Here is a 144,179-nt window from a genome sequence, read left to right on the forward strand (position 1 = left end):
ATGATTTAATTGAATATTTCTATATAACATAAAACATGCATCGTTTAATATTTTTATCCGTACATTATTTAACAAACTTCCAATAATATATTTACATAAAACAACAAGGAATATCGATATACCGTAAAGTAATAATGAATCATTGTTTCGTTTTCAATCTACTTCTTGAAGACGTTTTCTAGGTATTCCTTTAGAGATTGTCTTTTCTCCTTCGAATCCACTCCATCCTTGAAATTAAATCCTACCATCTGTACATTGAATTTTGACAAGGATATGATTTTTGAGACGCACTTTGTTTCTCCACTTTATGAATATGTTTGATGAAAATGCGATAGAAGCTTTGTGGAAATGTCTTCCACTTCTCAGTCAACATCCAATGTATAGATGACTTGGTTTATTAAACGATATATGCAGAAAAGGATTAAACGATGCATGTTGTATGTTTATAAGTGTAATTTATAAAGAAATATTCAGTTTAATCATTTTTTTATTGTTCTACCTCCTTCTAAGACGTTGTAAATGTCATCTGAATACTGGCTGTACGATGCAAAGAGTCCATCCGTAAACATGATTCATGACATGCTAGCTATGGGCCATGAAGTAAAAACAATCTAGATTTTTGTAACAGGAATTTAGACTTTATATTTCAGAGTTGTTTTTAATTTTGCCGTTCCATAGCTCTCACGAAATCTTCAATATCATATGATGCAGCTTGTCCTATTTTGTCACTTTGATGATTTTGACATTGAGATGTGTTTTAATCCTTTATGAAGCTCCTTTATCACGAATGTCACTTGTTGCATGAATGGTTACAAAAAAATCTTAAAATGGTTGTATTTAAAACTCATTTTGTAAAGACAAGAAAAAATTCATCGTGGGCGAATGTTTTAGTACGTTTGACTTTATCCCAATGTTCTAATGTCGTTCTGAAATGCACTCGAGAATATGATATTTGGCTTAAGTGTTAAAAATAGAAATGTATAGAGTTGCCCTAATGCATATATAAAAACAGGGTTGAACATTTGTCAATCAATACTTCACGAATAAAACCAGGAACACAGGGAGTCTAACAATTATAGAAACACTATTCACGAAACTGGGCGTAGTCCAAAGCAGAGGCATTATCTCTAAATAACCAGAATTGTTGGAATATAAGCCAATGTATTACTGGTACGGGGGAGGGGCAATTATTACAAGTAAAACTTCACATTTAAAACCAAAGAATGAAAATGTCCCACGATGGGTCATGTTAAAGTCTTAAGTGTTTAACACTGAGTATGCCTACTGTAATTAGTCCTGATTTAAAACCACACACAGTTGTGACACGCCAGCCTATTAATGAGATTCAATTAACAAATACATTAACACCGAATCAGGAACGCCCTTTAAGTGTAAATAAGAATTATTTTCAGAACGACCTGGTGTTTCTTTATGGCAAATACGATGACAAATATAAAATTTTAAGAACATTATTTTCACAATAGCCTTTATTAATATTCGAATATGAATTTCAAATTAGTTTCCTTATATGCTAACAATATTGTCTTACTTTATAGAAAAACGTAAATTCCATGGGACCATCATGTCATCTTAATTTCATCTAATTTAATTCATAATGATACATGCATAATGAATATTAGGGCATTCTGTTCTATGAATTGGTATGGCCAATGGAAGCAGCATTGGTTATCAATCTCTGCGGAGAGTTTATTGCTTTATCATTCTACCGGGTCTGTGAAGGACCTTATACATGTGTACGATGTAAAGAACGAATTGGTCGAATGCTTAAAGTTCTGACAATCTACTGCTGGTCCTCTCAATTTGGGTCTAGATTTCCAGGCTCACAAGGGTAATGGGCACTCTGGTAGGTCCATAGTTATATAAACTGAAACTAATTCTCAGATCCCTGTGGTCGAATGTAGAAGATTTCTCATAGAACTCCAATTTTAACTCCAATTTTCCACCTACGCTGTACTTATATAACCAGAGAAACAATATAAATCACAAAATAATCAGATTATATATAATTACGGTAGGTGAAAACTATTGTTCATTTTGCTATGTTATTATTTTGAAATACCATTAAATTCTGAAATAAGAAAGATGTTGTTTTTATTTGTCCAGCTACTATATTTCGTATAAGTTTGTTGTATGAACCACTGAAGTCAGTATACCACCTACGGGAAATCAGGGTGCATGCCTATTATCGTGACGATCATGTTATCCTTAATTCAAGTTTATTTATTTATATTTTATTATTTATTTATTTTCATTAGAAAATATATAATCAAAATGATTTAATACAAACCTTATAAGTTGGAAAATCACGATAATATGCTGATCACGGTAATAGGCATGTACCCGGCTGTAATAGTCATAAGATAAGGACCGTTAAAAACCACGTTCTGATCAAACCTAATGACAATATGTTTGAGTCGAATTCCGGATGAGTCGAATTATTTTCGTTGGTCCGTTGAATTTCGAGATAACGAGTTTCGACTGTATATATGTTTACAACTTATTTATACTGTTGTACTAGTCACATATAGGAAGTTCACCTTTAAAACTTTCACTGTTGGATTGTCAGCAAGGCTAAAGAACAAATGTTATAAAATAATGATCTCAACAAAGACGATGGTGCATACTTAACAAAGCACTGTAACTCATCTCAGTTTTGCGATTTTATGACCAACTATTATTCCAAAGCGGCTATACTTTATCTAAGCTTAATACATTATTTGCGGCTATTAATATTAGCTGTTTCCGGAACTTCTAATAGCGCGTGAAATCCGTGAACCTTAAAAGTCCAAATTACTTATTCAACTTAGTACTTATTTGGTTGCCTGCTAAAATTGATGGGCAAGGGATATTTCAACCATACATGTAGCATACTACAAGTTAAGAATAAGTTTATATGAAAATATATAAAAGTACATCTTTTTTTCTAAATGTGTTTATTTTCTGCCATGAATAAACAATTGATCTTTGTTACATGTCTGAGTAGGACAGGTCTCTTAACATAAGGATCGAACAGAAAAGCATTGTTTATTCACTGTCAGGAGCAGGTGTTAAAATCTCATCTATTTCTGATCAATCGATTTAAAGCTCTATCAACTTACACTAATTTTTCAAATATTTGAATGAGCTCATAATTCCGAGATGTCTAGTGTTCTTTGATTGTCTCAAAGTTAAATCTTTTTCTTGTGTTTTTCATTAATTTGAACCTATCAGTTTTGGTTAAGAATTTACGTTATTTTTTGTTTGTTTTTATTACATTAAAAAGTTCAGTTCAGCTAACAATTCGTTTTTTAAATTATCGTAAAATTTGTCAATACAGATATAGGCCATAAAATATGTTATTTGGTAATAATGAACAGCTGGAATTAAATTTCAAAGTGCCACTTGACTCAACCAAATAGTTTACATTCTGTAATGAGTAAATAGCAGGTTGGCGAGTCAAATTAACTTTAAAGTTTGTATAGGGCGGGCTAGAGTACACTGCTTATATCTCATAATACACAAAGGAAAGAAATGTTCATTCATGATACAGATGGTCTCTCGTAATTGTACAATATACTATGACAAAACTTGTATGTTCTAGTGTTTCGTACCATCACAAACGACTTCTTTGTTAAAAGAATAGCGATGTACTGTTGGAAATATATGTAATTTGATTTTTTTAAAGTATCTTTGTATGTACACATGCCAGTAATAAGGCAGACAGTAATCAATATTTATCCTCCTTATATTCTGCATGGATGAATTCTCATCATTGATATTTATACGGTATTCGAGTTTATATTTTACAGAATGTGAATTTTAGTGAATATTCCTAGGAACAAACTGTACTTTATATTAAAGTACATGCGCTGACGTTTAAGCCACTTATTCAATTCAATTAACTTCTTTAAGATGAAAATTGTTCCTTCTGCCATATAGTATAACCTCCCATCTTAGTTACCAACAAGGCTAAGGAAAGACAACTCTTCACGTAAACGAATAAAGATAAATCATGAATCGTGTAATTCTAATTATAATTTAGGTTAAATAAATAATATTTTCTTCTTTCATGCATAATACACTGTAAATGAAAAATTAATTGACTGTATGTTATTGTCTAATTGGATATAATTAACATGACTATGTGATATTGGTATTGAGTTTAACCACATGGTGCAGTAATGTGGATAGATTAGTGTGGATTGGGGTAACTGTATCGTATCTATTGTTGTCTAGGATGTAAATTAGGGGTAATTTGAATTATAACTGCGGGGGATGAGCACCAAATTAACCTACTAAAACAGATAAGTCGTCTAGTTACCGCTCTGAAAGTATCATTTCGCTCTGTATCATCAATTAGAGTTTATCGTCAAAATCTAACTCCAGCTATAGCGTAAAACTGGAAACAAACTTATAAGTCGGTTAGAAGAACCTCTCTTTCTATAAAGGTATAACTGTAAACATGACTGTTCTGTTAGGCTGGGTACGACCCCACTCACCGATTTAGGGGCAAGTACATTCAAAACACGTGCGCTGTATCAGTGGAGGAATAATCAGGTCTTGTCACATGTAAATAGGAAAATCTCATGTAACTTAACTGAAAACTTAACCTTGCATAATAACAATAAAAATTGTGAATGAATATGTTTAATTGACAATAAATGTATGCGTTCGACTGTGCCTTTGATGTGAAGGCTAAGCGTTGATCTGTGATTTTTCACAGCGACGCACATTGCCGCTCCTGCCGAACGCGCCGGTAGGTTGGATTACTGTGTACAAGATGCAGGTGAGGTATAAATTATCAATTAGAGATTTACGACTTCTATAATCCGAATTCAGCCTTGCGAAAAATACGGTAACTTTGTACTGTTCTACAGTTTAGCTATCGTAATAAGAAAGACTTGTTGACGCCAGCGGAAACTAGGTGAAAAACTAGTTTGAAGGTCAAACATCATAGGCGTACAAGTTATTGTGCAAGGCTTGTGGAATAAAGCCAACTTGATCATGTTTATTACCCATAATGCAGAGCAAATTTCATTGTTAAATGTATCCCTTATATAGCACACCCCAATAATGGTAACGAAGTCAAAATACATTCTCATGCCCATTGAGCCAATTCACATAAAATGTATAGATATGAAGAACTAACTGTAGCAAGAAGAGAAAGCCTTTGCTTGGCTTTTGATTCATTTGCATAACAGTACTTAAATAGAATAATTCATTTTGTTAATCATTTTACCGATTCCCTTCATTTCCAGTTTCTATCTAATGGCTTATTTAGAGGGTAAATGCATGCAGATGTCAAGTCCATTAATTCAAATGAAAGGATAACTTACAAAAAGGACTTTAAGTGTACATTTTTTCATGTATAATTCTACAAAAAGAGCAAAATTTGAAATAAATGACGAGGTGGTATAGGTTTCTTTAGGACTATTCACATTAACCGTCGTACCCAAACCATTTCATCGTGAAAGGCTAGAAAACTAGTTAAGATAAACTAGAAATATTCAACATGCCGAATAGCTGGTTATTTTCTCGAGTATGATATCTTCGCGATTTCGCGTGACATTGCTATAATCGCAAAAATTTGGTCCAAGAAACCTTGAGATACGATTAAATCATAAAAACCATCAGAGATACAACGCGAACATATAGAACCGCTAAAACTATGCGGTCCAATTGTGAAAAATTGACCCGCGAAAATAACCAACTATACGGTAAATGGATCGATGTGACGGTATGTTATACAATAAGCATGTTGCATGATGAAAACGAAGATCGCATTAATGAATTTTCATAAACATTTATTCAAAACAAAATATGTATTTCTAAATAAAACCACGACTATGAAACTCAATTTGCACCTCTAATTGATATTGAAAGTTAGGCAAGCACCGTCAATCATATGATACCAAGTTATATTCTTCTCAGCAATTGATATATTTTTATCTGATTAGTGGCAGATGAGCTTCTTGTGAATGAAGGTTCCGAAACGGCTCATCTGGTAGCCTATCAACTTAACGAAGCCTAACTTCCTGTTGTTGTCGGTCACTTCCGGTGTTGTGATGACACTGCTGCTCGTTTGTCCATCCGGGCTCTGACGGTGGATTTTGGTGCGTTTGGACTTCCTCTTTTTCTTCTTCCGCTTGTTTTCTGTATTAAATACCCTGATTTCTGGATGCTCAGACAGCTCAGGGTTTCTAATAGCCATCAAATGGCGAATACCGGTAGTTGTTCTCCGGGTTTTGGCGGGCTTGCTGACATCCACTCTCGGAGTCTTAAAAGTCAAAAAGTTTATCTTATATACCATCATCACCACACAATTGTATAGGCAATTGTTCTTTGATTTGCATTAATAGATGACTTTGTTGCAGCATTGAGATTTTTATATAAAGAATTTACCTAAATTTCAAGTCTGATATGTATGAAATAAAGATGAAAATATTACATCTTTTTTTATGCTTCGTATATATTATGTCACAAGCAGTTTTACCTCATCTACGAGCTGACTAAATTTCTCAACTGCAGTGCAAATGCGAGGAGAATGACCTTCATCTTCGCTGTCAAGGTCAAGCATCATGACATCACCATACATGGTGATGTTGTTGTCAATGACGAATGCGCCACCAGCATTGGTTTGTCCGAAGCGGTTCGTCACTGTTGGCTTCATCTGGAAATGTAAATACGTTTACACATTGATGAAGTTGATTGCAATCAAAGTACATAATTATCTTTTCTTACCATGATTCTTTATTCAAATGTTTTTATTGTAAATATTGTATTAAGATTTGCATGTTTAAAAGCCATCAGCGTACCAATAGATCAGTTTAGACGTTTTAGAGGGTCTAGATTAAAAATCGGTAAAACTTTCGTAATAAACATATCTCTATTTACTCCATTTTTTCGATTTTTGATCGATACCCCTAAACCCATCGCGACATCTCGGAGTAATTTCTGGCAATCTTTGGAAATATTCCGAAGATTGCCGGGAATTGTTCCGAGATGATCCGATTGCCCTTAACCGTCTAAAATGTTCTATGGGCAACTGTAACTTATTCTCAGACCCCTGTGTTCTGTAACACAGTATAAACTAAGTTAAGGTGGTTACCTCTGGATTTGGGATGACGTCACGGAATCGGGCGTCTCTAGGGGTAGGTGTCGTCTGCCTCTGTAACTTTGTTTCCAGTCCGCTACCGGTGGATAGTCTGTAGGTCAGGTTCGACAATGTTGGAGACTTTGGAATAATTCCGGTCTTTGATCCAAGATCTACTGGTGGCGTCGGAATTATCTGATTACGAAACGAAAAAACACAGCCCCATCATATAATGCTATAGCAAGATGTAATTAAAAACATGATGGGATACTTTATAAAACTTTAATTATTTTACTTCATTCATGTCTGTTTGACATATTTAACATAACTTTTAAAGCGAACTCGCGGTATCTTAACTGTAGGAATTAGCAGTACGAATTTATCATGAAACAAAGGTTAATATTGTTGGACAATACCATTATGATGTTTAATAATAAATGGAGGATTCGAACCAAGGTTGTCTAGATAAACGACAGGTGAATTGGAGAGAAAACACGTACGGCCTGACCAGGTCCGAACCCAAGATTTAAAAATATAGCAACCAGACGCTCTACAATTTGAGCTCCAAAATCGTTAGACAAGTTTTCATGGTTTATTTGAAATACAATAGCCGACCAATTTTGACTACACCGGATACTAACCCTTGGTGTGAGCTGACCGGATGTGGTATCAATATCGTCCAGGTCCCACAGCATCACATCACCGTGTGTGGTGGGGATGTTTTCTGTGAGGTACGAGGCTTGTAGTTTCTGTCGATTTTCTTCCATCTGTCGAAATAAACATTTTCTGATAAGAAACCTTTCAGACTATCAACATCATATCATCAAATGCCACAAAGTAGACCACAATCGCGTGTGACATATTACTTATAATTAGCACTACACAAATGCAGGGCCAGTCAGGAATTCGAACCATGAACCTCAGAACAGAAGTCGAATTATTCTTATTTCAATATTATCTTTATATCGCAGACAAAGCGCATCGGGGCAAGATGTCCTGCCAATGCATTCTGTTTACCAGGCCACCGAATATCGACCTTGTCAATATATGCTAAACAATTCCCTCCCTTTTTCGTTCTTTACCCCGAAAAAAAACAATGGCAACTTACGTCATACTATCCCTTATCAACTAGTCACCTCACTCGAAACAGGCGTTGGTCACATGAATGAGATGTAAAAGAAGCGGGTTAGGGTTATTACTGAATTAGTGACTTTTATCTTTTTTTATCACAAAAGAAAATAATATAAATGTGAATTGTTTACCTCATCCCATACGGAGTGAGTTTCCTCTCTAGAATTCATTTCCTTTCAGTGTCAGATATTTCCGCTTGTTGTTGATATTTGTGGTTTCCCGCTGCTAAAACTTGCGTGTAGTCGCGAGCCGCAACTAGAACAATAGGTATCACGTGACGTCGCGGTACATGGCAACGTTGCTAGAGACGTCTCGATCACGTGCTTATTTGCGAGAAAAACGTCTGCAGCTGACCGAGAAGATGTCGCTTTATTCACATGGTGTTTTTTTTGTGTTTTTTTTTTTTTTTTTTTTGGAATGCTGACGAAATTATGTAGTATCAATAGAATTGATTCTAAAAATAGATTTTATTATAAAACAATGCCGAAAGGTAGATACAGTAATATAGCAGAAAAATGCAGAGGTTTTGACTAATGTGACGCTACCCAAATAAGTACACTTTTAGAAGATAATTGTTTTCTAACGTGTGCTTCAATCCAGATTTTTTGCAACATTCCACGAATTAAATAAAATGGCTTCAATTTGAATTTTATGATTTGTTTACTTGTCAGCAGTGCATATATTTATAGACAGAGAGCTTTGAAGCATGCCCGGTCCAGCCCTGTGGTTCAGCAGGTTTCAGTACCCAAAACGGAACACCTCCTAAATTTGATTGTTTCAAGATTTGAATAATTTGTCAGGATATTATTAGTCCCTATAGGGACCACGTTGTATTATTTTTGTACGACAAGGACCACTTGTATCGCCCGTGTTTTTAGGTCACCTGACCATAGGTCATTGTAACCTATTGCGATAGTATTTTGTCCGTCGTCGTGGGTCGTGCATCGTCCGTCATGCGTTTACGTTTCCTTGTGAACACGATAACTTGAGTAAATATAAAGCGAGCTTAATGAAACTTTTTATGTAGACTAAATGAAAAGACCTCGGACGAGTTTGAAAATCACCTTGATTCGACTGTAACTTAATTAAGGACATATTGCCCTTTATAACAAAATTTATTGTATCTTGTGAACACGACAACGTGATAAATATTCATCAAGCTTAATGAAACTTTGTATGTAGACCTATTAGATCTAATTGTTCCTATTCCGTGAACAAAATACATCAGTTGGCTAGTAAATGGCATTACTAATTTGTATCAAATATGACCATTAATGCCCATTACTTTACTTTGAGCCCCATTTTTTTTTTTTTTTTTTTTTTTTTTTTTTCATTTTCTCTACATACATTTTTCAACATTGAACTACTGTCCTTATCCAGTGATTTGGCACGACCATCTTTTGCTGGTATACAGAGGGATAGTCAAGTATGTTTATAAAACACTAACGTTGGTAGTACTAGCATATCATCATACCGATTTTGCCGCTTGAATTTAAAAATGGTTTGGTTTTTTTTAAATTTGATGAAAATTTTAGAATTTTGGTTTGTTACGTCATAATGTGCTAAGCTCGTTTGCTATTTCCTAGTCAACGGTGTATCATTTTAAACTACAATGTATGTGCAATACCCAGTCGTGAGAAAACCTCTCAATGACAAACAAAAATATCACTTCTGAGTCAGTGAAAAACACAGGTATAGGTATGCTTGTGAATGAAAAAATGAAGAAGATGGCGCTTTGTGCGCGCTACATGTAATGAGTCATATGGAAAATAACATTATTTTTCATAGCTTTATTGGAAAATGTAGTCAATTTCAAGGAATCGCTGTGGGCGGTTCTGCATCAGCACCATTATCTGCTATGGCATGTTTTTTAAATAATTAAAAAAAGGATTAAGAATAAGAAAAGAATGTGTTTGAAAAAATCGATTTTTAGTCAACTTAATTAGTAAATATACCATTATGGTATAAAGGGGTATAGATATATAATTATATAAAAATATGCATCTTTTATAAGCATAAATCATTCAGGCCCTTTATGCATATAACACTGCAAATTTCATGGAAATCGAAGTAAGTACGGATTTTACAACCTTAACTTTGATGATCATTTAACAAATTGTCTATTACGTCCCCGTTAGTAAACTTTTCACATTTTAAACTCCATTTTCAAGTTCCACTAGCGGGATTGAGACAAAACTTACCTGAAATAATTCTGACATAGATTCGGCCAAATATTGTTATTTTCCGGGTCGATCCAAAATGCAAGATGGCCGCCACAGACGGCCATCTTGGGTAGCAGAAAACAGTAGATTTGGACAATCTATGAAATTAAGGCGCATGCCTTAGAAATATAGATATAGTCATTTAACTGTAAAAAATACCTGTACAAAAGTATATATATAATTAATCAGCACAACTTTTGCAATTACAATTTGATATTTTGATACAGATTTGGCCATATTCTGCGCTTATTCATGCATGTGAATGCCATGGTAACAACAAAAAAATACCTGAAAAATTGCAAAATATCATGATTTTTAGCCCAAAATTGCAGAAAATTGTACTCAATTTTTTTCTTAAGACCTACCTTAAATTGAGCACTTCTCTCACAATGGCAAAATAAGCTAATTTATTTCATAGGTCGATTAGGTGGATTTTTCAATATTTTTGCCTAAACCCGCGCCATGGATTTTCATTCAAGTAAAGCTAGCTTTTCCGGTCAAGACGCACTTCCGGAGGAGCCCAGAATTGTAATCTCTAACTCATTTTTGTTATGTTTATTTTTGAAAAAAATGAAACTTATATCAAACCCTCCATATTGGATGTACCAATTTCAGAATATATTTGATTTTTAATTGTTTATGCATGGCTCAAAACAGGGGCTCCCCAACAGGCTGTTCTTCTCTGGTTTGCTACCTTGACAATATATTTTTTATTTCTTCTTAAGCTCTACCAGTGCAATTTAGCTAAAACTTTCTTGAAATGATCCTGACATGGTTCCGACAAAGTGTTCTTGTTTTGGCCAATCAGAAATTGAGGATTCAGGATGACCTCTGTGGCGACCATCTGGAAAAACCCATTTTTCCAAGATCCAAGATGGGCGCTTAAATCACTATCTTGAAAAGTCTTTATTTGCTTCTTTAGCTTTTTGACTTTTGACATGTTTATCAATCGACCTGTAAGGCCATTGGGATTCTTGTCAAATATTTTCAACGTGTTTGCCATCCTTTTTTATTTTTATTATTAGTATTACAGGTGGTTTTCTTTATGGAATTAGATATAACTTACCGGCAACTTGGGTTGAGTTTTCTTCCAAGGACCTGTTACATCTATATTCGAATTTTGTCCACGAACCACTTTCATAAAACCCACGAAGTACTATGACAAAGAACATGTAGGATACATTAAAACCTTCAAAAGGACCCTTCAAAAGGACCCAGGGCTTTGTACTATGAGTGATTTAATATTGACGTCTCGAGGTGTACACCAGGATTCCCTTTTCCCTCCAAAAGCCTCATGTGCAAATTTGACAATGATCTGGATATTGGACATTCCCGGCTAGACAAACACCGGATAGAGGTAACGGATGGTATACCTTTCAGGCAACCACACCGAAGGATACCGCTATCTAGGATTGATCATGTTAGTAGTCATCTTCAGCAAGTGTTATCAGCAGGAAAGACACACTTATCATTGATGTCCAATGTAGTCTTCTGCCGCAAGAAATATTGGAAACTCAGGACGTGTGTCGACTACAGACACCTGAACCAGACAATTATCCATGACGCCTACTCACTTACAAGAAGATAACAACGACTCATTAGATGGAACCAATATTTCACTGTGCTTAACATGACACCAGATGGAAATAGAGGAAAAGCACGAGGTGAGAACAGCAGGTACGGAGCGCTTGCATTTTATGAATTGAACAGAATACCTTTGGACTGACCAACGCACCAGCGACATTCCTTATGGAGGAATATCTGGCTAACCTTCATCTCACTTATTGTTTTATTTACTTGGACGACTTGATTATCGTTTCCAATATTTACAAGGAACATCTACTGATGGTGGAGAAAGTACTTTAGCGGATAAAAGAGTTCAAAGTGAAGCCGTCTCCGAAGAAATGTGGTTTCGTGATGCCAAGTATGTCGGCCATATTGTCTCAGCAGATAAAGTAGAGTTGGGGCCTGACAATCCGGAAATGGTCAAGTCATGGCCACACCCTAGTACTCCAGAGGAAGTCACATAGTGTCTCGTCTTTATATGGTATTACCGGAAATTAAAAATAACAAGATAGACCGACCTCTACCTTATAACTACACCTAGGAAGACGAGCAGTAAAGGCAAAAGCATCCAGGGAATAGAAATAGGAAATGGAGCTAGAGAAGGCCGCGTTCAAGAATGCATTGGTTTCCCCGCTCATTAACGGATATCCGGACTTCGGGAGCCCTTTTCGAGTGAACACACTGCTGCTGTCCTTAAAGGCCCAGGAGCTATCCTTTTATCAAGAACATGAAGGTAGAAAAAGAGTTATCGCATATGCTAGCGGGGACTTGAATACATCCAAGAGAAATTACTCGGCACACACGCAAGAGTTTCTTTAATGGGCATTTTGTGAAAAGTTTCATGATAACCTATTTGAACAGAACTTCATTGTTATGACAGGCAACAATTTATGAAGTATATCTTAACAACTCCAACACTCGATGCTTCAGGGCAAAGATGGGTGGCAGCCCTCTCTTCCTACAACTTTAAAATAGTATACCGACCAGGGGTCAGCAATATAGATGCAGACGGACTTTCGCGACCATCACAGACCATATCGACGGACACTGTGGAGTCATGCAGTCTGATCACTGAGGAACGACTGTGTCTATCACACACATCACCAAAACCGGTAAACCATCCATGAGCTTGGTGAAGATGTCAGCGATAGAAATGGGGACCATACAGTTAGAGGATCCAGTCCTGAGTTCATGGATTTCATATATTGAAGTTGGAGTAAAACCCAGATGGAAGCATGTCCCCAGAGCGGAAACAACTCTATGCAAGACATTTTGGGAACTGAAGTTGAAAGTAGAGAGGTGGTTGGCGAAGGTAATCCCTAGCTTTAGAGATAATTTCTATAGGCCCAACATGTACTAGGACATATCCAGAATAGGCCAGTAACTGTCATTGCTGCCTCAAAAGGAAAGCACTTACCAAAAATAGTGATTCTGTAGTAAACATCTAGACCACTCAACCCCTAGAACTAGTATGTATAGGCTTCGCTACTCTAGAGACATCCAAGGGAGGTAACCAGCACATTTTGATCATAACAGACCATTTTACCAAGTGCGCTCAGCCAATACCTACTAAGACAATAACGGCAAAGACAACAGCGAATATAATTTTCAATGAGTTCATCATACAATATGGAATGCCAAAACGAATCCACAGTGAAAGTCCATAACCACCCTGTATGAAGCGGTTTAACCGGACTCTATTTGATATGATTGGAACCCTCAATAACAAGGAGTAAGCCATTAGAGGAAGTTGGTCAGACCCATAGAAGACCTATCGACCAGGCCTTCAGGATTGACATTAACAAGCATCCCAATCAGTTTATGACTACGGAAAGAATCTCAGGGAAAGGCTACGAGAAGCTTACAGGATAGCCTCTGAGCATACCCAGAAATCCCAGGAGAAACTGAAGAAATATTATGACTAGAAATAGGTGCTATAATACATGAATGTGACCGGGTACTGGTGAAACGGGTAAAGTGGGATGGAAAAAAACAAGATTGTAAACCGTTGGGAGGACGATATTTATATTGTCCTTACGCAACCTATGAGGTACAACAGGCGAATGGAGACCTGATCAGTACTCTTCACAAGAATCAGATTTAGGAACTGAGGATGACATGGCAGTTGCTGTTAACACGGAACTGGAAGTGAAGAGGGAGTGGTCCTCACCAGAGCCTTCTGTTGATGACACGACGGAAAAGAAGCACGAAGCCCGGAAAGAGGATCACGATTCTAGTATCAGCATTACGAATGTGAGAGTGATTCAGAGACAGTGGGAGTCCCGGCTCCAACCAGGAGATCCCGTCGCAACAGATAACCTCCCACTTGGCAATAAAAGACATCGATTGCCTAAATATTGAGGTTACAACATCAAACAAACAAATGCAAGATTATCTGCGTAATCAATGTTAAAAGTAAAGATTCATTTCGCTGTTTGCCGTCTGGCGCAGTGACAGTCAACTAACGCAAGAAACATAAGACGACTCTAATCAAAATTAACATTTAATCGAATCTAATTAAATTATACTGAAGGTGATGATAAGTGTACTATTGACAGTACGTTAATAACTTTTGTGGCTCAACAAATTTATCAATCTCGATTTACTTTCCTATTTTAAAAATCAAAAGCCGTTTCGGAAAGTTAGTGGTCATTTAACAAACTCCGAGTCGTAGAAAGTCTTTACTTACAGTTGATAGGGTAAAATGTCCATGTTATTGTTTTTCGGTCAATTTTCATGTTACAACCACGAACACAATCTGAACAGCCAACGTATTAGATACAAAGAGTGTACTTCGACAGGGATGACCATTTGTGCTTTATCTGTTTGCAAAACATGAACAAAAATTATATCGTAATTCATGTCTACCTAACAAATGATAAAATACATCTATGATACAATAAGATGAAAACATGTTGCGTAATAAAAACTGAAACCAGGTAATTCATTCAAATACATATCTATTCAAAATAAAATAAAGGAAATAACAAAGGTTCTCATTGAAGCTAAGACAGTGATTTTTCTATCAATATTGCAAGTCAATGCCTGGTTGATCATAAATACAATAATACCGAGAGGTAACTGAACAAAAAGTCTTTTTTCAATAAAAACCAATGACATCATTTCCTCTGATCAGTGGCAGATGAGTCTCTTGTGAATGAAGGTTCCGAGACGGCTCATCTGGTAGCCTATCATCTTGACGAAGCCCAACTTCTTGTTGTCGTCAGTCGCTTCCGGTGTTGTGATAGTACTGCTGCTCGTTTGTCCATCCGGGCTCTGACGGTGGATTTTGGTGCGTTTGGACTTCCTCTTTTTCTTCTTCCGCTTGTTTTCTGAGTTAAATTCTCTGATTTCTGGATGCTCACACAGTTCAGGGTTTCTAATAGCCATTAAATGGCGGATACCGGTAGTTGTTCTCCGGGTTTTAGCGGGCTTGCTGACATCCACTCTCGGAGTCTTAAAAGTAAAAAAAAGTTTATCTTATATACCATCATCATCATCATCATCATCACACAATTGTACAGGCAATTGTTCTTTAATTTGCATTAATGGATGACTATGCTGATATATTGAGATTCTTATATTAAGAAATTACCTAAATTTTAACTCTGATAGGCAAGAAATAAAGATGAAAATATTACATCATTTTTATGCTTCGTATATATATGTCACAAGCAGTTTTACCTCATCTACGAGCTGACTAAATTTCTCAACTGCAGTACAAATGCGAGGAGAATGACCTTCATCTTCGCTGTCAAGGTCAAGCATCATGACATCACCATACATGGTGATGTTGTTGTCAATGACGAATGCGCCACCAGCATTGGTTTGTCCGAAGCGGTTCGTCACTGTTGGCTTCATCTGGAAATGTAAATGCGTTTACACATTTTTTAATTGATTGCAATCAAAGTACATAATTACCTTTTCTTACCATGATCCTTTATTCAAATGTTTGTATAATATATATCGTATTAAAATTGCATGTTTCAAAAATCAGCATTTGCGCTTTGAAATACTGCTACTAGTAGGAGATTCCATTGTGTGATTGCAGCGTTGTCACTCGCTTTTGTCTTAGCAAATTGATATACGTGTAGTTTCTTTGTGTTACATTGTTTTTATTTTAAGAAGACAACGTAAGTAAATAATTGTTTTACATATAGCAGCTAACCACTTGTACAATTATGTACATATTACCATTTTGGATTTGCTCCCAGATTGTTCCGATTCATTATTACATCCCAGTCGTTATAATAATATCAATTTATAAAATAGTGCTTAATCGCTGTAGACATGTTGGTAAATGTATCAAATAATTTTGGCAGACACATAACTTATATTGAATATAACATATTTAAACTAAATCGCAACATATTTATTGTCCTGTAACACTGTTTTATTAGTTAGTTACTGGTTTATCGCCTTCACGACTACTCCTATTACTAGGATCTGTCTCGCCAACTAAAATCAGAGTTTTATCGCCTTCACGACTACTCCTATTACTAGGATCTGTCTCGCCAACTAAAATCAGAGTTTTGTCGCAATACAGTTTAATAGACTGGTTACCTCTGGGTTTGGGATGACGTCACGGAATCGGGCGTCTCTAGGGGCAGGTGTCGTCTGCCTCTGCAGCTTTGTTTCCAGTACGCTACCGGTGGATAGTCTGTAGGTCAGGTTCGACAATGTTGGAGATTTTGGAATAATTCCGGTCTTTGATCGAAGATCCACTGGAGGTGTCGAAATCATCTGCTATCGAAAAAAACATATATGGCATCATTATTTATCGCAAGATTTAGTTACAAACTGAAGGTGTCAAAATTATCTGGTAATAAAATGAACATCAGATTTAACGAACAAATCATCTGCTAACGAAATGAGCATGATATACAACAAAAACTAGATTAATTTATGAAATTGGGTATATTCAATTACTTGAGATGCATACCACGTATACCATTTATGTAAGACAATAATTACAATTACAAGTCTTAGAATAAAAGCGCTTAGTAACATTACTGTAAGGACAATTTTACTAAGTGAAAAAAATCATACTTTTGTACAATGCCATTATGCCTTGTACTGACCAACAGAGGATTCGAACCATAGTCGTGTATTTGAAAGGTAAATGTAGTCGATTACCCTCGTCGCCGACGATCGACCGATCCAAAAGCGTAAGGCAAGAAAAAAATCCCTATGGTTCATTTGAAACACCATTTAAGCACTCGGTGTTGACTACCTCTGATACTAATCCTTGGTGTTAGCTGACCGGATGTGGTATCTATATCGTCCAAGTCCCACATCATCACATCATCGTTTGCGTTTGTGGTGGGGGTGTTTTCTGTGAGGTACGATGCTTGTAGTTTCTGTCGATTTTCTTCCATCTGCCAAAGTACATGTAAATTTGGAATTAAAGTTACCGCTATTTTTTTTTTTAATTCCACAAATTTCTTTGTGCTATTTTTCTTGTAATAAGTAGAAACAAAAATATGCATTGCCAAACCAGAGTTCAAACCAAAAACCTAGATGTATTATTCTCTTTTTCTTGTCTTAAAGGCCCACTACCTTTCCAAAACGGCTTTTATTTTTTTAAAATGGGAATGTAAATCGAGATCGATATTTTTTTAGAGTTACAAAAGTAATTAACTTACCATTAATACTACATTTATCATCACCTTCTTAACAATTTAATTAAAATAAATAAATGCTAATTTTCATGACGCGAGTCGCCTTACGTTTCCCGCCGTCGTCCTACATACCGCGCGGTAGTTGACAATCACTGCGCCAGACGGCAAAACAGCGAAATGACTGATGACTCTCCAATATTTTTATCACGCAGGAAATCTTGCATGTGTTTGGTGTTGTAACCTCATCTTAGGCCATCGAGGCCATTGATATATATTTTTTATGTTATTAATGTATTTAAGAAACCTTTATGTTAAGGTAGTGGGCCTTTTATGGCCACAACAGAGCGGTACTACGAACAGGCGCTCTAGCAAATGAGCTACGCTATGAGATCGCTACGAGAAAAAAATATCACGTCATGGGCCAGTTTCTAGTGCCCGGCAAGCTTATGTCACGGGCACCAAATAGGAGCGGGAAAATGCACGAGTGTTCACCCATCATCGAAAACCCACGAATCAGATCGGTGAGTCATGGGTTTCCGACGATGATACAAACTTTGATTAGCTTGATGCTCTAACTCACTACAACATTATCTACGTTTTTTAATATTAATTTGACAAAAACATAATAGAAACATTAATACAACAATATGAATTAAATCGGTACTTTACCTTTCTTGTGATGTCTCTATTAGAACGATCAGTTAAAATCGGTGTTCCTCTCGGATCTTGAAACTAAAACAAAATTAAAAACAAATTAAACGTAATGACTTCTACAGAATGATATTTTTATTAATAACATTTGGTAAAGAGTCAACATGTAACTTCGAATTCAAGGATAACTTTTTATTGAACTATAGAAAAGACTACAAAATAAAATGAAAGCCATTATAGTTGATACCACTTTAAATTGTTTTACCTCATCCAATACGGAGTGTTCTTCTTTAGAATCCATTTTCCTTTTAGTATCAGATATATCTGCTTGTTGTTGATATTTGTGGTTTCCCGCTGCTAAAACTTGCGTGTAGTCGTGGGCCGCCACTAGAACAATAGGTATCACGTGACGTCGAGGAACATGGCAATGTTGTTAGCGACGTCTCGATCACGTGCCCATTCGCGAGAGAAACGGAATAAAATGTCTGAAAAGACAGAGAATGTGATACCGTCATCATCTCATACTTGTTAATTAAGCTCTCATAAGGAATGATAACTAATTTAGTTTTTTTTGGTAACAATGAAATATGAAATGATACTTTAAATAACAATGTGGAAGGGTAAAATAAAATTTAGGAAAAAATGAGGTATCGATGTTCAAACAGTAAAATCGAGCAATTTAAACACCATCATGATTTCAGCCATGGTCTAGTTTCACGAACATTTCCTAACTTAGGGAATCACACAGTTTACTTCAAATTCTCCATATATATATATATATATAGGTACGCATTACAGATTTAAGGAAGACTCCTCAACATAAGTTTTTTCATATCTTCTGTTATGCTTTCTTACGGAAAATTTTAAGGAATTCCTAAATATCTTAATTAACTCCCAGTCACGTGTTGTTGAAATCGCCGTAATTCCCTTATATCCATTCTTCAATTATATACTTCATTGTGTACATATATATAACAGTACATGTACATCCTTTTTATTGACTCAAGAGTTATAAATGTAAATGTAACTTGAATTTTTTTTTGTAAACGTCTCGAGCTATGGTTTCTAAAGTAACGTCATCAAACATTATTTTTCTAACGAAATCTGAAAAAAGTTGACATCGAAAATTTCCACATTATATATGTATAGGTTGTTTACCAAAATTGTTGATGCAAACGGGTGAAATCACTTTGAAACAAAATGTCGGATTTTCCGTGAGCTCCACTAAAAACTATTCGATTGTATGTAACATACAGAGCTTGGCACTGTAAATTGCATAGATTAGACGTCACATAAACATTAATAAAAGCAAACTCCACCGAGCCAATTTGTAGAAGTTGACTCATTGTTAAGTCTATGTATCATATTGTCATTTGTCACACTGACATGCTACTCCAGAAACATGCCGGTCTATCCCGTGTTACTCGTTCAGTCACCACCGACAAACAAGGTTAATGGCCGCATAAGACAATCACTTTTCTAAAAACATTCTATAGGCATTTATGTTTAAGGAATTCATACTTCTTATGATTATTTTCTTTTCATTCCACACATCATTTTTTCAAAGTAAATTATTCTGTCAAAGTAAAATTGCTGAGTGAATTTGCGACCCGAATTTTAGTCCTATTCTTGCAGCAAATTTTACTGAATATATTTTTTATAATGCATAATGAGAAGATATTCAATGCAATTTACAGTAAGAATAGGATCAAAATGTGGGTCACAAATTCACTCAAAAAAATTATTTTGATAGGATAATTTAATTTTAAAAAAATGATGTGTTTATTTTGCAGACGGCACTGAAATTCATGGAAGGGTTGAACATTGATTGTTTAAGATTTTTTGTTTGATTAATTAACGTCCTATTAACGTCATATGCAGGGTCACATAAGTCGGCCTCCCATGTATGCAGTGTACAGCGTGTGTGATGTACGAAGTGCGTGTTTTAGGAGGCTGTGGTATGTTCGTGTTGTGTCTTCTTGCATAGTGGAACTATTGCCCTTTTTATAGTGCTATATCACTGAAACATGCCGCCGAAGACATCAAGTAACACACCCCACCCGTTCACATTATACTGACAACGGGCGAACCAGCCGTCCCACTCCCTGTATATGCTGAGCGCCAAGAAGGAGCAGAAACCTTCCTCACAGGGGCGGGCGCTCAACCGAAGGCCAAAAATTAGGTGGTGTCATTGTAGATGTTAAGAAGAATAAAGTCAGTTGGGAAGAAAGAAAAAGCTGCCGTCTCTTGGTTCATTATTGCATCAATCGCTATTATCAAAACACGGGGACTAACTCATTGCGGACTGGACAATATTGTGTATTGCTAAATAAGCGACCCTTTTTGTAGTGATGTATTCGTATACGAGATACTTCAACACACACCTCGCACAACATACACGCAACACACTGCATACATGGGAGGCCGTCCTTACATGACCAGAGCCATTAATAGGACGTTAATTAATCAAACAAACAAACAAACATTACTTTTGATAGTTTGGATTTCATCTCCCCAAGCACAGGTTTACGACGCGCAAAAAAAAATACTATAATACAGTATTTTTAGTAATCCTGTGCCCCAAGTGTCTTCTGCGCGAAGTGTTTCTTGACCGCCATCTTGGTGCTGATAAGTTAGACGTAATGGGCAATAATGATATTGCCTAAACCAAATACTATATAAACATTTAGGTTAATTCTGATATTTTTATGTTAAATCATTTTGCGGGAACATGTCATGTTAACTAACCAAACTAACTATGTCAAGTTTTTATTTCAAGGAATTCCTTCAGTCAACAGGTGACCATTCATAAAATGCTTCACTCGGGATAAGACTGGTGCGAACTTAAAAGAACAGCTATATATGTCGTAGAATTGTCGTTAAACTTTATCATATTTTAGTGTTTAGATTGGCTCCAAGAAAAAAAAAAGAGAAAATGTTTGACATTTTTTGCAAAGTCACGCGTATTATTTTACCCCCACACTCTCGTGTCGCGATAATTCTTTTAAATACCCAAAATATTAAACAGTACTTTGACTCGTAGAATTCGACATTTATCATTATAAACATCAAAACGGTCTCTGTTGTAACAATAATTTATGTTTTACAAGGTATCAAATACAACATTCCTTTTTAAGTACTTCGGGTTTATTTGAAAATGAAATCGGATGAACATGATATCAACCTTCGGTCCGGATCAGATAATGATTTTTGTCCCATCACCACGTGACAATAGCTGTTCTCCACAAATATAAATCAGTTTTCTTTCGGATTAGATTTCTCTGAGCTCGTGGCGAGATTTCTACAACCCGTCCGCTTTTTGTTTCATATATCTCAAAGAACAATTACACACTTAGACATAAATCACTGGATATATAGAGCAGATGACTAGTACTTTCAGTACAAGAAGATTTCACATTATCCTATTAAACAAACCATTTGCATTGCACATGCATTTATTTGTAAATAAAAATCATTTTTAAAAATATGCTTTTGATGTATCGACAGGGGAACGGTTTCCTAATATATATACTAAATATACTGATATCGTAGCTTACAGTATGACACATTATCTTTTACGGCATAAGCAAAGTTTCTTTCTAAAACTTGACATTATAATATTCTATATACTTACAAACTTATTATAGTAATCGCCAATATGACGAAATTATAAGCGACAGACGTGTGGGTGTTTTCATGTTTATTTTGACCATTACTGCGTGGTAACATAAAATGGACATTAATTAACTTGGCCTTAATTAGTCCGGATCAATGTTCGGGGAAATACATCTATAACACACCTAAGAATGGTGTAGTTGTCTATTTTGAGTTACGGGGTGACCAGAGGTGGTCAATCCGCGGTCATTCACCCTCCAGTGGTGTTACTGTACACACGAGTCGGGAAGGTTCACTTACGTATATAACAGGTGAAGAGCAATTAAATCGCCTACGTGGTATTTTATTATTATTATTTATTTATTTATTTTACAATTGCAATGCAACATATTGGAAATACATACATGATGCTTAAAGATGCTCCACCGCTGACAAATGATATTTTTCCACGGCCTAAAACAGGACCAGACGATTTAGTATTTTTCTTCAGTTACAAAAGTTACTTACTTTACACCATTACCACCATTGAAAAGTTTGAGCTTCTAATTTTAAATCAAATTAAAAGTATGAAAAATAATTAATTGCATCCCGAAAAAAAAATCCGTGGAACTATATCCTATATGGAATGAAGTACTGATTGCGCATGCATCAAAGGCAAAATAATTTTTTTATATTATTTTTGTGTTAATTAGACATATATATATACATAATTAAACACCAAGAATTGTTCAAATGATAAAGCATTGGTATGAAATAGTTAGATCGGTAGGAAAAGCAAACTAATAATCAGATATCGATCTTTTAGAGAACCTCGTGAGTTCATCAGGGTGCTTTCCTATAGCCATCGTTTTATTCACATCAGTTTTTTCTTAGAAACTTTAGTAGTATATATAAAGCAATTAAAGGTATTTAAATCGGTTACTATGTTGTTATACCGCCCTGGTAGTTTATCTAAATCATCATTTTGTAAATTTGTGTCATTTTATGTAACCAAGAATGGAGATGTATTTAGGCTTTGAGTTTGGGGCATTCTCATTTTCTCGTACACACATTTTGTATTTGTGGAGTCGCCCATACAGCGGGGATTGTAATGCAATAGTGTGACATATGATATATTTAGCATTTGATATTTCCATGTAATACTTGGCCACCGATCAGGGCGCTAATTTATATTGTGTCAGCTATATAGGGGACATGCCGTTCTCGTGGTGGACCCGTGTGATTGGCCCTGATGGATGTAAGCATTGACTTCTGTGTCCCTTCCCCACTGTTACGCGTACTATAACACACCACGTGATATGGCCTGTAATGTAATTGATTCACAGAAATATGTCACATAAAAAATGTTAATCGCATTAACCATATTTACCTGTTGGTTTCTATTTGTCTACACGATTTATCGATCGAATGATGTTGGACTACATGACATTGTTTCTCAGAAGTATAAGAAACGTACCGGTCTGTGAAGGCGTGTTTTTTTCTTAAGTTAAATGTCAATAATATAACCGGTACTTAGATTATAAGATCAATCCTTACTAATGATAAAAGTGATTGTGAATAATTAAGGTTCTGAATCTTAAATACGTATCTGATTTACAATATAAAACAGTTCTTGATCTGCCCAGTGTTTGTCTAGTTTGTTCTTAAATGAATTCACCGTTGTTACCAATATCACACCGTCGGGAGATTGCTCAATACACTGACCACTAATCGATGATTAAATTTCAGTACTGATTTTTCACTCCAATTTGACAGCTTATTTAAAACAGCTTGAACTATGTCCATGTCTGTTCCTCATTGTTTGCGTCTAACTACATGCACTTTGGTAGATTCGGTAAAAACATAAATAGGTTTCTAGATTGTGTTCATCCAGTTGAATCGGTCATTACAAACAGGATTGGCCCTAAAACAGATCCCTGTGGAACTCCTGATGAAACTTCGGTGTGACCTTTTGTTTTGATCATATTTATGAAGAAACTATTACTAGCCGTCATTTGATCAGATCCTTACTTATTCCATATTATTGAGACGCTACTTTATAAATATCGAACCAAATTGCTATGAATGCTAAAGGATGGCAGCCGTAAGACCTCCCAGCGAAGTTGAAGGCCTGGACATACACAAAATATTATACATATACACTAAAGTCCATCCAGTTACCTTATCGTATACATGTACGTGTATGAGGTCATGATTTTGGTTTATAGAGGAGTTCTAGGATTATTAGGTTGAGGAAAGCCAAAGTACTCGGAGAAAAAAAAAAACAGCCTTTAGTCAATATCTAGCAACTAAGTTTCATATTTGTAGCATATTTTAGATATTGTCCATCCTTTACACAGTTTAAATTACTCATTTTATTATAAAAATAAAAACGTTGCGTTTATTTTAAGTCCATACCGTCCATGATGCATCGCGTTAAATTAATTGATTTTAACATGCGTCATGCATTCTATTAAAAAAAATAATGCGGTTGCGTTTCACATATCATAATGTTTAACCCACATTGTGTAGGCAAGTAATAATCATCGTGGTTTTTCCAATTCTCTCAATAATATGCTGAAAGGTACGGCTTCCGGAAATGGGCGAAATCTTGTATTTTGTAGGCTTGAATTTCCGGTTTTTGTTTCTAAAAACACGTGCGTAAATTTAACCAAGCAAAACATTAGATTAATAATGCAAGTTACAGAATACATCTGGTGCTATAATGTTCAATCGATATAATGTACACTTAAACAAAATTTTGTCAAAGTTTATGACTGATTTTTTTCAGTGGGTTGTTCTCAAATTTACGTTATTTCAGACATCAATTTCTTTTCATTGCAATATTTTTAATAGGATTGGACAACAGGTAATGCCCATATAAATTATCTCCTACTAATTTCTTTTCAAACTAAGGTTTACTCATTAAGGTAAGTTTAGACTTTTGCCATATCACTATTATAACACACAACTACGGAAATATTCTAATTAAAGATAAAGAAGCTTATGTTCGGAAGTTGTTTTGAATATGGTCGCAACAGACGATCAATCATGATCACTTGCTATTTTATTCATTATCAGTAGAATTATCCTAGTAATCAGATTTTTATTCGTTAAAAAAAAGAATATTCGTCTCCAGAACTTTTTACAGCGTGATCTTTTTTCAAAACCACTGGGACTAAACAGTCTATAATCCTGGAAAAAAAACCCACTTTTTTTCCAATCACCAGGATGTCATGAGGTTTTATAGTACGCCTTTCGAATGCAGATGCATCGGCGATGGCCGAGTGGTTAAGTTGTTCCTCTGAATTGTGAGTTCGAACCCTCTGAATTGTGAGTTCGAACCCTATGTGGCCCAGTTGGCAGGTACTGACTGCTGGTTGGTGTTATTTTTCTCCAGGAATTCCGGTTTTCTTCCACCATCAAACCTGCCACGTCCTTAAATGACCATGGACCTGGCTGTTACTAGGACGTAAAGCCAAACAAACCAAACAAAAGATGAAGGGTTGCTAGGTTTGTATACATATGGATTAAATTGACTGACTGACCTTGACCATCAGTCAATCATAAAGGTCAAATTGGCTATTTTTTATATTATTTTCAATCCTCTGAGTTAAGGTAGTGATATTGCACACTTAATACCTCTGTGTGTTTACTAACAGATATATATGTAATCATGTTACAATAGATACAAATCTGGTTCGAACTCATGTCAGTTAGAAACCTTTTTGAAATTTGGATTTATGTCAGATACAATTACCGTCAGACTTTATTTCAAACGCTTCCAAAAGTCATTCCGTCCATTTTGGAGGTTTAAATCGTAAATACTGTGAAGTAACCCTGACAACTATATATAAATGTACGTACATATACATGCGCTTTAAGATTTTTCCACACAAACCTAAATATCTGGGCGCTAATTATGCAGATGTACGACAAGAAATTAAACCTGAAGATAAGGATTATCCCGGATCATCTGGAAATGAATCAAATAAAATAAGTTTGAAATAATAATATATAGTTAAAATGAATTGCTTTTAAAATTTAAACAAATATCATTTTCGTAGATAACGACAATCGGAAGTTTGGATTAAGTTAAACTTTATTTTATTTTCTTTGAAGACAGAAAAATGTTTAAATGCCTCTTAAACGAAAATCCATTTACACCAAACAGCCTGTGGATTTAAAATTTATAATGGAAAACAGGTATAAATATGGCAATTGAATTATTCTTCTGTACCATACTGAGTTTGAAGTTCGGATTTTCGGATTGAAAAGTTAATCAATTAAATCGGTCATTACGGTTTCCACAGTGTTTCGAAATTTCTAAAAAAAATCATATTCTTACTTCATGAATAAGGAATGAATTAGAAATGGGACGAGACGGAAAAAAACAGACGGTCGTTCGGGTACGATACAAATTTTAGTTTTGTAACCAGTAAAGGCAAATTTATTTGAATTACGTGTATGTAAATAATGTAATTTAAAGTTCTGTGCACGCATATCCCAATTAGTAAATTAACATTCGCCAAAAGAATAATTAGTTCTATCTTATTTTAGATATCCATTGTGTATGCACACGTGATTTCCCGTTGTTTATATATATATATATATATATATAGAATTGCAGAGACATTTAAAGACGCATTAGATATATATTTTTTACAGTAAAAGTGACAATTAATTTAGATATGCATGCTTAACAGTTGGACACTACATGTATCTTTAGGAAACACACAGACATCCGGTAATTAGATATATAAATTATGTGTACAGATTTGTGAATAATTTAAGATATTAGAATTATTTCAATTAAAGTTAGTCAATATATTTCAAATTCAATAACAAGAATTTTTTTTTTTTTCAACAATTACTGACCTTGTAGTTGTTACCAAATCATAGTCTTATCGGTAAATCTATTTTGCTGATCAAATGACAAATAATCTTATGCATTTAACGGTTATACCAATTGTTATTTATCAAATGATGGCAAATAAATCCATGGTGCATGGGACATAACTGCGGAGAGTCACAAGCTAGAGTTGCTTCCCTTGACATCGCTCTTCAGTTTTCAGAAAATTCAGCATGGCCGACAAAGACAAAACGAAGAAGGAGGAGAAAGAAAAGAAGCCGGACCTCGGTTTACTGGAAGAAGATGACGAATTTGAAGAATTCCCAGCTGAAGGTTATATTCTAATCTTTTATCTAGTTAACCTTGTATTCACACTATTCGATAAATCCACTGGAATTCGATAACGTATAACATTTTCTGCACTGTCATCGCCTGAATATTACACCGGTACCGAGTGGCAGTAACGTTACACACATTGGAGTGCCGAATATGAATTTAATGATTCATTCTTTTAGGGTGTTTATATGTACAATTATATGTCCTCATTATTTGACACATATAGACATTCATTCTGAAAACTGAGTTGAAGTGACATTTGATCATGTTGATAAGTACTAAGTAGCAGTGGTTTCTAATTTTGAACTTTGCAGTACTGGATGTGTTTTATAAATTTCCTTAAGAGGTTCTTTATGAGGTGGAATTCTGCGAGGCGGGCCTGGATCTTTAGTAGTATTGATTGCAATTCATTCGACTGGGCGTTTAATATCCTGAACATGGTTTTCCCAATTTTCTATTAGTATTTGTTTATGTTAAAGACATTATCTTCTTTCCTTTTTTAGACAGTTACAAAAGTATAAGTAACAAAATTATTTTGTAACCATCTAGCAGCCTATATTACGACAATTCTCTCTGAAAAAAACTGTAAAACAAAAAATATATACCTGGTGTTAACATTGAAACGTGCCTTTTGTATTTACTTCAGTACTGACTGGTATATGCTTACGGTAAACCAATTGGTGAAATGTGAGGGTCTGGTACTGCTATAATAACATGCTATGACTGAAAGGGTCACGCTGACATGTGAATTCATATTTATTGATAATTCATTGTAACAAGCATTTTCATTGGCTTAAGAATTTTACTTTATCAGTCCATAAAGGAAAAAATGGCGTCACTGTTTGTAACTTCGCTTCTGATTGGATGAGATAATGCTGTAATTATTTCTTAGAAAAAAGAAAAAGAGTCCCAAAATGAATTTTGAAAAGATTATTGTTAATAGATTGAATTATAAGGATTAAATTGAATATATTTTTTCCATGTTTATGGAGAGATATATGGTAACACAAATATGTGAGTGTCCTCTCATCATAAACTTCCTCCCAGTTTATTTAGAGTACACTCAGATTTTTGTGCTATATCTCCATAAATTAAGAATATGTTCAAGTTAATCCTTAAGAAACAGTCTTCATTTGAAAGGTATAATGTTTAAATGGATACTTATATTAATATTGTTATCCTTTTTTTATATCTACAACATCCACATGCTTCCATCTCGGAATGAAATATGGGATTGTTTTGTGTCAAAAACTTGCATGCATTATATTTTTTTATTGGTAAAGTCTTGCTACCATAGTCTTCGGAGTGCAACAAGTCTGATTCTCACAGAAAATTATCATATCTGGCTCTAGGGTTTGATTAACTTTTATTCATTAAAATTACTCACACAAGTCTGATACTGCCTGAACAACTGTACCAGTACAAACGATTCTATCTTAATCTTATTCATAATTTAAGTTTACATACATTTTGTAGGTATCAACATTTTGAATATAATTTACAACTGGAGTTTTTTTAATTGAATACGACATCAATTATAAACACATGATCATGATTTGGTAATGTTTTCTCCCCAGACTGGAACAGTGCAGATGAAGATGAAAAGGACATTAATGTTTGGGAAGATAACTGGGATGATGATAATGTAGAAGATGATTTATCAGTACAGCTAAGGTAAGCTATCCATCAGTGCTAATAGAAATATTTATATTATGATAGAACTTGTATTTTTTGTTGATTAATGGCTAGTTATTATAGCCAAATAATAAGGCCATGCAAAAATGTATCTTTATGTTAGAATAAGTGCTTTCCCCAAAACCTTAAATTTTTCAGTTAACCATCAAGCAAAACATAAAAAAAAAAATCATTACTAAACAACCACAATAGTTAGTTCACATTTTGTGGTGTAATAACCCTAAGTGAAAAATAGCGGTTTGTATCTGAACACTCCTTGTGTAACTATCCTTCTCCTAATCATTAAAAACTGGTGAGAAGCTTTTGTTATAATGGTTTTGTTCTTGGGAAAGGCAAGTTTATCTGATTAGTATATAAGATAGCAGTCGCTTCATCGATATAATTTTGCTCACACAACATCCAAATGATACTGCTCCTATTGTAGCAGAAAAAAAAAAACATTTCTGGCTTCAAGTGGTAAAAATGTCATTAACACCTTTCCAATATATTGGTAATTCCAGTAAGTTGTAACCTATTAAGTATATAACAAGTATATTATTTTTTAATTTTTAATTGTGCCCAACAATCATTGTAAAAAGATTAGTTAAGGGGAAATAACTCTCACAGTTTTGTCTTATCTGATTTTGTAAAAAAGTGAAAAGGTGGAGAACTCTCCCAGTTTTGTGTTTTAGTTAATTTGCTAGTCGTATATTTACCATTCGTCGTCATAGTAATTTTGGATTTGAATACCATTTTCAATCAAAGACTGTTTTTTTTTTTTTTTCAAATTGCATTCTTGTCTGCATGATAAAAATAGTTTTAGGGTTACTAAAGTTCTTTATATTTATTTGTACATAATACACTATACAAATTAACAATGTAATATCTAATCTTCAGACTTAATAATATCATCTTTACTTCATTCAATCTTAAATCTTTTAATTTTCTACAGGAATGAACTTGAAAAGTTTAGTAAAAATGCGGACGGCCATGAACCAATGAAGAAGTAGTCTGGATCATCAAGTATCATGCTTACAATCATCTTTATCATCATCATTTGATTTCATAGACTATGCTGATTCGGAAGGAATCAAAAGAGCTGTAAAGTGCTGTGCTTATGCCTTTAAGTCTACTGTAGATAGCAGGCATTAAAAACATAAGAAGAAAAAAGATAAATCACCAGTTTCTAGGAAACAGAATATGTCTTCTAAGTTTAACATGAGCCATCTAAACCTAATAAGGATCAGTTTCACCTAAAAAATATTAAGACGAATCTGTAATGAACATTCATAGTTCATTTTTGAAACGATTATTTAAGTTGTTTTGATATTAAATATTGTTTATTGAATACATACAAAAAAATTTTTTGATAAGTACTTATATTAATATTGTTATCCTTTTTTTATATCTACAACATCCACATGCTTCCATCTCGGAATGAAATATGGGATTGTTTTGTGTCAAAAACTTGCATGCATTATATTTTTTTATTGGTAAAGTCTTGCTACCATAGTCTTCGGAGTGCAACAAGTCTGATTCTCACAGAAAATTATCATGTCTGGTTCTGGGGTTTGATTCAACTTTTATTCATTAAAATTACTCACACAAGTCTGATACTGCTTGAACAACTGTACCGGCCCAGTACAAACAATTCTATCTCAATCTTATTCATAATTTAAGTTTACATACATTTTGTAGGTATCAACATTTTGAATATAATTTACAACTGGAGTTTTTTTAATTGAATACGACATCAATTATAAACACATGATCATGATTTGGTAATGTTTTCTCCCCAGACTGGAACAGTGCAGATGAAGATGAAAAGGACATTAATGTTTGGGAAGATAACTGGGATGATGATAATGTAGAAGATGATTTATCAGTACAGCTAAGGTAAGCTATCCATCAGTGCTAATAGAAATATTTATATTATGATAGAACTTGTATTTTTTGTTGATTAATGGCTAGTTATTATAGCCAAATAATAAGGCCATGCAAAAATGTATCTTTATGTTAGAATAAGTGCTTTCCCCAAAACCTTAAATTTTTCAGTTAACCATCAAGCAAAACATAAAAAAAAAAATCATTACTAAACAACCACAATAGTTAGTTCACATTTTGTGGTGTAATAACCCTAAGTGAAAAATAGCGGGTTGTATCTGAACACTCCATGTGTAACTATGCTTCTCCTAATCATTAAAAACTGGTGAGAAGCTTTTGGTATAATGGTTTTGTTCTTGGGAAAGGCAAGTTTATCTGATAAGTATATAAGATAGCAGCCGCTTCATCGATATAATTTTGCTCACATCCAAATGATACTGCTCCTATTGTAGCAGAAAAAAAAACATTTCTGGCTTCAAGTGGTAAAAATGTCATTAACACCTTTCCAATATATTGGTAATTCCAGTAAGTTGTAACCTATTAAGTATATAATATATTTTTTTTTTTTGTGCCCAACATTCATTGTGAAAAAGATTACAGTTAAGGGGAAATAACTCTCAGTTTTGTCTTACCTGATTTTGTTAAAAATTGAAAAAGGGGGAGAACTCTCCCAGTCTTGTGTGTTTTAGTTAATTTGCTAGTCTTATATTTACCATTCGGAGTCATAGTAATTTTGGATTTGAATACCATTTTCAATCAAAGACTGTTTTTTTTTTTTTTTCAAATTGCATTCTTGTCTGCATGATAAAAATAGTTTTAGGGTTACTAAAGTTCTTTATATTTATTTGTACATAATACACTATACAAATTAACAATGTAATATCTAATCTTCAGACTTAATAATATCATCTTTACTTCATTCAATCTTAAATCTTTTAATTTTCTACAGGAATGAACTTGAAAAGTTTAGTAAAAATGCGGACGGCCATGAACCAATGAAGAAGTAGTCTGGATCATCAAGTATCATGCTTACATCATCTTTATCATCATCATTTTGATTTCATAGACTATGCTGATTCAGAAGGAATCAAAAGAGCTGTAAAGTGCTGTGCTTATGCCTTTAAGTCTACTGTAGATAGCAGGCATTAAAAACATTAGAAGAAAAAAGATAAATCACCAGTTTCTAGGAGACGGAATATGTCTTCTAAGTTTAACATGAGCCATCTAAACCTAATAAGGATCAGTTTCACCTAAAAAATATTAAGACGAATCTATAATGAACATTCATAGTTCATTTTTGAAACGATTATTTAAGTTGTTTTGATATTAAATATTGTTTATTGAATACATACAAAAAATGTTTTGTTATGGTTTGATTGATAACATGTATCTCGGACTGAAATTGACACCAAGGCTGATTTCATTTATACGATTTAACTGGTTGGACCGGTTATAAAAGAAATTATTTCAGGTATAAATCCTAACAGACCTGCAGATTTTAATACAGGCCTATGAGGGCTTTGTCAAGGTTGGTCTGAAAAAAAAAAAAAAAAAAAAAAACCACCAGGGTCTGTCATCAATTCAAAAACGAACGACTCAGTCCAAGCAGTCATACCATATAAACCAAAAAAACTCAGGATTTCTAATAAAGCCAGTTAATCGAACTACATAAAGATCCCAAGACCAGCTCCCATTCAGGCTGTTCATTGGATACTAAACCCCTGTGGTGTCATATCCATGTGACTTTTGTTCAGACTTGTGCAAGTTCTTGCAATAGAAAACATGATTAAAACAGTGGTTACTGTCATGGTCAGTAAGGTGTCAGACACATTATCATAAGCTACCACCTGTATTGAAAGTTCAAGTTCTACCTTGGGAAGTCGATAGTACTGGCTGCTGGTCTGTGGTTTTTCTCAGAATACTCCGACTTAATGACCTTAAATCACCAGAGCTGTTATCATAATCAATCATTTATCACATAACTGGCCTGTCTAGCCATGTCATAAACATTGTAAGACACATGTGTAATAACACTATGGTGACGTCACAGGTAGTTTTGACATCACAATCTTTATATGATGTCGCATGCTTGTCTCAATAGACAGCAAGTCACATCTGAGCCGGATTTCTACTGTTTTATAAAGACAAAATTAGAATGTTTCACTTATATTTGTAGTAATAAAAGTTATGTGATGAATATAATCTTTCATTCGTGAATATGTAATATGAAATATCAAACTCATTAATAATTTGATATGCCACTTGCTTAAACGCTCCTGGCATATCAAATTATTGAACTTGTTTGATAAATTCCATATCACATAGCCACTCATGTAAGATCCTCTATATATCCTATCATATACAAATGAATTGAAATATAAACTGAATGAAGTATCATAATTATGGGAGTCAAGAATCAAAACCAAACAATAAGAAAGATATTGTAAAATTTATTATTTTATATATTTTTAATATAAATATTTCTAAAATTGGATTTCATTATGTTATAATTCATCTTTATTATTAACAGTTGGTGCATTGAGAATATATTTGATGAAATCATCTTCAGTTCTTCCACCGTTGTACTCGACGAGAAACTCTCCCTTTACATACAACTTAAATGTAGGAAAGCCTTCTACTTTGGCCTTCTCACAGGTGTCTGAAATTATAAAGAAAAGTAACAATTGGTAAATTAATGTTACTTCTGTATTTACAAACATCTAGTTGTCTTATTGGTTGATAATTAGAGATTTTACCACTGACATATGATGAAAACGGTCACTGACAACATATCAAATGAGAGTGGTTGTGAATTCAGTGAATCTTATCGACTTTTATACCCAGAGGACTATAGATATTAAATTGATTTTAAATTAGGTAGATATAAGGATAAGAAACCTGTAAATGTCTGATCAGACATAAAATGTTCTAACAAATTACTTTATGGTAATAAATCTGCTTTTGGAGGTGCTGTGGCACCACAAACAAAAATACAAGGAAATCAGTTTAATCTATTATTGCAATAACTGTTCTATAGGTCACCGCAAATATTCTTTAACATAAATATCTTGAAATCTCTAAACCATGAATTTAAATCTACACAAAGATTTTATTTGATACAGTATATACATAAAGATATAATACAGGAGTTTCGAGATACAAAAACGACGTGGGTAAATTACAATTTCTCGTCCACTAGTCCCTCCTTCAGTGATTGTTATGTCACAATCATCAGGAGGTAGAACTAATCGACTGCAAGTCTTACTTATCCTACGTTGTTTTGGTATCTCTAAATTGACATATTGAATCACATTCTCCTCGTCTGATCTTACCATGGGCTACAGTACAATCCACGGCCACTAAGGCCCTAGACTTGTCCATAGGTGCTAGTTTATCGGCTGCTGCCTGGTAGGCTGGCTTGGCCTTTTTACAATGTCCACACCACGGGGCGTAAAACATGACGAGAGCAGTGTCTGTTTTGTCCATTACTGATGCAAAATTGTCATCATTCAGATGTTTGATGGCACTTGGAACATCGCTCCAGGATTCTTCTTTGGCTGGCGGGGGTGATGGTTTTGCACTTGGACTGAAGAAGAAAATACAGGTACATATGTAATCATATATTAGTGTACACTTATAACTTGATTGAATAAATGATACTGTTATACTCATTCACCCCTGAAATTTCATAATGAACTGTTCTAGTCCTTGATTTAGAAGAGTCCAAATGTGTCTTTAGAGGAAAATCAGTTTGAATTGTGACTAGTAATTCTTTTCACCTTTTTCAAGTTTGACATACCAGCCCTTATTACAGGGGAAATGAGAAAAATTAAAAATTTTATGGTTAAAAACTAGTGAAAAGAATACCTTATATGGTTTATTATCTTTATTATTTGCCCAATTAAATTCTTGCCATTAAAAACGATGTCAGGTAAAGTATCTGCTTTATACACATGTCCCAGTATATGGTAAAAAGAATTGGCTGGGCTTGATTCTAGTGTTGAATCCTTACAATGTTTCAAAACCTTATGTAACAGTGGTAAAACTTACTTTTTCATAAAACTGACAAGATCATCTGTTGTTCTTCCCTTATTGTATTCAAATGCTTCCTTTCCATCTCTGAAAGAATACAATAAAATTAAAACTGTACATCATAAAAAATATAAATGCACATACAGGGAAAATGCCCCTAAATCTGTTGTCATTAGTTTAAATTTTCTTTAATATGCATATCAAATGTGGGAACTATTTTGAGGAAAAAGAGTTTTAACTACTTTTTGAACATGCAAAAGGCAAATTTATGATTTTACATATCCTGCTTTACTGCTAATCGGATATATTGTAGGTAACTATTATAGTTTATGAAAACAATATAGCACAATCTTTAACAAACTTGATATTTACTGAGAATGTGTAGGCACTTCAGATACATCTTTTGGAGAAATATTAAGATTGTTCAAGGATGCGCTCAAGGTTGTCACAATGCATCAAAATTAATGACATCATTGACAATAGTTGCTTATTGATGACCTAATGTCATTGTCTAGCATGTATGAGCTGTCTTTTCACTACCCAAGTAAAGGAAAAACCCATGAATTTGATAAACCCATAAATCTATATATAAACCTATGAACCTGAACAAAGATAGAAAAAACAATGAACCTGGATAAACCTATTAACCTAAATAACCCCACGAATTTGAACATATTGAACTCATGAACCTGAATAACTGCATCAATCTGCTCTTGAACTAGATAAACTAGCTTGGATATTTCAAAGAAAACTAATAACCCCATGTACGTAGAAGATAAACCCAGCAACCTAGATCTTAGATAAAAGCATAAACCTGGATTAGATCATCTGCAGAAAGATGACCCAATGTAAGGGAGCTAATAAAAGGGGAGATAAACCTCTCATAATAACATGCAGTTAGGATACAGTAGGTATTTTTGACTGTGATATATAATTATATTACAGAATATATGAAGAGGAGGAAATGTGCTTAGTGATATAATATAGTGCAGGAAAAGACAGGAAATTCAAGCAAATAGAAAACAAGCACACCACTTACTTGAAATATTTCACTGAAGCAAACAAAACAACAATCAAACAGGTTAACGACAGGACACAATTACTTTGATGTAACATTAAAAACTAGTTTTATATTTTTTTTAAAGGAAAAAGTAACAAAAGGTTATTTAAACTTTCCTTTTAGAATAAAAGTTGAAATAAAATAAAATTACATGTAGTTCTTTCAAAATTTCACATGAAAGTTTAATATACATGTATACACCTTCTTTTATCATATTAAAAAAACAGATAGCACGATTATGGCTTAATCTTCTGTTTAAAATTTTTAAAAAAAATTAAAATTGATATCAAAGTTTTAGCTCTTATAGGTCAAAACTACTGTTGGAGATGTGTTAAAGATTTGAACTTACATGTCGGGTATCCTTTAACTTCAAACCTGGCAGCCAGATTTGGTTCTAAGGTAGCATCTACTGCTGTTAAAATTCCATTGATCTGCCATCAAATAATGCCTTGTTTGATATACCATAGACAGATATGGGTAAAACAGCACAGGCATAAAAATGTTTCCTAAATACGCTGTCATTTGTCAAAAATTTATACAGTTGAACACGGTTATAACAAACCTCTGGGGACCAATAAAATCACTCTGTTATACATACCAGGTAAACATACCTTGTTATACATCTAATGCAGATATGTTATAGGACCTTGACGGGGAATGAAAATTACTATGTTATAACCATGAACTTACTGTAAGCGTGTTCATTATAAGCTTGTGTTACTTCCAGTTGCAATTACATGTACAATGCAATCAAAATTTTTTTTTTTTTTTTTTTTTAATTTCATAATTGCATTAATAAGTTGTCATAGATTGTGATAAATGATTTCTTTTTTTCATTTCCTGCAGCTTAAAGTGTATTTTTAATTTTGGGTAGTGTGTAATTCAATGTGAGAAGTATAATAATTACTGGTATGTACCTCTGGTGAAAAATTCTACTTCTTAATAATATAAATAGTTTATGGTATTGTACCAAAGTCCTTTAGTTATAAATGACAGATGAAGTAAACTTTTTCTTAATTTTCTTAAAGAAAAGGTTGGTCTTATTTCGTTACCTCTTGGTCATTAATAATTCTTGCTGCTTCTCCATAGGCTGGTTTCATAGCCTTGCAGTGTCCACACCCTGAAAACAGAAAAAAAATCTTTCAAATAGATTTATCATTTCAATAGATAAAGTTTTCACACTTTAAGATAGTTTCACAAATTAAAATTTGACAATCAAACTTTATGAATACATGTGGTATACTTTTTTTTTTATTATATTATGGATCCATTTTTCACCACCGAAATAACATCCCATAACCACCTATACTGTAATTGATTTGTGGAACATCTCACTTATTCCAAGGTAACTTTTAAAACTTAAAACTTCTATATATAAACATTTTTGTCTGCTCCTTGCTATTCAACTTACATGGAGCATAAAACATGACCAGGACAGAGTTGTGTTCCTTGATAAAACCGTCGAAGCTGTCTGTGGTAAGGAATCGTAGGTTCTCCATACCAACGACTTCTGCCCATTGTTGGGCAGGGGTCTCTACAGCTGGGGCAGGGGGAGTAGCCCCTGGGTTTTGGGGGTCACTCATAAAATTGATAAAGTCAGCTTCCTATAAAAGCATTGTACCAAATCATTATAAGAATGATAACATGTATTGAACTATAATATCTAAACAGAACATACCATAAACTTTGTAAAGTCAGTCTCAAGTAAAACATCAGACTGATGACTGAAGCTTCCAACTATCTTTAAACATTGAAAACTTTATTTTCTCTTATACTTAATAGTTACATACAGCACAAGTGACGAGATTTTCTACTAAACTCTTGACCTTATTTGTACGTTTTAGCGGAACTGCTGTTCTACTTACCTCTCTACCTCCCTTGTATTTTAAAAAAAAAGCTGTTCTACTAACCTCCCTAACTCCCTTAAAGTTTAAGAAGAAATGGTACTAACCTCTCTGCCTCCCATGTAGTTTTGTGGAGACTTTCCATATTTGAAGTATTTAAATGTAGGATAACCTGTCACTTCATGGGCTGTGCAGGATGTGGAATGTACAGTACAGTCAATGGCAGCAAATAGTACCTAGATACAAATAATATACAGTAAATAGCATCAAATAGTACCTAGATACAAATAATTTACAGTCAATGGCAGCAAACAGTACCTAGATACAAATAATATACAGTAAATAGCATCAAATAGTACCTAGATACAAATAATATACAGTCAATGGCAGCAAACAGTACCTAGATACAAATAATATACAGTCAATAGCATCAAACAGTGCCTATATATATATATTTACAAATAAAATAGTCATAAGCAGCAAACAGAACTTAAATTTTCCACATTGAATACATATATATTTAGACCAAAAGAATATCTATTAATTAATACTGAAATATTTGTATTGTTGCATTCAGCTGAATAATCTAAAGTATTTGTAAAACATAACTGCCTCATATCATGACAAAGACATGAAAAGTAAAACATTTGATTCGTTAACCAAGATAATGGAAATCTTACCTTGGAATCATCTTTAAGTTTAGCAGCTGCCTGCATAAATTCTGGCTTAGCTTTTTTACAATGTCCACACCCTAAGAACAGTTATAAACATGACAACATAAAATAATTCCAACAAAAAATTGCATCTTTCACTTGCAAGTATGGAACAAAGAATTGATAAAGAATTACATAGGAACAGGAAATCTGGCAGCTATTTAAATAAACCAAAAGAATGAGAGGTGTAAATTTTCCTTTGCAATATTTCTTTTCACCTTGCAGGAAATATTCCACCAGAGAAATTATTGTATAATTTTAGGCTTTATGTACTTATAGATTGTTAGTGTTATTTCATTATATAAATATTCCGTTATCAAATAACTTAAAGGGAAATATTTTCACAATTTTATTGAGATATTGAGATCACATATCAAGATTGCAAAATCTTATTTTGATTCAAAATCATGAACATGTAATAATGAATAAATCAATAACATACATGGTGCATAAAACATAACAAGACCATGCTTCTTTTTCTTCAATGTAGGTTTAAAGTTTTCGTCAGTAAGGTGAGCAACTTCACTTTCCATCTCCTCCCATTTAGGCTCTGGGGGTGGAGGTGGTGGGGGCTCTTTAGGACTGTAAACAAACAAAAACTGTTGGTGGGTTTTGATTTTCCAAATATAAATATAAAATTAATTTGTTAATCTGTTAAGTGTTCCAAAAGTTTTAAGTTGACTTTTTATTATACATTTATTATTACTTCCAAAAATCTGAATTCCTATACAGCAAGCCATCTCTTCAAATAATATATTTCCAAACTGGATTTTTTATTCAGGGGATGTAACTCCTTATATCTTAGAACTAAATTATCTCCCTTGGACCATTACATCCTTATAACCAATATACACTGTATATTTTTAATCAAATTTTCTTAGACTTGTTAAATATTTTTTCTATCCATATCTTTATCTTAACAAACAAATGAAAAAGATGTTTTTTATTTTAATAACAATACTTACTCTTTCATAAATTCTACTATTTTTTCTTCGGTTCTTTCATTGACATCAAATGCAAATTCACCATCCCTGAAAAGAATTTCTAGAATCTTTAATATACATAGAAGTGATAGTAAAATCAAATGAACTTTGCAACTAGTATTTGAATTGATAATGTAATATTTATCATTCTATCATATTGTATTTCAATTGTGTTATTTTGTTAGAATTGTAATTATCACATTAAATGTAGAAGAGTGCTTCAAGGAATAAAATACTAAACCATCATTATCCATGAAATCTGAAATATCAATAAATGTATAGAAGTGTAGTGTATTGTTCTATTTTTTAATTATGATCTTTAAAACATTCTAAGCATTTATAAAGTGTTTTTGATTTTACACCTATCAAAATGATATACAATATTATTAATGGTACTTACTTGAAATATTTAACTTCATATCAGAGAAAGGCAAGTCATATGAAAGGAAAAAGATAAACAAATTTAAATAATTATAAATCTCAAATTAAATATTACATGGGCAAAGTCGTTGGATAATAGGTAAATTATGTGAAAAAAAAGTATCTTTGAACAATAAAACAATTCCTATCTAATGAAAATAATCAAATTAATTATATGATTAGTGTATATAATAATATTCCAAAATTGAATAATTAATGAATTGAGGATAGTTTTGATATAAACATATACAGATCATATGTAAAATGGAAAGATATACAATACCTGTTGGGAATCCTTTGATGTTAAATTGATCTCCGACTGTTTTCTCCTTTGTAGCATCTACAGCAGCTATGATACCATCAATCTGGAAAAATACAACAAATACAGACAACTTTAGTACTGACATTCATCTGTACTCTTAATAGTAGTTAAGGCCCTCAGACATATTATCACAAGCCCTTAATCTCAGAAATGCAAGTTCGAAAACCATCTGGGGAAGTTGTCTAGTACTGACCATGGGTAATGATTTTTCTCCAGGTATTCTTCCACCTCCTTAACTGGGCACATCCTTAAATGACCCTGGCTGTCAACAGGATATTAAAACAAATATATCTAAATCCTCTAAATGAACCACTGTTTATTATTAAACAAATCATAAGGAATTGATTTAAAGTAATAGAATTGATACTTAGTTTATTTGATTAATTTAAGACCTATTAACACCCAGGGTCATGTAAGGACGACCTCCCAAGTATGCAATGTTGCTTGTATGTAGTGTGAGGTGCGTGTTTTGGGAGACTGCAGTATATTCATGTTGTGTCTTCTTGTATAGTGGAACTGTTGCCCTTTTGATAGTGCTATATCACTGAAACATGCCAATGCATACTTTTTAATAATCCAAAATTTGTTCACTAACCAAGTTGTAAGACTTTCTTGATCAAAATGCAAGAAACTAAATCATTTCTTCGCTGCTTTTACAAATCCATAAAAAAAAACATGTTTATCGTATAATCTTTTTAAGAAACTTGTCTAGGCATCCTTTGCAGCACACACTGATTAACAACCATCCTCAATCTTCCAGGGTTTCCGATCACTTACGATCTCTACACCCCTGGACTATCTCATATTAAAACTGAAGATAGCTCAGGGAAACAAATCTGAACCAATCACAGGCCTGCGAAAATTATCTTTGAAGACTACAAAGAGAGTGACGCCCTACGTCAAAGCCACTGTAAACCGCATAGTACAGTTATACAGCTCTTTTGATGTATATGAAAGGACTAAAATACCTGTTCTGTTGCCTCCAGTTTTACTATGAAATAGTCCAGGGGTGTAGAGATCGTAAGTGATAGGAACCCCTAAAGTATCGAGGATGACTAACAGCCAAATTACTTACATTTTCCTCCTTCAGTTTTTCAGCAGCCTTTGCATAATCTGGCTTCATTTGTTTACAATGACCACACCCTGAAATTATTGACGAGTATTAAATATCCAAGCTAGAATATATTGATTCAAAAAATTAAGATATAAGTAATGTTTTACTACTATAAGAATTTTTCAACAAACTAGTATAAACGCTGGACAGGACAGAACGTGACGGGGACATAACAGATAAGTGTAACATTGCATGCTCCCAAAATCATGACAGGGGCAAAGTGTAACATTGCATGCTCCCAAACTGGGGCATAAAAAACTTTCAACATTTGTCTTTAAGATGACCATACAACAGTTAATTGCTCATCTGGTTTAGATAATGCAAGTACAAATGTATACTGGAAATTTCATGAATGGTTTTAGAAATTATGGCTTAAGCACAGGTTAATGACAAATAGACTATAATAACAGATGTTTACAAGAACAATCCTGAATTTAATATTGACATAAAATGGAACAGAAATTTTATTCTAAGACTTCATTTTTCTAAAAAATAAATATATATATATATATAAACATACATGGAGCATAAAACATGACCAATATGGATGAATGTGTCTTGATATATTCCTGGAAGTTACTATCGGTCAAATGGACAACTTCTGATGGCTCATCGGCCCACTCTGCCTCTTTTGGTTTCTCTGATGGAGGACCAGGACTGGAACATAACAAAAATTGTTATATCAACAAATCTAACACAAATTGGATTTAAATGCATATCAATCATTTGTAGAGGGTTTGGAACAACGTTGTGAAGACTTTCATAACCCCTGTACTTCAGTTCAAATGCATTTTTCCAACTAGCTACGTCAGCTGAAAATGAAATTTCGTCCTAGCTCTTTAAGCAGAAAACCACAAAATTAAGTTGCTGCAAAAATCTGTTGATTTGCAATACTCTTATAAATACAGTAAATTTTACCCATATGAAGGAATACATGGATATGTCATTGTACATATATTATATTGGATAAAATGCTAAAGTCTTTTCTATTTCTGGAAATGAATTGATAAGATAAATTAACTTTACTATGGGACTCCTCCTACCAAATCAAAATTTCCATTATCATTGTCAATATCACAAGGGACCCATATATGGGCAAAAAAGTATTTTGGAGTCAAGATTTTTCATTGAAATATTCCAGACTCTAAAACTCTTGTCATTAATAACTTGTTTAAGAAAATATACTTACTTTTTTAACCAAGAAATAATTCCTTCTTTATTGTTTTCTCCTCCATACAGATAAAGTTTTTTGCCTTTTCTGAAAATACAAAATAATGTTATTTATAATAGCACAACTAGAAAAATTATCTCGTGTATAAAATCTACAAATAAACAAACTAGCACATCAAGCCTGGCATACCGTAAATTGGGATATTTTGGCATCGGGAAAATTTGGCGTTTTTGTATCAAAATAGGTCGATTAAACTTTAGTGCTTTTACAATTTGGCGTTTCCATATGCTATGCAAATTTTTGGTGCATAACTTGATTAGATCAAAAGAAAAAAACTGAAAATTTAATTTGTCTACACACATATATCCTGCAACAATGATAAACTGACATGATAAGTTTTGAAGCCTTATAGATACAAAGACAACCCTTTGAAATATTGGTCTTCAATAGAAGTGATAAATAGTCAAACATCTAATTATATACATGTTTACACAAAAAAAAGACACTTGCACCGTCCGGTAACGTTTTTTTTTTTGGTTGACAGCACATTACCTTCAATGTGTGTTTATGTAATGCGAATGTGTGTTTATGTAATGCGGATATACCTAATCAATATGTATTGATCGTTATATACAAACAAATAAATATGTAACCAAATTAAGGTGTGTTAAATTCCGTCGATTTCACACCAAACGCCAAATCAGCCAATATATGACCACATCCAAAATATCCCAATTTACGGTATAGAGGACAAAAGAAATTCAGTTAATAGGACTTTCGGCCCCACCTTCTAAACATCCAAATGTATCGTTAAAATATCTTAATGAAGAAAACTACATCATTCTCTAGCTATTTCTTCATACATTTCAGTTTATTCCTTTTCAATGATTTAAAAAAATGCAAAAGTAACCATATTAATTCCAATAAAAAAACTACTTCAACCATATTCTGAATGTCATAGATTTATATACAGTTATAAAATAATGTTCATCCTGCATTATATTGTTTATATATGTTAAAACTACACCTGTTTATAAAGAAATGCCATACTCAAAATAATAGATAGTTGGAAATCCTGTAATGTTGTAGTCTACCCTGAGCTGCATCTGTTGTGGTTTGTCCACGTCCACACCCACTAATACCTGTACGGCAGAGTTAGAAATGTAAAACCATGTACACATGTACAATGTTTCAAAATATTCCGTCTTTGCACATTACAGAGTTAGCTCCTTTGCAATCTAATTAAAATTAGACTTGTAATTCTGCTCCACTACGATACTCTACATTACGCTGCAAAACATGATCTAACGATGCCCCGTTCGAGGTCACCTCAGCATGACCTCTGGCCTAGAATCGGAACATCTCGGGACGTATTATTATAGGTTTACACTTACGAATGAATCAACCACACCAAAGATTCCATAGGCGACACGCTGATTGGCTAACCATAGGGGTTATGCTGAGGTAACCCCGAACGGGCATTGTTAGATCTTGTATTGGAGCGTAATGTAGAGTATCGTAGTGGAGTTGAATTACATGTCTAATTTTAATTTTGATTGGCTCCTTTGCGGGTAGGTATTGATTGTTACGTCATTATTTTGTGAGCGCAATTCACATCATTTTCTCCGAAAGGTATGACGTTACACTCCAAAACACATGACGTCACAATCAATACCTACCCGCAAGGGCAGATAACTCTGTAATATGCGAATTCGAAAGACATATCCAAATTGTTGTGTATATTGTACATGCATAAAATTTTATGTAATTAGGTCAGAGATGCCTATGGCATATTTAAAGACCTCAGCGATAGGTAACAGGTAACAGATACTCTGGTGTATACTATCTGTAATATATGCCTCTCAGCTAAAGAAATTATCTCTAAACTTGTTTGGATATGTGTCGAACTAGCTCGTAATTATTGTCAAACCTCAGTTTTACAATTTTGCAAAATTTTGTTTACAATTATCTATGTTGTATATGAGCTTTCTCATAAATATTTAGGGTCCTAATACAGAAATTATTGTAAACTCTCAGTTTCACAATTTTGCAAAAAAAAAACACCAAAAAATTCAATTATCTATGTTGTCCATATTTTAAAGCTTTCTTATAAATATTAAGGGTCATTTTCCTATTATACAGAAATACATTGAAAAATATACACTGCCCTTCAAAAGTTCTGTTACATATGTTATATTTTCCTGGAAATTTATCTCTGAGAAAACTCTCGAAAAAACAATTAATGAGTTAGAGCAGATAAATAAGCTGATAAATAATATATACTGATGTCTGTATTTAAGGATTAAAGTGTCTTTCTGGTGGTTCTATCGAAGGATAAAGTTGAGTAGGGTATCGATATTTGGAATGGACCGCAAAGCGGTCCATGAAACAAATATCGATACCCTACTCAACTTTATCCTTCGATAGAACCACCAGAAAGAGACTTTAATCCTTATATTTACAGTCTTAACTATTATTTTCATAGCTCAAAATTTACCCTTAATAGTGTTTATGGCATTTATAAGACTAAAATTGAATTATATCGTTTGGTTCCGACAGGCATTTCGAACAGCCACTTGAAGTGGCGGAAATTCCCGTCAATTTATCAATGAACATACCAATAAAATGAGTTCTGTCTGATGAAGCATATATCTGAGGTTTTCCCGGTATGGAACTATAAATCATTTTATTTATCTGTTTTTAAAAACACCATGGTGCAAAGCAGTTTGGTTTTAATATTTTGCTTCGTATGATTTCACACGTTTACACAATTTATAACGTGGCAGGATATTTAACGTAGTTGTGACGCGGCGTCCGATTTAAACCGCTTGTGCCAAGGAGGTGTGACAAACAGAGAGTTTCTTCAATTTCGTGATCACTTGAGTTCTACTTAATCAGTTCACGTTTGAAATTTCTTGAATACACGGATGTTTACATAGTTCCATGTCATTCTTTCCGGATTTTAGAGATTTTCAAATGTATCGGACGTCGTTTCGAGGAACATGTACAAACACAGGTAGGCCCACTACTGTAAACGTTTACTGTACCGCTCTCAAAATGTTAGCTATATTTATATTGTTGTTTTAAACACTTCAATAAATATTAGAGGTATCTATTACAAGTATTGTAAAGCTACAATTGAAGGATTCCGTTTCATTGATATTTCGAAACACCCAAACGTACATTGTGTATGCAAGTCCTACTCTCGCCGATTGACAGTAGATTCTAGATAACGTACAGGACTTGTCTGTCCGCCGAGGTGAACAAAAATGCATTGTCGTGCTAGGTCGTTTTGGTACACTTATCCAACTCAAATACTGACGTGTTCTGACATATCTTATCCATTCGCGTACAACCAAAGATGTTAAAAATACCCATATAATGTAGATCTAGGCTACATGTTGTAGAGAACAAACACAGACTCACAGACACACAACATGTAAACATTGCGACGTCATCGGAATGTGCAAAACTGTACATTGTACAACATTGTTTATTTATCATACGCACGGAAGCATTGCTCAAAGAGGTACGGTAGTAACATAAACAATGTAACTTTTCTACATTTGTATTTACACACGTACATGTATATGTGTTCAAACCTATTTTGATACATGTACATGTTCATCGAACGTACGTTCGGTTACTGAAAACACCAAAAGTTTCTGATTTGGACCATCATAAATTCATCCGCGCGGCTCTAAATTGCGCGTGACATACTCAATTTATCGAGAAATAAAGTTGAGTAGCCTTTGATTGAAATCAACGGGGTTTATACTATCAATTCACCACTGACTGTAAATATTAAAAAATGTTTACATATTTCTGTACTTTATGAATACTTGTAAATCTGCCTGCGTAACAAAACTTATAGCAGGCAGTGTAGGTATTTATGGCTATTTCCTGAAACTTCAGGCTCTTTCTGCAAACCCTATAAATGTTTTAACAACATCAACAAATTAGAATAGCTGTTTCAGATAAATAGTTCCATTGTAAAATAACAGTATATGTGAACTCACAGCTTTTCCCTTCATCTCTGTGGCAGCAGCGGAAAAGTCTGGTTTTAGCCTCTTACAGAATCCACACCCTGGCGAAGAAAAACAACAAAAATGAAAATATGAATAAAAGAAAGAAGCAGATTTGAGAACTATCACGGCCTCACAAAGAACTCATTCACCTCCTGAAGATTAATCATGAACTATTCCAGCTTTTGAATTGGAAAAGTTCCGAGTATGTCTTCAGGAGTGATGAGATAAATCAATATCAAATTCATGTATTAACTATATATTAAACATTAAATTGAATTTGTAGATTTATATTACACAATTCAACATAAACATCATTATATAAAAAACTGTAGTAATGAGTACTAAATTAAGAACTGTCTACAATGGAGTTAAAAACTTACATGGGGCATAAAACATCACCAGCATGGGACCTTTTTCTTTTTTCAGTAATTTGTTAAACATCTGAAAAGAAATCATTGGGTATCAATTCATGTCCATCTAAATGTAGCTGTCCATCTATTTGTGGATATTTCATCCAGTCACAGGTATTCTGTAAACACTTATATGGTTACGGTGATTTGGTGTTGGTGGTCAAGGTCATCCGAGATGGTTAGGGTCAACTTGTGGGGTTGGAGGTTAAGGTCATTTGAGTTTCATGGTCATTCAAAGTTGGTGGTCAAGGTAATCTGGGATGGTCAGGGTCACGTCACTTACAGTTGGTAATCAAGGCCATCTGGGAGTTAGTGTTTTAGATAAATTATATTTCTTGCAAACATATCGGTATACCTAATCCGTTCTTGCATCTTCGTCTGATAGATTAAGTACCCTATACATGATACACAACAACATGATTCCCTGGGGTAAACATTAAGGCAATGGAGCTAGCTGGTATTTTTTTTTTTTGCATATAATATCTAGTACCTGAAGTATTGTATTTTAATTTTAGATTATAACAAGTACATTTACCTGCGGTGTATCAGCATGTACAACGTCTCCTGCATCAGGCTCCTCCTCCCACGGAATGTCTCCAGTCGGGTCCAACAGGAAGTTCACCATTGACTGAAATTTCATATGTTTTGTAAATAATGACAATATTATATCATAACTTATAAAAGCATTTTACTCCATACATATCCTTTATAAACAGACCTATTTACTGCTGTTCTATCATAAGATTGCACGATTGTGTTACAGTACTAGTGTATCGACTCACTGTAGTAGATTACATCGCTACATGGTACAGGTGAAGTGTCTATGTAACACGCATTGTGATTGGCTGAAGTGTGTATATAAATAAACGTTACACAATGCAACCTATTTGTGCAATCGGGACGTTGTAAGTACGTCGAAACAATTACAAATGTTCATAGATAAACATCTGAAAAATTAATATTTGTAAAATAGAAGTATTACGCTGTAAAAATAAATAACGCTGATAAATAGAATTCGCGCTGTAATATACATGACTGTTGGGTGTTTTTTTCCGTAGTACACCTAGCACATGTGACGAACTTGACTGACAGAGTTTCCTGAAATAGCTGTTGTAAATATATAAATAAGATGATTGAAAAAAAAAAATCAAACATGGAAAGAGATAACACACACAATCAGGTTATACTAGCTGTAGAAGAATACATAATACTGATTTAAACATGATAATACTGGTACCGTTAATGAATAAATATGAAGGTCAAGAAGAAAGTATCTGCTAAAACAACTGTTCAGTTTCATAATTATGGTAAGGTATATTTAAAATGTCAATTTAACTCTGAATTTGAACTTTATACTGAATAAAAAAGTGTGGAAGTACTAAAAATCGTCGATCGCCAAGCTGCCAATGCGTGCATATTATACATGTAAGTTACCGGTAAGATACATGTGTGTTTGCACATGTGTAACGTTACGTTACTATTTTAATCTCTCGCTAAAATTGCGCCAAAATTAGAAGACGGTTCAACCGATCACAGCCAAAATTAGAAGCAGTCCTCAACCGATCATATGTCGACATGTCAAAGCCACGAACCGATCTAAAAGTACGCGAAAGTGTAGTGAAAATGTACAATGATGGCATGGGGTGTCCTATGGAAATATATCTAAAGCGGCCGGCGTTTGTAAATCCACCTGTCGGAAACATCGCAAAGCTGTGCGAGGAACAACATGGTTCTCTGCTTCCACGTGTTCGGTCTATCATGACACCAACAAAGGTCAGTGAAGAAGTTGTTAAATTCGTCGAATATCGGAAGAAAATGAGACCAAGCATGGCAGGCTAAAAAAACCAGCTTTACTGTGCACACACGTTTTTCTCTTCTATTTTTAGATCAACTCAGCCAATCACAATGCGTGTTACATAGGCACTTCACCTGTAACATGTAGCGATGTAATCTACTACAGTGAGTCGATACACTAGTACTGTAACACAATCGTGCAATCTTATGATAGAACGGCAGTAAAATTGGAGGCAAAAAGAGGACTATCAACAATTCATTTAAAAACTCCTTGCCCAAGATTAAAATTTGTTGGACAAAATAAATGAATTGCATTAACATGAATCCAATTTTTTTCTTATAGAAACAGAAGCTAATTATATTATTAAGGTAATTACATACTTATATAAAAAAAAATCCACATTTTGAAGCTTTATATGTAACTTGTACTTACCCTCTTCACCATTTTTCGGTCATATTCTTTGTTGAAATTTCCATCTCTGAAATAGTTTAAGGATTATTATTTCATACTTTGCCAAGCATGGCAGAACACCAACCTTACAAATGGATAGATAATAAACTGAAACTTGTATTACATGAATTATTTATATTCTAAATACTAATATATATGTACAGACAAAAGATTACTGATGTATCATGAAAATCTACAGCTAAGAAAGTGTAAAAATATCATCACTTTGAGCAAATTATAAATACAAAATTGTACTGGCTAGTTCATAGATATTGACAAACTAATCCAATGATTTGTTGATTTATGTAACATGCTACTGAATTACATAATAGTTTAATATACAAGGTATATTCAAATCAACCACAGGTTGAACCCCAGTTATATTGAAACCTGTGTACATGTACTATTACATCTATAGCGGGACCCACTTAATTTGAAATCGGTTATACTGAAGTACTGCTGAAATGAAATATAAACTTTATAAATCTGGATAATTTGAAGAGATTTCCAATTCCCCGAAAACTTCAATATAAACGGGTTCCACTGTATATATGTATAATTTGAAATATTTTTCCGTTCCCACAGGATATTGATATACATGTATAAACCAGATTCAACTGTTTTTATAAGTTTAACACAGAAAAGGAATCAATCCTTTTTTATTCTTGCCACTGCTTCATTGTGTTTAAGTGTTATTCAGGTTTTTATGCAGTACATGAAGCCAGACTTACTTAAAGTGCCTCAGTGCGAGAGGACTGGGAGAGACCTTCTGATTTTTACATAGCTTCTTGCTTTCACTGAAAAAATTATTTCATGAAAATATCAATTAATTTTACCTGCAAATAAAAATTAAAACTTTTAATAATAAATAAGTATTCAGTCCAGCTAAAGAAATGATTTTGTTCTATATACCTGGTACACAATGGTAGAGCTGTCATCGTTACAAACGATATCAATATATTGACGATTCTCATCTTCACATACGATATCGATTCCTATTTTTAGAAGTCAATGTACTTGATGATCTTCCTATGACCTAGTTACGTTGGAATTTCAAATACTGACGAATTGTGTATTATTTTTTACAGTAAACCAACTGTATTAGTATATATATTGTAAGGTTCCTGATCATTTTAACTCAATGAATTTTTAACAATTATCACAAATCATATGTACTCAGCAATAGTTCTCGAGTGTCATGTGTTGTTTTCTTTTATAGATCCGATTATGTAGTACACAAAACAACCATTCCAGATTTCATCTTTTTCTCAACTACACCATTGTTTCGATATATATCAATACATCGTGATATTTTCCTCTCGATATATTGATATTTAGCATTTATATCAAAGACAGCTCTACACCATGGTGAAATCTGATTCATGACTATTATACATTGGGTTATAATTCTTCAACTGTTTGAAAAAGGATACAACTTATTCTGATAAAACTGACACAGCACCTTTAGAAATTCCTGTAAAATGACTTTAAAATATGAACTACACTTTACATGTATTAAAATTACTAAATCACTTCAAATAGTGTTTCATTCAACATGGCAAAGGACTATATGATTACATTATGGTCAAATTGCAGTATTCATCAATATGCACAAGCTTATATAATAACAAGTAAGATGTATTACCTAAAGATGCTCCATCGCTGACAGAACTTAAATGATATTCATCATTTGAACATTAATTGGTGTTTAATCGTGTATATATAATATGTCTACCTGGTAACTAACACAAAAAAATAATATAAAATAATTCATTTTGCCTTTGGTGTATGCGCAACAGTACTTCATTTCATATAGGATATACATGTAGTGCCATGTAATTTTTTCTGGATGCAATTAATAATTTTTAACTTAAAGTCAAATTAGAAGCTTAAACTTTTCAATGGTGGTAATGGTGAAAAGTAAGTAACTTTTGTAACTAAAGAAAATGCTAAATTGTCTACTCCTGTTTTTGATACTGAAAAAATATCATTTGTCAGCGATGGAGCATCTTTAAAGAGAAAGTGTGATAGTAACGAAGCAGAAGTATCTGTAGAAATACCTGCAGTCCACAAATGCTAAAGTTGCCTTCCCTTTCATCTCCGTGGCGACATCATTGAACAAAGACATGGAACTGGACATGGATTTTTCTATAAATAATAAGGATTGTGAAAATCATTTGAATGGATTATTTCAGTAAAAATCATAATGATATTTTTACAAAAATTTCTGAACATGTACAGCATATTCCATTTGGCAGAAAGTTTGGTTGTGTCAACTTGAAAATGTAGTGAAACATGACAAAGCAATCTCTTTCTATGTGTACATTATCCAATATGGCAGTAATCAACATGATTGCACTAGAATTTTATTCTTTTTAGGTCAGTATTACACAAAGAGTCCAATATAAATGTTACAAAACAATTGCGAAACTTGAAACCCTCAAACAAGACAAATATGATCTTACTGAAGAAACAGCTAATTAATTGAGTAATAAGAGTGTTTCCATGGAAATTAATGCCATGGTCACATGGTCTTTCTTTGTATGAATAGGAGACCAATTACTACTTACCTGTTTTTGCAAAAATTATCAAGAGATTGGTTTTAGTTCGAAGAGTTTTCTTGAATTCTTTCTGATCATCAATTTCCATAATCAGTCCCTTTGCATTCTGCTTTGCACCATAATGTGTTGGAACAAGAGCCTGAAATGACAAGTGTAAATTAAAATGAACATAAATCAAATAAAGTGCACTATAATTTGAAAACAAGAGTCACATATAAAGGCGCTGGACAGCAAGTCAAAATTCACTGTTTGTAAACATGCCTCCATGTACGGTTGTTGAGCAATTAAAAGTTGCATTGTATGTCTTATTCAAACTTTTAAGTCTGATCATGATCAATCTTCATACTGTGATGTTTTTCAGAACAAAATTGTAAGCAGAATCGGAAAAAAGGAAAGGAGCTTGTTGTCAGATTTGACCCTTGTACTAAAAGACTTGAGTGGAGAAGGTTTAAGTTTATACACGCTCATTGCCGAGAAGTGAATTACGGTAAAACAATCCAGAAGAATCCTGGTGATGTTGTAAATACTGACTACTGTTAAGTTTTTTGTAATTAAGTTGAAGTGCAAAAGTGCTTTGTCTCACCCCAATGAGTTCATGTCATTACAAACACTTCTACTGACTAAACTTTACTATACTCTGACAAAAGTTTAAACACACTCGGCACTACCTTGAATATATTGAATGACAAGCATGTTAAGGGTGGTAACATAATTTACCTGCATCAAGCTTAGTAATATAATCAATAATTGAATCATGCATGGATGGTAAATCTATCGAGATATAAATCTTGTAAAAGTATTACCTCCTGGTACAAATACCTTTTTCTTTCCTTGAGCATCATGGTTTTTTCATTCTTTTTTTTTATTATAATTCTCAACCAATTGCAAACAAACAGAACATTAATGATTTAATGTGTATATGCAAATTTGCAAATAAAAAAAAAACAATAGGAAATTTAGGTACAGTGTTGTATATCATGAAAGGCAGAATTTTACGTAGATTATTCAAGTTTGTGTAACAACTAACAAAATAATCCAGAGTTTTATATGGATGACTGCACAACACTAAGTACAAGAGTCTCCACAGCTGGTGTTCAAATCAGGTGATTTTATTATTGAGATATATATTTCTCTCAAATCATCCTCCCCTATTGTAACTGTACCATAAGTATACAGTATGTTACCAATGGTACACACCTGTGACTATGTAATCTGTTGGGTATAGATCAATCTAGAGACTGTCGCCATGTGATACCCAGGTTGTACAGATTTCATTGATCACTACGTATACTATGTACAATCATCATCGGAAAGACAGAAACCCACATGTCACCACAATATACAGTCCTGAACCATGGTTTTCTGTCGATGTATAACTAATTATGTTATTGTAATATCAATTTTATGTGAATTTTTTTACCTAATTTAAGCATTACGTAGCTATATAGCTGAAGAACAAACTTGTTTGCTTTATAATCTTTAATAGCCAATATCATAGATAAATGAACAATTATTATCATAGCTAATTAAGGGTTGTTTATTCCATTGGTGCAGTCTATAGAGTTATCTGCCCTTGCAGAAAGGTATTGATGTTAGACATGTGAATGTAACTCTGAAATAGGTGACTGTAATATGCAAATACAGAATATCGTGTGAGATAACATCATACACAACTTGACATATGATAAGTACATGTATTCTAATTGGATTTTTTCTATAGATATGCAATATAGCAATAAATTGATAATTTACTGCATATTGTACAATGATAAACAAAACAATACAAAATAAGATTTTTTTCAATATAAATGGTAAATTTATCTATGTATAAATTATATCACAACATAATTTTTTTTTTATTCAATATTAAAGCTCAATGTATCTTAACCCATTCTTTTACTTCCTTATGTAGTAATCTGAACCATGTCATCACTTAATTATAAATAATCTGAACCATATCATCACTTTATTATATATATGTATACACAGCTAGCCAGTAGACATTGTCCATAGAGTGGTAGAATATGGTAATAACCAAGTACACATCACATGATGTGCTGAAATTGATGATAATATGTGATTTCGTGTTGATCTTTAAAAATATTCCTCTTCACAATGGCAAAGAATACAGGAGAGGGGATTACAACATAGGCCAAAAAAAAATATGTCTGTTTAGGGTTACCCAACCGATCCTAATTTTTTACCCCGACCCTAATTTTTCTCCCACTTTTCTACGAAAAAATATTAAAAAGTCGGGATTTTGATCTTGGTTTCAGACATCATTTTTGAGCGACCGACCCTATTTTTTTTATGTACATTTGTAACTCTAAACAAACATTTTTTTTTGGCCTTATTATTACCATCCCAGATCATATGATTTTAGTATTACCTAAATTAACAAAGAGTAAATTAAATTAACGTATGCAACATTCATAAAACACATTTACCTGATAAAACATTTTAGCACTTGTAGGTAATATATGAACATTGATTCAAATATGTAGAGATAACAAAATGGGGCCATAACTCTATGTTTATCACTTACCGTATTTCACCGCAAATAAGACCCCCCCCCCCCCCCCCCCCCCCAGAGAAGAAATAAAGGTCAAAAGTGGTGGGGGGTCTTATTTGCAGACAACCCGCCTGATAACATCGATATCGGAGGTGCCATCGTAGTAGTGTTGTGTAATTGGTTCCGAACAGTAAACTGTCATCAGTTGGAATCAGAGGATTTTTCTAATATGATAATTATATATACATTTATTATAATCGGTTATGATATTACCTAATTAAATTGGTTGGAATTTTTACCGTAGTCATTTTTCTATTTTGACTTAGATTTAGTCAGCGAATGTTAAAATATCAATCTAATTTAGACTTGTAATTCTGCTCCACTACAATGCTCTACAAACTTGTATTAAAACGTACTGTAGAGCATCGTAGTTGAGCGGAATTACAAGTCTAATTTTAATAAGATTTGACTAGATATCGAGATTTGAAAGACTAGGATTAAAATAGGTATCAAAAGTTTAATTTAATTACATTTTACTATTTCATTTATTCCAATTATTTATATCAAACTGAATTATAAGTTAATATATATCAGGTAAATCTTAATAATTGGATCAGTTGATTTATATAACTATTTAACTAGGTTTTTTGAAGATACTCCACTCTTGCCAAATGGTATTTTTTCACTATTAAAAACAGGAGCAGACGATTTAGTATTTTTCTCCAGTTACAAAAGTTACTTACTTTACACCATTACCACCATTGAAAAGTTTGAACTTCTAATTTTACTTCACGTTAAAAATATAAAAAATAATTAATTGCATCCCGAAAAAATTCTGTGCCACTATATCCTATATGGAATGAAGTACTGATTGCGCATGCACCAAAGGCGAAGTAAATTATTTTATATTATTTTTTGTGTTAATTATATTTTTATATGTACGATTAAACACCAATTATTGTTCAAATGATGAATATCATTTATGCTCTGCCGGCGGTGGAGCATCTTTAAGCAGTAGAATAATACCATGTGATCATTTATAGAAGTATTGTCAACCTTCAAACATAGATATATTGCATTTTTACTGTTCGTGACTAACTCCTGACAAGCTAACATATACACAATCAGTAAACTAACCCAAAAGTATCTGTAAGAAAACTTTGGTTTGTAGTCATGATGCATGTGTCAGCTATATAGCCTACTCTCACTGTCATGGAAAACATTATCTGCACATCAAAAACCAGTCCTAGGTACATGTACGTACATAGAGAGTACAGGTGGGATTTGAGTGTATATATACAACATATCTCAGAATGGCAGGAGTTATACATCCTCCCTGCAAGCATGCATATGAAGATATGCATTGTTATCTTGTATTCACTGGGTTTTGACTGGAATAACTCACCCGTGAGAAAAGCTAGGTAAACCTCGTAGACAAATACACATAACCACATACCTATACAATGTACACGCCTACAAGTTCACTCAATATCATAGTCAAACAAATGCCTATTTGTCAATTGCCTCCTTGTATTACAATTTACACAATGTCTATACAATTTTACACAGAAATAAAGAATCTGCTAATAACCAAGTTATAATGAAAGGTTTAACAAAATACATCAATAATTAACAATTCAACCAAGGTAGACCAGTTATAAGGTGCACTGATTACAGGTTAAAAGTGTCTAGATGATTTTTTTATGCAGCATTATTTTTTTTCAATTTTTATTAATCCTAGCGTATATAGACATTAAACTGTGCAGGTTGAAATTTGTCTGAAATCATTTTGGTAACAAAATGTATTAATATCTAAAGTAATTATTAACACTATGTGTTATTTTTTGAATTTTTTAAAATCATTGCCTCTGAATATCATATTTATGTATTTGTGCAAAACGAGTTACATGTAGCCTACTGCAGTTGCACAAACCAGACACATACAAATTTCTACACATCCACAATTACAGGTATATTTAACATTTAACCAAATCACAATACTGTACATAAAACGTTAGGGTACATGTTTGAAGTGGTTTAAATAGTAAGTAAGTCGCTATAGGCCTAATCATCAGTTATATTCCAGATTTTCTACGGTAGGCTATGTAAACTGTAGATAAGATCTTTAGGTACTGTAACTTACACATTCTAATTGAATATACTAAAGCTGTTGATATGTACTGGCCACCCCAGTCTCCTTATCTAACCCCCTCCCCTTGTCCACGTCACCTGTTACTACGGGCACCTGTCAGTGGCGCCGACACTTGCCAGCGGGGGTTTTTAGGTACCTACCTGACCTGTCACCGGCCCCAGCCATTGCCGCCGGGGGGTTTAATTTTAGGTCAGCAACTGAAACATGGCGACCGACCGGCGAGTGAAAGTTTAACTAAGTATCAACAGTGTAGGCTTTAAAACCACGTATACATCTTATAAATATGTATGGTCGACATAAGCACATTAAAATTAAGTCCCAAATCTCTCGCTGTTCCTGAGCAAAATGGGAAACCGAGTCGGTAAAAAGGGAAAGTAAAAAAATAGCGACAACAACCTAAGAAGTTTGGGTGTTGTCCTAACCATAGAGCTATGTAAAGCAGCTCTGTGTCACTAGCCTTGCACAAATTATTTGCTTTTTAAAAGCTCAAGATAGATCTATACCCACCAACAGCAAAACAATCATCCACGAAATCGAAGCCATGCCTGCCATTGCAACTCGCAGGGCCTACACACACGTGCCACGTAAAAATGAAAACATGTGGTAAATATATTTATCAGAACGTTACTGAGTCGCATCCTCTCCCAAATAAAACGGAACGCAACGAAGCGGTGATTCACAGCTGACGTTCATGAGAAAAATCCCATCGGCGCGGTGATAAGACACATGACATATTTTCGACGGACCATGGATTTAATGTGTAATAAGAGATTAAGAGGGTATTGAATGTAGTATTGTCTTTTTGACTGAGTTATTTTCACATAAATTTTAATTAGTCTACAACAAATCGTAGTACGCAAGTTGCTCTTGCAGTTGTATTTTATACGTGCAAGTACATCTTTTCACAATATATATTTAGTAAAACCTTTTTAAAATGCGTTTATCTTATGTGAAGCAACTTGTATTATTACTCTAAAATCAAAACATCTTTAATATAACTTTATGGTCATAAAGGCAAAATCTGAGGTTTTTTTATCTAAGGCAAGGATTTATAAGTTATACGTCCTTGCCTAAGGTAAAATTGAAAAAAAAATGATCTTATCTTTTGCGGTTGTAGCCATTGTATATAGTGTTACTAACATATATTTATTCACCTTTATGTCAAAAGTCCGTTTCCCTCAGGTAAAAAAAAAAACTTTTTAATATAATAAGTTAAAAAAATATTTTGTTCTTTTGTACATAATGGCAAAGCCCGGTCATTTACATCAAAGTAAAACAAAATCGTTTGTCCTAGGGTATAGAAAAGGTAGCATTAATGTAAAAATCTTTTGTCATTATGGCCATATACTAGTATACTGATAAAAACTCACAGCGTAATCAAAGATGTATATTTATATACATAAGAGCGGTCGTAATAAACCTGAAATGGAACCATCTTTGCCTAAACCTAGTGTGATCATAAAATTCCTGGGCCCGGCACCATAAAACTTTCTCAGACAGATTTTTTACTCAAGTCTATGTTAAATCATATACTTGAGTAAAAAATATGTCTGAGAATAGTTTTATGATGCCGGGCCGAGATGATAATGTCATATGTATTGTGAAGGCTGGTGTCTGCTTGTTACATTGGGCATATCATTAAAAAGAAGTGGTCCCAAGAAAGATCCTTGTGGTATGCCGCTTTAACCGGATTTTTGTCATTCACTACGCTTTGTTTCTTCACAACTTTATATAATATGTATTGTTTATAGTGTAAATGCTATCTATGCAATTTTAATGTTTTAATTTTTGAGAACGGGCTTTATATAAGTTGTACAACTTGTGCCCAATCCCATTGCACATTTGGCAATAAAATATGATATGATAAAATCAAACTGAAACTCTTGGATCAAGGACAGGGGCGTAGGAAGCGGGGGGGGGGGGGGGGGGGGGGGGGGGGGGGGGGGGGGCAGGGGGGGCAGGGGGGCAACTGCCCCCCCCCGTTCCCCAGGACGGGGGGGGGCAAACATGTCTTTTTGCCCCCCCCCCCCCCCCCCCCCCATTTTCGCCGACTGAAATTTTCTAAAAATGCTTATTTGAAAGAAAAAAGGGTCCTCCTACATATTTTTCGTACTTCATTCTAGAAAATTTTCCGCTGCGCGGCGCATTTCCTAAAACGTTCAAGCACATAATGTCAAACCTTAAATAGTAAAAATTCAATACACACAAACTAGACTAAAAATGTCCATCAAGGGATTCTATGTACTATTTAAAAAAATGTCTCTTAAAAGATCAATTTGTTTATATGTCTTAGCGAGACAATTAATTCATTTTTTATGTGCCGATGGTGTGAAGCCGGTATATTCAGATCGAGTAGGGTTGCATAATGTTATGACGACACAATTAGCATTTCTAAATGCAGGTAGCTTTAAATCGAAAATTACCATGTTAAGAACGCTTTATAATCATTAAAATTTATCGTAAAACTCATCTAAGCCATTCTAAATCGTAATTTTTTCCAGGGGAGACCGGACCCCCCAAACACCAAAATCTCGCGCTTTCGGGCGATCGCAAAATTATCAAAATACATAAAACTCATCCCGGGGGTCACCCTCAGACCCCTAATAAAACACCAAAATCTCGCACCTTCGACGCTCACACGCTAATTTGGCCAATTTGCGTAGTTGTTAATTTCCTTTTAGAGACTCCATTAAATTGTCTATAAATGTGTACAAGGATTAAATTTAGTGATATATGAAAAATGTATATAAGCATGCATGGTTGGGAGTTGAATTAATCTCCTCCTGTAGGTGCGGCGGGGGGGGGGGGGGGGGGGGTTACAAAATATTGAGGATCTTTGTGCCCCCCCCCCCCCCCCCCCCCATGACGTTTCATCTTCCTACGCCACTGCAGGAGTAACACTGACGAGCGATGTCATATATTTTGCAGTTTTATGTACGATTCATTGATAAAGGGCTTACGTAAATGCTTTATCAAATGTTTTCATAAAGTCACAGTATAGAAATATCAATGCATGCGCCTTTATCCAAAATATCCTTTCATCTCTTCGACAGGGGTCTGAGAATTAGTTACAGCAGCGACGTATTATATCTACGTCTCTGATTACAGTTTATACTATTTGGACCCACTAGAGTGACCAAAGACCATTTTTAGACGTTTTAGGGGAAATGTGTTGCTTCAACATACCCCCAGAATGCTTAATTCACCAATGGTAAAACGTACACGTTTACTTTGTTCAAACTCCAAAGATCGTGAAAGATGTGATGTCCGTCGTCCGTATGTTAATAATTCACTGCAAAATTGACTTCTTCAAAAAAACATTGGTATCAAAATTACACAAATTGTTGAGCTGATCCCGGACCGTAGGAGCCGGGATAAATGAATCGATGACTGTATTATAACTATTCTTTGAATCTGATTCAAACCCTGTGATGTTTCATTTTATATCGCAGACTATAAGGTATAATCTGACTGCATATATAGGTAATAATATATTATAGGACTTCATTGAATATTACTAAGCATCTATAATAAAATATTTAATGCGTGCGCCTGTGGGGTATTCAGTACTGATTTTTTCTTATTTCAAAATTACTATGTCTTGTATTCCAAATTGTACACATAGTTGATCTGAGCACCGCGGACTAAAAAGGCGGCGCATTTGGTTGATTTGTCCGTATTGCTATGCATGTATATATAAACCAGTGTTGGGATCGTCTGTCAGACATGCTCCATTGCTTCAAGTACAATCCAAACCGACAATACAGCACCCAAAATATTCCTATAAAACGATTTTTTTTTCGAAATAGTTTTAAGCAAGCATTGATTCGATATCGCGGTTCACACGTACATCCTAGTGCGTATGGTCAGTTTTGAAGTACACTTTACTGTATCTTAAGATGTAAGACTTCTTAACCTTGTGTCCGATCCCATTTGTATTTTAATAAAATGAACCATATTTTATTTACAGTATTTATCAGTTGGAAACCAATAGTAGATAATCACAAAACCCAAAACGGTCAGTGCCAAGTTAAACGTATATTCGATCGGATTAGCATCACGTGATATCTCCCCACCGTTTAAACGACCTCTCGGCCTCTTGTTTGATTATAGGCGTTACATCAATATTTGGTTCTACATTTCCTTTCGATATAAGGTTTATATGTATCATTATCTTGGGAACCATCGTTTTTTACCCAAATTTTTGATGCGTAAATTACACTGGTAGAAGTTTTTTCAGCCCCAAAAAGTACCTGCGAAAACTGGTGCGAACTTTATACGAGTTTTTTTTTACCGTATCCTTGGGAAAAACAGCGAGTTAATTTACTCGCCAGAGAGTGATATCGTCGTTTGTTACAGATTTTGCATACCACATTTAAAACTCTCTGGAATTGTCTTATTTGCTTCCTGAATAATAAATGACCATTGCTGTTCTGCTGTTCATAACTGCATCATGAAAAAGAATTTTTACTTTGTCTGCACACAATTTCTTATTGTGTTGAAAATTCTTCCACTGATCAAATCCAGTTTTCAGTAAACCAGGAAAACCTTGCTAGTTCTGGGTAAAATGCATGGGGTCTTATTTGCGGGAGGCATCTTATGAGTACAAATACGATAATGAGAATATTATATACTTTCCTCGTCATTCTCTCTATAATTTCGATTTCAGTAAAGACCTCCTTTCTTCAGTTTGTTGACTAATTTGATACATTGATTTTGTCTGGGGTATCTCACTGACCCCTGATGTTGTCAGATCGTCTATGTGAGAATAAGGATCAGATTGGCAATGAGCAACAAACTAAATACAGTGATCAGGTATTGGAAGAGTGGATGACAAGAACTTATACAATGTATATACAATACAATGTATAAGGCCACATCCTCGATACTCCAGGGATTACAATACTAACAATAATATCAGATATTTAGATAATATACTATCTAAATCTCTGCTGATATCAGATATACACCCCTGGAATATTCCATAGCAACGTTGAGGCAAGTCAGGAGAAAAACAAGAGATCCCAGAGGGATCTTGGCGCCCACCAAAGAATGATCTATATCTGACAAAGGAAAGATGGATCTTTTCTCTACTTTTTAAACTTTTTCAAACATACTACACATAAAATTTGAGACAGATCGCTTCAGTACCTTTTGAGAAATAGCGGTAACAAACTTCAACCATCAAAATCCAAGATGACTCCTTGGCGGCCATCTTGTTGATCAATCGGTCCCAAATCACAATATGCACAACTAGGGCCCTAGGGGAACCTACATGTGAAATTTGAGAAAGATCCATTCAATACTTTCTGAGAAATAGCGATAACAAACTTTGAATATAAAAATCCAAGATGGCTGCCTGGCAGTAATTTTGTTGACCGATCGGTCCCAAATCACAATATGCACAACTAGGGCCCTAGGGGAACCTACATATGAATTTTGAGACAGATCCCTTCAGTACTTTCTGAGAAATAGCGATAACAAACTTTGAATAACAAAATCCAAGATGGCTGCCTGGCGGCCATCTTGTTAACCGATCGGTCCCAAAATGCAATATGCACAACAAGGTCCTTAGGGGAACCTACATATGAAATTTGAGACAGATCCCTTCAGTACTATATGAGAAATAGCCATAACAAACTTTAACTATCGAAATCCAAGATGGCGGCCTGGCGGCCATTTTGTTCACCTATCGGTCCAAAAATGCAATATGCACAACAAGGGCCCTAGGGGAACCTACATATTAAATTTGAGAAAGTTCCCTTCTGCACTTTTTGAGAAATGGGGATATCGAACCTTAACTATCAAAATCAAAGATGGCTGCCTGGCGGCCATCTTGTTTTTCCGATCAGCCTCAAAATCTGTATGGCACAACTAGGGACCAAGGGTAACCTCCATGTGAAGTTTGAACAAAATCCCTTCAGTAGTTCTCAAGAAATATCGATAACAAACTTCAACTGCCAAAATCAAAGATGGCTGCCTGGCGGCCATCTTGTTTTTCCGATCAGCCTCAAAATCTGTGTGGCACAACTAGGGACCAAGGGTAACCTCCATGTGAAGTTTGAACAAAATCCCTTCAGTAGTTCTCAAGAAATATCGATAACAAACTTCAACTGCCAAAATCAAAGATGGCTGCCTGGCGGCCATCTTGTTTTTCCGATCAGCCTCAAAATCTGTATGGCACAACTAGGGACCAAGGGTAACCTCCATGTGAAGTTTGAACAAAACCCCTTCAGTAGTTCTCAAGAAATATAGATAACAAACTTCAACTGCCAAAATCAAAGATGGCTGCCTGGCGGCCATCTTGTTTTTCCGATCAGCCTCAAAATTTGTATGGCACAACTAGGGACCAAGGGTAACCTCCATGTGAAGTTTGAACAGAATCCCTTCAGTAGTTCTCAAGAAATATCGATAACAAACTTCAACTGCCAAAATCAAAGATGGCTGCCTGGCGGCCATCTTGTTTTTCCGATCAGCCTCAAAATCTGTATGGCACAAATATGGACCAAGGGGACCCTCCATGTGAAGTTTGAACAAAATCCCTGCAGCAGTTTTTTAGAAATAGTGATAACAAGCATTGTTTACGGACGGACAACGGACGACGGACGGAGGACGACGGACGACGGACCACGTACGCAGGGCGATTTGAATAGCCCACCATCTGATGATGGTGGGCTAAAAACCCAATCATAGACCTATAGATACTTCCTTTGAAGATTATAGAGAGCAAAGCCCAACTTTAAAGCCACAGTCAACCACAATGAACCTTATTCAATAATTTTGAAGTACATCTAAGGACCAGAGCCTTAGATTTTGCTATGAACTATTTTAGAGGTGAATACAATGACAGTGATAGCAACCCCTGGAGTATCAAAAATGATAAGGCCCTGAAGCATTATTTGTCATTGAATACATTCATAACACCATCCTTCACTCAAGATGTCAGGCTTGTGGGTGTCCCAAACCTTACTGTAATCCTCCCTGGTTTTGTTTTTAAGATTTCTTTAAAAAGAGTGTTTCTCAGTTTAATCCATCGTCAGAAATCCACGAGTCACTGCACTACGTTTGTGACGTCACAGCTCTACATTTGTGACGTCACAAATGTACTCCTGGGTTTCCCACGATGAGTTTAATTTGGCTGCTTTAACTTTGATTTAAGAAAGAAGGACATTCACTTGAACACACTTGGTCATCCTGGATATTCCAGGGGTTCCAATCACTTAAGATCTCTACAGCCCTGGACTATCTCATAGTGAAATTGAAGGCAGCTCAGTGGAAAACATTTGACCAATCACAGGCTAGCAAAGATTTCCTTTGAAGACTACAGAGAGAGAGATGCCTAATATCAAAGCTACACAGTCAACCACAGTGTACCGTTATACGACTCTTTTGATGTACATCAAATGACAAAATTACCTGTTCTATTATGTTGCCTCCAGTTTTACTATGAGATAGTCCAGGAGTGTAGAGATCGAAAGTGATCGGATCCCCTGGAGTATCGAGGATGACACTTGGTAGTCCTTTATCCAAGTTTGCTACAAGTCCAACATCATGTCTCTAAGTCTATTGATAATTAAATGACCAGAAAAGCAGTTTGAAGATTTTAGTCCATTTGATCCCAGTGACCTTGCATAAAGGTCATTCATTTGAACAACCTTGTTAGCACTTAAACCTTGCATGCTAAATGGCCAATATCATCAGTACCCTGGTTCTTCCATTTAGATGTGAAGAATACTTTGAATGGAAAGTTTATGCATGAGATATTACGACAGCTGAAGCACAATGATTATACATATGTATAACATATTTGACCCAATAAGCTCCCTATCCCTACACCTACAGGCACTCTTCCCCTTTTTCAGACCTCAATTTCACTTATATAATTACCGGTACTTTGAATTAAATGAACACAAAAAATATGAAAAATTGTATATATGGAATATAAACCATATGCCCATGTCCAAATGAAAAAAAAAGTTGTCTTATTTTATTGCTTTAAGAAATTGATTTATGGTTTATTTTTGTGAAATGTTAGTCCAAATTTGGTCCTAATAAGTGCTTCCTCATTTTTCTTTCATTTTAAGTGCCAATGTGCTTGTTGGGTTGAATATGGCAAAGGTTATTTTGACCCTTATGGTCAGATGACCTTATATATCACAAAGAAGGAAACATCTCAGTATTTTTATATAATGTTTTTGGTTTAATTTCAACACCAGTACACCCTTGATGATGTGGAGGTTTAATACTGGATCTGCAAAATGAACAGGTATATTCAAATTTGGATGATAATCCTGATAGAAAGTTGGAAAAAATGGTTGTAATAAAGTTATACTATACTACAATTCCTAGTTGTATGTGCCCTTTGAAGAAGGAATCAGGACTATGTACATATATTGTACTTTCCTATATCATTGTTTCTGGTATCACCAAAGATAAATGATCACATTTATATTCAGTATGTTCCATATCAATAACAGATGTTAGATTTTCCCTCAAGTAAATGACATTCACACCATCATATCATGCTGTGTTTGTATATTTCCCCAGTATCACATTCCCTCATCAACAATCTGGTCATGATTCTGAAGGCTTCTTTTTGTTTCTATCACTGATAATGTCTGAGAACCACTGCGGTCTTGGCTTCTCCATCTGTACAATAAATTTATTCTGTAATTTGTGCTGCTCTCTATCTTCATCTTCATATATCACTGCTATTTCTGAACGTGGAGTGTCATATTTGAGGTGGTCGCCCATCCGTTCCATCATCTCTTGGGTCTCCTGTCGCACTTTGTCATAGCAAGCGCCTGTAAAAAGATAGCATAAATATCAAGTAAGAGTACTGTTAGTGTTCAAATACAATTTCCTGTTCTACCTGAAACTATAATTATGCCAACTATATTACCCCACATTAGAAACAATGGAAACCAAACGAAATGACATGTTATTTTTGAAAATAGAACTATTATTGATGTCATATCAAACTTATATTCCCCACAATTAAAAAGTATTTGTCATACTGCAAAAATGTATAAAGGATTCATATAGGTAACTTTGCTGGTTTTGTAAGACAATATTACTTATCCCAAGCAGTTTACCTTAAATGAAGATGCTTGCATTCAAGGGATATCTCAAAACTTTTTTTATAATAAAAGAAATGAACCTTTACTGAGTTCATCTGTCACACTACTGAGGTTTGATTTTCACTGATTTCATTCAAAAAGTTGTTAAGGTTCTGTAGTATGACAGATTTGTTATTGAGAATGAAGGCAGGTAACATAAATCACATATTACTGGGGAAATATAAAACCCAGACAGGTAATATAAGACCTTATAACGTCAATTCATCTGTCTACAGCCTTATAATACATATAACAAAGAATACCAGTAGGTTGGATGCATGATATTTACTAACTTCATTTGGTTTTCTACAAAGAAAACCGAAAAGATTCAATTTAAGCTCTCAAGTTGTTTTTTTCAAAATGGGGGTTTTGAGATCCCATAACGACCTTTTGTACAATTTACCGTCAATAAGTCCAACCTTCTGGTGATTATGACGTCGTCATTTGACGTGATTTTTGTGATGTCATAATCACCGGAAGGTGGGACTAATCGTTGGTAAATAGTACTTTACCCACGTCGTTTTGGGATCTCAAAACCAACATATTCAATAAATATTAATCTTTGTAAAACACCATAATTGTACCTCAATAATATTATTGAATGAAATATGAAAATTCAAATGGTTCAAACAAAGAAGATATAAACTCACCACATATTGTGTTGTACTTGTGAAAGCTTCCACACCGCACACATGACACAATATCTTTTTGTAAATTTTGATGTTTTCGTATGTAAGAATCTCCAAAGCGGCGAGTTTGTCTCTTTTCTTTTGACCTTCGTGACCTCTGTGTTTGATGTGAAGCCCACATTATTGCAGTTCCATTGAGTAACTCACTTAAGAGGGATTGGTTATCTGGTGGCATATTGTTAGTGCTCTCAGGTAATGCAGGACATCCAACCACTGCCGGCAAATACTCTGTAAATACATAGTAAATACATATCAGTATATTTCTTTTATCCTTACAATAATGCATGTGCAAAAAAAAAAAAAATAAAATGAATGGTGTTACAAAAAATCAAACATTATGAATGACCATCAAAATAAGGTCATTATATAATTATCAGTGCTTCAGATAATTTATGTATGAAGGGAGTACCTTAAAATTAATTTACCAATAGCATTAAATGAGGGCTCACTTTGAAGTATTTGCATGTATTGTATATTATAGTAGTGAACACTTTGAACAAAATTGTACAAATGTACATGATGATAAAGACTTTAGACTGTTTCTTCATACAAATTTGTTTAATGTTTATCTTATTGGAAATTCATCTTTCAATAATTCAGATAGATTTCAGAGATGATCCATTAATTTCAAGGAGATTTCAATGATGGAAACACAATTGTATTCATAATATCAAGGGAGTATTTGGAACTTCTAATTTCAGAAACGAGGGAGAAATCATTTATGATTTGGGAGTATTATACTCTTTTACTCTCTCTATCTGGATCACAGTTTAAATATTTACTAGACAGATATCATTCGGAGCCTGACACCCCACATAACATTTTGACAGATACTGTTAGCTGCCTACATGTACTTGCAGAAGGCCACATACAGTACATGTACATGGGATTGCTATGGTTACCATTTGTGTGCTAAATCTTAATTAAATGTCAATAAACTGAACATTGATGTTTTTGAAAAAAGCTTATGGGTTTGGTAAGGCCAAATAAATTAATAAATGTGTTTCTGGTATGTAACACACTTTAAAATGGAAGTGTCAGTAGATAGGTGTGGGTTTGGGTTTTATTAGTTTAACATCCTATTAACAGTCAGGGTCATGTAAGGACATGCCAGGTTTGTTGGTGGAGGTAAGATGGAGTACTAGGAGAAACTAGAAATATGTCTGCTAGACATTAAGTGCTCGTTAAATACTTCCTAACCTTAAATTCTGCTATGAAATCATCCTCTCCAACATGTGTACGTAGCACTTTCGCTCATTATCCTTGGGACTATTGCAAGGAGATGGTTTACGCCCTTGGTGCATTGTAAGAAATACTTTCATTCATCAGAACTTTAAATGTGAAATTACTTTGAAGTTCTTTGTTACATAAAATTGATACGATAAACTTGTTTCGTTGTTCGTTGGCCGGTACTAAAAGTTATCCATTTCGTCGCTTTCTTTTATTGACTATATAAACCTAAATTGCATTGTATTGTTCCGGAAATTTCCAAAGTCGATCAGATGCTTAGAATATTGTGACCGATGCAAGAGTTTGTATGATACGCCACTTGAAATTTACACAAAATAAATGCGTTTAGGGTTGGTGGTGGTATCCAATGTTTTAAATATTTTTTGTATGGCATGGTTTATGCTTATTAATGCATATATGCTTAAGATATTCAATCTGTCAAAATGTGATGTCTTATTCACCTGAATGACATCATTTTTGCGATCTCAAAACCCCCATATTGCGGTATCATCTTTAAATGGCTCATACCATCAAACCTGTCTTCAGAGTGGTAAATGATTGGAATGGTCTCCCAGCTATAAGTCTAAACTCCTTCAAATCAAGACCATTGGAGAAATCTACATATTAAATTCACACCTGACTGCTATTAACTAGGTTACTGTACAAACCACTTTTGAAAAAACGAGTGATCTATTTTAGTGTCACTGTGTCGCTAAATAAGAAACTCAGATTTCATATCAATATCAAACGTTAGGAAGATAAAGATATATCGTACAACAACTACTGTTGCCATAAATGTATAAGTAATGATCCAATCTAGGTTGATAGTTTGATAAATTGCGGTGTCAAAACTTATTGAGTGAAGCATACAGGACTCTAAAGGTGTAAGCCAGTGAAATTGTTTCGCTGCTTACCAGAAATTGCTTCTTTTAAACCTTTTTAAAACATTTAATTATGAAAAGTGATTTTAAAATATACATAATGTAAAATATCACCTCGTTGCGCAACAAGAAGAAGATCAAGGACGAGACCAAATATAGATCGGCCTTACAAGTCCAGATCTTACAACGGCTGGAAAATAGTGTGAACAGTGACCACCTCTGTATAGGAACTCCACTTAATAAGACCACTTTCTGGGGGTCCCAAATGGTAAATTTAACACAACTTGACATGTTTATAACTAAAAACATATATGGTATAATCATCACTATAATGACTACATGGTTACAAAGACTATTTCTTCTTGGTCTCTTAGGTGGGCTCTATGAACAGGTTTGGCATGTTATATCATCATGCATACACTACTAAGAGCGCAGTTCTCTGCGCGGCCGAAGGCCGCGTAGAGCGAAGCTCTACTAACCATAACACGTGTGTGAGCATATAGATTTCAGTTCACTCCAGTACCCCTTGGACTTTGAAATTGTGTCCCGCGGGAAAAGTCTCGCGCCTCCATGTAGGCAGCCATGTTTTAATTCTCGTTATCAGCACGACGAGATTTGAAACTTCTGTACTAGACTAAATGTGTTATCAGTATACGTTTTCAAATTACTGTAAGTAGTTTTAATTTACACATATACAAGAACAATGCAATAAATGTACTGGTCCAATATAAACTGTGTATGTTCTCAAGCGCACGGCACCGTCAGCAGTGACGTCACAAAACCTGACGCCAAAGATGACGGCACAGATTCTCGCGTATTTTTGATAGCATCTGCATCTGATAAAACAAGATTGAAGTATATTGAACTATTCCATTTGGATTATTTTGAATTCTTTCTAACTATCGATATATATATATATATATATATATATAGTATGTGCATGTCAGTGAAATATTTTATTGTTAATCTCGTAGAAAAATATGGACAATATAAAGTTATGATGTTATAATCTTCTACATGTAGCTGCGCTCTTCTGAGGCTTTGCCTTAAATTCATATTAGGCCTATAGCAACACACTAGTTCAACGTCAATTTACTTATCACAATAATCAGTAAAATGACAGTGCATCAAATATGCCTTACGATTTTGTGAGCCCATCCATCTCATAAACAATGAGTCTAAATGCCTCCATGCCCTCTGTAACCGCTGCAAGACACTCGTGTTGGTAGCCATATTGCTTGGACAGATGAGCCATGGACGATCTGTTACGAGATATTTGATTGGCTGACAGAATCATTTTCGGATATTTTGACCAATCATATTTTACATTACATTACACACCGGCGAATCCAACATGTCTGAAAGATACAGTTTCTCTCTCACCACTTTCAGGTAAATGTGTATTTACAAAAGAAACACCAAGTGTTTAGTTAAAAACCTTTCAAAACATGCACTTTCTTTCTCATTTAAACATGAAAATCGGTATTGAAAGTTTATTTTAATAATGGTTAATAAGAAAATAAGAAGGTATGGTAATTTTTCATGTGACTTGCATTTTTGAAGTTTTGCACAGAGGCCTAACTACATTGCAAGTAATTAATAGTTATGAATATACGTATATTGACATGAAAAATATTGGTTACCACCGAGCAGCATGTTTAAACAAATAGAACTTCATCAATAAACATCATGATATCCATAATCCATATATTTCTCTGAAATGCTATCCTTCTTTGTAACATTTAGGCCTAATGATAATAATAATGGCAATCTTTATCTGAAGACAGTGATTATAAAAGTAACCCTACAGTGTTATGGTTCTAGATTGGTTGATCACCATGGCCAGCAACAATTGGTAGAGAATTAATGATCAAATCAGGTCAAGAGTACGAATCTCAGTTGGATCACAGGCATCTGCTTCTGGTTTGATAAATATATAATAACCTACTGTACCCTACTCCCATAACATGAGAGTCGACTGGTCAGCCGTTTTTTTATCGGACGTTATTTTGCTGACTGTTAGACACGACGTAATGTTCCAAAAGTGTCTCATCGTGCTATACCTCTAACATTGTTGGAGTAACTGTACTCCTACTATTTATTTTTCAAAAACCAGATGCAGCCGTCTGTGGTTGGATGGTGCATTTTCTTTCCCGCTCCACTTAAATTTTATGATTGTGATTATTATTGTTTCAATCAAGTGAGATGAATAGCTAAATAAGGGATAGCCAAACCGGGGTTGTGTGTCAAGTCTGTTGGGGGAAACTGGTAAAAGAAGGAAGAGTGTAAGTTCGTTTCTGGATTGGGTTAATCGCCACATTAACCAATTCACTCATGGTCCATTAGTACTAGACAAGAGCAAACGATTAGTATTTGGAGCTCCTGGTCCAAACCCTGGTCTGGACATTAATTTTTATTCTCCTCTTCCAAAACATGTAATTGATAAACCGTAAGAGTTGTGTTAACAATTTTTATTGAAGTCATCATCACACTGATTTGTAACTGTACAGTTTCTACATTATGACTACAGTATTCAACCCAATAAGTGCCCAGGGCATATACAAATTGAAAAGAATAAAAAGATGCTAATAGGACGAAATTGTATTGGGAATCTTTTCATTTTTGTGTAGTTTTGGTCTTTATATATGCCTGGGCAATTGAAAACGAGGCCTCGAAAACGGGGAGGGGCGCTTAAAGGGACATGGACGCTTGTTAGGTCGAATACAGTAGGCATATAATTATAAATGAAGAACTTACATGTTAAAGGGTACACTTCCTTTTTGAAATGGCTCTGGATTTTTAAAGTGAGAATTTAAATGGTTATGACTATTCCAACTGAACCAAAGAAACACATTATATGAACTTTAAGGCCCTTGGGCCTCTTGTTTTATATTTCTCACCATTAACTTTTGATTTGTTAGTTTGATGAAATTGATGCTAATTTCTGTGACTAATGCCCTCATTAAGAATTAAATCTGTGTCTGACTTGGTAAAAAAAAAAAAACTCAATCAGCCAAGCCTTAATATGTTCAGTTGTTCACTGATCTCGGACAGAAGCTATATTTACACTATGTATGTACATGTACATTTATTTCAAAATCATAGAGTAAGTATTTAGTGATTATAAGTTACGAGAAGAAAAAATGGACATTTAGATTTTTTAATCTATTGAATTTGCAGTCCCTCTGGGAAACTTGTACAGATTGAGTATGCCTTGGCAGCCGTAGCAGCAGGTGCGCCTTCTGTTGGAATTAAAGGTGAGGTTAAAGTTTAAATAGTTTCAGACTTTTTAATACACAAATTATACTTTTTTCTTTTAAAATGTCTAATTTAATCAAACATTTTAATTTGGATTTGGCAGCAGTTAAATAAACATAAAATCATCCTGTTCTCCCTAAAAAGTACAAACATATGTGGTAGAACAAATAAAGTGATTTGAAATTTTATGTTTACCAACATTTTGTCCATTATTTTTCAGCTACAAATGGAGTTGTGCTGGCTACAGAAAAGAAACAGAAGTCTATATTATATGATGAGAATAGTATACACAAGATAGAAATGATAACAAAGAATGTGGGCATGGTGTACAGTGGAATGGGACCAGATTACAGGTAAATAACAAAATCTTCTGTTATATGGGACCAGATTACAGGTAAAACAACAAAACACAGGTAGAACACAGAATCCTAAGTAAGATATTTTTATGTGGAAAACTGATGAAGATAAATTACAGGTTAAAACAGCTTTTTAATATATTAATTGGAGGGCTGATGCTGTTTTAGATAAAACTATGTTTATAGTTGCTATCATATTTGATTATGTATGCTACTAAATTTACATTTTATTGTAATCTACTGACACTAAACCCCTACTAATTATAAGCAGTAAGGATAATAATCCCTCATCCCTCATTATCAAGGCATCTTTTAGAACTAGGGTCATGTTTGATTCTGTTGGAAGGAGATCAGGTATAATACTACACAAAAAATTTTGCTTTGAATTGTTCTTTTAAATAATTACAGAGTATTGGTGAAGAGTGCTCGTAAATCAGCACAGCAGTACTACATGTTGTACCAGGAACACATTCCTACAGCCCAGATCGTACAGAGGATAGCACATGTCATGCAGGAACACACACAATCAGGGTAAGAACAACAGAACCATATCATACTAAAGTGCACTTTTGGGCTGAGACTGTTAATATACTCATTTTAATGCAAATACGAAAAAAACTGTAAATTATTATTTATTATTGGCGATATAAATTAGTGCATTTCAGTGGTTTAATACGGGAAATATCATTTTACAAAATTTAGCACTGAACATGTAATAGAATTCTATAAAATGTTTTTCTAGGGGGGGGGGGGAAATATAATAAAATAAAAGCATGCTTAAAAAATCACTTGCACAAATTAAGATGTGAAATTCTGAATTCCATTTAGACCTCTTGTTCCACTCCTGAATAACTTTAGATGTCCGGATATGTTTATTTTTCTTCAGTAATTAATAATTACCTTTTCCATCCATTTAATGCGAAGTATTTGATAATATGTAAACAGCATGAAATTTCTTTTTTACATGTCAGGAATTTTGTATCAATGTGTAATCATTGTATTTATTGCTTTGATACTAGAGGTGTGCGGCCTTTTGGTGTATCCCTCCTGTTGGCTGGTTGGGATGAAGATGAGGAGAAGCCATACCTCTACCAATGTGACCCCTCTGTAAGTACAACCTGTCAAACTCATTCATGTTAATAGTATTTATATAGGAAGAAATTTTATTATTTGTGTCCCTACCAATGTGATCACTTGGTAAATTTAGATACAGGTTGACCAACATGTTTCTGATATCCAGTGATCACTAAACTCCATCCAAGTTTTGTTTTATTTAAGTTGTTACATATGACTTACCATTGATATTGTTTTCTCTATCAGGGAGCCTATTTTGCATGGAAAGCTACTGCCATTGGAAAGAACCATGTGAATGGAAAGACCTTTTTAGAGAAAAGGTAAATAAAAATAAGTCCATTATTTTCTGATTGCGAGGATAACTGCTGTACAATAAATGTATGATTAAGGAGCACTAGCAAGCTATCAATGGTTTCAATTGTCATTAATCTATTATATGAACTAAAATCAAGTATTCTCAATATCTCACAAAGTCCCAATAGAGTCATGGTAAAATGTTACTTTTTATATGCTTTTCGATAAGTTTTCGATCACAATAGTGTATTAAGTGTTTGAATTACTGACAGTAGCAGGTAAAAGGAAATAACTTGAGACCAAAAATGCATTATCAAACAAAATTGCGACCAATTTTATACTCAAATTTAGTTGAATTCATAATGTGATACACTTTACTGTATCAGGATACAATAATTGCAATTGTAGTCTGCAAACTATCCCAATAGTGTTTCACACGAAAGCAATAATATTTCAATAATAACAATTATAGGCATTAATTGTCCCTACCTTTCACCAAAGCTACAAAGCATATGATAAGAATTGAAAGGTATTTACTAAAGGGTCATACAACCAATCAGTGCAATTTTCTGTGTGTAATTTATACATATATTAAATTCGGTAATCATTTTGAGATATCTGATTTATAATAAAAAAACATTTCTTTGGTATTGAGAGAGTAAAATGATGTAGTTCAGTACGATAAGACATCCCACCTTCCAGGGATTATGATGTTATATTTTTGGTTCGACTGTATGATCTCACAATAGCTGAAGGGTGTAATTGATTGCACATGTATTCAACCAAGTCCTTTTACTTAAACGAACCACCATATTACGTGGTAACCCAAATCTAGGTATATACATTTATATTTATCAAATAAATCATCTCTTTAAAGTGAAGAAAGTAATTGTGCTGTTCATTGCATAGAATACATTAAACTTTAATTGGTTTATTTTCATTCCTTGTTTAGATACAGTGATAACCTTGAGTTAGAAGATGCTGTCCATACAGCCATTCTGACCTTGAAAGAAAGTTTTGAAGGTCAAATGACAGAAGATAATATTGAGATCGGAATCTGTAACCAGGACGGTTTTAAAAGATTATCGCCAGCAGAGGTTAAAGACTATTTAGCTTCAGTACAATAGTGGACCATCCCCACCAAGATGTTACATTGTGTTTTCTTAAAATCTTCATTTCAAGTGATACCATCTATTACAAAGGACAATTTCTGGAAATGCTGAACAACTGAGCTTACAAAGTTTATACTTGAACTTTGACCTGACAGATTTGTTTTATTCTCGGGATCAACAACAATTGATGTTACCTGTAACCTTGTTTTCAAAAGACTGGCCTGATTATAATCACTGAAAAGGGAATAAAAAGAAACAGAAAATTCAGCTTGGTGGCCAGCAAAATTGTATCCTGTGACACTGAACAATGTGTACCAGTATTGAGAAGATGTATTTGTGGAAATTCAAATACTGGTACTGTAAATCTAGTGCTATTATTTAATGTGAAGATCAACTTATCTAATAATGACATGTTCCATGTAAGGACATTGATGTGATTACATCATTGTTACACATTTCATTATAAAATAAATCATCTTTCATTTATTACTACATGGTATGATTTTGTATTTTTTCATAGATCTAGTGTATAAGTGAAGTAATGTCTGGCACTTTATCAAAGAACGGTACTAACATGATGCAAAACCCATCATGTATCTTTTCTTGACAATGGCCTTTTATTTTATTACAATTTTTCAGCTCTAGTAGGCCTAAAGGTGGATACAAAAAAATCTTCATTGCTTTCAAAACAGGTCCGAGGCCTCGCATGAGCACCATTTAAACATTTTAAGAGCTGTTTACAGTCAAAAGTAGTGGTCTACACTAGTACTGCCTTCCAAAAGTTCCCACACGTGCAGTTTTATAAATATACATTAAGTACAGAAATATGTAAATCTTTTTAATACAGACATCAGTATATAGTATTTATCAACTTACTTATCTTCTCTAACTCATTAATTGTTTTTTCAAGAGGTAAATCAGAGATAAAACTGCTAGCAAACTTTTACATATGTAACAGAACTTTTAGAGGACACTCAGTGATTTTTTCACCTTATATAACTAGGGTCCGTAAACAACCCCATTTCCAATGCCAAACCCCCCCTATTTTTTCCCCAATTACAATAAAAAATTCAAAAATCAAATTGCTGAAAAACAAATAAAACCGGGAAATCTTCCCCCTCGTTAAATCTAAAAACTGAAACTGTTGTATTGGTCGCCACCTTTTGATTAAGTGAAACAGTTTACAGTTTTACAATATCTAATCACCTGTAATACCATGTTCAGTAATGGCTAACTTTCCCCCCCCAAGACCGCTGTTTTTGTGATTGAAAATTCCCAATTTGTTACAAACATTTTTTCCCCAAAATACTCTGAAAAATCACTGGCAGCGTATATGAAAATTGAACCAGTTCAATACAAATTGACAACAATGTAACCTACATAAGCTATTCATGATTTTCTGGAAATCAGAATTGTGCTACATATTTGATATTTCCATAAAACCAACTTGTTTGTCGCTGTGGGTAGATATTCATTGTTACTTCATGTTTATGAGAATATTCTTCTGAGGAAATTATGTGATTTTCACTTGCAAACTTATGATGTCAGAATTGATACCTACTCAAAAGTGAGGATAACGGTAATATGCAAAGATGGAATGGTCCTATTGTGTACCCACAACCTAAGATGTCAATATATATATATATATTAGATATGGCATGCTCTGATTTTCATTGGCAAATACATGGTCATGTGACGTTCAATATATAGCATATTGACTCAGTGGTTCCTTTTCAAGAAACACTGAGTCATTCCTTTGTGAAATTCATTGCACAAATGCAGCATTCTTCAGGGTGCCATTCTTTGACCAACGCTTTTCTTTAATATAACTACTATATATGCACATTAGAGATTGTTTTTGAGATGTTTTGAAGAAATGACATATCTAATATAAAAATTAAGGACCTTTGTATCGGTCCATATGGTAGACTTGCAGAATTTTAAATAATGACCTCGGCCTCCACCCTTGGTCATCATTTACTTTACTTAGAAGGGAATGCTTTTTTCTAGTTTTAGTAAATGCTCTCCTTAGATACTAGTTGTGCATATTGCATTTAGGAATGATGTAAAATATTCAATGGCCGTAGATCCTGAGGGATGCATCATCTCTTGACAAACACATGAACGGTGTACATGTGACATGGCAACTACTGTGTAGTTGGTTATTTTCGCAGGGCAAAGTTTTTGCAAAATTTGGTCTAAAATCGGAAAAATCATATCTATTCAAGCAGTTTTAAATTTTCATGATTTAGCTTGAATGGTACATATGATTCAACCATTTCTCAAAATTTTGTGTATAAAATTTACGCAAAGCATTGTCCTGCGTAAATATCTCTGGAAACATAACCGACTATACGGTAATTATCTTGCTGCTTGCTCTTCAAGCTAGGTGAGCTAAAGATTACAAAGAACACAGAAAATACAATGTTGAATTTTATTCTTCAATGTGAAGACATCAAGTCATTTAGCATTTTGAACAATTGGAACAAACAATATAAAGTAAGTAAACTTTCAATTTGTAATTTATAAAAACATGTCTTTGGGCAATTTTATGTTCATTATCTAGTTGTAGGTTTTATACTGTACTTTGTCCAACTCAAAAACAGTACTGTAGAATTGTTAGCCTCCACAAACGTTTCCAAAAACAAATGCCATGACCTCATTGAGTTAAAACAGCATGTGTCCTGATTGTTAAATACCAGTGATAAAATCAGGATATATGTTCATATATTTGGGAAAAAACGTAAAATTCAGTTTCCTAATACAAGTCACTGGAACTTATTTTGTACATGTATTAGAAAATGAAATTAATAAACACAAATTGTTTCCCCTTAATACAAAAAATATTACATTAAATTCCTATTTTGATAAATAAATGCAAAGTGATGATTTACAAAGCAATAAAGCAGAAGACTTAAGCACTGCATAATGCATTTGCCAATCATTGCAAATTAAAACTTAATGTACATAAGTATAGTGTGGTTTTAAATAAAAGCTTATTGTCTTGATCTTAGTATACTACAGAGATACCAAAATTCATTCTAAATTAATGTTTATCATTTACTCGAAGTACATAAATTATGCATTGTATTGTCAAACTAAAGATGTGAAAAAACATGACTGATGTTGACAATGTAACATGATTGATTACTAGCAAATAATTTACTTTATTGTAATTACAAATGAACATAATTTACGTATCCCATGATTTTATATCATTTCAGACCTTTAGGTGTGAACTTTTTTTTTTGGCAGTCAGATACAACTTTTCCCTCATTTGCTCAAATCAGTAAAAGCAAATACATCATATAGACATATGAATATACAGCATACCAGGTATAAGTGTAGGAAGAGAGACCCAATTCAGGATCTGAACAGAGGAAAGTCAGATTTGAGCTGAATCTATATGGTGAAACTTCACCTAATATAGCGTTTGTTTTTCAAGATTGCAAGTTTGCAACATTATCTTAATTTTTGAACTGACCCAAAAAAGAACAGCACTTTGTCAGGACCATGTAAGTACTCATCATTTCAAACTTTCAGTTCAATTCCATGGATGGTAACTGAGAAGAAGTTTAAAGTGTATTTTTCAAAATGGCAGCTGTGGTAGCTATGCCATCTGGATATCTAAGTTTCAGTCTAAGTGGTGGAAAAAATTTAAATATGAAAAAATAATTGGATATGCATGCTGCACAGCGACGAAGAACAATGGCTAAACAAACTCATATGGCAAACAAATGGCTTGTTATACAGATATTTACAATGTACAGGTAATTATATGAATTATAACACACATCAATGATAAAGTTTTACCAAAGCTAAATTACTTATATCTGCTCAGACCGCAGATAAATGAATTAGAGACAAGAAAAGCGAAGCATACTTTTTATTGATGTAATGTTTTTGTATAAAAAAATAACGATTACTGATAACTAATCATGAACTTTAAGGATGTTAGTGAATAAACTACACTCATATTGAGTGTCGTAGTGGAATAAATCATATGCAAAAAACATCTAGATCAAGCTGAGTGAAAGATTTTGGCTAATTAGCACTCAGCAAGCCTGGTGCTACCCAGCTAAAATCTTTCTTACTTGGGAGGAGCTAATATATAGTTACCTGACAGACCCATATTCAAATATATTTATCCAAAACCAATCATTTGTTTATTAATATGGATAATGACTGTGGATTCAATTAGCACATGCATCTACATCTGAAGGATTTAAAAGAGGAATATTATTGTATATATTTCATATATACACTTAATAAACTTAAAATATTATACAATGGTGGCTATGATTATAAATAGATATATTTCAAATTAAATCACAGTTGGAGCTGAGGTATTTCATTCTGAAGGATTTAACATGAATTTGATATTCATGATTTATACACAAAGTGACAGCTAAATCTAATATTAATATCATCCACTTTTTTGCTTTCCAAACTTAAATTAGAATTCATTTGCTTTCAACCAATATCGGACTTCAATACTCCTAGTATTCCATGTGACAGATTTGCCAACTGGCAATATTTTTTCTAGGCCATCAAAATTCTCAAGACTTCAGTGATTTGTTCAAACAAGAAAAAGTTCAATTTCACAATGTCATCTGAAATTTGCCAAGTTAAAACATCAGACTTTAGGTCTACCATATTCAAAATCTTAAAACAAGGTTAATGCTATTTTTTTATTTTCCAGTGAATGTCTATAAACAGGTGATACTGTAAAAAAAAATACTGTAAAAAATAACTGGTAATTTCTGTGGGAAAGATATTTTCATGATTTTGCAGGTATGGTCACAAAAAATTCATCTGCAACATACCTTGTATGACTATATTTTATAGCCATGTCATGAAATTTCACATTCACCAAAATCTAATTTTACTCATACAAAATATTAGATAGCATTTATCCTCATTCTACCCAGTACAGTTAGCCACATGCATCAATATGACGATATATATCACAAACCTTTGAAACATTTTCTTTTAGAGCATTTTTATGTCGGATCTGACAGTTAAATCTTAAATATTCCATCAAATGGATAAAGGTAGAGATATAATATCCAAACAAAAAATAATTTAGAGAGAAAAGATCTGAAATCTTGCATCTCTTAATCCAACTCATGCATGATTGATATCACACATTTCATTATTAATTATATAATTAAAGCATGTAAAATCAAAATTACAGATCTAGAACTCGCTCACACCTCACCCGTTCGTTATCAATATAAGCCCTCTTTTAAATTTCACATTTTATAAATGGATACTTTATCAAGCTTTTTCACCTTGATACTGAAGTAGGGTCACAGTATAGTAATTTAGTAAATGAGTGACTATAGTGTGTGACATTTTACAACTAGTCCTCCATGCGGTCCATCTTGGCCCAATGAGTTAGGACAATTAAGATACATGACAGTAGATTGGTGGCTTTTCCAGGTAATTCTGAACTTTTCCACCACCATTTATTCTCTTTTTTAAATGACAATATGTGTTGATACGAGTAATATGGTTTGAAATCAACTCTCTTCATAACAAAACGACAGAAGATTATACAACAGATAAAATCTTAAATAAATTTTTACAAAAAAAGGAACATGAAATATCTCACGATTTTCTTTTTAGAAAATACAAACTTTCACAGAATGCAAGCTTGTACAGTCTACAAGCCTATTCCTAACGTAGTCTTAATTCTAACACAAATGATGATGATGGCACAAACTTGGTGAAGATTTTGTGATATACAGATGAATACATTCAGCATTTGAAAAACAAATGACTTACACAATCACTATAATCATACACTAACAAAACTGCAAAGTAAGATACACATTATAATCTGAACAGCCTTGTTCTCACAAAAAAAAAAATTACCATGATGCCGGATACACATTTAGCCTCTTCTGTGATTTAGTTGTGCAGTAAACTCTTCGTTAGGAGAATGTTTTCACAATTTAAACCATTTCACTACACTTATATAAAATGCATTTTAGATGCACAATTTAATTCTTTCATTCACAAAACACAAAATGCTACACAACAAGAATAATCAGTTTTCCAAAGGCATTTTAAATTTGGCCTTTGACAGATTTTTAAGCTTGAGCTTTTCCAACCTCTTCTTGTTTTTGCCGCCGATGGATGTGAATTCTACATTGATTTTACGGCCTGCTAAGGTGGTTTGATGAAGGCGTAGTGCAATCTGAAAAGTGAACCAAAATGAAATTATGCTGTGAAGTCAGAAAATTTGATTCTATTAATTAATTTTAACACATAATCCCCCTGATATCTACTTACTTCACCCATGTAATGTTTTCCCATAATTCACTATTAATATGACCTGGAGCGATATTCATTGGCTATTCTGGACACTTGGAATCAATTAATATGTCGCTTTAGATATCCCAAATTGACTTGGGTACTAGTTTAAGTATGATGTACTGATGATTAGTCCCTCCTTCCTGTGATTATGATGTCAAAATGATCGGATGGTGGGACTAATCAACTGTACTGTGCACTTTACCCACAATGTATTGGGATCATTTGAGGACTGCGGTAAAGGTGATTAACCCTGCTGGATTTTCACAGCACAATTTGAAAGAGCTGTAACCAAGTATATGTCCCCGGGCCGAGTACCAAAATTTTAGTATCCAACCCATACCCAGGTTCTCAACATATATTCATACATTTTACTAGTATGTAACATAGAAAATTTGGAAAGTGAGGTTAGTCTACAAACACTGAAAATTGTGTAAATCTGATCAAGTAACCTTTTCAAAGTAACCCCTAACCATGGGTACTCATTTAGTTTTTTTTAAAGAATCTTTGATATTGCAGTCAGGCTGACAACTACTAGGTTAGGACTATTTCATGATCATTTCAGACAGATTGAGCTAATTTCTGACTAATTTCTTTGATAAGTTTAGAGGCAGAGCATGCATACTGGTAAATCTATCGTATAGTTAGTATGATGGCAGCTGTAAGCCAATTGAATCAGACCCTTTGTCAGATAATCTAATTATAATGGTAAACTTGACATTAAATTCATGAATGTGCTTTTAGGACAACTTCTTTTACCATATGTAGAGGTACGTACCCCGTGACTGATGCGGTCCTTGAATTCTATATAAGCGAATCCTCTTGCCCGGTCTGTCCCCTTTTCTTTTGGAATCCGAATCAATTTTACTCCACCTTAAATGAATAGATTTGAAAATCTTGTAAAAACATTCCTGAAAATCTAATAAATATAAATTATATTTTTGTATATCTCATATGATAATGAAACTCATTCAAAAATGTTCACAATGTAAGCAATACATAATTATGTACCTGACAGAAGTATGCATGACATTGTACTCATAAATATATACATAATCAACTGAGCAGAGCATCCATGGATGGCATGAAACAGCAGACTTGTTCTGGATTGGTAGGCATACAATTCCATGAAATTAGTTGATGAATATCTAAACATTAATTATATACGGTACATAAACTATCTACATATGGCATTTATATAGACCATAGATGCCATAGGAAGATAGTTTAAACCTTATTTTTACATTATCAACTCATTTTGGGGTCTCTGCATTAACATTGTTTAAGCTAGACCAGGGAAACCATTCATCAATTACGATTTATTCCAGGAGATGGAACAGCCATTTTGACGATGATCAGTTGACGCCAACATTAGTGACGTCATAATAGTCATTTTTTGGGTGTCAGTTATACCCACATATACTTCACTTTGCCTTGGATAGTTTATATAGTAGAAGTGACAAGTAAATGTAAATATATCAAAATAATTCCCTTACCTGTTTTCCTGAAATGTTCTTCTAATTGTTCTTTTGAAATGTTATAAGGTAGATTGCCAACAAAAAGCACATAAGCTTTTGGCATATGTTTGGAAGACGTCTGCTCTCCTGCTATATGTACATTGGGGTACACATCTTTGACCTCCTCTTTCACTTTCTTTTTCTTAGAATTTTCTGAGTTTGGTTTTGTCGATTTTACAGTTTTGAAATTAAGTTTTGTTTGTGATTTCATCTCCACTTTCATCTTGCTGGGCACTACGGCTTGTGCTAAAGCATTCCTTGTCGCTACACTGGCCTTGAATCCACCCTTATTATTCTGTTCAATTAAAGATGTTACATTGTCTTGGAGTTTATTGTCGGGCATCAGTTTTCTCAAACCTGAAAAAGATATATGTACATGTATCAATTTCTGTTGTTATCAAGCAATTAAAATAGAAAAGTCATTTTTTATATTGTCAATTTTAAAGCAGGCCTACCTAAGTCATTTTTGGGTAACTATTATAATCTTAAATGAAAATCCATTCGTAAATTTTCTTTCTTTGTTTGATTTATACATTGTCTGATACAACAAAATGAAGAGATATCCAATATCCTGGTAAATACTGTCAAATTTTTGCTACACACATATGTAGGACTCTGTTGAAGAATAGCTTTAATGAATAGATATCTAAATCCTCAGTAAAGAAAGTTATGATTATAAAAATAAATTTCTTTTAGAGTTTCATAATAAAATGTCACAAGAGCTTTCCATGGGTCATCTTATCATTTTACAGAGTCATCTATGTATGCCAGACAGATATATAGGTATGGTATAGATGGTGACATCATTATTTTGTGAATGAAAATTACGATTGTTTTATCTTTAATTATCATTTCCGAACCTCCTTAATTCAAATTAATATTCTTCTAAACAATCATGCCTCTTAAAAAGTTACCTTCTCGTTTTTCTTCACGACTTTTTTTGTGTTCCGCCCACCAGTTTTGTCTTCTATTCTTCCTTGATGCGCCAGAAGGAATATCCTGTTAATACAAATGTCTAAATCTTATTGAAGGAAAAGTAAAATACAGATTAGGACATGCACACTGAAATGATAGTGTGTGAACACAGACAAAGCTTAAAGCAATTATCTTTGCAAAACTTAACAATTACATTAATTATATTGATGTGCCGAGTATTATGATGTCAACAACAATGTAATAATGTCACAAAGTCCTCGCAACAGGGACAGAAACAATTTTCTGAGGTCATATCATCCTTGCTTGCATTGCTAACACATCATTATATTTACGTTTTCATTGCAGCCCTACTATATAACCTCTATAAACCAAGCACTTTACAGGAATCTGGTTCAGTAAAGAATATGGCACCTTCCACTTTTATTTTAACAACATTTTATAAAAAATATTTTAGAACAATGAATAGATGTACATATTGAATGTGGCTAACACATCCAATATTGAACCACTTATAAAATGTGTATGTTTAATTTAATTACTGTACGTGTAAGTTACACAATGAAGAATTTCGTAAGATATTGATATCAAATAAAACTGCAAACCATGAGACTTGTCAAAAGTAATGTAGAATTGTTGTTTTATAAACTTAATTTTGAATTATAATGTTATGTAACTTTTAACTCAACTGTTGGAGTGTATCTTGATTAACATCACTAAAATATATAACCAGGATATATTTTGCCAGAGATTTGTGTGGACAGTACGTGTTCTGTATGTTAACAGATGAATTGTGGCATGGGTTGAGGCTAACACATGAAGTTAGAATTTGAAAATTCTATAAGTTATAGAATTTTCAAATTAACCATATAAATATTTTAAAACAAAATGAAACCAGGAGAAGATAGATATTTTATTTCGGTAGCTAAAATCACTATATTATCTCAAAATCTAAGTTTTTTCTTTAAAAACAAGAATGTACGATTGTTTAAAAAAAAATCGATAGAAGCGCCAAAAGGGGTAGTTTCAAGGAGTTATGACAAAACTATTTTTTATTAAAACTTTATCTATAAGTAGTTATGATTTATAATTATATCATGATGCAGATAAACTTGTTTGTGAAATTTCTTATTTCAAGCACAATTCTAATCATTTTCTTAATGTGTGTTTGATTATAAATTATGATGCATAACCCCTATTGAGCCCCATTCACTTTTTGACAGGGTGGTATACGTGTAAAAGCACCTGCCCTTGCATGGCGGCGTTTCGTTCATGCAAGAAAGATGAAAAAAGAATCGAACATGAAATGAGAACACCAAATGTCCTCCACATTGTTGAAAAATACACTGATTTAACTCTTAAACGTCATTTTTCATTGCAAGCTCGAACGAATTCATAACCTTTTTCTCGAGTTGAAATGAGTTTGAAAATCCTGTTTTTTACCCTGAAGAAGACGGATTATAAAAATCGGTTCCGTCTTTCTACCGTGGAGATCATCAACTCAAGATTGACGGCATAAATATGTAACTGATGTCAAGTAATATATTGGTTCATGAAAATTTTTAACTCACGCTTCCAGCTGGCTTATCCATCTCGCTTTGTGTGCTTCTCGGTAGGCCGTTCGGAACAAAGCGGATTCGATGCTCGCCTGTATGTTAAATCTAGAGACTGCAGTTAATATAACGCCACCTATAGTGGCTGTCACCAGTCATGCATGAATCTTTAACTACTTTCGGTTCAAGCGTTACGTCACACACCGGGACACAAATTAAATAAGCATATAAGAACATAAAATGAGAGAACAATTTAGTAAAGGTTCGACTTAAATGCCGTTTTAAATCTACAATGTAATTAAAGAACTCAGTACTGACTTTTTTTTAAACACAATTCAATTCAATTCAACTTTATTGCTTCCTTACATCCATACAAATGGGATCGATAGCAAAACATCCATGTACATAACACACGGTAGATCAAAACAACAACTTAAACATTTATCAAGCCAGCTTTTCTCTGTTCAAATGACTTTTTAACAAAGAGGCCTAAATCCTGCAGAAGTTCTATATCATTAGACGACAAGAGTCGTATCAAATTTTCAAAATCTGTTAAATGGTGTTTTATTACATCTTTATGACTATTTAAGAAAATTGTTCTCACTGTAGAGTTATCGGAACACTTTAAAATGAAGTGGGTTTCATCCTCAATTTCTTTACAAAATTTGCATTACCACAGAGAAAGGCGAATCTTTTTTACCCTACCCGCCTCGATTTCTAAACTGTGGTTGCTAATTCGCAGTTTTGCGAGCAATTTTCTTAATTCAAAACCCTTAATAAAAAGGTATTACTGTTATTATTTGAATTATTTAACTTAGTTGTAAAAATGGCTTTGAATGTACCTTGTATCGATTTCTTGAATAATAGTTTCAGATTACGTTTAAACGTCCTACTAGGATTGGCATTTTCAAAGTTATAAGAAATCTTATTTTCCTTTATGATATTGGAAACATAGGAAAACCAAGAATACGTTCCATTTGCATGTACATGTATATTTTTACTGACAGCCAGTGCTTCTTTCACCAGGTTGATGTCTTTTTGTGAGATCCTTCTTAAATAGCATAAAGCTTGTGTATTTATGAAACAATCTAAAGTAAATTATCCTAATTCAGCCCTGGAAGCTATAAGTAGGCATATAATCAGAAACATATATATATATATATATATATATATACCCATGAACATGATATGTTTGCATCAACACAAAATTTAAACATTATATCATGGTTTGATATGGTCAGTTTTATATGATTTTTGAAAGCACAATAACACAGTGTATGAACGGAAGTGTATAGTATTTTTTTGAAATTTCGTAGTTGCGATCTGTATAGCGAAACTGGATCACTTGCTAAGATAAATGAAACAATGGATAGTGGATAATTTTTGCCAATTTCATTTATTCTATACATTTTTGTTGTAATCTTCAGTTATAAACGGCGTCATGGATAGCAATTTGAACTACCAGTGACTAATGAAATGTTGAGGGTTAACCAGCATTAACATTTCAGAAACTTTTCGTGAGTTGATCTGCTGTTCATCATCGAAGAATTTAGACACCCGCCTTATATTTTGCACTATTTTAAGGTATTCTGTCTGGCTTTCATTATTTCAAGCACCATCACAGGTTTATAAATGAATCCAACAATATAAAACACATAAATACATATTAATGGACACAATATCTTTTACTTAATCGTATTTTGAAGTTGTAGGATGATCAGTTAAAATTGTATAGTCACTTGCATTGTTTTGAAACTGGCGATGTATAATTGCTTGCGAGGACACTTGTATAGTCGCTTGTTATAAAGAAGAAATATATTCAGTGTATAAGGCTCTGAAACTGATCAATGAAACAAATAGTCTAACAGATAACAAGTCCACTATCAATTTAAACGTTTAGTCAATTTTGTTGCACAGATCATATATAGTAATTTACAATTTACAATTGTTCTTAATATCCTTCCGATGCTGGCGACCGAAGAGAAACGTAATTAAGAAAGTAACAGAATGACAGGAGAATGATACCAAGGCACGGGATGTGATAAACTTTAAGTACAGCAGCGAGACAAGAACAGCGATCAGTACAACTTCGGTCGTCAGCATCGGGAGTGATCACAAATACAAAGATTTCAATTATTAAGTAATTATATACATATGTTAAAATAAACTCTCTTTCTCTCTCTCTCTCTCTCTCTCTCTCTCTCTCTCTCTCTCTCTCTCTCTCTCTCTCTCTAAAATCTAAAATTACACAATAAAATATATTAAAACAATTATCATTTCTCAATACAGGTTAATTACTTTAAATCGGAAAAAATATCGTGTTAAGAACGCTTTAAAATCATCAAAATACATAGTAAAACTCATCTCAGCCATTCCAAATCGTAATATTTTTTTTCTCGGAGGAGGCCCCTGGACCCCCCAAACAACAAAATCACACAAATTCATCAAATTGCATCGTAAAACTCATCTCAGCCATTCTAAATCCTAAACTGGAGTGCAGGACTCTTTTTCTTCCTACGCCTCTGCAGTTGCATATAAAATTTTAATGAACTAAGTACTCACTACTGACTGGTGAAAATCATGCCAATAAAAGATGGATCTTTTCTCTATTTCTGTAATTCTTCACCTTTTTCATTCCTCTTAGAAATATTTTATAACATGGGAAAACTAAAAATGAAGTCTATATAACGGTAATAAAAATAAACATAGCAACCTGTCAGCCATGTTTTTTCTGATTGAGCACCATATATTGGCCTATCAGGCCCATGAAATCAGTCAGTGATGAGGTATCAATTTAACATTTTAATCTGAAGAGCATTTGATTTCATTACATCTGTTACATTTCCTATGAAAATTGAGCAAATAATGCTCATAAATGTTTTATATAAACTAAGGTAAATTCGACCGTCTCCCCTGGGGAAAATTCCGAGACCCCAGGGCCATGAAATTCACAAGATTGGTAGAGGGCATTGAGACCTTTCAGTCTATGAAGAGTATTTCTATACATTTACGTTCGGAACCTACCGAAGCACAATGAGTTAGGTCCTAGGTCCCAATTTACCAGGCGTGAAGCTGCCATGTAAGCACATAAGCCCGTGCATGCACATCATTTTCCTCAGTATGTGTACACGTGTATTAGATTCCCAAAAAGCTAAGTGGGCTACGCGAAAACTTAACTATTTGTTTTGAAAGGATATGGAAAATAAACAATGTTATGATAGCATTGCTTAGCAATTTCAAATGGTGGAAATGAAACCACGATCCGTGGGGGATTTTCCCCAGAAAACACGCCTTCTTTGTAGCCAAACGTAGTGAGACAAGTCACGTGCTTATACCTCATTCATTCCATTGGCCGAAATAAATATGGAATTGTATTATGGGTAACTAGTGATAACATGAGTGTGGGTTTACTTCCAAATATAGTGATTTAGGCCTTTTGACGAACATCTTATTTTCTCTTTGTTATATGTATCTGTTCTGAAACCTAAAGCAGGTAATTATATGTATAAATATAAATTTAGATTTCTACGAATTTAGCCGGGAGAAGCCGATCTTCGCTGATCCTAGATTAGACGGTTAGACTAATTGAATTGGTCAATTCGCATAATATCATTTGTTTACAAAACGTGAAAATGGCAGTTTTATAACTCATTTCAGTTCATCATTTATAGTAAAACAGTACATATGTGCATTCAAAATGATATGCATGCGATATTAATACCATTTTGGAGTCTAAATATTTTCAAATAAACCAATTTTTCCGAAAAAATGGCAAGCAAACTATCGCCATATTAGGAAGTAAACACACACTCACGTGATCACTAGTTACCCACAATACAATTGTACATTGCGACCAATGGCATGAATGAGGTTATAAGCACGTGACTTGTTTTACTACGTTTGACTACAAAGAACGCGTGTTTTTACTACAGAAAATAGATGCAGATGTATTCAGAGTTTGGAGTTTAAAACCGCGTCCCGGACGCGGGAGGATTTTTAGCCTAAAGCTTGAATCTGGCCATTAAGACCATAAAAAATCGTTGTGCCTTTATATACATGTAAGTGTATCGAGGGATGTAAACTAACAAGTAAAGCTGGTTTCCCAATGTGTATTGTGTACCTGTACTGTGACCTTTATGGCTTTTAAATTATGTAACTTTTGGCCTTGAGTTGGGCGTTCGCCCCTGTGAGGTCCAAAGTCTCTGGGTTCTGTCCCCTGGCCGAGACAAACCAAAGTCTATAAAAGTGGTAGTATCTGCTCCTGCTTGGCGCTCAGCATTCAAGGAGTGGGACGACGTGTTCGCCCGTGGTCAGTATAATGTGAATGGGTAGGGTGTGTTGCTTGGTGTCTTCGGCGGCATGCTTCTGTGATATAGCACTATAAAAAGGGCAACAGTTCCACTATACAAGAAGACACAACATGAATATACGCAATTGTACAGCAGTCTCCCAAAACACGCACATCGCACAACATACACCCAACACACCGCATACATGGGAGGCCGTCCTTACATGACCATAGCTGTTAATAGGACGTTAATTAATAAAAAAAAAAAAAAAAAAAAAAAACGTAGCATTATTGTTCCGACAATACGAATAATTTTAGAAGTGCATTGAAATTTCAAATATTATTGAAAAACACTACCATCATATTTTCCTTATCTTGATTTTTGGGGTGTTTTTGTGTGATTTTCCCATTCAATCTACTGGATATGGTCACCAACGATGCGTACCAAGGAAGATAACTCCCATATGAGTTAGAATATTTCTATTATCTCGTGTCATAGCAAAACTGAAGACCAGTTCGGGAGAAGAAAAAAAAGATCAATCACATGCCTACAAAATTTTAAAACTACACAGTCAACCAACGTGCAACGTGTACCAATATTCATTTTTAATCATGGTATATCAAATGTCTCAACTGTTGTCGACCACCAGATTTAGTTCATGGGTGGAATATTGATCGATGGTGTGCTGAACATCTACTAACAAAACGTACAGTATCCCTGTATTCTACGGTGGCTGATTTGTGCCATTTCGTCTTTTCGTCTTTTCGCCCCGAAAAGACGAGAATTAAGTAACCTTTAGCGACTTTTTTCGGGGCGAAAAGACGAAAAGACGAGATTTTTGAAGGCGAAAAAACGAGAATTAAAGTCGCTAATTAGCGTGTATCACTTTCGACTTTTCGTGTTTGAGTTTTCGTCTTTTCGTCTTTTCGCCGCGAAATCAGCCACCGTAGTATTCTCTACAATCGATGTACATTTTAATTCACCGCCGTCAGGTCACCATGGCACTGACCATGAGGTCAGACATAAAGACAGCTATGGTGGCATATTTCTGCCATCGAGTTGCCGACTTACGACTTAAAGTGAATAGTCGGGCAAAGAAAATCAGTCTAAATGCGTTTATTGGCCTTCCAAAAGTTCTCACATGTTAATAAGATCAGTTGAAAGCATTGACAGCGAGGCTGCGTGGAAATGTAACCACGGACATAGTCAGCCGGGAGGACGTTTTAGGATTCATATACTTTAAATTAATTTCTTCGTACGCAGACAGATTTTGACGAGAGATTTTATTTTTCTATTTCATAAAAATTATAGTGAATACATTCACACCATTTTTACCGACTTTAGGCATCCTTGCCCGACTGTTCACTTTAATGATGTCGACATAATTAAGGCATTATGTCGACATCATATAGGAAGATGTCGACATAAACAGAAGAATATATCGACTTACCACATTCACCTGCCCATACAATGATTCCAAGATAATTATGTAGAAAGTCGGTAACTCGGGTGTGACACCGACTTGTCAGTTATTGATGTCGACATCTAAACTAAAAGATGTCGACATCTGGTCTTGAAAGTGGAAATCAAAGGCCATCCTTTCATAAAGGACGGTGTATATGCAGCAAAGCACCATACAACACATCCTCGATACTCCAGGGGTTCCGATCACTTACGATCTCTACACCCTTGGACTATCTTATAGTAAAACTAGAGGCAACAGAATAGAACAGGTAATTTAGTCATTTGATGTACATCAAAAGAGCCGTATAACGATACACTGTGGTTGACGGTGTGGCTTTGATGGTACAGTAGGTGTCGCTCTCTCGGTAGTCCTCAAAGGAAATCTTTGCTAGACTGTGATTGGTCAAATGTTGCCACTGAGCTGCCTTCAATTTCACTATGAGATAGTCCAGGGGTGTAGAGATCGTAAGTGATCGGAACCCCTGAATAATCGAGGATGCATATAGCAGGGGTCGACGTTGATTTTGTTAATTCAGGTTTTTTATTTATTTGATTTCAAAATTAAAAATTGTGATCCTGCACATCCCGGCCACGCAGCTGTAGTCTGCGTGTACCTAGCTGTTAGTCCGAGCTGAGGAAGTAAGGAGTGCAGAAGGACACTTTTTTTTTACAACCAATTTCCATCCTCTTGGCCATAATCATTTATTGATACATATATAACCGTGGATTGAAAATTCATTTAAAAGCTGTGTGTGTGTTTTGTGGATTAGCATTCTTACCAAGTCCATATGCAAAACAATGATTTTTTTTCATGTTTTATTTTCTTGCGAATCACGAAAAATACCAGTTACGTAATTTAAAAGCCATAAAGGTCACATTACAGGTACACAATACACATTGGGAAACCAGCTTTACTTGTTAGCTTGCCCTGTCCATATATACATGTATACATAAATATTTACATCCCTCGATACACTTTTATAAAGGCACAACGAATATTTGTTACGGTCGTAATGGCCAGATTCAACCTTTGGACTAATAAATCCTCCTTAGACGCGGTTTTAGCTCCAAACTCGGGATATATCTGCATCTATTTTTTGTAGTAAAAACGTAGTAAAAAAGGTCACGTGCTTATACCTCATTCACGCCATTGGTCGGAATATACTATTGTATTATGGGTAACTAGTGATCACGTGATTTGTGTGTTTACTTCCAAATATGGTGATAGTGTGCTTGCCATTTCGTCGGAAAAAATGATTTATTTGAAAATATTCAGACTCAAAATGTTATTAATATTGCATACATATCATTTTGACTTGCACATATGTACTGTTTTACTATAAATAATGAACTGAAATGAGCTATAAAACTGCCATTCCCCACGTCTTGTAAATAAATGATATAATGCGAATTAACCAATTCAATAGGTCTAACCATCTAATCTAGGATCAGCGAAGATCGGCTACTCCCGCCAAAATTCGTAGAATTCTAAATTTATAACATGCTTTAGGTTTCATAACAGATACATATATCACAGAGAAAATAAGATCTTCGTCAAAAGGCCAAAATTATATATACTAAATACCAGGTCAGAGAAATCACTATATTTCGAAGTAAACACATACTCATAATACAATTCCATATTTATTTCGGCCAATGGCATGAATGAGGTTATAAGCACGTGACTTGTTTTACTACACGTTTGACTACAAAGAAGCGTGTTTTGTACCTTTTGGGGAAAATTCCCAACGGATCATGGTTTCATTTCCACCATTTGAAATTAGAAGGTCAAACTTTTCAATGGTGGTAATGGTGTAAAGTCTGTAACTTTTATTACTGAAGAAAAATTCTAAATCGTCTGCTTTTGTTTTTGATAGAGAAAAATTACTATTTTTCAGCGGTGGATCATCTTTACTGCCAGTACATGGAAGCATACAAAATTGACATTGAAAGCTTTTTTGTGTGAAATCATGAAAGTTAACATTTTCATAATCTATTAATTTTACAATTTCAGAATAGAAATTATCTGCCATCTTTCAATGGAGGATGATGTGACAGGACCAGAATCTAAAGGTAGAAGGAAGGGAGACAACCTTCAGCGCCTGTCAACGAGACATTTCTTAGGACGCCTTCCATCCAACGGGAACTAAATCAGTAGCCAGGAGGAGATGTGTTGTCTGTGGGCCTGTTGAGATGGAGCTGAGTTTGTGTTAGCTTACAGAAGGCTTATAGTAGACTTTGATTGTAAAACATTGATAAATTGAAGATTACATTTTGTGCCAGATGTCAAAGTTCATGTACTATTACTAGAAACGTCATCTAATAAAGTTGTGTTGAAATTGTAATTGATGTTGACTAAGACATGTACCGGTCTAAATTTTGGTTGAATAATGCATGGGAAGTGAATTATAATCTTAACATTTCCACTTTGTGTAAAATCCTTCAAAACGGATTATCTCCCTTGATTGAAATATTATGACAAACCATGTACATTTGCTATGATATGATTTTTTTATTTTTTTTTAATTCAAAAATGAATGCAGATTTAATATTTTAATCACATATGTGGATGAATTTAATTTAATTTATTAAAAAAAATATATCAATACAAAATATTCATGATTGTAATTTTTTAGTTGTTTTTGTACTTGCTGTAAAGTGAGAAAAACCATGTTGTGGAGAAGGAGTTTGTTAGAATTTGAATTGTTTACAAATGGATGAGAGTTGAGAATGAGCAGAAGGCAATAAGGATATATATGTCTAACAGTCACCTGAATTCCAATATGCACAATTTTAAATAATGTTTGGCTTAATAAATAAGTTTCAGCCCTGTGACTTGGCACAGAGGTCAATATCATTGATTTGAACAAACTTTCAATCCCTTCATCCCAGCATGCTATGGCCCAATATCATGTTCATGTATGAGGTTCTTGGTTATTAAGAAGATTGTACATGTAAATTGTTTACAACAGACACTGGATGATGCCGGCCAAAAGAGAATTGCAATAGGTCACTTGAGACTTCACTCCCACAGGAGGAAATTAATTCAACACACAACCATTATATACTTTATATACTTTTTCTCATAAATCATTACATATAATCCTTGTACACATCCACATCAATAGACAGTGGCGACGCTGACAGGAAATTAATGAATATGAAAAATGGCGTGCGAGCGTCGAAGGGTCGAGATTTTGGTGTTTGGGGTTCGGTGGTCCCACATGAAAAAAAATGTTACGATTTAGAATGGCTGAGATTTTTACGATGTATTTTGATGGTTTTGCGAGCGCCCTATGCGCGAGATTTTGGTGCTTGGTGGGTCCGGGGGGGGGGGGTCTTCCTACGTCCCTGCAGTTGCACATTAAATTTTAATGAACTTAGTACCGACTAATGACTGATGTAAATCATGCCAATAAAAGGTGGATCTTTTCCCTATTTCTGTAATTCTTTACCCTTTTCTTTCCTCTTGGAAATATTTTATGACATGGGGAAAACTAAAAATGAAGTCTATATAGCAGTAATAAAAAAAACATAGCCACCTGTCAGCCATGTTTTTTCTGATTGGTCACCTGAGTTCGGATACAAAATGAAACAAAGACATATACTGTATGTATAAGCACCATATATTGGCCTATCAGGCCCATGAAATCAGCCAGTGTTGAGGTATCAATTTAACCTTTTAATCTATGAAGAGTATTTGATTCTATTACATCTGTTACATTTCCTATGAAAATTGAGCAAATAATGCTCATAAATGTTTTATATAAACTATGGTAAATTCGACCCTCTCCCCTGGGGAAAATTCCGAGACCCCAGGGCCATGAAATTCACAATATTGATAGAGGGCCTTCTATGAAGAGTATTTCTGACAAACAAAATGATACATTTTCGTTCGGAAACTACCGAATCATAATGAGTTAGGTCCTAGGTCCCAATTTACCAGGCGAGAAGCTACCATGTAAGCACATAAGCCCGTGCATGCACATCATTTCTAAGAGGGCTACGCGAAAACTTAACCATTTGTTTGGAAAGGATATAGAAAATAAACAATGATATGATAGTATTGCTTAGCAATTTCAAATGGTGGAAATGAAACCATGATCCGTGGGGGATTTTCCCCATAATGGTACACAACATGCGTTCTCTGTAGTCAAACGTAGTGAGACAAGTCACGTGCTTATACCTCATTCATGCCATTGGCCGAACTAAATATGGAATAGTATTATGGGTAACTAGTGATCACATGCGTGTGTGTTTACTTGCAAATATAGTGATTTCTCTGACCTGGTATTTAGTATATATAATTTGGCCTTTTGACGAAGATCTTATTTTCTCTGTGTTATACGTATCTGTTCTGAAACGTAAAGCAGTTAATTATATATAAAAATATAAATTTAGAATTCTACGAATTTAGCCGGGAGCAGCCGATCTTCGCTGATCCTAGATCAGACGGTTAGAACTACTGAATTGGTCAATTCGAATTATATCATTTATTTACAAAACGTGAAAATGGCAGTTTTATAGCTCATTTTAGTTCATTATTTATAGTAAAACAGTGCATATGTGCAAGCCAAAATGATATGCATGCAATATTAATACCATTTTGGAGTCTAAATATTTTCAAATAAATCAATTTTTCCGACGAAATGGCAAGCACACTATCACCATATTTGGAAGTAAACACACAATCACGTGATCACTAGTTACCCATAATACAATTGTATATTCCAACCAATGGCATGAATGATGTTATAAGCACGTGACTAAATTTACTACGTTTGACTACAAAGAACGCGTGTTTTTACTACAAAAAATAGATGCAGATGTATTCAGAATTTAGAATTTAAAACCGCGTCCCGGGAGGATTTTTAGCACAAAGCTTGAATCTGGCCATTAAGACCATAACAAATTTTCGTTGTGCCTTTATATACATGTAAGTGTATCGAGGGATGTAAATATTTATGTATATATATGGACAGGGCAAGCTAACAAGTAAAGCTGGTTTCCCAATGTGTATTGTGTACCTGTACTGTGACCTTTATGGCTTTTAAATTACGTAACTGGTATTTTTCGTGATTCGCAAGAAAATAAAACATAAAAAAAAATCATTGTTTTGCATTTTTCATTCATTCTTTTAATATAGTACGGTATGTACTATATGGACTTGGTACGAATGCCAATCCACAAAACACACACACAGCTTTTAAACGAATTTTCAACCCACGGTTATATATATTAATAAATAATCATGGCCAAGAGGATGGAAATGCACTCTAACTTCCTCAGCTCGGACTAAGTTTATGTACACGCAGGCTACAGCTGCATGGCCGGGATGTGCAGGATCACAATATTTAATTTTGAAATCAAATAAATAAAAACCACTCTCAAGACTAGATGTCGACATCTTTTAGTTTAGGTGTCGACATCAATACCTGACAAGCCGATGTCACACCCGAGTATAAACACGATTAATCGCCGAGTTACCTAACTTTCTACATAATTATATTGGAATCATAATGTGGGCATGTACATGTGGTAAGTCGCACAGGAACCTGGCACGATTTTTTTAAACTAACAGTATACACATATATATATATTATATGTATACTGTTGGTTAAAAATTTTCGTGCCAGGTCCCTGTCGTAAGTCGACTTATTCTTCTGTTTTTGTCGACATCTTCCTATATGATGTCGACTTAATGCCTTAATTATGTTGACATCATTAAGTCTAAGTCGGCAATATGCCACCATAGCTAAGCTGTCAATCCTGACGAGAAACATCCAGGCAGATATGATGCGGCCTTGACCGACGCCTTGATTGACGTAATAGGTTTCCGACATTCCCCCCCCCCCACATTCCCCCCCCCCCCCCCCCCCCCATAGCTAGTACCATAGCTTTCATAATTTGAAAGGAATTATACAGAAGTCTCCATGTTTTCGAGTTGACTCCAAGCTGGTAGATCTTGTAGAAGAGGCCTGCTATCCAAACACTGTTAAAGGCTTTTTGATTGTCTAAAAATGATACACATACAGGAGATGCCGTTTCCATATAGCGAGATATACTTTCATTTAATTAGAATCGGAATCCTGTCGTAATACTACCACATCCCCGGAGAAATTCTTGTTGGAATTTAGAGGGAAAATTATTAATCTCCGAAAATGTTAGTAAACGCATCATTTGCTCGAAAGCTTTTGAATTACCGACATTAGGTTATATCCCTATAACTGTTGACGTCAAATTTGTCTTTATTGTGTCCTTTATATAACCTTATTACTATTCCTAACTTAAAATGATCCGGGCAGACCTCACTTTATATAATATTGTTAAATATTTTTTATCAGTAATTAAATACCACAATAAGATCTGACATACATTGAAAATGTTCAACAGATATCTTGTCATGTCCAGCAGCTTTTCCTATTTTCATTGATTTCATTTCAAACAAAATGTCTTCACTAATAATTGGTGTATCCAGGATTGTATCAACAATGTTAAATGACTGCACATGAAGATTTGCCACCTCTGATTCAATATGGGTTTGAAACTCTTCATCAAAGTGAGCCCTGCTTATACATATAGGACTACTTTAAATGCTTATAGTGTTGGTACCAGATATCCCTAAGCGTATCTGGATCTCGCACATCTTTTCGGATATTCTTTGAGCGCACTAACTTGAAAAATGTTCCGACGTCTAGTTCTGCGGCCGTCATTAGAAGTAAGCTTCTCTTGCAATTGAGGATGACTTTATTTCGTGTAGCAGATCACTCCGTCTACTTCTCCGTGTATTGCGTCGTTTGGGCTTAAATATAAGCTTGTCCAAGGGAGAAGATCCAACTCAACAGTTGGTGTTTTGGGGGATTAAAATTGATACACGTGATCTAGCACTCAGTTTACCTCCAGACAAAATGAAAGATTTCTACGAAGTATTGTGTTTATTTTCGGGCAAAAAATGAGCGAGTGTTAAAAAAATACGTACCTTCCTTCGACGCATGTTATCGTTCATTTCGAAATATTTACAGTCAGTGGTGAATTGATAGTATAAACCCCGTTGATTTCTACCAAAGGCTACTCAACTTTATTTCTCGATAGATTGAGTACGTCACGCGCAATTTGGAGCCGCGCGGGTGAATTTATGATGGTCAAAATCAGAAACTTTTGGTGTTTTCAGTACCGAACCGCGGTCCATTCATCCTTCGATAGAACCACCAGAAAGAGACTTTAATCCTTAAATGTGCTAAAGGAAATCACAGAGTTATTCTTTCCTCAGAATGTTCTGAGGATCTTTCATGGTGGATAGAATTTATGTCGGTCTTTAACGGTAAAGTAATTTTTTATGCAAACGCCATTTGACTGGATTACAAACTGACGCGTGCGGCTTTGGCGGTGGTCAAAGGGTGCTGTTCAAGCTAATGTTAAAAATCCCATAGAAACTGCTCACAGCCCAATTTTCTTAAACTTTGTATATCGAAAGTACTATTAGTTGTTCCTTTAATATGACACTACTTTTTCCTTTTGTGATTTTAAAAAGGCCCATAATTTGATTAGATCGTATACTTTATACATGTATTTAAGTCATTTCTTTAAGATTTTTAAAGAAAATTGTATTTGAAATAATAATTTTTGGAATAAAAAAAAACGAAAACAAAGCATTGCTCTTTGTCATCTCATTTCACCATGTAACAAATACTCTCATGACATTTTCTGTCTATGTGTAAATTAGTTTCGAAATTCAAATCCTGGTAAACAGTTTTTGAGTAACTTGAAAATAGAGAGTCCAGCTAGCAAAGGACCACTTCTTTGTCAGTATGCTTAGCTATTCATTTCCAGATTATGATTCCAGAGTCTGATATAAATGGAAACTAGTTAACAGTAATAATTTTAGATGCTAAATATCATGGTAACACCTTTGGAAATATTTGTTGTTATGGTAACAAAGTAAAGGCCTCTGAATGGCTGAAATTTAAATAATGTCAGGATTAGATGAAAATTGGTATAAAAGAAGTTACGAGGTATGATAAATAACATGGTATCACTTTCAAAAAGATTGGTTGCCATGGAAACAAAATGGAAACCTCTGATTGGTTAAATAAAATTTAGATATTGTCAGATTTAAGTAAAAATAAATATAGGGGTTATGAATTATGCTTAATAACATGGTATCACTTTCAAAAAAAAATGTTTGTAATGGAAAATAATGGAGGCCTCTGATTGGTTGAATTTATATATAATAATATTAGATATAAGTGAAAATTGGTACATGTAGGTTTTGGGGTATGCCGAATGAGAAAGTAACAGTTTTAAATAAATTATTGTTATTTTAACGAAAGAAAGGCCCCCTGATTGGTCAAAATAAAGATTGCAGGCTTTGTGGTGCTAGTATTGGTTTTGGATTAAACATGTTTTATTTGAAAATAGAGTCAAATGTAACTCTGTTTCCTCCTTTAATCATTTTTAATTTAGTTTAAAATAGGGTTTTTTTTCTACATTAGTGGGATGAATAATCCTAATTTGTTTCTTTTGAATTTGAGTTGCTGACGAAAATATATTTCTTTCCAATAATTATTTTATTTCTGATATCAAAAAAGAAACTATGTGTTTCACCCAAGAGCATATCTAGTTTTTTTGTACTCTTATTGAAAATGCAAGAATAAAAATTCACTAATATTATAATAAACATGTTAGTTTACGAAACTAACTGTTGTTTTATTATTGTGTCTACGATCAATTTTAAATTTAGTCATTTAGAGCAAATATTGATTTTTTTTAGAAATTTGTCCTTGCTACAGTTTAGGCTATGAAATGCTATTTTCCCGGATTTCAAATTTTTCGAGCAAACCCAATATCTTCAATTTGACTTTTTTTTGCTTATAATTCAATTTGTAGTAAATATAATTAGTAAATATCATCATAAATGGCTATAGAATAAAGAATGAAGTATCTTTTATTAACAAATATAATTTCAAAAAAAAAAATGTTCAAAAGATGGACACAAGGGTTCCCCTTGCCACATACCCAAAATGTTGTTTGAAAACATCATTTTCGTCCCTTTATACTTTTTAAAAAATACAAAATAGATTAAAAAGCACATATAAAGTAGTTTTGTACCTAGACCTTTAACACTTCAATATTAAAAAATAAATCGGAGCGTGGGCGGATTATGCAAACACCAGCTTTAGATATTGTCTAATGAAGTTCATTGACAAATGCAATGGTCGTTACAGTTTTCAAAACATTTGATGTGATTGGTTGTCATGGTCATCAACTGAAACGTCGAAACTAACAAAGACGGAATTCTCGTGACCTATATCATATTCATCGAAATTTCATCGACATAGTTTCTCTTGATTTTAAGAAATCTTGCTAACAAGATCGAAACGAGAAAAAACCCAGTACATATGCACGCAGAAAAACCACAACCTATAGCATAAGAGAACTAATTAACTTGATAACCGCGACGAGCCGTTAATTGGAAAACATCAATGGTAGAGTTATCTGTAAGGACACGAACCTTACGTAATCAGAGAATAGCTTAAGTGAAACGTCCTAGTCATTAGACCGTGTTCGATTTAATTAATGTGATTTTCAATAAAGGGTTCTTTTGGAGGAGGAAATTAAGAGAAAAAAGACAAAATCACGCTTTTTGCCACAAAAAGTGTTTGGCAAGACAAAAAACTTCCTTGATAATAAATGAACATGAAATTTTATTGCGGTTGAAATGGGTGTAGAGAATTTTAAGATAACACTTATTAACTTGTACGGCCCAAATGAAGATAATCCAGTTTTCTACAATCTTGTATATGAAACAATTGATAATTTTGACAATAAATATGTTATAATCCGTGGTGACTTTAATTTGGTTTGGACCCTAGTAAAGACTATGACAATAGTTACAAACATATAAATAATTCTAAAGCCAGGGATAAAGATTTAGAAATCATTGACAATTTTTCATTAATAGACATATTAAGATAGCGTCATGAAACCTTAAAAAGATATACCTGGAGGAGAACTAATCCCAGGAAACAGGCATTTTTTCCTTGTGTCAGAAAATTTACTTTCTAATACAGTTCAATCAAGAATAGAGGCAGGATACAGATCAGATTATTCATTCCCATCCAATTCACTTAAACTAACTGAGTTTAAAACAGGTAAAGGCATTTGGAAATTCAACAACAGCTTATTAAATGATCCAAACTATGTTAGTCTTGTTAAGGAATGTATCTTGGACCTTTAAAGAACTTATTGTCTCCCTTTGTACAATTTCTCCAATCTTTCAAACATCCCAGATAAGGACCTTCAGTTTACCTTTTCTTAGAAACTCTAGTAACACACATTAGAGGCAAAACGATATCATACTCCACTTATGTTAAAAAAACAGCAAAACCAGACTGAAAGTAATATAAAAAATAGAACAAAATATTGATCTAGCTTTATTGGACTCTAAAAAGAAAGAATTAGAAAAAATCAGAGAGCATAGAATAAAGGGTAGCATGATCAGATCAAGAGCCAAATGGGTCGAAGAAGGTGAGAAACCGACTAAGTATTTTTTAAACTTAGAAAACAGAAACTTTAACTCAAAAATAATTCCAAAACTTGAACTAGACGATGGAAGTGTAATTTCAAAACACGAAGATGTAAGTTCGTAATTTTTATAAAAAAAAACTTTATAGCAATAAGAGTGAAGTGGAAAAATGTAAATTTGCATGGTTCATTAAAAGATTATGATATTTGTAAAATAGATATACAAGACGCTGATAAATTAGAAGGTCCTATTGCATTAGAAGAAGCAGGTAAAACTTTAAATAGCATGAAAAACAATAAGAGTCCTGGTATTGCTGGCTTCATAGCTGAATATTTTAAAAGCTTTTGGAAATTTTTGGGAATTTTTGTGGTAAGATGTATTAATTTTGGCTTTGAAAAATGTGAACTGTCAGTTTCTCAACGTCGTGGGATTATAACTTGTAAACCGAAGGGTGATAAACCAAGGCATTTCATAAAAAATTGGAGACCAATCACTCTTCTTACTGTTATATATAAAATTGCTTCAGGAACTCTTACTCGGAGAATAAGAGCTGTCTTAGACAAAATTATTGATAGGGATCAAACAGGTTTTCTTGCAGGTCGTTTTATCGGGGAAAATACACGTTAAATTTGTTATTTAATGAAGTATACAGAAGAAAATTATATACCGGGTATGCTATTAATGATAGATTTTCAAAAAAGCCTTTGATTCAGTTTCTTGGAATTTCATCGAAAGTCTTTTAAAATTCTTTGGATTTGGATTTGATATTCGAAAATGGATAAGTGTGTTTCATAAAAATGCCAGTGCTGCAATCAATCAGGGGAGAAACCTATCATCATTCTTCAAGGTAGAACGAGGCTGCCGTCAGGGCGACCATATTGCCCCATATATTTTTATCCATCCTTTTTCCTCCTACCTACTCCTCCCAGATCTACCCCTCAAGCTCTCCTTCCACACCCCACACCCGTCTCTCTCTCTCTCTCTCTCTCTCCCCCTCTCTCTCTCTTTCCTCTCTATACTCTAATATTCACCCAAAGAAATGTAATTAAATGAGTAAGAAATGATAATTTTACTTTATGAATTATATATAATTACCTCTCACTACTGGAAGAGGAAAGCAATAGGTTAGGTGAGGCACCCTCGTCAGCCAATATATACATTGTCTGGAACCTAACTGTAGTTGAGAGGTAAAATTGTGTGTCCATGTGTTTGTTCATATTGATATTCTACACAACTGTACTGTTCAAACAAGACATACCGGTATTCGTGTGCTTCTTAAAACAGGATTCAAGTAGTCAAGAAAAGGCAATTTAAGTCAGGACATTTCATATTTATACAAACCTTTTTGAATGATAGTCAGTTCCATTATAGTCCAAAAATTAATATTTGTTTATGATGAACTCTATCTCAGACCATCTGAAACTTTACCGCTTAAAATGCCTCAATTTAAAAATAGGCCCCAGATTACAAATACAGTATTTTGGAGTTGCAAGTTTTCTTGCTTTTAGTATTTTTTTTCTTCTTCGTGAACCCTGCAATTTTACAATGTGCCTTTTGAATTTAAAAAACGAAAGTATGAAAGTTGCTAGTTGAATGGATCCCCTCCTATGTGAGGGCAACTTATGTATCATTTCCCTCTTATAAGTGTTAAAAATGGACATAGCGGTCACCGTAAATGTGTGCCACTGGGCTTATTACTCACGGAATCTTTACAAGTGAGTTATGTGATAGCTCCTACTAAGGGGGAGATACAGTTGAGTGTAAATAACCTTTACACCCTCGGAGCGTACTAGGTCAAGTCATATGTGTGAAGCTTTGGAAAGGACTAAATAGGCGTAACCTGATTTCCAATACGCTTGATATATATAACCAAAATAATCTTTTTTTTCAATTAAAGGGAGGAGGGAGGGGGGCTATTGAAGGCAATGGTAAAATTGAAAGCATATGCACCGTCAACTAGAAATTTGAACGACATAGACACTATCACGGTGTTTATATAATTCAGGTGAGTCAATATGAATATCAGATATATAAGCGTTACCGATGTGACACTGACGAACATCTATATAGTAGATAACGACTGTTATGTTGTAGTAAATGTAGTATTGAGACACGCTCCACACATGGAGATTTTACCTAGGTAGGTTCACTGTCACGTGGGTAATTGAAATTCAAACTAAAGGTGAACAAGAGACGAGCCTAACAGGCTCCGAATTTGAATGCAGATATGGATTCTACTTCAGACCCACTGGTGTTTTTTGTCAACGGGAAAAAGGTATTTATACTAGATAAATTCAGTATTTGTTCAATGGTATAACGTTATCTCCCTCGTGATATTGTTATTTGCATCTGGGTATAGGCCCATGTCACACTGAGAGGTAGTGATGTAGACGGCACTCTTGTTTAAGGTCAAATAGAAGGCATGATATAAATTAAGTTTATATTGCAGAACCATTTATTTTATAGTAAATACATGAAATTAGATTGGACGACACTAATATATGGCAAACATTTTTTTTTATTTTAAACGCAAGCTACCTTCAGTAATCTAAAAAATTAACGTTTAAATAGTTTCTATCATAAATACACATGCACACACTTTCATACATTTCGTGATCAAGCATGACATATCTGATTACAAATTAAGGTAAAATATTCAAATCAGGTACTTAGTATTGTGCTATAATTAATTCAAAAGGGACATTTTCCATCAATCATCATTTCTTCGATTCATTTACAACAATGATAAAGTATACTATAATAATACTAGCGATTTGTACATTTTACCAGTTTTCTGGTGTAGTACTTAGTGAATCAAGTTTACTTTAAAAACGATCTAGAACTGAACATTACTGTGATGGTTTGACATAATGTATTGCTACAAAAGTTTCATATTAATGTGAGAATATTTCGAGAGGATATAAACAATAATCTTGTCGGTCGTCGTCACAGAAAGTGAACCCCTCCGTGTCCTAAAGCGGCGGGGTAACCCGCCGGGGTAACATCTTGACCTATATTAATTGTGGCGTCGATTGACAAAATTAAATCAACTTTCAAAACAAATTTAAACTATCAACAGAGCTGGTAAATACTTTAGGTTTTTATTTGTACATGCCTTTAATGATTTTTGTCACATAATAAAAGAACGATTTCACGAAAACAATATATCACGTAGTTGTTTGAGTGGAACATCAAGCGCTAATTGAAATTATATAAGTAAATTATCAACGCAACAACATTACACGTACATACCATCATTGGGCATCTTTAAGAGAACGGCAAAATAGCTCCGACTAGGAACATCAAAATCCAAAGGAAATAATAAAAACAGTAAAATGAAGGTTGCAACCAAATTTTAATCATATTACATCAGACACATGATGTACCCAGAGAAAAAATATTCGCAGATATTGATTGCACAATTGCACGAGCATAAAAAGTTTATGTACTGAAATATTTAGGTCTATGTACATTGGTCCTCAAAATTATTCAAATTTAAGATTTAAATAATACGTGTTATCCATTTCACGAAATTGTAACGCGCCAATTAATATCGATAACATCACATATTACCGCCCCAGGGAATGAAACATGTGACTTATATATTAGTATACCCGGTTAGTTGTTATAGTTGTGTAACTTAAGATTTTCAAGATGTTTGATAAATCATTTATAGTTACCTTGATCAGCATTGGTGCTTTCCCAGTTTTACATATTAGAAGTCGAACGATTGGACAGTGATTGGACAAATGTATTTTGCACCAAACGTTTACATCTTAAGATGAAAAAGGAGATTTTTGGCATATATGAGTTGATTACCGAAGTACATGTATGTAAGTCAAAAAACGTGTATTCTTTCATCGACGTTTCTCCCTTCTTCTTGTCAGCTTCTTGTAAAATACAAAGCAGCAATGAACGCACACTTCACTGTAATATACACCATAGAAATAGAACTGATAACAACTACATCACCTTATGTAATCGTTAAGCATGTGCATACTTCTATCCTTCCGGATTAGTGCAGCTTACGTAACATATTTAAGACTATTTCATGAACACCAGGAACAGCCCTATGGGAGACGCAGGGGTATTGGATCAATCAAGTTAACTATGTAATGCTCAAGTAAAGTTAAATGTACCGGTACTGGCCTACTTTGTACTGTATAGTTTGTATACACCATCGTATACATTAAGAAATTGTTGCTGGTTCTCCTGAACTTGAGAACTCATAATATTACGTATGAATAAAGAATTATCTATATTTGTGTAATGTGTATGTATGTTTATATTGAGGTGAAGATTGCACCAACGATTTGTATCTGTCCTAACGCTTTAGGCCTATTTATGGGTAAATAAATGTGTGTAATATCATGTGTCACATCTACTTAAAGGGACAATTCAGTCTAAAAAACATTAAGATTTGTACATATATCGCAAAAAACCCCAGTTTTAATGGAAATTAGATCAGTCGGTTTTACTGTGATATGCCAGAAAAGCCCATGGTGGTGATGTTCAAACTCGCTCGCTATCCACCATTACACATTGTGGTCGAATATTTTGTATGCCGAACCCTGTTCCTTCCTCGTAGAGTAATCCAACTTTTGTCTAGAATTGCTCAAATCGCTCTGACAGTAGTGTGTTTACCTGATTAGGTGAATTGTATTGCCTAAAAATCATTTTATCACCTCCACAGTGGTTATGTAGTTCATTTGTTTAACGTGGGTGACATTGACTCGGATATGGGTACAGCATACATAGTGTACCTGCTTAATCGTATTGATCAACGCTTTGTAATTAAAATGGTGTAAATTAAAATACTAAACAATGACGTGGATTTTGTCCATAGATTATGTTATATGGTTAACAAAAAATGTAGAACAAGGCATTTATGCCATATTTTGCTTCTTGGTTACGTAAAAGAATTAGCCTGAGTGAATTGTACCTTTAATAAATATTTGTGCGCGTTGCAATATTCTGTATTTGCATAGAACATAGTTATCTGCCCTTGCGGGTAGGCATTGATTGTGTTTGCAAGCGTATCATCATATGTTTGGGGAAAAAACTAGTGAATTGCGCTAACAAAATATTGACGTCACAATGTATACCTAAGTATGAATACAGCAAAACCGATGCAACTCGCTTATAGTTGTCCGATTTACACTGTGGATGTTTTAAGAAAGATATAACTAGTGTATTTTTAAAGCAATCTATATTAGAATTATATATATATTGTTTCTATATATACGCTGATTTGCAGAAACCTATTACATTTACATGTATACGTAAGCAAAACAAAACGAGCTGCATATTTGAAAAAAAATGCGAGTCTTGTACTGATATTCTGTGTCCTATAATCACGTTCCAGATGTCGGTCGATGTACAGGCTTTTGGCTCTATAGATATACGGACACCTCATTATATGTCTGATACGGTGGTAGTATTACATATTAAGAATATCGAAGTGTCCGTATATCCATAGAGCCGAATGACTGTGTTCGATGTACATTGGTGTTCAAAATTACGCAATTTTCACAGTATATATAAATACATGTACATCTCGCTTATTTTGAATATGATGGAATCTCATCGCACCATCAAATATCATTAACATCAAACATTGCCTTTTTATAAAAGAAGCACCTAGTATTATATCAAACGACTTAAATATAAACGATACTCAGATGAATTCAAGGTTGTTTATGTATATTTCGTTAAGTGTACACCACTTTACTTTCGCGAACAGATACATTCGTGACGAAAAGCTCTTGCTATAAGCTGAAATTCATTTTACGTTTGATGTCCAATTATTCGCGGAACATTTCAATTAATATTCGAGTTCTCTTGCGAAATGAAACGATTTATTCCATTGTTTACGTTTAATCGATGTGTCTATATTTCTTGCAAATTGCAAAACATCGACGCATGACTTTAACCAAACTCCATCATAATACCACATCCAATGGAATGGTATATCCCGTACTGATCGAGCGAGTCTAATTGTTATAAGATGCATAATATTCCCTCATACACACCAGAAACAGACTTAATTGAGACACAGTACATATTGAATGGGTCAAGTTTACGATGAGTTTAATAAAATGTCATAATAATATGAATTAACACAAGATAGAGGTATCAAGAAAAAAAATCGAAAAGTAGGCTCGGCAGTGACTTTTTCATGGTAATATTATACGTGTTGCTGCGACAGATGTGAATTTCATATTCCTTCTGTCTTCTGAAACCAATGATACGAATATGTATCTCTTTCTCTGTCTGATAGTTGCCAGTATTATCAAACACAAATATGTACATATCTCAAATTTATCTGTTTCAATAAACCAGAAACCAGAAGACCAGGACAGATTGTAACATAAAGTTGTGTATAGTTTCTTACTTCTAAACAGAATAGTTTGTCCTCTTAGGAAATGTACTGGCCAGTATATTTAGTACAACAAAACCTTTTTGCAAGGTTATTTTCGACTGATGCTTTCTCACCTATGTCTGAAATATCATTGATTTATTGATTGCAAATGGGCTATACTAAATAGTGTCTGCAATATCAGTTTATATGCTTTTTCTTTATCAAGAAACACAACTGTTTGGTCGCCTGTTGAACTGTGATTCAAAGTATGTCACAATCCGTTCTGCATGCTGTCCCATTACATGATATGATATGTTGACGAGTTTTGAAATATTTTCTTTGTTTTTTGTCTTCGTCCTAACTGCTGCACTTCTCCCTCACCACTGCCTCATTTTTGTATTGAGTTGAGCATTTGCCCCATTTGCTCGTGGTTTTATACCCTGGATTGGACACACCATAGTCTATACAAGTGGTAGAGTTCAATTCTGAGTTCAATGTTGCGCAACTGCAATCATACCATAGTTTCCCCTTTAAAACACCCGCATGCAACATTATGCTTACACAAGAGACAAATATCAACTGTTCATCAGTGTTCTCCTTTAAGGATTTTCCCCTGCTAGTCCTAAGGAGCGGCTAACCGTAAAAAATACTGGTTCTGGCTGAAAGTTACTGGTCCTTAAAAAGTTACAATTTATCCTTCATCCTTGTAGTTTATATAATTACCAAAAACGTAATAGCTAAGTAATAGTTTTACTAATTAGTAAAATCTATTCGCATATTCGGATTTTTGTTTTGTATATTCTCTATCTAGACCAAAAGTTGCGGGTCAAAGGACCAGCAACATGGCAATAATTGTCTGCCCGACTAAAAAGCTGCCGGTCACAGGCAGACGGACAGGCGTTAATTTCGAACGCTGCTGTTAATATGTTAAGCATAACCATCCAGCCATCTAATCTCTAGTCATTTTAAAAATGATTAATATCTTCATCTCAATTTAATTCCTTTTATGTCTGTTACCGAAGCAGCGGGCAATGACCATCCTATTCATGTGTGTTGATATGTGAGCAATTATCTTTCCACGTTTCTGTCATCTTTTATTACAACATCCGGGCTGCAACATAATAATTCATCACCTTTCCTCTCTTTCCTCCAGGTTAAAATTGGGGAACCGGATCCGGAAACGACCCTTTTGCAGTACTTACGAAGATCCTGTATCCTTATTTATATAATGTACATGCAATTTACGTTATGTATAATGTTTCCATTATATTGGGTTAACGGCTTAATTGACCTTTGTAATTTTTGAAAACAAAATGCATCTATCAAATAGCTATTTTACTAGTGTAAATAAAAGAGAAAGATAGTCAAATAGCTCTTTTACTAGTGTAAATAAAAGAGAAAGATAGTCAAAAAGCTATTTTACTAGTGTAAATAAAAGAGAAATATAGTCAAATGTAAATTCATGTATTTTAATTATATTTATTTTCCATGGAAATCCTATTTATCCTTGATGTTTGGAGAAGTATACCTAACAGGTACCAAACAGGCATGCGGACAAGGGGCTTGTGGGGCCTGCACAGTGATGGTTTCCTACGTTAATATCAACACAAAGGCAATAAGGTAAGATTACACACATTCCACACATTTGCATACTCATTGTTATCTTCCCACGCGAGGCACTGATTGTTAAATCATGTTTTTTATGAAATGTCATAATTTTCATGAAAAACTACTTTTTTTGCTCATTGAGTAATGACGTCACAATCGATAAGAACTCGAAAGGGGGATAACTCTGTAATATGCAAAGAAATAACTTGCTAGATATTTACTGAAATATTGATATTGAAGGCACATCACCGTGAACGCTTGCCTTGTACCGATATGTTACCTACACGGAATGGCCGTGACCACAGTAGAGGGGATAGGCAGTACTCGCAATGGACTCCATCCGATCCAGGTCAGTTGAATATAATACTTATCAGATGTTCAGTGTTCGCTTTGTCTTTTCAGTACAATAGATTTCCTTATTGGAGTACTTAGCATTTGGCGGGTTTGTTTTCTGTTTGTAAAATAACTTTCTGTGTATTGCCCCTCTTCAATACAGTAAATCTAACATACATAAATATGATCAGATCATTGATGAAAACGTCATACAGTTGTATAAAATCCTTGTCAGACAAGCTCTTCAGTTTTTTTTTTTTTTTTTTTTTTTTGTAAACATATTTTCAATACAGTAAATCGAAGTGTTTTTTTCTGTTTCATTAGCTCACCTGGTCAGAAGGACCAAGGTGAGTTTATGCCATATCGTGGCGTCCGTCGTCCGGCGTCTGTCGTCTGTCGTCCGGCGTCCGTCGTCCGTCCGTTCGTCCGTCCGTCCGTCAACAATCAACTTCTCCTTTATAAGCGCTGGTCGGAATTCATCAAAATTTGATTGGTAGCATCCTTATGGGTCACTGACTGAAAATTGCACAAATGATGGTGCTGACCCACGGGGGCCTGAAGGGCTGGGTCAAAAGGGGTCAATTTGGCAATTTCCATATCAATGACTTCTTCTCTGCAACTGATTATGGGAAAGCAGTCATAATGCAATGGTAGCATCCTCATAGGATGGGAATTCAAAATTGTACAAATGATGGGGCTGACCTCCCCGGAGGCCTGAGGGGCGGGGTCAAAAAGGGTCAATTTAAATTTCCTTGCATTGAAACATATAAAATGATTTATCAATCATTTACAAAACAGCTTAAATTACCACGATTCGTTGAGGTTTATGAGCTACGTTTTAGCTATATTTATATAGAGAGGACAGCAGCCTATGTGGTGTTATATAATATACCATGTATGTAGATAAAAATTACATGTAAACGAGAATGCAAAGGAATTTCAGTTTGATAAATACATTGTTAAAAAATAAGTTTTAAGATTTCTTTTGAAGGGCAACAAATAGTGATGGCACAGTTTTTTAAACTCGCTGGTAAGTTATTCCATAGCTTGAACTCCTTTGTAATGGAAGGGATTTTTTTTTGAACAATTCAGAGTGTGTTCTAGGTAGATTAATTTATTTCATGTCGTTGATCTTTAACCCATATTAATACATTTTCATTGCAAGAAATAAAAACCAGTTTTTAAACATTTCAGGTGCCAGATCATTTAATGACCTATAAACTAGTATAAATGTATGATTTACACAATTCTATATTCGAAAGGAAGAGCATCAGTATCTTTAAACAGCTCTTTGCTTGGAGTCAAAGTTCATTTGCTCAAAATAACTCTAAGTGCTCGTTTTTGAATTTTAGTAATTGCAGTTTTTTGTTCTTGGGTCAAGCCATTCCCCCATACAACAGCAGCATAGTCCATTATTGGGAGAAATATATGCATTGTTAATAAACTTTTTGGCATCGACATTCAAATTTTGATTAAAACTTGTTTTACTTGTTCTACCCAAGTGAGGTTTTTATTGATGTGTACACCAAAAGCTTTTGAAATGAGGTAGAATGTATTTCCTCATTACTGCATACATTACTATGGGCATATGAAATCACCCCGACTTTTGTTTACTGGAAACTAACATAGATTTGGTCTTCCGATTTTGATTTAGTTTCATGTATATTATTTGTACACCATTTTACAATTTGATTCAATGTTTTCTTGTAGTTGGACATGTAACACTAGTATAGTCAATACCCTTTACATGCATAGTACTGTCATCTGCATACATTCTATCTATTTGACAATTTTTCACATATTGCGGCATATCATTTACATGAATTATAAACAATAAAGGACCCAGTATTGATCCTTGTGGAACTCCCGATTTTATGAATTCAGGTGATGAGGAGCTATTTCTATACTGAACTTTTTGAACTCTGCCACATAAGTATGAATGCAAACCAACGATTAATACTTGACGGTGAAATATTTAAACATTTTAACTGTCAGGTGAAGAAAATTATTATGATCTACTAAGTCAAAAATCCTTCCTAAAATCTATAAATATTGCTCCTACCATTTCGTTTTTATCTATGCAATCAATCCATCTATCAATCAGATAGGCTAGAGCTGTCTACACATGAATGTTTTGCCCTAAAACTGATCTGTGCAGTAAAGTTTGTAATTTTACAAGATATGATTAGAAAAAGATGATTTATAACATGTTTTTCAAATATTTTTTGAAAAGTTGGTAATATAGATATAGGTCTGTAATTATCAAGATTGTCTTTTTCGCCACCCATATGTAATGGTGTCACTCTTGCCTCTTTAAGAGACGATGGAAAACGAGACTTTGATAAACTTAAATGTAATAATGTAAGTCAAAATAGGGGAGAAATAATAACGTTACATAATTTTATAACCCTTGGACCTATTCCATCGATACCAGTTGATTTTGTATTCATCAAGACTTTTCTAATGTATGATTTCAACTTCCTCTAATTTTATGTAAGTGAATGCAGAAAGGATTCTGAGAGGATTATCAGCCTTGATGCATGTTCTTTCATTTGCACATGATCATTATAATCAAATTCTAATTGTATTCAACTAGATTTGAAACATTTACAAAATTGTGCACTTTATTTTGTCTAGAATCTCTTGTTGATCCGAAATAATCACACCATTATCACATTTCAGTTGATTAGGAATAATTTTTATGATTCTTAAAATTTAGACACACATTTAAGATGATTCCATAATAATGCGCTTGGCTTGTTTTTAATGATTTAGCATTTTTAATAAGATCTTTTTTAGATTTTAAAATCAGCGCACTTTTACGGTTCCTCCAAATTACTTATAATTCTTCCAGTTCTTAGTTTTATGATAATCATGTAAATTACTTCCTCTCCGAAACTATCTGTTGGATTAGCATATTCGTTTGGTATCTATATCATCATATTGGTGATTCAAAATTAAACAATATCGTGGGGTCAATTTGTCTTTGTGATATTTGAATCACTTGTTACTAAAAATCAGAATTACTCAAAGAAAAAAAACAGGTGAGCGATACAGGCCCTCTAGGCATCTTGTTTAGTTTAATACTATTAAAAATTTGATTTCTAAAACCCTAGAAAAGCCTTGTGGAGTACCACGGCCTTCAGTGTGGATTTTGTACCCCTGGTATGGTGATGACCATGTATACACTATTTAGGAACAACCCAGAACCCACACAAGATCAAATGGAAAGAGTTCTAGAAGGTTGGTATCATGTAAGGAATAGAAGTAAGAATATATTAGAAGAGGATAAGATATGTTGGCTATGCAAAAGTGATATTACAATTTTCCCCTCTGTATCTCACTATTCTTTACACAGTATTCTGCTATTCTTTTCGTTGGTTGTTGTAGTATCTACAATTTTCACAGTATTATAGTGATGTTTTCTTTATATTCTGAACTTTTTGTATAACTGACAAACATTGATTTCGAAGTTACAATCCAGAGGTAGAGGATTTGTAGCAATCCGTGTAAATACCTTAACTGCTCGGCAAATATGGCTATCTTAGGGACTTTGATATGCGCAATAGCGGAGGTAAAAGCTTGATCAAAGGTGTTGTTTTAAACGATTCTAAAGAATACAAGTATAGTCTAGTTGCTCATCATTAGAAATGAGGTGTATTTTTACCGCGAAGGAAAACATCTGATATCCCTTTACAAATCTAAATTAAAATTTTGAACCTAAATTTGAATCTTGTCAAATTCTTTTCACTGTTTATTAATGGATTTCATAAAAGAATATGTATTTTGAAATCAGACATATAGGCGTTTGAACTTTAGAAATCCCTTATTGATTAACTAATTTTCAGGAAACCTCTGTAGATGTACAGGGTATAGACCCATTGTGGAAGCTTTCAAATCGGCCAAAGAGGTACGTATTGTACAAGTTAAACATTGTAGGATTTCACATGTAATGCTCATTTAAAAGTGTATGATCTGTATATCTATCGACTGTAAGATCCATCTTCAGTGTTGTTTGTGATTGAGAAGGTAAGTTTTGAAAGAGAATTGGGCAGCGATTGTGCAAACACTAGCACTACTAATGAAGATAAAATTGATCGGTTTATTTCTGTGATTTAATTCTTATGTGTTGATGCTATGTGACGATTCTGCGCAAACAACATGAGTTTGCAATCATTATTATTATCAGTTCATCCAGTGTGTTTGTTAATGCAGAAATGTCCCTGTGGATTAGGATTTTGTTTGGAGACATCTGACACAACAGTGCAAACAGAATCTAAAAAACCAAACGAAGGAAATGTGTCGACACAAGATGTCATATTCCCTCCAGAATTACAGGTAAATGTACTCTTTTAATATTAATGAAGTATTTATTATCTAGGAAAGATATTTGTTATTTTTCTTAAAATGTACTTTTACAGTATGTTAGCTGCATTATACAGATATTTTATGTCTAATATGCGGTTTCGTTGAAATATTTCTTGACTAAGAAATTAATTTAAAAAGAAAACAATCCATTTATTTACTATTCAGAAATAAGGACTAAATCGATATAAAAAATATACAGAATATTTTAACAGAACATTCCAAAAGAGCGCAAAATATGTTAAGTATCATGCATCAAAAACTACAAAGAAGTTAGACGACATTATGCTCACTTTCGGATAACATATTGGATGATGATAAAACAGACAAATTAATGTCTGAATTTGCAATTCATTTAACAAAGATAATAAACAAAAAACTGAAATAATATACATGTGTCACATGTGTTTGTGACTCGTTTAAATATCTGCTTGCATATTTCAAAGACTTTTTATGATATACAGAACACTACGTATATTAACAAAAAGATGTCGCATGCAGATTTCCCTTATTGAAATTCTTTTCGTTATAAATAATTTATGTAAAAAAAAATTGACGATATAGATGTTTGTTGGATATTTTTCTTTTGTATTGTAGTTTTTTTTTATTTTTCTATGTCCCCTCCTAAATTAAAGAAGCATAAGGTGTCTGACTCGTCAAATACCAGGTGTTACATATCGATAATATTGTACTCTTCTATTACATGTATGTAATATCACAATTACATACTGTACTCGTACACAACAGTTCACGTAACCATTTTTGTTAACATATTAACGAATACATAAATTCCCGACCTAAGACTGACAACCATGCATTAATACAAACGTTTTCCAGAATTATTACCGAAATACTTACGTTCACGTTCGAGTTAGAATTGCTTTCGATATTATGCGAAAAGTTGTACCCGAAAACGAAAAAATATATTGATTTAATTAGGTAATTGCACATTTTTTGCGCATGTCAAGTTTCATGATTTTTTTTCCACAACAGGAGGGAGAGGGTACTATTTAGCATAATTTTATGTTCACAGCAACTTTTTTACCGATATAAATACAAATTTCACAGAGATCGATACCGGTGATTGGACGTTAATTTAATACCAAACTAAAGTATTGAAAATAAAGATTATAAGTACTCGCTGGAAGAAATTGATTACACTGTATAGTTCGATCTTTATTGATTTGAATAATTTGTACTGTGAATTTCAGTTGAATCCAGAATACCACAATAGAATGGTCAAGTTTAGGAGTGCTAAGTATACTTGGTATCGACCAATCACTCTCGTGGAACTCCTGAATCTCTACAACAAATTCCCAGACGCTCAACTAGTATCCGGGTGTAACACAATCGGTAAGAACTGTAATGCGACAATATATCTAACAAACTTAAACTTTGTTTATTTTACATTGATTGCGAAACAAGTTCATAACTTATACAAATCACAAATCTGTATGGAACAGTGGGGTGGGGGGGGGGAGAGGGGGGGGAGTTAAACCGGAGTTCCCCCCCCGTAGACGTACCGTGTTAATGCAGGAGGTGATCACTTGAATTTTTCAAGTCTGGGATCATAACCCCAACCGGCTAGGTGGAAGGCGAGTGGCTTAACCACTACAACCATCTGATCACTCGAATGGTCATTATTGCAGATTTTCAGTAGATATGTAATATCCCCACATGCGTTTCTTTTCTTTATTATTGTAACATATTTTCTTAATTACCTTGAACTTTATTGATAGAACTTTTACGAAAGACCCATGATGCGTAACATGTATAAACGAATATATACAATAATAAATATAAATAGATGGGAAGTTGTCCCTTTTTAAACAGTTTTGAAGTGTATAGTGTAGTAGACTTTGTGTTGAAGATGAGCTAGGAAATAAACAACACGTTTTGACAATATCCATAGTAAAAACGATATACATGTAATTTGGTTGTGTCCTACGAATGAATAATATCCTTGTAAAACGTTATACATGTATTATGTATGTTGTCTATGAAGGGTTACCTACTTCGTCAAGGGGATTTCAACTCTAAAGTCATCATATGCTGTACCAACATACCTGAACTGAACACGGCGTGCAAATCAGCTCCTCGGAGATACGTTATAGGTGCTAGTGTTTTACCATGGGAGAACTAGAGTCAGATCTCACCGTCTTCAAATGTAACTACTATTTTAGTATGATTCCTCCTTACTCTCCAAACTCAAACATTGCTTCATAAATACCGTTACACATTCACAGCATCAAGAAATATGGTTTTTAATTCGTTTTTGCAGAAATAAGACTTTCTATTTAACTTTTTTTTCTTCTTTTTTTTTTAAAATTAATTTATAATTGAGGTATTAAATTGACCTGCCCTAAAATGATAATAAAAGAAGCTAATATGGGTTTAAACTGAATGTTATATTTTTGTTGAAAGCAATTTTATGCAAAATCCTAAATTATCTATGAAAGTCCATTTTCAATTACCAGACTAACAAGACAGCAATGGGCTATGGTAGACGTTTTACGGATTGGGTTGGTGTGGACCAGATCAGAAACACTGCTGTAAGTTTCACACTTCATATGAATATTCTTTTGCATACGTGTTTAGCGGTTAAAATATTGCGGGTGGTTTATTCTCGCTATATTCACGTTTTGCACTTTAATCTGCGCGTAATGCTAAACACCAGCGAAACATTAAAAAAATTCCATGACGTACCTTGGAACAATATTTTCAAAATATATAGAAATTTCCGAACGTAAAAATTGAGCTTCCAGCGAATATTCTCCGTTTGGAAACCGTGTAAATTTGACCCCGCGAATTTGTAAAGTGCTATACCGTAATATCAACATTTGTGTACTGTTCCATGTTTGTAAATCTACACACATTGCAATATTTCTTATTTTCATACTTTTAAAAATATTTGGATTTTTATCATGCTAAATCACTAAAATTATTTTTATTGAATTTTCCAGACGCTTGGGGTCACGTGATGAGTTAAAAACAGAAAATACCAAACCTTGACATGATAAACGTTTTTCCTGGCCCTCTGGAGCCTCGTTAGAACTTCAAACGATGGATGGAGGTTTGGTTAAGATTTACCGTTTCTAAAACTATCATAGCTATTGTCATTTGGAGGACTGTCTTCTCCTGTTATGTTGTATTTGTGTGTTTGGGGCCAGGGCTATGGCAGTGTTGTTATTTCCTTGTAAAAAACTAGAAATTCCATGGTTTGAAGTCCTATCTTTTTAAGGCACACAGCCAAAGACGATCATATTGTACTTTACTACCCGGGTCAACATTGCACAAACATGGAGAAACCTAGTCCGCTAAAACCTACTGCCTATATTATTAGGCTTTTAAAAAAAAAAATTGCGTATATATTAGGCAAAATTAAAACAAAAAGCCTAATAATATAGGCAGGTTTAGCGGACTAGGAGAAACCTTCTGGGTTTTTTGGTTTTATTTGTGTATTGTCCTATTAGTCAGTTATAAAATGTATGCCAGATTTGTTGGTAAGAGGAGTAAGTACACAACAGCGATAATTGCGTGACGACCTTACCACATGAGAGTACGAAACGCCATCCAGAGGTGGAGGGCACTTGTGGTAGTATTTCGAGACATCTTAACTAGTCGCCATCACGGCTCCTACTGCGAAACCATTTGACCCATTCCCCTTTTAAAGATGCCCACCGCTGACAAACCGGAATTTTTTCATTTTCAAAAACAGCAAGTAACGATTTAAGTAATTTTTATTCAGTTAACAATAATTACTTACTTTACACCATTACCGCCATTAGAAAAAATACTGGTTCTGGCTGAAAGTTACTAGTCCTTAAAAAGTTACAATTTATCCTTCATCCTTGTAGTTTATATAATTACCAAAAATGTAACAGCTAAGTAATAGTTTTACTAATTAGTAAAATCTATTCGCATATTCGGATTTTTGTTTTGTATATTCTCTATCTAGACCAAAAGTTGCGGGTCAAAGGACCAGCGACATGGCAATAATTGTCTGCCCGACTAAAAAGCTGCCGGTCACAGGCAGACGGACAGGCGTTAATTTCGAGCGCTGCTGTTAATCTGTTAAGCATAACCATCCAGCCATCTAATCTCTAGTCATTTTAAAAATGATTAATATCTTCATCTCAATTTAATTTCTTTTATGTCTGTTACCGAAGACAGCGGGCAATGACCATCCTATTCATGTGTGTTGATATGTGAGCAATTATTTTTCCACGTTTCTGGTATCTTTATAACACACTTTCTTCCAGCCATACTTTACAAAATCCGGGCTGCAATCTAATGATTCATCACCTTTCCTCTCTTTCCTTCAGGTTCGAATTGGGGAACCGGATCCGGAAACGACCCTTTTGCAGTACTTACGAAGATCCTGTATCCTTATTTACATAATTTACATGCAATTTACGTTATGTATAATGTTTCCATTATGTTGTGTCAACGGCTTAATTGACCTTTGTAATTTTTGAAAACAAAATGCATCTATCAAATAGCTATTTTACTAGTGTAAATAAAAGAGAAAGATAGTCAAATAGCTCTTTTACTAGTGTAAATAAAAGAGAAAGATAGTCAAATAGCTATTTTACTAGTGTAAATAAAAGAGAAAGATAGTCAAATATAAATTCATGTTGTGTAATTATGTTTATTTTCCATTGAAATCCTATTTGTCCTTGATGTGTGGAGAAGTATACCTAACAGGTACCAAACAGGCATGCGGACAAGGGGCTTGTGGGGCCTGTACAGTGATGGTTTCTTACGTCAATATCAACACAAAGGCAATAAGGTTAGACTACACACATTCCACACATTTGCATACTCATTGTTATCTTCCCACGCGAGGCACTGATTGTTAAATCATGTTTTTTATGAAATGTCATAATTTTCATGAAAAACTACTTTTTTTGCTCATTGAGTAATGACGTCACAATCGATAAGAACTCGAAAGGGGGATAACTCTGTAATATGCAAAGAAATAACTTGCTAGATATTTACTGAAATATTGATATTGAAGGCACATCACCGTGAACGCTTGCCTTGTACCGATATGTTACCTACACGGAATGGCCGTGACCACAGTAGAGGGGATAGGCAGTACTCGCAATGGACTCCATCCGGTCCAGGTCAGTTGAATGTTATCCTTATCAGGTAAAATGTTCAGTGTTCGCTTTGTCTTTTCAGTACAATAGATTTCCTTATTGGAGTACTTAGCATTTAGCGGATTTGTTTTCTGTTTGTAAAATAACTTTGTATTGCCCCTCTTCAGTACAGTAAATCTAACATACATAGATATGATCAGATCATTGATGAAAACGTCCAGAACAATTGTATAAAATCCTTGCCAGACAAGATCTTCAGTTGTTTTTGTGTGTGTGGTTTTTTTTTTGTAAACATATTTTCTTCTTCAAAACAGTAAATCAAAGTTTTTTTCCTGTTTTTAAACCAACTGTACGTTGATAATCATAAGCTCACCTGGTCAGAAGGACCAAGGTGAGCTTATGCCATATCGTGGCGTCCGTCGTCCGGCGTCGGCGTCCGTCGTCCGTCCGTCAACAATCGACTTCTCCATAACCGCTCGTCGGAATTCATCAAAATTTGATTGATAGCATCCTTATGGGTCACAGACTGAGGGGCGTTGGTCAAAAGGGGTCAATTTGGCTATTTCCATATTAATGACTTCTTCTCTGCAACTGATTATGGGAGAGCACTCATTATGCAATGGTAGCATCAGTATAAGGTGGGGATTCAAAATTGTAAAAATGATAGGGCTGACCCCCCTTGGCCTTAGGCGCGGGGCCAAAAAGGTTTATTAGGCTACTTTTTTCATATAATAATAATAAAAACTTTATTTCACGAGGGTTACATATTTAGTACAGTACTAATCTTACATATGGCCCTCACAACAATACGACGAAAACAAGAACAAACATGTAATACATTCATATTGACAGGAATAAACATTATTATATTGTAAACTTTCAGTCAATTTTTTTTTCACTCAAATTCACATTTATTCAAACACAGACTTTGTTTTGAAACAAATAAACTTTTGTTGATTAATACCAAACATACCCGGTATTTCCATTGCATTGAAACATAAAAATGATTTATCAATCATTTACAAAAACTAAAACACGATATTGTATCTACTAGCTATATATATAGGGAGACAGCAGCCTATGTGGTGTTAATAATATACATGTATATAGATAAAAATTACATGTAAACGAGAATGCAAAGAAATTTCAGTTTGATAAATACATTGTTAAAAAGTAAGTTTTAACATTCTTTTTGAAGGCAAATAGTGATGGCACAGTTTTTAAACTCGCTGGTAAGTTATTCCAGAGCTTAACTCCATTGTAATGGAGGGATTTTTTTGAACAATTCAGAGTGTGCTCTAGGTAGGATCAATTTATTTTGTGTCGTTGATCTTAACCCATATTGATACATTTCATTGCAAGAAATAAAACAAGTTTTTAAATATTCCGGTGCCAGATCATTTAATAACCTATAAACTAGTACACATGTATGATACATAATTCTATATTCGAAAGGAAGAGCATCAGTATCTTTAAACAGCTCTTTGCTTGGAGTCAAAGTTGATTTGTTCAAAATAACTCTAAGTGCTCGTTTTTGAATTTTAGTAATTGCAGTTTTTTGTTCTTGGGTCAAGCCATTCCCCCATACAACAGCAGCATAGTCCATTATTGGGAGAATATATGCATTGTAATAAACTTTTTTGGCATCAACATTCAAATTTTGATAAAACTTGTTTTACTTGTTCTACCCAAGTGAGGTTTTTATTGATGTGTACACCCAAAAGCTTTTGACATGATGTAGAATGTATTTCCTCATTATCTGCATACAATACCATGGGCATATGATCACCCGACTTTTGTTTACTGGAAACTAACATAGATTTGGTCTTCCGTTGATTTAGTTTCATGTTATTATTTGTACACCATTTTACAATTTGATTCAAGTTTTCTTGTAGTTGACATGTAACACTAGTATAGTCAATACCCTTTACATGCATAGTACTGTCATCTGCATACATATCTATTTGACAATTTTTCACATATAGCGGCATATCATTTACATAAATTATAAACAATAAAGGACCCAGTATTGATCCTTGTGGAACTCCCGATTTTATGAATTCAGGTGATGAGGAGCTATTTCTATACTGAACTTTTTGAACTCTGCCACATAAGTATGAAGCAAACCAACTAATACTTGACGGTGAAATATTTAAACATTTTAACTTGTGAAGAAGTATATTATGATCTACTAAGTCAAAAGCCTTCCTAAAATCTATAAATATTGCTCCTACCATTTCGTTTTTATCTATGCAATCAATCCATCTATCAATCAAATAGGCTAGGGCTGTCTGACATGAATGTTTAGCCCTAAAACCTGACTGTGCAGCATGTAAAAGTTTGTATTTTACAAGATATTTATAAAGATGATTTATAACATGTTTTTCAAATATTTTTGAAAAAGTTGGTAATATAGATATAGGTCTGTAATTATCAAGATTGTCTTTTTCGCCACCCTTATGTAATGGTGTCACTCTTGCCTCTTTAAGAGACGATGGAAAACGAGACTTTGATAAACTTAAATTTATAATGTAAGTCAAATAGGGAGAAATAATAACGTTACATAATTTTATAACCCTTGGACCTATTCCATCAATACCAGTTGATTTTGTTTCATCAAGCTTTTTAATGTATGATTCAACTTCCTCTAATTTTATGTAAGGAATGCAGAAAGGATTTGAGAGGATATCGGCCTTGATGCATGTTCTTCCATTTGCACATGATCATTATAATCACAATTTTCATACAAAAATTACTTCCTCTCCGAAACTATGTATTGGATAGCATATTAGTATGGTATCTATAGCATCCATATTGGGATTCAAAATTAAACAAATCGTGGGGTCTATTTGTGGTATTTGAATCACTAATTACTAAATATCAGAATTACTCGGAGAAAAAAACAACAGGTGAGCGATACAGGCCCTCTGGACATCTTGTTTAGAATAATACATGTACTATTAAAATTTGATTTCTAAAACCTTAGAAAAGCCTTGTGGAGTCCCACGGCCTTCAGTGTGGATTCTGTACCCCTGGTATGGTGATGACCATGTATACACTATTTAGGAACAACCCAGAACCCACACAAGATCAAATGGAAAGAGTTCTGGAAGGTTGGTATCATAAAGGAATAGAAGTAAGAATATATTAGAAGAGGATAAGATATGTTGGCTATGCAAAGTGATATTAAAATTTTCCCTCTGTATCTCACTATTCTTTCCACAGTATTCTGCTATTCTTTTCGTTGTAATCTACAATTTTCACAGTATTATAGTGATGTTTTCTTTATATTCTGAACTTTTTGTAACTGACAAACATTGATTTCGAAGTTACAATCCAGAGGTAGAGGATTTGTAGCAATCCGTGTAAATACCTTAACTACTCGGCACATATGGCTATCTTTAGGGAATTTGATATGCGCAATAGCGGAGCTAATAGCTTGATCAAAGGTGTTTTTAAAAGATATAAAGAATACAAGTATAGTCTAGTTGCTTATCATTAGAAATGAGGTGTATTTTTACCGCAAAGGGAAAACATCAGCTATATCCCTTTTACTCTCTAAATTTTGAACCTAAATTTGAATCTTGTCAAATTCTTTTCATTGTTCATTATGGATTTCATGTTAGAATATGTATTTTGAAATCAGACATATAGGCGTTTGAACTTTAGAAATCCCTTATTGATTAACTAATTTTCAGGAAACCTCTGTAGATGTACAGGGTATAGACCCATTGTGGAAGCTTTCAAATCGGCCAAAGAGGTACGTATTGTACAAGTTAAACATTGTAGGATTTCACATGTAATGCTCATTTAAAAGTGTATGATCTGTATATCTATCGACTGTAAGATCCATCTTCAGTGTTGTTTGTGATTGAGAAGGTAAGTTTTGAAAGAGAATTGGGCAGCGATTGTGCAAACACTAGCACCACTAATGAAGATAAAATTGATCGGTTTATTTCTGTGATTTAATTCTTATGTGTTGATGCTATGTGACGATTCTGCGCAAACATAGTCAATAAATTAATTAGTCAAATTTCAAACAACATGAGTTTGCAATCATTATTATTATCAGTTCATCCAGTGTGTTTGTTAATGCAGAAATGTCCCTGTGGATTAGGATTTTGTTTGGAGACATCTGACACAACAGTGCAAACAGAATCTAAAAAAACAAATGAAGGAAATGTGTCGACACAAGATGTCATATTCCCTCCAGAATTACAGGTAAATGCACTCTTTTAATATTAATGAAGTATTTATTATCTAGGAAAGATTTTTTAATTTTTCTTAAAATGTACTTTTACAGTATGTTAGCTGCATTATACAGATATTTTATGTCTAATATGCGGTTTCGTTGAAATATTTCTTGACTAAGAAATTAATTTAAAAAGAAAACAATCCATTTATTTACTATTCAGAAATAAGGACTAAATCGATATAAAAAATATACAGAATATTTTAACAGAACATTCCAAAAGAGCGCAAAATATGTTAAGTATCATGCATCAAAAACTACAAAGAAGTTAGACGACATTATGCTCACTTTCGGATAACATATTGGATGATGATAAAACAGACAAATTAATGTCTGAATTTGCAATTCATTTAACAAAGATAATAAACAAAAAACTGAAATAATATACATGTGTCACATGTGTTTGTGACTCGTTTAAATATCTGCTTGCATATTTCAAAGACTTTTTATGATATACAGAACACTACGTATATTAACAAAAAGATGTCGCATGCAGATTTCCCTTATTGAAATTCTTTTCGTTATAAATAATTTATGTAAAAAAAAATTGACGATATAGATGTTTGTTGGATATTTTTCTTTTGTATTGTAGTTTTTTTTTATTTTTCTATGTCCCCTCCTAAATTAAAGAAGCATAAGGTGTCTGACTCGTCAAATACCAGGTGTTACATATCGATAATATTGTACTCTTCTATTACATGTATGTAATATCACAATTACATACTGTACTCGTACACAACAGTTCACGTAACCATTTTTGTTAACATATTAACGAATACATAAATTCCCGACCTAAGACTGACAACCATGCATTAATACAAACGTTTTCCAGAATTATTACCGAAATACTTACGTTCACGTTCGAGTTAGAATTGCTTTCGATATTATGCGAAAAGTTGTACCCGAAAACGAAAAAATATATTGATTTAATTAGGTAATTGCACATTTTTTGCGCATGTCAAGTTTCATGATTTTTTTTCCACAACAGGAGGGAGAGGGTACTATTTAGCATAATTTTATGTTCACAGCAACTTTTTTACCGATATAAATACAAATTTCACAGAGATCGATACCGGTGATTGGACGTTAATTTAATACCAAACTAAAGTATTGAAAATAAAGATTAAGTACTCGCTGGAAGAAATTGATACACTGTATAGTTCGATCTTTATTGATTTGAATAATTTGTACTGTGAATTTCAGTTGAATCCAGAATACCACAATAGAATGGTCAAGTTTAGGAGTGCTAAGTATACTTGGTATCGACCAATCACTCTCGAGGAACTCCTGAATCTCTACAACAAATTCCCAGACGCTCAACTAGTATCCGGGTGTAACACAATCGGTAAGAACTGTAATGCGACAATATATCTAACAAACTTAAACTTTGTTTATTTTACATTGATTGCGAAACAAGTCATAACTTATACAAATCACAAATCTGTATGGAACAGTGGGTGGGGGGGGGAGGGGGGGGGAGTTAAACCGGAGTTCCCGTAGACGTACCGTGTTAAGGCAGGTGATCACTGAATTTTTCAAGTCTGGGATCATAACCCCAACCGGCTAGGTGGAAGGCGAGTGGCTTAACCACTACACCATCTGATCACTCGAATGGTCATATTGCAGATTTTCAGTAGATATGTAATATCCCCACATGCGTTTCTTTTCTTATTATTGTAACATATTTTCTTAATTACCTTGAACTTTATTGATAGAACTTTTACGAAAGACCCATGATGCGTACATGTATATACGAATATATACAATAATAAATATAAATAGATGGGAAGTTGTCCCTTTTTAAACGGTTTTGAAGTGTAAAGACTTTGTGTTGAAGATGAAGCTAGGAAATAACACGTTTGACAATATCCTAGTAAAACGATATACATGTATTATGTATGTGTCTACGAATGACAATATCTTTGTAAAACGATATACATGTATTATGTATGTGTCTATGAAGGTTACCTACTTCGTCAAGGGGATTTCAACTCTAAAGTCATCATATGCTGTACCAACATACCTGAACTTCACGGCGTGCAAATCAGCTCCTCGGAGATACGTATAGGTGCTAGTGTTACCATGGGAGAACTAGAGTCAGATCTCACCGTCTTCAAATGTAACTACTATTTTAGTATGATTCCTCCTTACTCCAAACTCAAACATTGCTTCATAAATACCGTTACACATTCACAGCATCAAGAATATGGTTTTAATTCCGTTTTTGCAGAAATAAGACTTTCTATTTAACTTTTTTTTCTTCTTTTTTTTTTAAATTAATTTATAATTGAGGTATTAAATTGACCTGCTCTAAAATGATAATAAAAGAAGCTAATATGGGTTTAACTGAATGTATATTTTGTTGAAAGCAATTTTAATGCAAAATCCTTAATATCTATGAAAGTCCATTTTCATTACAGCTAACAAGACAGCAATGGCTATGGTAGACGTTTTACGGTGGGTTGGTGTGGACCAGATCAGAAACACTGCTGTAAGTCTCACACTTCATATGAATATTCTTTTGCATACGGTTTAGCGGTTGAAATTTGCGGGTGGTTTATTCTCGCTATATTCACGTTTGCACTTTAATCTGCGAATGCTAAACACCAGCGAAACATTAAAAAATTCCATGACGTACCTTGGAACAATATTTCAAAATATATAGAAATTTCCGAACCGTAAAAATTGAGCTTCCGCGAATATTCTCCGTTTTGGAAACCGTGAAAATTTGACCCCGCGAATTTAAAGTGCTATACCGTAATATCACATTTGTGTACTGTTCCATGTTTGTAAATCTACACACATTGCAATATTTCTTATTTTCATACTTTTAAAAATATTTGGATTTTTATCATGCTAAATCACTAAAATATATTTTTATTGAATTTTCCAGACGCTTGGGGGTCACGTGATGAGTGAAATACCAAACCTTGACATGAAAACGTTTTTCCTGGCCTCTGGAGCCTCGTTAGAACTTCAAACGATGGATGGAGGTTTGGTTTAGATTTACGTTTCTAAACTATCATAGCTATTGTCATTGGAGGACTGTCTTCTCTGTTATGTTGTATTTGTGTGTTTGGGGCCAGGCTATGGCAGTGTTGTATTTCCTTGTAAAAACTAGAAATTCCATGGTTTGAAGTCCTATCTTATTAAGGCACACAGCCAAAGACGATCATATTGTACTTACTACCCGGTCACATTGCACAAACATGGAGAAACCTAGTCCGCTAAACCTGCCTATATTATTAGGCTTTAAAAAAAAAATTGCGTATATATTAGGCAAAATTAAAACAAAAAGCCTAATAATATAAGCAGGTTTAGCGGACTAGGAGAAACCTTCTGGGTTTTTGGTTTTATTTGTGTATTGTCCTATTATCAGTTAAATGTATGCCAGATTTGTTGGTAGAGGAGTAAGTACACAAGCAGCGATAATTGCGTGACGACCTTACCACATGAGATACGAAAACGCATGCCAGAGGTGGAGGGCTTGTGGTAGTATGTCGAGACATCTTAACTAGTCGGCCATCACGGCTCTACGGCGAAACCATTTGTCCCATTCCTTTTAAAGATGCTCCACCGCTGACAAACGGAATTTTTTCATTTTCAAAAACAGCAGTAGACGATTTAGTATTTTTATTCAGTTACAAAAGTTACTTACTTTACACCATTACCGCCATTGAAAAGTTTGAGCTTCTAATTTTACTTCAAATCAAAAATAAAAAAATAATTAATTGCATCCCGAAAAAATTCCGTGGCACTATATCCTATATGGAATGAAGTACTGATTGCTCATGACCCAAAGGCAAAATAAATTATTTTATATTATTTTTGTGTTAATTAGACCTATGTATACATGATTAAACACTAATTATTGTTCAAATAATAAATATCATTTATACTCTGTCGGCGGTGGAGCATCTTTAAGCTCAGCGCTAATCAAGAAGAAAACTACATTTTAATTAATCATCTCGACTAATGTTGTGATTCACGTAATATATATATACACATATATTTTAGGAGTTATTTTATTCGAACGGTTTTTTTGGGACGGATATCAGACTTATCAGAAATAATGATATTTTTATTTGCATATTTACAGTATATTACACGTGTTTATATTGACATTTCTATTTCAGGAGTCCGAATGATTCCTATGGATGACGAGTTCATCAAAAATGTACAGGACGGCGGCTTCCGAGATCAAATACTAGTCTCTATAAGGGTTCCTTTGATGTCAGAAGTACGTTATCTTTTAAAATCAAAGTGTATCGAAAGTTTATCGCGTGAGCGAAAGGTTCTAAATGAATTTAATGCTTTAATTTGGGATCATTTAATAAAAACATTGTAATTGTAATTAGATTAGGCAACACTTGATGTCATTTTACCCGTAGAAACTTCGTAATAGATTAGTTTTAATTATTTTAGGACGAATACATCTTGGGTATAAAACAGCCTAAACGTCGTGGCTTTGACTACGGCATTGTCACCACTGGGATGTATGTACAGTTCGAGAAGGGTACGAACGTTGTTCAAAATTTGAGGCTGGCGTTCGGAGGCACAGACAATAAACCAGTACTGGCCAAGAAATCGGCAAATTTGGCTATTAAGAGGTAAGCATGCATGCGCAATACCACTGATAACATTTCATCACACCGTTCAGTATCAGCTTATCATTTGATTACTATATAGTAGAAAGACTTCTTGTCTTATATTACACTCACTGTGATCTACAGATATGTTGCATCTCTAGACAGAAAGAATAAATTCCAATAGGATTGCATTACAGAAGTTAAGGAAAATATCTTAAGTTAAAGAATTTTCTATAATGCTTACCCATGGGGAATGTTAAGTTAGGTTAAGGAACGTCATGAAACAGGGCCGTATTTTTAAACCTGATTCCTATATTAAAATCCATCAATAGATTGGTTATTAAACAGGGCCGTATTTTTAAACCTGATTCCTATATTAAAATCCATCAATAGATTGGTTATTGACCTTCTAACTACATCAAAGTTTAATTTCACTTGAACCAATACCTTCTTCAATTCACTTCGTTATACTTGACAGAACCTGGTGTGAGGATACATTAGAGACGGTCACTGATTGTCTGGTTACCGAGCTCCAAAGTACAGCATATGCCAACTCGTCTTTTAGGACTACACTAGCATGCAGCTTTTTCTTAAAATTCTTCATGACGATAAAGGCAAAACTTGAGGTAGGTTTATGCTATGCCATTGTTTATAAGATGTTGTTGAGGAATTTTGAATTAAGGTGAGATCTATTAGATAATATCTTTCGTTGTATAGCGTATGACGACGCTTACTATGAGGATTTCATGGCTGCTGTTCAGAGGATATCCTTGCTGCTGTTCAAAGGATCTCCTGGCTGCTGTTGAGAGGATCTCCTGGCTGCTGTTGGGAGGATCTCCTGGCTGCTGTTCAGAGGATCTCCTGGCTGCTGTTCAGAGGATATCCTTGCTGCTGTTCAAAGGATCTCCTGGCTGCTGTTGAGAGGATCTCCTGGCTGCTGTTGGGAGGATCTCCTGGCTGCTGTTCAGAGGATCTCCTAGCTAATGCTGTTCATTGTACTCTGTTTAACTTCCCATATGTTTAAATATGTATGTGTTGTAATGACATCATGAGTATTGAGAAAGGATTGAACATTCTCAAATTGATCGGTTTCTGTAATACATACGAATACTTCAATATTCGCGGTTTCACATCAATGACTGCCTTTTTTAACCAGACAGGTTCATCTGATAATAGCACAGATTTCTCGACTGTCCCAACATCCGGGGTACAGGTGTATGATGTCCCTGACGAGGACGGTACTCACGCTGTGTGGAAACCTATTCCTAACGTGACGTCTGAATACATCACTGCTGGCGAGGCTCAATTTGTAGACGACATTCCAAATTCGACAAGTGTGTATATAATACGGGGGTTTCGAGATACCAACACGACGTGGGTAAAGTACAATTTAGTCCGAGTAGTCCCACCTTCAGGTAATTGTCATGTCACAAAATTAAGACGTCGCAATCACCGGAAGATGTGTCTAATTGGTGATGAATCGTACTTCACTCTCGTCATTTTGGTATCTCAAAATCGACATAAAGTCATTTGATGTAATGTTTCCTTAGCCTAAATTTCCTCACGACTCATCGACACATGTACTTATCCCTTTGAGAGGCAACGTCTTTTGCAAATAATACTAGATAATACTTTTACTTATCTACCTCACTCTTATATTTCATGATCTAGAATTGAATTGCACTGTGATAACCATATATCATATGGTTTCAGACGAATTATTCGCGGGAGTTGTAACCAGTGCGCATGCCCATGCCAAGATACTGTCTGTGGACGTGTCAGCAGCTTTAGCAATAGATGGTGTCGTCGACTACATAGACCACAAAGACGTTCCTTTTCACAACAAATACGGACCATTAGCTCCGGATGATACGCTGTTCTGTGAAAATGAGGTACTAATGAAATGATCTTGTAACAAATACCATCTCTCCTTAACTTCCTCGGACAGCGTGTAATCTGTTTCAAAATGACAAATGACTGACGAATGAGTAACCGGAAAAGTATCTACTCGTATTGTCTTTTTTGTTATAGGTGATGTATAATGGACAGGTGATCGGTGCCATCCTAGCAGTAAGCAGAGAAGTTGCAAGCCGTGCTGTCAAACTGGTCAAAGTGACCTACGAACCTTTAGAAGCAATCATATCCCTAGAGGTAGGAATGCGAAACAAACTCCGTCATTAGAACCAGACACATAATGAGTAAAGTTAAAGGGTTTACCTTTTTTAGTATTGTTGATTTTGTCAAAAGACAAAGTCAATATTGTCTTCTGTAAACGTTCTTGTTTTTTGGTGTAATCAAATTTTAAGCAAACAAAAATGGTTATTGTTACGTTTACCGTATTACATTTGGTTGTAATCAAGAAATAACATTGGTCATTGCAATAATGTTAAATGATTAATACATAATTTTTTGTCTGTCATTCAGGATGCCATCCTGAAGGAAAGTTTTTTAGGCGATCCTTATCGAGTGGCGAGTGGAAGTATGGAGAAGGCCGAGACAGAGGCAGACTTCGTCGTAGAGGGGGGCTGTGAGACTGGGTCACAGGAACATATGTACTTGGAACCTCAGTCAACTGTGGTCGTACCCAGGAAAGAACAGCATGAAGTCGACATTGTTAGCTCTACACAAGGTGTAACGCAAGTACAGGTAATCTGTCACTGCAATCAACAGGTGTAGGTTTGGAATGTAGAGGCACAGGGACTTGATGCAGAGGGAGCTGGAGTATCGATGGCATATATACTGTATAGTGTATGTACTGACAATACACAGCAGACTCTTTCATTCCTTGAGTTTGAATTCCACTGCACAGGTGTTAAATCTGTCTGAAAAATTACTTTTAGTTTAATAAAACGCAGTGCTCGAATTACAATCGAAATTAATAACCCTGATAGCTGTTTAAGATGATTTCATCATTCATCGTAAATGTTTTTCGGTTAAATGGATGAATGATGCATAATAACTTTAAATACTATAATAAACCATTAATATACTTATCATACATAAAGCTTGATTAACAGTTTTCTATTGCTGTTATATAGGACGAGATTGCTAAATTCCTCGGATTAGAGAGCAGTCGGATTTCTGTAAGAGTTAAACGAGCAGGTTAGCAAAACTTTTTCACAAGCAGTAGAGGGTATTTATGTCTTAACGATAACAATTATATTTCAAAATAATTTTAGTGTTTATGTTCTGGGTATATTTGTGCTATTCATAGCGGGAAATATATCATTATCGTTATCAGTATTGCTTGTTTGAAAGAGTAAGTTATCTTTGTCTTCAAAAGTTTTCGGTAGTGTTGTAGATTTTGTCAAATTGAATTCTTTTAGCAAAATCAAATTTTAGCATTTTTTCTTAATTCTATCACATGAAGTTTTAAATTTTCACTTGCATAAAGCTGCTTATCATAAAAAAATATGTGAATGCAATTTACGCTTTTCATTTTGACTTATGGATTACATTACAGGTGGTGGATTCGGTGGGAAAGCTACCAACTCTATAATAACTGCTGGTATCGCGGCCGTAGGTGCATGGAAGTACGTAACAACATTTATTCCGTCTATCAACATTTTTCTACATGAATCTTTTCTTTGTTTTATTTTTATCACTTTTGGCCTACCAGCCATCAATTGTTTGAATCCGATTTTAACTTGTATTGTTGTAAAGTGTTTGCAAGCTAGTTTTTATTTGGTCACAACGGAATAAATTTAATGGAATATCTTTTCTTTTATATAGAAATGAAACTAAAACATACATTCAATTAAATGTCGTAAAGAAATATTCGCTTATTTCGCTCTACACGCGTTTAAAATAAAATGTCTGCGTATGTATCTACACGCGAAAAGATTTTTTAAAATAAAATATTGACGGGTGAGGAATTATATTATAGATACAGAGTGCGACAATTGTCACATCACACACAGTTTAACAGATTACTTGGCGAAAATATCTACTCGCGAAAATATACACATTTACAGTATTAGAATAACTTAAACCTTGTGTGCGATTAACTTTCGATGATTTCTAAATCAAAGCAAAATCGCACAAGTTCATTTCCGACCACCGTTGTCTTCATCTGGCATTGATGTTTGAAAGTAATGTCATTTTGATTTGAAAGCATATTGCTTCTACCTAAGTAGGTTAGTATAAACTTTAAAGTATTAACAATTGTCAATCCTTTGATTACAGGACTAATCAACCAGTCAGATGTGTATTTGATAGAGAAGTTGATGTACGGGTTACTGGTAAACGGCACCCCGTGAAGGCTCTATACCAGGTAAGTGTTTTACTGGAGGAAATATTAACAACGGGAACTAGGGATTTGTCCTTAATACGAAATTTCCATTAGATTTGACCAGACATTGACCAGTAGGCAACCTAAAGAACATCTTAGTATACAGTAATTATAACAATTACATAATTACCTTTGAAGATCATATCTTAATTAAAAATAACTGCCAGGAATTCACCTATTTATTCAATATTGATAACTTTTCATTGTTTGCATGCAGTTCTTGTACAATTCTTACTCAAATTGATATGCATTTCTGATTTAAATTCCCTTCATCCTTTACAAGCTGTATTACAAAAAGGACGGACAAATAGTTGGTGTTGATGTGAAGTTCTTCTTCGGTGCAGGATACTCGACAGATCTAAGTCCGTTTGTAAGGATCCAATATATTTTATTTAAAAAAATACATCTATTTAATATGTATACAGTGTTACTTAAAGATGCTCCAAAGCTGACAAATGGTATTTTTTTCATCATCAAAAACAGGAGAAGACGATTTAGTATTTTTCTTTAGTTACAAAAATTACTTACTTTACACCATTACCACTATTGAAAAGTTTGATATTCCAATTTTACTTCAAGTTAAGATATGAAAAATAATTAATTGCATCCCGAAAAAAATCCGTTGCACTATATCCTATATGGAATGAAGTAATGATTCCCCATGCACCAAAGGCGAAATAAATTATTTTATATGTTATTTTTGTGTTAATTAGGCATATATATATATACGATTAAACACCAATCATTGTTCAAATGATGAATATCATTTGTGCTCTGTCGGCGGTGGAGCATCTTTAATTACTTGTTAGACAACCATGCCAATAATGACAAAAGAAATAATGAATTTTGATTTCATATCAGCGTTGCATGATTAGTATTTAACGCAGCAGGGTGTATCATTATCAGTTCTCTTTTCAATACAAAGTGTAACCGCTATTATTACATATGTAATAAGAATGATAAATCACATGAACACGTAGGCCCTACAATGTAATATTCTGATAATCATTCGTAAAAAAAGATAGATGCAAGGGACCAATATAGTGTTTACACGCCTTTGTGTAACACTGTATCAGAACTCAGGTATTTATTAAGACTCATGTGTCTCTTGTTCTCTCTTCGTCTAATCGTGGAAGAAAAAAAAACTATTAATCTGTTTTGGCAGATAATGCAAGCCTGTATGTTCCTGACCCAAGGATGTTATGACTTCACGAACATGAAAGCTGAAGGCAGATTGTGTCGCACGAACTTGCCGTCTAACACTGCCTTCAGAGGATTTGGTTCTCCACAAGCCTTGTTCGTGGTCGAGTCGATGATACAAAAAGTGGCTTTCAACCTGAACATACCAGTGGAACAAGTAGGTGTTTCATCGAAAGTTATGTCGTCGTCATAAACATTTTCATTCCTGTGAAACAAAGATAATCTGTCAAAGGAGTTTCAAAAATTATTAAATTAGATATGATTTAAACGTCTTATTAAAGACCGAATCATTCAGCTGTCATGGTATTTTTGTTAGAGGTTAACCATATACATGTATCAAACTAATCAAGTCCTAATAATTTTATTGGGAAGATGAAAAATTATCAATATATATTTAATTCCAAATGAACCACGAGTACGTGTTGAAATTTATTTTATTTTTGTCATAAAATAAATGTACTACAGTCACTCAAAAACACGCACGCACTTCACACACGCAACACACCACACACACGGGAGACATTTCATAAAGGACACTTGGTATTAATATGAAGTTAACCACATCAAACAACCAGCCAACCAACAACCAACCAACCAAAAGACAATCCTAAATTGGAAATGCACCATACAGCCTCTTTGGCTCACACAGGTATCTAGCGTGTTCCTCCTTTCCCGAATATTGTTTCGACTTCACTATAAGCAATCATAATTTGATAGATAATAAGGTACGGTGCACTTGTAATAATCCAACTAGAAAACTTTTGTCCTTTGTTTTGAATTTTGTATAGGTACGGAGCAAAAATATTTTGCGACAAGGTGCAGTGACACCATTCCATATGCCTATCAATGACGACAACCTGTACCGCTGTTGGCAAGAGTGTAAAAGTGATAGCGAATACGACAAACGGATAGAAAATATCCGGAAATTCAACAGGTCAGTAATCTGAAACTAAGGTAAGTTATAACGGTGAAAGAGAAGTCGGTGTCTGTTTTTTTAGTTTACAACAGTATGACATCATTTAAATACTAAGGTTAAGAAACAGGATATAAAAAACGACTGTATAACGACAGAGATTAGAAAATATCCGGACAATGAACAGGTTAGTAATTTAATACTAATGTAAAGCAACTTAAAGTTTTATGATATGGCGTCATTTAAAACAACATATTCCTAAGAGTAAGGCATCATGCCAATAACAGACATTTAAAACACTTCTCCCTATTGTTTTCATTAACTTATGTTTCGCCTAATTCATTCTTGGTTGTTTCAGTTTTTACACGAATGGTTAAGTCACTTTTCGATGTTAGACTTTAACCTGTTTAACGCTGTTGCAAATCTTGCGTAATATTTTAATACAATCTAGTAGAGTAAATATACATTTTGTGTATCTATTTTTTCACATTAGAAAATAATGTTAATATGGATGATGTAACATTGTGTTTTGTTTTATCTAGTGCTAATCGCTGGAAGAAGAGGGGGATTTCAGTTGTACCAGCTATGCTTCCGATTGGCTATCCGCCCTTGTTCCTAAACCAGGTTTATTATTTAAACTCTATTCAAAAACTTTTCTAGTGTATATAAAGTCATCAAATAAAACGCGTAGTATATATATTATGTTATCTTGTAAAAATAACATTGCACGTGAATCGAAAAAGAATATATATATTTAAAACTATTAGGCGTAACTCATTTTTAGTGTATCAGATATGTTTATCTGAACGACTGAAAGTGGCGACAATATTCTCGACATGTAACACGGACTTTAATATTGGCGATACCTTGTTGTCCTTATCCTCATATCCCATCCTCGATATTCCAGGGGTTCCGATCACTTACGATCTCTACACCCCTGGACTATCTCATAGTAAAACTGGAGGCAACATAATAGAACAGGTAATTTAGTCATTTGATGTACATCAAAAGAGTCGTATAACGGTACACTGTGGTTGACTGTGTGGCTTTGATGTTAGGCGTCGCTCTCTCTGTAGTCTTCAAAGGAAATCTTTGCTAGCCTGTAATTGGTCAAATGTTTTCCGCTGAGCTGCCTTCAATTTCACTATGAGATAGTCCAGGGGTGTAGAGATCGAAAGTGATCGGAACCCCTGGAGTATCGAGGATGCTCATATCAGTGAGCAGGGATTCCTAAAACATGGGAATACAGTCGAGAACACCTGCCATACGGCTGGATAGGCATGATAAGTGAAGTGTAACGATATGAAGTAAAGAGTTATGATGATATATGATTTTTATAATAAGAAATTATCTGTTATTATTAGTGAAGTGTTACAATTATAAGCTAAGTGTCATGATAATAAGTGGAGTGTTATGATATTAGGTTAAGTGTTACAATAATAAGTGAAATTTTATGACAATTACAAAAACGATGCAGAAATAAGTACAGTTATATGACAAATGTTTTAAAGGCGGGAGCTTTGGTTCATGTTTATAAAGACGGATCCGTACGTCTGGCTCATGGTGGTGCAGAGCTAGGACAGGGACTACACACAAAAATGATCCAGGTACGTAATTGGCGTACGAACCGTATAGCTGGTTATTCAGGGAGTCAAAATTTTCAAAATTATCAATTATAAACGAGAAAAACAAAACATCATAGTGTTTTTAAAATGTTCGCATTCTGGCTTTCAAGGTTTATATGAATCTATCATTTCTCAATACTTCGTGGATCAATTTCTCGCGATCATAGCAATCTTCCGAGAAAACGCGTTATCAAATTTTAGCGCTTACTTCATTTTGAATTGTAAAGAGTAATGATATATTCATGAATTCGAATTCGCAATAATTGCAAACTTACTGACGATAATGATGTTATTACAGCTAATTACATGTACATTGTGTTGAGGTCATTTAATAATCCATATTTTAGCTGTATATTATATCTAAGTCGTATGTGTGTTTAGTCCTACAATATAACATATTTGGTAGATTGCGGCCACTGTATTGGAAATCCCACATGAGAAGATTATAATAGCTGAAACTAGTACGACAACGGTACCCAACACGTTTGAAACAAGCGGAAGTACAGGTACCGACCTATACGCCGGCGCCGTGCTGGTAAGTACGTTGTAGGGACGTTATTAAATAAATAAGTTATACTAAAAGATGTATATTGAAATTCACTGCCTTTGAATACTTAATAGATACATGTACATTTGTATACTAACAAAATATTATATCAAAAAAGATAAAATCTCATGTCAAATTGCAATGCATGGTCTAAATGTACAATGCGTCATTTAGTTGTTCACTATAAATAAGTGTGAATAATTTTGCTAATAGGATGCCTGCAGGAAAATAAAGGAGAGACTGGCTCCTATAAAAGAGAATGATCCAGAAGGCGGATGGCATGCTTGGGTGAGAACACTTCTTTATTGTTTAAATCGTAGTCTTAATATGTAGTAAATAATGGCTGACGATGGATACCAGATTTGAAAAGCAGTATTGTAAACCAGCGTATAAAATTTCAATAAGTACCTCAGATATGGAGGATCATTAGATGAAATATCGCGTGTGTTTTTGTTTCATCAAAATAACTTGGCATCAGGTCTAACTTGTTATGTTTTGCATTGCTAGGTGATGACTGCTTACTTTTCGAGAGTCAGTCTTTCTGCAACAGGATTCTTTAAGTAAGCAAACTTTTCATTGCTATTTCTATTAATCAGCATTTTTAAAAAATGCGCATTTATTATATTTATTGTTAATATTAAGACGACAAAAATTATTTTGTTTCTTCTAGCATTTTCATTACTTCGAAATGAGCCTTTCCATTTTTTTCTCTTTTTTTTCTTCAAAATGAGCATTTTTTTTTATATTAAGACGACAAAAAATGTTTCTTCTAGATTACGCACAGAAGGATACAACTTTCAAACCCACACTGGGATTCATGCTCACTACTTTACCTATGGCAGTGCATGTACTGAGGTAGAGATCGATGTTTTAACTGGCGAACATCAGGTATGTGTTATCTGTAACGGTTTGAGTTATAATACCATGTTCTAAACACTGAAAATAATTGATAATAAACAATGAATGTAGATTCCTTGAATTTTGGCTTTGAACTGATATCGCACTAGATAATTAAAATATCGTTATCTGATAGGTCTCATTTTGTGACTAGTTGTTGTAGAAACATATATACATATTAAGATACTATATGTTTCTGGTTATTATCACCGATGTCATACTACATGTTGGAAAAACTACATCGATTAAGTCTCCTTTTTTCAGTTAATAAGAGCTTATATCGCTCGAGATGTTGTGCAAAGCTTATTTCTTTGTTACTTTACTCTTTCAGTTGGTAAGAACTGATATCGTACTAGACGTCGGTAAGAGCATTAATCCTGCAATTGACGTTGGGCAGATAGAAGGAGGATTCATTCAGGTTTGTAAACCTTGCCTTGTTTTCGGGCTATGAAGGAATACAAATTACACGATGCATTAGATTGTCAAACACTATATTTGATATCAAATCCGATGGTTGAAATTGTACCCGATTTACGCTTACGTATATTAAAATTTAGTTCAAGAAACATGCTTCACAACACGAATATACCGCAGCCTCCCAAATGACAGACATTTACCCACGCAACACATTGCATACACGAGAGCCCATCCTGAAGTGACCTTGGCTGTTAATAGGACGTAAAGTCAAAATCAATGAACCAAGTAAATATTTAATGATAGTAAGTGTTTGTGTGGAGAAAAAGAGAATACCTTCAGATTCATTTAACCCTTAGGGTTCTGGCATGATGACTTATGAAGAAGTTAATATCGACAAAGATGGTAAGATCGCCGAAACAGGACCTTTGGACTACAAAATCCCGGGGATACGGAACATCCCAAAAGTGATGAACGTCAAACTTTTGAAGGACAGTGAAGGACCAAAGACTTGTTACTCTGCCAAGGTAAATCAATTTTCAGAAGAAATGGCCATTTTTTTAGGAACTCTTACATGTATTCAATAACTCACATTTCGTCCGATAAAATGCTACAATATACATGAAAATAACCGATAAGTTTGAAGTTTGTTCGTGTCAATCAACTTATTGATTTGGAAGATGATTATACCGTAAACTGGGATATTTTTGCGTTGGGAAATTGGGGGTTTTGTATCAAAATAGAGTGGCTAAATTTTGGTGTGTTTTAATTTGTCGTATTTTTCCATGTCGTATAAAGTTTTGTTTTGATAACTTGATTTTAACGAAAGATAAACATTATAGAGATTTATTTTGTAGATTTCGAAGGTGATTAAACAGTAGATCACTGAGAATGACGTTCAAAGTTAGATCTTGTGAAACTTTGTCAATAGCAAAACTTAGTCGTCACAAAAATCATTCGGATAACATTATCTGTTCATGAGTACAGAATTACCCATGATTAATATGTAATATCTTGCATATTTTTTTATATTAAGGGTATCGGGGAACCGCCGTTACTTTTGGCAATATCAGTGTTTTATGCAATCAAAGAAGCTGTGCTTGCAGCGAGGACAGAGGAAAACCTGACCAATGATTGCTTCTTTAATTCTCCAGCAACTGTAGAAAAGATTCGTATGGCGTGTCAAGACAAAATAACTCAAAAGGTAGATATCTTATTTATCTTCTGTGAGATAAGATGTTGTACAATGATAAATTGTTCAAGTTACTTTAACATAGAACTCATTCTCACATGACATCAACAATGATTCTTTAGCGCCGACAGAGCATAAACAATTGTATCATTTGGACAATAATTGAGGTTGATTTGTGTATATATGTCTAATTAACACAACATTACATATCAAATAACTTGTTTTACATTTGATGTCTGCTCAATCAGTACTTCATCTCAGATAGGGTGTAGTGTCGGGATGCAATTGATTATTTTAGATACTTTCATATTGAAGTAAAATAAGAAGCTCAAACTTTTCAACGGTGGTAATGGTGTAAATAAAGTAACAGAATAAAAGCACCAATTCATCTGCTTCTCTCTGTTTTTAAAAGATAAAAATTATCAATTGTCGTCGGTGTAGTATCTTTAACGTTTTTCAATAAAATATCAGCATGGTCCACGTACAATTCAAGTTATTCCTAGAGTTTCGTGATTATTTATTCATGATGTTTCGAGACATATTTTTACACATACATATGTACTTAGTTTTAAAAAATCTATGAAGAGAAAATCAAAGATGGTTGACACGATATCTGTTTCTTTTCTGTCATTCTGTCATCTGTATTATATTAACATTTATACAACATCTTTATTAATCCATGTTATGTGTTTGTATTTCAGACCAAGTAGAAGAATTACATTTGAAACGGTTCAGAAAGTAGACTAGTACAGGAACTGTAGGTTTTAACATTTTTAGATAGCCGCTTCATTTAAACGATGGAAATTTTTATCACATGTCATTTGCTAGGTGAAAGGCGAACGGAAAATTACTTCGCCATCCGACCATTCATGATGTCTTTGGACTATTTCTGATATATAGTTGGTCTTATTTCATAACGTTACTGGATGTTAACTTCAGAATATAGTGTTCCCTCCACGATCACGTAGAAGATGACCAGACGGTTTGGAATTATTCACTACAGTCAGGGATTTATTTTTATTTCATTATACATGAAATTTCACTTTAACTGAGTTCGTTATATTCTAGTTTTTGTGTCGCCTGCAACGCAAGGGCGACACTTACAGTGGCGTAGGAAGATGAAACGTCATAGGGGGGCAAAGGTCTTCAATATTTTGTAACCCCCCCCCCCTTACGAGAGGAGATTAATTCAACTCCCAACCATGTAATATATGCTTTATGTACATTTTTCATATATCACTAAATTTAATCCTTGTACACATTTATAGACAGTGGGGTCGCTAAAAGGAAATTAACGAAAACGCAAATTGGCCAAATTAGCGTGTGAGCGTCGAAGGCGCGAGATTTTTATGATTTGTTAGGAGTCTGAGGGTGACCCCCAGGATGAGTTTTATGTATTTTGATGATTTTGAGATCGCCCGAAAGCGCGAGATTTTGGTGTTTGGGGGGTCGGGGGTCTCCCCCGGGAACAAAAATTACGATTTAGAATGGCTTAGATGAGTTTTACGATGCATTTTGATGAATTTGTGAGCGCCCGGCGGAGAATTTGGTGTTAGGGGGGTCCGGGGGTCTCCTCCGGGAAAAAAAATACGATTTAGAATGGCCTGAGATGAGTTTTACGATAAAGTTTAATGATTATAAAGCGTTCTTAACATGGTATTTTTTTCGATTTAAAGCTACCAGCATTTAGAAATGATAATTGTGTCGTCATAACATTATGCAACCCTTCTCGATCTGAATATACCGGCTTCACACCATCGGCACATTGTTGTGTAACATAAAAAATGAATTAATTGTCTCGCTAAGACATATAAACAAATTGATCTTTTAAGAGACATTTTTCTAAATATTACATAGAATCCCTTGATGGACATTTTTAGTCTAGTTTTTGTGTATTGAATTTTTACTATTTAAGGTTTGACAATATGTGCTTGAACGTTTTAGGAAATGCGCCGCGCAGCGGAAAATTTTCTAGAATGAAGTACGAAAATGTGCAGGAGGACCCTTTTTTCTTTCAAATAAGCATTTTTAGAAAATTTCAGTCGGCGAAAATGGGGGGGGCAAAAAGACATGTTTGCCCCCCCCCCCCCGTCCTGGGGGAACGGGGGGACAGTTGCCCCCCCCCCCCCCCCCCCCCCCCCCCCCCCCCCCCCGCTTCCTACGCCCCTTGACTTATGTATCACTATGTCGGTGTCGGCTTCGGTGTCGGCGGTGTCGGCAGCGTCGGCGTCCGGGAAATAGTTTCCGTGCGATAACTTAAGTATATATTGTCCGATTTCAGCCAAATTTGGTCTTTTGTTTTTATCAATGAGATATCGGATGAGATCGATAATGGTCAAAACCGTCAATGTTTGCAAGATTTACGGGACTTTAAAATCGTAAAAACAGCTAAATCCATGGTTTCCGCTCGATAACTTAAATATTTATCGTCCGATTTCAACCAAATTATATATTGTTTTATATCAATGAGATCTCCAATGAGTTCAATAATGGTCAAAATCCGTCAATATTTGCAAGAGTTATGGGACTTTAAAAATCTCAAAACAGATAAATAAATGGTTTCCGCTCGATAACTTTAGCAATTATTATCTGATTTCAACCAAATTTGGTGTATTGCTTTATATTAATGAGATCTTAGATGGGTTCGAATACTGGTCAAAATCCATAAATATTTGCAACAATTACGGGACTTTAAAATCGTCGAAAACATGGTTTCCGCTCGATAACTTTAGTATTTATCGTCCGATTTCAACCAAATTTGGTATATTGCTTTATATCAATGAGATCTTAGATGGGTTCGATACTGGTCAAAATCCATAGTTATAAGCAAGAGTTACGGGACATGATAACTTCACCTAATTATTAACATATTTTCAACTGTAAATAACTTTCTTTTTTTTGTGATGCTGTGCAGGCGACAAGTCCACTTCCTTGGAATTCTTGTACTGTATACATATAGCCAACAAGAAATTGATGATTGTAATTTACATTGCGATTTTTTTTTCAAATGTTTTAGATTTTATAAAAATGTTTTAATATTGCTTGGTGTTACTGTTGGTCAAAACATGTGTATTATAGAGAAACACTGTGTAAACAAGATGTCACATGTGATGTTACCTAGTTTGGTGTTACTTTCGTTTTCTCGAACATTTGTATCAACTTAAAGGGCCACTACCTTTCCGAAACGACTTAGAATTTTAAAAATGGGAATGCATAACTACACTGATAACTTTAGAGTCAAAAAGGTTATTAACTTATCCTTAATACTACACTTACCACCCCATTCTTAACAATTTGATTTAAACAAAATTAATGCTAATTTTCATTGATATGCATTTTTGTGTATTACTTTTGTTTTTAAGAAACTTTTAATTTATGTTTCGCAAAGGTAGTGGGACTTTAAGCAATTTGTTTTCGTGGAAGTGTGACGAATAATTCATTGTCGTCAGTTTATTGTATTGGACGTATATATATTACATGTACGCGTATATTAAATGTTCCACTGGGGAAGGATAAGGTCAATGTATACTCAGATATACTATCAATATTGGTTAATGTAACTTCCTAACTTTTATAAAATAAAGGTAGATTTCTCGAAAACGTCTCTGTGTTTGACTTAATCCATAGACAGACATCTGGGAATTCATAATTATACGTACGCATGTATTTCACTCTGAATAGAAATAGCTAGTACAAATTTATCACAACTGTAATGAAAACAAATCTGAAATCTAAAATTATATGTTTTGTTAGTTTCTCTTTTCAAAACTACTTAGATAGTTTAATGATCTCGGGGTCATTATGATATCACTCGCATGAGAGAAATTTGTTTATTATTTTTCCATATCAAATGTTATTTTCAACGAAAAAAGAGAGAATAATAACTGATTACAAGAAACTGTGCAATGGCAAGGACAACATCAGGTAACAATATTATGTTTCAAGAATAAGTGATACCTTTTATTGACATTATCAATACTCCATGAGTTACTATCACTGACGTTAACACCAGGAACATCTCATAGTAAATCTTGAGACATTACAGGAGCGAAAAAAAGGTTAATCACGAGCATGCAGAAGCTTCCTTTGAAGATTACAGAGAGAGAGTTTGGATGGAACACAGCTGGTTTGCCTGCTTTTGCCCAATTCGTGGTCTCATCATCAACTATCCCATTTGTGTATCTTTATATCACAATGGGGACTGAAACTCATTAGATCAAGATACATGTTCCCTACATGGTTCACAGAAATTGGGATCAAGTTTTATCCTTTTTTATAGCTACATCAGGGGTTTTAAGTGAGACTCACATATAAATCATCGGCTACATCTATAAATATTTTTAAAACACAGTTAGCGTAAATCCTTTTCTTCTTTTTGTATTAAATTTCATGGAATGTACATGATGTACCCATAACTGGTCTATAAGTGACCTGTAGCCGGTTTATATTAAAATTTTGGACCGCTGCCCGGTTTATATGTCATCATTTTTGGACAGTCACTTATAAACCAGTTAATAGGTAAATCCTGAGCACAGCTCAAGGTGTCAAGGCATAAGCAATTCCAGAAGAGTTTAAAAACACTTTTATAAAAAAGACATGTTTGTGTCTTGAACAACATACACATTATTATCATTTATAAACAATATTCAGAATTTCAAACTGAACGTGTTAATTCCATCTTTGAAAATAAACTTTTTTTTAAATGCATCCTGCACTGTTTTTTCGATGGTACTATTCTTTTAGGACTGTACACTGTACACGAGCGTGTTCCATGCTGCACGTACATATATACAACATTGGGTGATCTTTGGTCAATTAGATTTCAACATTTTTCCTCATTCACTCTTACATTACGTAAGCTCCTACCAAACACGTCTGTTAGAATGGTTGAGTATATTCCTTTAAATCCAATGGACATAATTTTCATATTCATAAACCCTTTGTTGTAGTTAATTAACTCTTACATGTTGCTTAGTTTACCAACACATAAATAAACATCCTCTATCGAATTTCTTATAATATTCCAATATTTTAGCAATTTTCTTACTTTTTCAATTTTGAAGTTATCCAAAAATCTTCTTCATGGCCAACTACACTGATATATCGTGTTTTAACAGCCAGTTTGTTTTAAATAACCTATTTTGGCGAGTTTCTTTCAGGTAAAGCAAAGCTGATGTTTGTTTTACTCTATCCATTTCTCGAGCATTAAGCAAGAAACACTAAATCACACATTGTAAATCCCTTTCAGTGTATCGATTCGTGTCTGTCTCTTTACATTACTAAACACCACGCGAGACGCCTATTAACCGGGAATAAAAACCTTTTTTTCAAAACATACTTGTCTTATCGAGTCAAACGAAACACCAATGTAAAGTTTATCAAATTTCACAACGTTTATTACTTGCTTTAAGGACGGAAATTTTAGAATATATGTCTTAAATTTTCGTTAAAAAAATACGACAGCTCATGAAATGACGGCCCCGCTTTCAGAAAGTAAGACGGTAACCCTCGCACCCGCAAGCTACATCAAAGGCTGCGCCGGCGGACATCACAGGAAAAGCAGTCGTCGCCCAACGTCACGTCCACGGTCAGTGCACTTCCCAAAAACCCAGTGTGACTTATCCTTCTCATATAAGTCCATGGTATCACTAATTGTGTAATCACCAGTAATGAGACGTTGT

General features: G+C 34.1%; 8 protein-coding genes and 1 long non-coding RNA gene across 12 annotated transcripts; 4 read left to right on the plus strand and 5 right to left on the minus strand.

The window, feature by feature from the left end:
* Window positions 1-5,842: 5,842 nt before the first annotated feature.
* On the minus strand, window positions 5,843-18,697 carry LOC138322505 (uncharacterized). 2 transcript variants are annotated; one of them, XM_069266528.1, is made up of 6 exons: window positions 18,550-18,697; window positions 18,303-18,365; window positions 7,735-7,860; window positions 7,109-7,288; window positions 6,494-6,670; window positions 5,843-6,277 (listed from the first exon to the last, which is right to left on the minus strand). In XM_069266528.1, the coding sequence occupies exons 1-6, from the start codon at window positions 18,583-18,585 to the stop codon at window positions 5,954-5,956; spliced, it is 906 nt and encodes a 301-aa protein (XP_069122629.1). In that variant the 5' UTR covers window positions 18,586-18,697; the 3' UTR covers window positions 5,843-5,953. The 2 variants fall into 2 exon arrangements, with proteins under 2 accessions (XP_069122629.1, XP_069122630.1); XM_069266529.1 differs by lacking the exons at window positions 18,303-18,365; window positions 18,550-18,697 and adding an exon at window positions 8,356-8,805.
* On the minus strand, window positions 14,989-17,390 carry LOC138322015 (uncharacterized). Its single transcript, XM_069266072.1, has 4 exons — window positions 17,232-17,390; window positions 16,576-16,758; window positions 15,697-15,873; window positions 14,989-15,468 (listed from the first exon to the last, which is right to left on the minus strand). Exons 1-4 carry the CDS (start codon window positions 17,388-17,390, stop codon window positions 15,145-15,147), a joined length of 843 nt encoding a protein of 280 aa, XP_069122173.1. The 3' UTR covers window positions 14,989-15,144.
* An 8,209-nt stretch (window positions 18,698-26,906) lies between the features above and the next one.
* LOC138321586 (26S proteasome complex subunit SEM1-like) lies at window positions 26,907-30,102 on the plus strand. The gene is made up of 3 exons (XM_069265359.1): window positions 26,907-27,063; window positions 28,644-28,740; window positions 29,693-30,102. The coding sequence occupies exons 1-3, from the start codon at window positions 26,964-26,966 to the stop codon at window positions 29,748-29,750; spliced, it is 255 nt and encodes an 84-aa protein (XP_069121460.1). The 5' UTR covers window positions 26,907-26,963; the 3' UTR covers window positions 29,751-30,102.
* Window positions 30,103-30,230: 128 nt separating this feature from the next.
* LOC138321587 (uncharacterized) lies at window positions 30,231-32,198 on the plus strand. Its single transcript, XR_011208342.1, has 2 exons — window positions 30,231-30,636; window positions 31,574-32,198. It is a non-coding gene; the product is annotated as an uncharacterized lncRNA (long non-coding RNA).
* An 863-nt stretch (window positions 32,199-33,061) lies between these two features.
* On the minus strand, window positions 33,062-56,840 carry LOC138321588 (protein disulfide-isomerase A5-like). Of its 3 annotated transcripts, none has more exons than XM_069265360.1 (25): window positions 56,699-56,840; window positions 51,537-51,666; window positions 51,027-51,114; window positions 49,698-49,763; window positions 48,949-48,994; window positions 47,257-47,349; window positions 46,692-46,752; window positions 46,303-46,370; window positions 43,334-43,425; window positions 42,302-42,370; window positions 41,633-41,769; window positions 41,074-41,141; window positions 39,960-40,041; window positions 39,657-39,669; window positions 39,239-39,304; window positions 38,716-38,855; window positions 38,241-38,311; window positions 37,668-37,796; window positions 37,128-37,320; window positions 36,769-36,836; window positions 36,066-36,147; window positions 35,696-35,708; window positions 34,675-34,743; window positions 33,957-34,210; window positions 33,062-33,283 (listed from the first exon to the last, which is right to left on the minus strand). In XM_069265360.1, the coding sequence occupies exons 1-25, from the start codon at window positions 56,741-56,743 to the stop codon at window positions 33,129-33,131; spliced, it is 2,298 nt and encodes a 765-aa protein (XP_069121461.1). In that variant the 5' UTR covers window positions 56,744-56,840; the 3' UTR covers window positions 33,062-33,128. The 3 variants fall into 3 exon arrangements, 2 of the variants coding, with proteins under 2 accessions (XP_069121461.1, XP_069121462.1); XM_069265361.1 differs by lacking the exon at window positions 56,699-56,840 and adding an exon at window positions 56,332-56,350; XR_011208343.1 differs by lacking the exons at window positions 33,062-33,283; window positions 35,696-35,708 and having other exon boundaries at window positions 34,160-34,210.
* Window positions 56,841-64,370: 7,530 nt separating this feature from the next.
* On the minus strand, window positions 64,371-69,367 carry LOC138321590 (large ribosomal subunit protein bL32m-like). The gene is made up of 3 exons (XM_069265363.1): window positions 69,253-69,367; window positions 65,961-66,227; window positions 64,371-64,995 (listed from the first exon to the last, which is right to left on the minus strand). The coding sequence occupies exons 1-3, from the start codon at window positions 69,341-69,343 to the stop codon at window positions 64,766-64,768; spliced, it is 588 nt and encodes a 195-aa protein (XP_069121464.1). The 5' UTR covers window positions 69,344-69,367; the 3' UTR covers window positions 64,371-64,765.
* Window positions 69,350-74,696, plus strand: LOC138321589 (proteasome subunit alpha type-2). The gene is made up of 7 exons (XM_069265362.1): window positions 69,350-69,502; window positions 71,291-71,367; window positions 71,589-71,721; window positions 72,133-72,255; window positions 72,744-72,831; window positions 73,045-73,118; window positions 74,045-74,696. The coding sequence occupies exons 1-7, from the start codon at window positions 69,465-69,467 to the stop codon at window positions 74,217-74,219; spliced, it is 708 nt and encodes a 235-aa protein (XP_069121463.1). The 5' UTR covers window positions 69,350-69,464; the 3' UTR covers window positions 74,220-74,696.
* Window positions 74,697-76,624: 1,928 nt separating this feature from the next.
* On the minus strand, window positions 76,625-84,665 carry LOC138321591 (uncharacterized). Its single transcript, XM_069265364.1, has 5 exons — window positions 84,547-84,665; window positions 82,957-83,041; window positions 82,022-82,399; window positions 81,304-81,398; window positions 76,625-80,409 (listed from the first exon to the last, which is right to left on the minus strand). Exons 1-5 carry the CDS (start codon window positions 84,565-84,567, stop codon window positions 80,260-80,262), a joined length of 729 nt encoding a protein of 242 aa, XP_069121465.1. The 5' UTR covers window positions 84,568-84,665; the 3' UTR covers window positions 76,625-80,259.
* Window positions 84,666-102,931: 18,266 nt separating this feature from the next.
* On the plus strand, window positions 102,932-140,569 carry LOC138322284 (xanthine dehydrogenase/oxidase-like). The gene is made up of 41 exons (XM_069266322.1): window positions 102,932-103,081; window positions 108,321-108,378; window positions 108,691-108,787; window positions 109,016-109,124; window positions 112,225-112,351; window positions 112,957-113,018; window positions 113,324-113,446; window positions 114,685-114,804; window positions 115,951-116,025; window positions 118,084-118,265; window positions 118,494-118,602; window positions 121,565-121,691; window positions 122,277-122,338; window positions 122,677-122,799; window positions 124,034-124,175; window positions 124,794-124,949; window positions 125,251-125,321; window positions 125,724-125,823; window positions 126,967-127,070; window positions 127,256-127,440; window positions 127,898-128,045; window positions 128,576-128,753; window positions 129,133-129,311; window positions 129,451-129,570; window positions 129,844-130,065; window positions 130,458-130,521; window positions 130,883-130,952; window positions 131,605-131,692; window positions 131,994-132,080; window positions 132,876-133,067; window positions 133,699-133,844; window positions 134,366-134,447; window positions 135,335-135,430; window positions 135,855-135,983; window positions 136,209-136,283; window positions 136,503-136,555; window positions 136,769-136,883; window positions 137,224-137,310; window positions 137,666-137,833; window positions 138,343-138,510; window positions 139,200-140,569. Exons 1-41 carry the CDS (start codon window positions 103,034-103,036, stop codon window positions 139,206-139,208), a joined length of 4,656 nt encoding a protein of 1,551 aa, XP_069122423.1. The 5' UTR covers window positions 102,932-103,033; the 3' UTR covers window positions 139,209-140,569.
* Window positions 140,570-144,179: the final 3,610 nt, after the last annotated feature.

The sequence above is a fragment of the Argopecten irradians genome, chromosome 4 (assembly GCF_041381155.1).
Source record: "Argopecten irradians isolate NY chromosome 4, Ai_NY, whole genome shotgun sequence".
Classification (NCBI taxonomy): Eukaryota; Metazoa; Mollusca; class Bivalvia; order Pectinida; family Pectinidae; genus Argopecten; species Argopecten irradians.

Coding starts and splice junctions, on each gene's coding strand:
- LOC138322015 (XM_069266072.1), bottom strand. CDS start 17,390: ATGGAAGAAAATCGACAGAAACTACAAGCATCGTACCTCACAGAAAAC. Junction 15,874..16,575: donor ACGTCATCCCAAACCCAGAG/GTAACCAGTCTA, acceptor TTACATTTCCAG/ATGAAGCCAACAGTGACGAA. Junction 15,469..15,696: donor TTAGTCAGCTCGTAGATGAG/GTAAAACTGCTT, acceptor TTTACTTTTAAG/ACTCCGAGAGTGGATGTCAG.
- LOC138321590 (XM_069265363.1), bottom strand. CDS start 69,343: ATGGCTACCAACACGAGTGTCTTGCAGCGGTTACAGAGGGCATGGAGG. Junction 66,228..69,252: donor ATGGATGGGCTCACAAAATC/GTAAGGCATATT, acceptor ATGTATTTACAG/AGTATTTGCCGGCAGTGGTT. Junction 64,996..65,960: donor CAAGTACAACACAATATGTG/GTGAGTTTATAT, acceptor ATCTTTTTACAG/GCGCTTGCTATGACAAAGTG.
- LOC138321591 (XM_069265364.1), bottom strand. CDS start 84,567: ATGGATAAGCCAGCTGGAAGC. Junction 82,400..82,956: donor TCGTGAAGAAAAACGAGAAG/GTAACTTTTTAA, acceptor TATCTTTTTCAG/GTTTGAGAAAACTGATGCCC. Junction 81,399..82,021: donor AGAACATTTCAGGAAAACAG/GTAAGGGAATTA, acceptor TATTCATTTAAG/GTGGAGTAAAATTGATTCGG.
- LOC138321586 (XM_069265359.1), top strand. CDS start 26,964: ATGGCCGACAAAGACAAAACGAAGAAGGAGGAGAAAGAAAAGAAGCCG. Junction 27,064..28,643: donor TGAAGAATTCCCAGCTGAAG/GTTATATTCTAA, acceptor TTTTCTCCCCAG/ACTGGAACAGTGCAGATGAA. Junction 28,741..29,692: donor GATTTATCAGTACAGCTAAG/GTAAGCTATCCA, acceptor AATTTTCTACAG/GAATGAACTTGAAAAGTTTA.
- LOC138322505 (XM_069266528.1), bottom strand. CDS start 18,585: ATGGATTCTAAAGAAGAACACTCCGTATTGGATGAG. Junction 7,289..7,734: donor CCGGTCAGCTCACACCAAGG/GTTAGTATCCGG, acceptor TTTCGTAATCAG/ATAATTCCGACGCCACCAGT. Junction 6,671..7,108: donor ACGTCATCCCAAATCCAGAG/GTAACCACCTTA, acceptor TTACATTTCCAG/ATGAAGCCAACAGTGACGAA.
- LOC138322284 (XM_069266322.1), top strand. CDS start 103,034: ATGGATTCTACTTCAGACCCACTGGTGTTTTTTGTCAACGGGAAAAAG. Junction 131,693..131,993: donor CCGTGAAGGCTCTATACCAG/GTAAGTGTTTTA, acceptor ATCCTTTACAAG/CTGTATTACAAAAAGGACGG. Junction 136,284..136,502: donor AAGGCGGATGGCATGCTTGG/GTGAGAACACTT, acceptor TTGCATTGCTAG/GTGATGACTGCTTACTTTTC.
- LOC138321589 (XM_069265362.1), top strand. CDS start 69,465: ATGTCTGAAAGATACAGTTTCTCTCTCACCACTTTCAG. Junction 72,832..73,044: donor TCTACCAATGTGACCCCTCT/GTAAGTACAACC, acceptor TTTCTCTATCAG/GGAGCCTATTTTGCATGGAA. Junction 73,119..74,044: donor AAGACCTTTTTAGAGAAAAG/GTAAATAAAAAT, acceptor TTCCTTGTTTAG/ATACAGTGATAACCTTGAGT.
- LOC138321588 (XM_069265360.1), bottom strand. CDS start 56,743: ATGGCAGGCATGGCTTCGATTTCGTGGATGATTGTTTTGCTGTTG. Junction 37,797..38,240: donor AACTTAAAGATGATTCCAAG/GTAAGATTTCCA, acceptor ATTTGTATCTAG/GTACTATTTGCTGCCATTGA. Junction 37,321..37,667: donor ACTACATGGGAGGCAGAGAG/GTTAGTACCATT, acceptor ATGCTTTTATAG/GAAGCTGACTTTATCAATTT.